Source organism: Salvelinus alpinus, chromosome 23 (assembly GCF_045679555.1).
Source record: "Salvelinus alpinus chromosome 23, SLU_Salpinus.1, whole genome shotgun sequence".
Classification (NCBI taxonomy): Eukaryota; Metazoa; Chordata; class Actinopteri; order Salmoniformes; family Salmonidae; genus Salvelinus; species Salvelinus alpinus.
The window spans coordinates 719188-863366 of NC_092108.1; the positions used below are offsets into that span (position 1 = coordinate 719188).

At 42.9% G+C, this 144179-nt stretch overlaps 3 protein-coding genes across 5 annotated transcripts; 2 read left to right on the top strand and 1 right to left on the bottom strand.

The window, feature by feature from the left end:
- Window positions 1–4879: 4879 nt before the first annotated feature.
- On the bottom strand, window positions 4880–56750 carry LOC139550037 (elongation factor 1-delta-like). Of its 3 annotated transcripts, XM_071360613.1 has the most exons (9): window positions 56392–56525; window positions 46695–46821; window positions 36770–36829; window positions 35898–35976; window positions 35687–35772; window positions 34071–34259; window positions 29671–29865; window positions 5024–5071; window positions 4880–4976 (listed from the first exon to the last, which is right to left on the bottom strand). In XM_071360613.1, exons 2-8 carry the CDS (start codon window positions 46812–46814, stop codon window positions 5033–5035), a joined length of 768 nt encoding a protein of 255 aa, XP_071216714.1. In that variant the 5' UTR covers window positions 46815–46821; window positions 56392–56525; the 3' UTR covers window positions 4880–4976; window positions 5024–5032. The 3 variants fall into 3 exon arrangements, with proteins under 3 accessions (XP_071216714.1, XP_071216713.1, XP_071216716.1); XM_071360612.1 differs by having other exon boundaries at window positions 4880–5071; XM_071360615.1 differs by lacking the exon at window positions 36770–36829 and having other exon boundaries at window positions 4880–5071; window positions 56392–56750.
- A 294-nt stretch (window positions 56751–57044) lies between these two features.
- LOC139551372 (sex-determining region Y protein-like) lies at window positions 57045–64746 on the top strand. Its single transcript, XM_071362857.1, has 4 exons — window positions 57045–57058; window positions 57176–57235; window positions 62607–63296; window positions 63506–64746. Exons 1-3 carry the CDS (start codon window positions 57045–57047, stop codon window positions 63271–63273), a joined length of 741 nt encoding a protein of 246 aa, XP_071218958.1. The 3' UTR covers window positions 63274–63296; window positions 63506–64746.
- A 19634-nt stretch (window positions 64747–84380) lies between these two features.
- Window positions 84381–95796, top strand: LOC139550030 (chemokine XC receptor 1-like). Its single transcript, XM_071360604.1, has 3 exons — window positions 84381–85146; window positions 89201–89451; window positions 93030–95796. The coding sequence occupies exons 1-3, from the start codon at window positions 85123–85125 to the stop codon at window positions 94036–94038; spliced, it is 1284 nt and encodes a 427-aa protein (XP_071216705.1). The 5' UTR covers window positions 84381–85122; the 3' UTR covers window positions 94039–95796.
- The last annotated feature ends 48383 nt before the right edge of the window (window positions 95797–144179 follow it).

Consider the following 144179-nt stretch of genomic DNA (forward strand, 5'->3'; position numbering starts at 1 on the left):
GCTCGTTGGATCTGTTCTACCACTAAACTGCTCGTTGGATCTGTTCTACCACTAAACTGCTCGTTGGATCTGTTCTACCACTAAACTGCTCGTTGGATCTGTTCTACCACTAAACTGCTCGTTGGATCTGTTCTACCACTAAACTGCTCGTTGGGTTGGATCTGTTCTACCACTAAACTGCACGTTGGATCTGTTCTACCACTAAACTGCACGTTGGATCTGTTCTACCACTAAACTGCTCGTTGGATCTGTTCTACCACTAAACTGCTCGTTGGATCTGTTCTACGACTAAACTGCACGTTGGATCTGTTCTACCACTAAACTGCTCGTTGGCTCTGTTCTACCACTAAACTGCTCGTTGGCTCTGTTCTACCACTAAACTGCACGTTGGATCTGTTCTACCACTAAACTGCACGTTGGGTTGGATCTGTTCTACCACTAAACTGCTCGTTGGGTTGGATCTGTTCTACCACTAAACTGCTCGTTGGATCTGTTCTACCACTAAACTGCACGTTGGATCTGTTCTACCACTAAACTGCTCGTTGGATCTGTTCTACCACTAAACTGCTCGTTGGGTTGGATCTGTTCTACCACTAAACTGCTCGTTGGGTTGGATCTGTTCTACCACTAAACTGCTCGTTGGATCTGTTCTACCACTAAACTGCACGTTGGATCTGTTCTACCACTAAACTGCACGTTGGATCTGTTCTACCACTAAACTGCTCGTTGGATCTGTTCTACCACTAAACTGCTCGTTGGATCTGTTCTACCACTAAACTGCTCGTTGGATCTGTTCTACCACTAAACTGCTCGTTGGGTTGGATCTGTTCTACCACTAAACTGCTCGTTGGGTTGGATCTGTTCTACCACTAAACTGCACGTTGGATCTGTTCTACCACTAAACTGCTCGTTGGATCTGTTCTACCACTAAACTGCTCGTTGGATCTGTTCTACCACTAAACTGCACGTTGGATCTGTTCTACCACTAAACTGCTCGTTGGCTCTGTTCTACCACTAAACTGCTCATTGGGTTGGATCTGTTCTACCACTAAACTGCTCGTTGGATCTGTTCTACCACTAAACTGCTCGTTGGGTTGGATCTGTTCTACCACTAAACTGCTCGTTGGATCTGTTCTACCACTAAACTGCACGTTGGATCTGTTCTACCACTAAACTGCTCGTTGGATCTGTTCTACCACTAAACTGCACGTTGGGTTGGATCTGTTCTACCACTAAACTGCTCGTTGGATCTGTTCTACCACTAAACTGCTCGTTGGGTTGGATCTGTTCTACCACTAAACTGCTCGTTGGGTTGGATCTGTTCTACCACTAAACTGCTCGTTGGGTTGGATCTGTTCTACCACTAAACTGCTCGTTGGGTTGGATCTGTTCTACCACTAAACTGCACGTTGGATCTGTTCTACCACTAAACTGCACGTTGGGTTGGATCTGTTCTACCACTAAACTGCTCGTTGGATCTGTTCTACCACTAAACTGCTCGTTGGATCTGTTCTACCACTAAACTGCTCGTTGGGTTGGATCTGTTCTACCACTAAACTGCTCGTTGGGTTGGATCTGTTCTACCACTAAACTGCACGTTGGATCTGTTCTACCACTAAACTGCACGTTGGGTTGGATCTGTTCTACCACTAAACTGCACGTTGGGTTGGATCTGTTCTACCACTAAACTGCTCGTTGGATCTGTTCTACCACTAAACTGCTCGTTGGGTTGGATCTGTTCTACCACTAAACTGCACGTTGGATCTGTTCTACCACTAAACTGCTCGTTGGGTTGGATCTGTTCTACCACTAAACTGCTCGTTGGGTTGGATCTGTTCTACCACTAAACTGCACGTTGGATCTGTTCTACCACTAAACTGCACGTTGGGTTGGATCTGTTCTACCACTAAACTGCACGTTGGGTTGGATCTGTTCTACCACTAAACTGCTCGTTGGATCTGTTCTACCACTAAACTGCTCGTTGGGTTGGATCTGTTCTACCACTAAACTGCTCGTTGGATCTGTTCTACCACTAAACTGCTCGTTGGGTTGGATCTGTTCTACCACTAAACTGCTCGTTGGGTTGGATCTGTTCTACCACTAAACTGCACGTTGGATCTGTTCTACCACTAAACTGCCCGTTGGGTTGGCTCTGTTCTACCACTAAACTGCTCGTTGGATCTGTTCTACCACTAAACTGCTCGTTGGATCTGTTCTACCACTAAACTGCTCGTTGGATCTGTTCTACCACTAAACTGCTCGTTGGATCTGTTCTACCACTAAACTGCTCGTTGGATCTGTTCTACCACTAAACTGCTCGTTGGATCTGTTCTACCACTAAACTGCTCGTTGGATCTGTTCTACCACTAAACTGCTCGTTGGATCTGTTCTACCACTAAACTGCTCGTTGGATCTGTTCTACCACTAAACTGCTCGTTGGATCTGTTCTACCACTAAACTGCTCGTTGGATCTGTTCTACCACTAAACTGCTCGTTGGATCTGTTCTACCACTAAACTGCTCGTTGGATCTGTTCTACCACTAAACTGCTCGTTGGATCTGTTCTACCACTAAACTGCTCGTTGGATCTGTTCTACCACTAAACTGCTCGTTGGACCTGTTCTACCACTAAACTGCTCGTTGGGTTGGATCTGTTCTACCACTAAACTGCTCGTTGGATCTGTTCTACCACTAAACTGCTCGTTGGATCTGTTCTACCACTAAACTGCTCGTTGGATCTGTTCTACCACTAAACTGCTCGTTGGGTTGGATCTGTTCTACCACTAAACTGCACGTTGGATCTGTTCTACCACTAAACTGCACGTTGGATCTGTTCTACCACTAAACTGCACGTTGGATCTGTTCTACCACTAAACTGCTCGTTGGATCTGTTCTACCACTAAACTGCTCGTTGGGTTGGATCTGTTCTACCACTAAACTGCTCGTTGGATCTGTTCTACCACTAAACTGCACGTTGGATCTGTTCTACCACTAAACTGCACGTTGGATCTGTTCTACCACTAAACTGCACGTTGGGTTGGATCTGTTCTACCACTAAACTGCTCGTTGGGTTGGATCTGTTCTACCACTAAACTGCACGTTGGATCTGTTCTACCACTAAACTGCACGTTGGATCTGTTCTACCACTAAACTGCACGTTGGGTTGGATCTGTTCTACCACTAAACTGCTCGTTGGGTTGGATCTGTTCTACCACTAAACTGCTCGTTGGATCTGTTCTACCACTAAACTGCACGTTGGATCTGTTCTACCACTAAACTGCTCGTTGGGTTGGATCTGTTCTACCACTAAACTGCTCGTTGGATCTGTTCTACCACTAAACTGCACGTTGGATCTGTTCTACCACTAAACTGCTCGTTGGGTTGGCTCTGTTCTACCACTAAACTGCTCGTTGGCTCTGTTCTACCACTAAACTGCTCGTTGGGTTGGATCTGTTCTACCACTAAACTGCACGTTGGATCTGTTCTACCACTAAACTGCACGTTGGATCTGTTCTACCACTAAACTGCTCGTTGGATCTGTTCTACCACTAAACTGCTCGTTGGATCTGTTCTACCACTAAACTGCTCGTTGGATCTGTTCTACCACTAAACTGCTCGTTGGATCTGTTCTACCACTAAACTGCTCGTTGGATCTGTTCTACCACTAAACTGCTCGTTGGATCTGTTCTACCACTAAACTGCTCGTTGGGTTGGATCTGTTCTTCCACTAAACTGCACGTTGGATCTGTTCTACCACTAAACTGCTCGTTGGATCTGTTCTACCACTAAACTGCTCGTTGGATCTGTTCTACCACTAAACTGCTCGTTGGCTCTGTTCTACCACTAAACTGCACGTTGGATCTGTTCTACCACTAAACTGCACGTTGGGTTGGATCTGTTCTACCACTAAACTGCTCGTTGGGTTGGATCTGTTCTACCACTAAACTGCTCGTTGGATCTGTTCTACCACTAAACTGCACGTTGGATCTGTTCTACCACTAAACTGCTCGTTGGATCTGTTCTACCACTAAACTGCTCGTTGGATCTGTTCTACCACTAAACTGCTCGTTGGGTTGGATCTGTTCTACCACTAAACTGCTCGTTGGATCTGTTCTACCACTAAACTGCACGTTGGGTTGGATCGCGTAGAGCAACAAACTGCTTGAAATAGCTTGTCTATTTACTACTGTGAAATGGGTCCAATTAAATGAGATGGGATGAATGGTAGCCTATCCTAACTTGTTGTAGGTCTATAGGCTTTTCTGCGAGTATCAGTCAGAAAAGGTGAGGAAGTTATTCTGCAATGATCTTGTAAATTAAATAAACGGTAGGAAATATGCCTTTTTCTAAGTATTTTAAAATGCAAAGACAAATCAAATTTTGCTCTTTCAAACCAGCAAACGATTTTATCTTGTTTCTCTATTTAGCAACCAGTTTAATTGTTCTGAATAAGTTTCATAATATATTCCACATGACTACTACTAGGCTACGTTTATGTTCTGGCAGTGAGTCGCTGTCTAAGGTTGGCGGGAAGATTCTCATGTCATGTTCCGTTTTTACATTTGCAATTTTCTGTTTAAACTGGCTTATGCAACGGTTCTAAATGAGGCTGCTGGTTCTGAACACAGCCAACCCCTACCCGTGTGTGTGAGGACACAGGGGGACCCCCAGCCGTACCCCGGACCTGTTCACCCGCTGGGCTCAGGTGCTGTGGGGAGGGGGTGCTACTGGGAGGCAGAGTGGAGAGGCCAGGGAGGGATGTATATAGGGGCATAGCAGAAGTAGGGGTGCTTTCCCCTCACTGGGCCTTTACTAGTCCTGTATTAACAGACCTATATAGACATCTTGTTTTCCCTCATTCATACAGAAACAGACAGGTGTTTGTGCTTAAAGCTGTTTTATTAGTAACTGTGCAAGCAGAGAGCAGCAGTAACTCTTTGGATGACTGGAGAGGAGGGAGGGAGGAAAGGAGAGGAAGGAGGGAGGAAAGGAAGTAAGGCGGGAGTAAAGGAGAGGAAGGAGGGAGGAGTGGCTTAGATCTTGTTGAAGGCAGCCACGTCGACACTCTGGACCTGAAATAGAAGATCAGGGACCACAGATCACATTAGGGTTACATAACAGACCACTATGATACATCAGTAATACTAACATAGTCCTCAGACCACTATGATACATCAGTAATACTAACATAGTCCTCAGACCACTATGATACATCAGTAATACTAACATAGTCCTCAGACCACTATGATACATCAGTAATACTAACATAGTCCTCAGACCACTATAATACATTAGTAATACTAACATAGTCCTCAGACCACTATAATACATTAGTAATACTAACATAGTCCTCAGACCACTATAATACATTAGTAATACTAACATAGTCCTCAGACCACTATAATACATTAGTAATACTAACATAGTCCTCAGACCACTATAATACATTAGTAATACTAACATAGTCCTCAGACCACTATGATACATTAGTAATACTAACATAGTCCTCAGACCACTATGATACATTAGTAATACTAACATAGTCCTCAGACCACTATAATACATTAGTAATACTAACATAGTCCTCAGACCACTATAATACATTAGTAATACTAACATAGTCCTCAGACCACTATAATACATTAGTAATACTAACATAGTCCTCAGACCACTATAATACATTAGTAATACTAACATAGTCCTCAGACCACTATGATACATTAGTAATACTAACATAACAGACCACTATAATACATTAGTAATACTAACATAGTCCTCAGACCAATATAATACATTAGTAATACTAACATAACAGACCACTATGATACATTAGTAATACTAACATAGTCCTCAGACCACTATGATACATTAGTAATACTAACATAACAGACCACTATGATACATTAGTAATACTAACATAGTCCTCAGACCACTATGATACATTAGTAATACTAACATAGTCCTCAGACCACTATGATACATTAGTAATACTAACATAACAGACCACTATGATACATTAGTAATACTAACATAGTCCTCAGACCACTATAATACATTAGTAATACTAACATAGTCCTCAGACCACTATAATACATTAGTAATACTAACATAGTCCTCAGACCACTATAATACATTAGTAATACTAACATAGTCCTCAGACCACTATGATACATTAGTAATACTAACATAACAGACCACTATAATACATTAGTAATACTAACATAGTCCTCAGACCACTATGATACACTAGTAATACTAACATAGTCCTCAGACCACTATGATACATTAGTAATACTAACATAGTCCTCAGACCACTATAATACATTAGTAATACTAACATAGACCTCAGACCACTATAATACATTAGTAATACTAACATAGTCCTCAGACCACTATGATACATTAGTAATACTAACATAGTCCTCAGACCACTATGATACATTAGTAATACTAACATAGTCCTCAGACCACTATAATACATTAGTAATACTAACATAGTCCTCAGACCACTATAATACATTAGTAATACTAACATAGTCCTCAGACCACTATAATACATTAGTAATACTAACATAGACCTCAGACCACTATAATACATTAGTAATACTAACATAGTCCTCAGACCACTATAATACATTAGTAATACTAACATAGACCTCAGACCACTATAATACATTAGTAATACTAACATAGTCCTCAGACCACTATGATACATTAGTAATACTAACATAGTCCTCAGACCACTATAATACATTAGTAATACTAACATAGTCCTCAGACCACTATAATACATTAGTAATACTAACATAGTCCTCAGACCACTATAATACATTAGTAATACTAACATAGTCCTCAGACCACTATGATACATTAGTAATACTAACATAGTCCTCAGACCACTATAATACATTAGTAATACTAACATAGTCCTCAGACCACTATAATACATTAGTAATACTAACATAGTCCTCAGACCACTATGATACATTAGTAATACTAACATAGTCCTCAGACCACTATAATACATTAGTAATACTAACATAGTCCTCAGACCACTATAATACATTAGTAATACTAACATAGTCCTCAGACCACTATGATACATTAGTAATACTAACATAACAGACCACTATGATACATTAGTAATACTAACATAGTCCTCAGACCACTATAATACATTAGTAATACTAACATAGTCCTCAGACCACTATAATACATTAGTAATACTAACATAGTCCTCAGACCACTATGATACATTAGTAATACTAACATAGTCCTCAGACCACTATAATACATTAGTAATACTAACATAGTCCTCAGACCACTATAATACATTAGTAATACTAACATAGTCCTCAGACCACTATAATACATTAGTAATACTAACATAGTCCTCAGACCACTATAATACATTAGTAATACTAACATAGTCCTCAGACCACTATGATACATTAGTAATACTAACATAGTCCTCAGACCACTATAATACATTAGTAATACTAACATAGTCCTCAGACCACTATAATACATTAGTAATACTAACATAGTCCTCAGACCACTATAATACATTAGTAATACTAACATAGTCCTCAGACCACTATAATACATTAGTAATACTAACATAGTCCTCAGACCACTATAATACATTAGTAATACTAATAGTCCTCAGACCACTATAATACATTAGTAATACTAACATAGTCCTCAGACCACTATAATACATTAGTAATACTAACATAGTCCTCAGACCACTATAATACATTAGTAATACTAACATAGTCCTCAGACCACTATAATACATTAGTAATACTAACATAGACCTCAGACCACTATGATACATTAGTAATACTAACATAGTCCTCAGACCACTATAATACATTAGTAATACTAACATAGTCCTCAGACCACTATAATACATTAGTAATACTAACATAGTCCTCAGACCACTATGATACATTAGTAATACTAACATAGTCCTCAGACCACTATGATACATTAGTAATACTAACATAGTCCTCAGACCACTATAATACATTAGTAATACTAACATAGTCCTCAGACCACTATAATACATTAGTAATACTAACATAGTCCTCAGACCACTATGATACATTAGTAATACTAACATAGTCCTCAGACCACTATAATACATTAGTAATACTAACATAGTCCTCAGACCACTATAATACATTAGTAATACTAACATAGTCCTCAGACCACTATAATACATTAGTAATACTAACATAGTCCTCAGACCACTATGATACATTAGTAATACTAACATAGTCCTCAGACCACTATAATACATTAGTAATACTAACATAACAGACCACTATGATACATTAGTAATACTAACATAGTCCTCAGACCACTATGATACATTAGTAATACTAACATAGTCCTCAGACCACTATAATACATTAGTAATACTAACATAGTCCTCAGACCACTATAATACATTAGTAATACTAACATAGTCCTCAGACCACTATGATACATTAGTAATACTAACATAGTCCTCAGACCACTATAATACATTAGTAATACTAACATAGTCCTCTGACCACTATGATACATTAGTAATACTAACATAGTCCTCAGACCACTATGATACATTAGTAATACTAACATAGTCCTCAGACCACTATAATACATTAGTAATACTAACATAGTCCTCAGACCACTATGATACATTAGTAATACTAACATAGTCCTCAGACCACTATGATACATTAGTAATACTAACATAGTCCTCAGACCACTATAATACATTAGTAATACTAACATAGTCCTCAGACCACTATAATACATTAGTAATACTAACATAGTCCTCAGACCACTATAATACATTAGTAATACTAACATAGTCCTCAGACCACTATGATACATTAGTAATACTAACATAGTCCTCAGACCACTATAATACATTAGTAATACTAACATAGTCCTCAGACCACTATAATACATTAGTAATACTAACATAGTCCTCAGACCACTATAATACATTAGTAATACTAACATAGTCCTCAGACCACTATAATACATTAGTAATACTAACATAGTCCTCAGACCACTATGATACATTAGTAATACTAACATAGTCCTCAGACCACTATAATACATTAGTAATACTAACATAGTCCTCAGACCACTATAATACATTAGTAATACTAACATAACAGACCACTATAATACATTAGTAATACTAACATAGTCCTCAGACCACTATGATACATTAGTAATACTAACATAGTCCTCAGACCACTATGATACGTTAGTAATACTAACATAGTCCTCAGACCACTATGATACATTAGTAATACTAACATAGTCCTCAGACCACTATAATACATTAGTAATACTAACATAGTCCTCAGACCACTATAATACATTAGTAATACTAACATAACAGACCACTATGATACATTAGTAATACTAACATAGTCCTCAGACCACTATAATACATTAGTAATACTAACATAGTCCTCAGACCACTATGATACATTAGTAATACTAACATAACAGACCACTATGATACATTAGTAATACTAACATAGTCCTCAGACCACTATGATACATTAGTAATACTAACATAGTCCTCAGACCACTATAATACATTAGTAATACTAACATAGTCCTCAGACCACTATGATACATTAGTAATACTAACATAGTCCTCAGACCACTATAATACATTAGTAATACTAACATAGTCCTCAGACCACTATGATACATTAGTAATACTAACATAGTCCTCAGACCACTATAATACATTAGTAATACTAACATAGTCCTCAGACCACTATGATACATTAGTAATACTAACATAGTCCTCAGACCACTATGATACATTAGTAATACTAACATAACAGACCACTATGATACATTAGTAATACTAACATAGTCCTCAGACCACTATGATACATTAGTAATACTAACATAGTCCTCAGACCACTATAATACATTAGTAATACTAACATAACAGACCACTATGATACATTAGTAATACTAACATAGTCCTCAGACCACTATGATACATTAGTAATACTAACATAGTCCTCAGACCACTATGATACATTAGTAATACTAACATAGTCCTCAGACCACTATAATACGTTAGTAATACTAACATAGTCCTCAGACCACTATAATACATTAGTAATACTAACATAGTCCTCAGACCACTATGATACATTAGTAATACTAACATAGTCCTCAGACCACTATAATACATTAGTAATACTAACATAGTCCTCAGACCACTATAATACATTAGTAATACTAACATAGTCCTCAGACCACTATAATACATTAGTAATACTAACATAGTCCTCAGACCACTATAATACATTAGTAATACTAACATAGTCCTCAGACCACTATGATACATTAGTAATACTAACATAGTCCTCAGACCACTATAATACATTAGTAATACTAACATAGTCCTCAGACCACTATAATACATTAGTAATACTAACATAGTCCTCAGACCACTATAATACATTAGTAATACTAACATAGTCCTCAGACCACTATAATACATTAGTAATACTAACATAGTCCTCAGACCACTATGATACATTAGTAATACTAACATAGTCCTCAGACCACTATGATACGTTAGTAATACTAACATAGTCCTCAGACCACTATGATACGTTAGTAATACTAACATAGTCCTCAGACCACTATGATACATTAGTAATACTAACATAGTCCTCAGACCACGATAATACATTAGTAATACTAACATAGTCCTCAGACCACTATGATACATTAGTAATACTAACATAGTCCTCAGACCACGATAATACATTAGTAATACTAACATAGTCCTCAGACCACTATAATACATTAGTAATACTAACATAGTCCTCAGACCACTATAATACATTAGTAATACTAACATAGTCCTCAGACCACTATGATACATTAGTAATACTAACATAGTCCTCAGACCACTATGATACATTAGTAATACTAACATAGTCCTCAGACCACTATAATACATTAGTAATACTAACATAACAGACCACTATAATACATTAGTAATACTAACATAGTCCTCAGACCACTATGATACATTAGTAATACTAACATAGTCCTCAGACCACTATAATACATTAGTAATACTAACATAACAGACCACTATGATACATTAGTAATACTAACATAGTCCTCAGACCACTATGATACATTAGTAATACTAACATAGTCCTCAGACCACTATAATACATTAGTAATACTAACATAGTCCTCAGACCACTATGATACATTAGTAATACTAACATAGTCCTCAGACCACTATAATACATTAGTAATACTAACATAGTCCTCAGACCACTATGATACGTTAGTAATACTAACATAGTCCTCAGACCACTATGATACGTTAGTAATACTAACATAGTCCTCAGACCACTATGATACATTAGTAATACTAACATAGTCCTCAGACCACTATAATACATTAGTAATACTAACATAGTCCTCAGACCACTATGATACATTAGTAATACTAACATAGTCCTCAGACCACTATAATACATTAGTAATACTAACATAGTCCTCAGACCACTATGATACATTAGTAATACTAACATAGTCCTCAGACCACTATAATACATTAGTAATACTAACATAGTCCTCAGACCACTATAATACATTAGTAATACTAACATAGTCCTCAGACCACTATAATACATTAGTAATACTAACATAGTCCTCAGACCACTATAATACATTAGTAATACTAACATAGTCCTCAGACCACTATGATACATTAGTAATACTAACATAGTCCTCAGACCACTATAATACATTAGTAATACTAACATAGTCCTCAGACCACTATGATACATTAGTAATACTAACATAGTCCTCAGACCACTATAATACATTAGTAATACTAACATAGTCCTCAGACCACTATGATAAATTAGTAATACTAACATAGTCCTCAGACCACTATAATACATTAGTAATACTAACATAGTCCTCAGACCACTATGATACATTAGTAATACTAACATAGTCCTCAGACCACTATAATACATTAGTAATACTAACATAGTCCTCAGACCACTATAATACATTAGTAATACTAACATAGTCCTCAGACCACTATAATACATTAGTAATACTAACATAGTCCTCAGACCACTATGATACATTAGTAATACTAACATAACAGACCACTATGATACATTAGTAATACTAACATAGTCCTCAGACCACTATAATACATTAGTAATACTAACATAGTCCTCAGACCACTATAATACATTAGTAATACTAACATAGTCCTCAGACCACTATGATACATTAGTAATACTAACATAGTCCTCAGACCACTATAATACATTAGTAATACTAACATAGTCCTCAGACCACTATAATACATTAGTAATACTAACATAGTCCTCAGACCACTATAATACATTAGTAATACTAACATAGTCCTCAGACCACTATAATACATTAGTAATACTAACATAGTCCTCAGACCACTATGATACATTAGTAATACTAACATAGTCCTCAGACCACTATAATACATTAGTAATACTAACATAGTCCTCAGACCACTATAATACATTAGTAATACTAACATAGTCCTCAGACCACTATAATACATTAGTAATACTAACATAGTCCTCAGACCACTATAATACATTAGTAATACTAACATAGTCCTCAGACCACTATAATACATTAGTAATACTAATAGTCCTCAGACCACTATAATACATTAGTAATACTAACATAGTCCTCAGACCACTATAATACATTAGTAATACTAACATAGTCCTCAGACCACTATAATACATTAGTAATACTAACATAGTCCTCAGACCACTATAATACATTAGTAATACTAACATAGACCTCAGACCACTATGATACATTAGTAATACTAACATAGTCCTCAGACCACTATAATACATTAGTAATACTAACATAGTCCTCAGACCACTATAATACATTAGTAATACTAACATAGTCCTCAGACCACTATGATACATTAGTAATACTAACATAGTCCTCAGACCACTATGATACATTAGTAATACTAACATAGTCCTCAGACCACTATAATACATTAGTAATACTAACATAGTCCTCAGACCACTATAATACATTAGTAATACTAACATAGTCCTCAGACCACTATGATACATTAGTAATACTAACATAGTCCTCAGACCACTATAATACATTAGTAATACTAACATAGTCCTCAGACCACTATAATACATTAGTAATACTAACATAGTCCTCAGACCACTATAATACATTAGTAATACTAACATAGTCCTCAGACCACTATGATACATTAGTAATACTAACATAGTCCTCAGACCACTATAATACATTAGTAATACTAACATAACAGACCACTATGATACATTAGTAATACTAACATAGTCCTCAGACCACTATGATACATTAGTAATACTAACATAGTCCTCAGACCACTATAATACATTAGTAATACTAACATAGTCCTCAGACCACTATAATACATTAGTAATACTAACATAGTCCTCAGACCACTATGATACATTAGTAATACTAACATAGTCCTCAGACCACTATGATACATTAGTAATACTAACATAGTCCTCAGACCACTATAATACATTAGTAATACTAACATAGTCCTCAGACCACTATAATACATTAGTAATACTAACATAGTCCTCAGACCACTATAATACATTAGTAATACTAACATAGTCCTCAGACCACTATAATACATTAGTAATACTAACATAGTCCTCAGACCACTATGATACATTAGTAATACTAACATAGTCCTCAGACCACTATAATACATTAGTAATACTAACATAGTCCTCAGACCACTATAATACATTAGTAATACTAACATAGTCCTCTGACCACTATGATACATTAGTAATACTAACATAGTCCTCAGACCACTATGATACATTAGTAATACTAACATAGTCCTCAGACCACTATAATACATTAGTAATACTAACATAGTCCTCAGACCACTATGATACATTAGTAATACTAACATAGTCCTCAGACCACTATGATACATTAGTAATACTAACATAGTCCTCAGACCACTATAATACATTAGTAATACTAACATAGTCCTCAGACCACTATAATACATTAGTAATACTAACATAGTCCTCAGACCACTATAATACATTAGTAATACTAACATAGTCCTCAGACCACTATAATACATTAGTAATACTAACATAGTCCTCAGACCACTATGATACATTAGTAATACTAACATAGTCCTCAGACCACTATAATACATTAGTAATACTAACATAGTCCTCAGACCACTATAATACATTAGTAATACTAACATAGTCCTCAGACCACTATAATACATTAGTAATACTAACATAGTCCTCAGACCACTATAATACATTAGTAATACTAACATAGTCCTCAGACCACTATGATACATTAGTAATACTAACATAGTCCTCAGACCACTATAATACATTAGTAATACTAACATAGTCCTCAGACCACTATAATACATTAGTAATACTAACATAACAGACCACTATGATACATTAGTAATACTAACATAGTCCTCAGACCACTATGATACGTTAGTAATACTAACATAGTCCTCAGACCACTATGATACGTTAGTAATACTAACATAGTCCTCAGACCACTATGATACATTAGTAATACTAACATAGTCCTCAGACCACTATAATACATTAGTAATACTAACATAGTCCTCAGACCACTATAATACATTAGTAATACTAACATAACAGACCACTATGATACATTAGTAATACTAACATAGTCCTCAGACCACTATAATACATTAGTAATACTAACATAGTCCTCAGACCACTATGATACATTAGTAATACTAACATAACAGACCACTATGATACATTAGTAATACTAACATAGTCCTCAGACCACTATGATACATTAGTAATACTAACATAGTCCTCAGACCACTATAATACATTAGTAATACTAACATAGTCCTCAGACCACTATGATACATTAGTAATACTAACATAGTCCTCAGACCACTATAATACATTAGTAATACTAACATAGTCCTCAGACCACTATGATACATTAGTAATACTAACATAGTCCTCAGACCACTATAATACATTAGTAATACTAACATAGTCCTCAGACCACTATGATACATTAGTAATACTAACATAGTCCTCAGACCACTATGATACATTAGTAATACTAACATAACAGACCACTATGATACATTAGTAATACTAACATAGTCCTCAGACCACTATAATACATTAGTAATACTAACATAGTCCTCAGACCACTATGATACATTAGTAATACTAACATAACAGACCACTATGATACATTAGTAATACTAACATAGTCCTCAGACCACTATGATACATTAGTAATACTAACATAGTCCTCAGACCACTATGATACATTAGTAATACTAACATAGTCCTCAGACCACTATAATACATTAGTAATACTAACATAGTCCTCAGACCACTATAATACATTAGTAATACTAACATAGTCCTCAGACCACTATAATACATTAGTAATACTAACATAGTCCTCAGACCACTATAATACATTAGTAATACTAACATAGTCCTCAGACCACTATGATACATTAGTAATACTAACATAGTCCTCAGACCACTATGATACATTAGTAATACTAACATAACAGACCACTATGATACATTAGTAATACTAACATAGTCCTCAGACCACTATGATACATTAGTAATACTAACATAGTCCTCAGACCACTATAATACATTAGTAATACTAACATAACAGACCACTATGATACATTAGTAATACTAACATAGTCCTCAGACCACTATGATACGTTAGTAATACTAACATAGTCCTCAGACCACTATGATACATTAGTAATACTAACATAGTCCTCAGACCACTATAATACATTAGTAATACTAACATAGTCCTCAGACCACTATAATACATTAGTAATACTAACATAGTCTTCAGACCACTATGATACATTAGTAATACTAACATAGTCCTCAGACCACTATAATACATTAGTAATACTAACATAGTCCTCAGACCACTATGATACGTTAGTAATACTAACATAGTCCTCAGACCACTATGATACGTTAGTAATACTAACATAGTCCTCAGACCACTATGATACATTAGTAATACTAACATAGTCCTCAGACCACTATAATACATTAGTAATACTAACATAGTCCTCAGACCACTATAATACATTAGTAATACTAACATAGTCTTCAGACCACTATGATACATTAGTAATACTAACATAGTCCTCAGACCACTATAATACATTAGTAATACTAACATAGTCCTCAGACCACTATGATACGTTAGTAATACTAACATAGTCCTCAGACCACTATAATACATTAGTAATACTAACATAGTCCTCAGACCACTATAATACATTAGTAATACTAACATAGTCCTCAGACCACTATGATACATTAGTAATACTAACATAGTCCTCAGACCACTATAATACGTTAGTAATACTAACATAGTCCTCAGACCACTATGATACGTTAGTAATACTAACATAGTCCTCAGACCACTATGATACATTAGTAATACTAACATAGTCCTCAGACCACTATAATACATTAGTAATACTAACATAGTCCTCAGACCACTATAATACATTAGTAATACTAACATAGTCTTCAGACCACTATGATACATTAGTAATACTAACATAGTCCTCAGACCACTATAATACATTAGTAATACTAACATAGTCCTCAGACCACTATAATACATTAGTAATACTAACATAGTCCTCAGACCACTATAATACATTAGTAATACTAACATAGTCCTCAGACCACTATGATACATTAGTAATACTAACATAGTCCTCAGACCACTATGATACATTAGTAATACTAACATAGTCCTCAGACCACTATAATACATTAGTAATACTAACATAGTCCTCAGACCACTATAATACATTAGTAATACTAACATAGTCCTCAGACCACTATAATACATTAGTAATACTAACATAGTCCTCAGACCACTATGATACATTAGTAATACTAACATAGTCCTCAGACCACTATGATACATTAGTAATACTAACATAGTCCTCAGACCACTATAATACATTAGTAATACTAACATAGTCCTCAGACCACTATAATACATTAGTAATACTAACATAGTCCTCAGACCACTATAATACATTAGTAATACTAACATAGTCCTCAGACCACTATAATACATTAGTAATACTAACATAGTCCTCAGACCACTATGATACATTAGTAATACTAACATAGTCCTCAGACCACTATAATACATTAGTAATACTAACATAGTCCTCAGACCACTATAATACATTAGTAATACTAACATAACAGACCACTATGATACATTAGTAATACTAACATAGTCCTCAGACCACTATGATACGTTAGTAATACTAACATAGTCCTCAGACCACTATGATACGTTAGTAATACTAACATAGTCCTCAGACCACTATGATACATTAGTAATACTAACATAGTCCTCAGACCACTATAATACATTAGTAATACTAACATAGTCCTCAGACCACTATAATACATTAGTAATACTAACATAACAGACCACTATGATACATTAGTAATACTAACATAGTCCTCAGACCACTATAATACATTAGTAATACTAACATAGTCCTCAGACCACTATGATACATTAGTAATACTAACATAACAGACCACTATGATACATTAGTAATACTAACATAGTCCTCAGACCACTATGATACATTAGTAATACTAACATAGTCCTCAGACCACTATAATACATTAGTAATACTAACATAGTCCTCAGACCACTATGATACATTAGTAATACTAACATAGTCCTCAGACCACTATAATACATTAGTAATACTAACATAGTCCTCAGACCACTATGATACATTAGTAATACTAACATAGTCCTCAGACCACTATAATACATTAGTAATACTAACATAGTCCTCAGACCACTATGATACATTAGTAATACTAACATAACAGACCACTATGATACATTAGTAATACTAACATAGTCCTCAGACCACTATGATACATTAGTAATACTAACATAGTCCTCAGACCACTATAATACATTAGTAATACTAACATAACAGACCACTATGATACATTAGTAATACTAACATAGTCCTCAGACCACTATGATACATTAGTAATACTAACATAGTCCTCAGACCACTATGATACATTAGTAATACTAACATAGTCCTCAGACCACTATGATACATTAGTAATACTAACATAGTCCTCAGACCACTATAATACGTTAGTAATACTAACATAGTCCTCAGACCACTATAATACATTAGTAATACTAACATAGTCCTCAGACCACTATAATACATTAGTAATACTAACATAGTCCTCAGACCACTATAATACATTAGTAATACTAACATAACAGACCACTATGATACATTAGTAATACTAACATAGTCCTCAGACCACTATAATACATTAGTAATACTAACATAGTCCTCAGACCACTATGATACATTAGTAATACTAACATAACAGACCACTATGATACATTAGTAATACTAACATAGTCCTCAGACCACTATGATACATTAGTAATACTAACATAGTCCTCAGACCACTATAATACATTAGTAATACTAACATAGTCCTCAGACCACTATGATACATTAGTAATACTAACATAGTCCTCAGACCACTATAATACATTAGTAATACTAACATAGTCCTCAGACCACTATGATACATTAGTAATACTAACATAGTCCTCAGACCACTATAATACATTAGTAATACTAACATAGTCCTCAGACCACTATGATACATTAGTAATACTAACATAGTCCTCAGACCACTATGATACATTAGTAATACTAACATAACAGACCACTATGATACATTAGTAATACTAACATAGTCCTCAGACCACTATGATACATTAGTAATACTAACATAGTCCTCAGACCACTATAATACATTAGTAATACTAACATAACAGACCACTATGATACATTAGTAATACTAACATAGTCCTCAGACCACTATGATACATTAGTAATACTAACATAGTCCTCAGACCACTATGATACATTAGTAATACTAACATAGTCCTCAGACCACTATAATACGTTAGTAATACTAACATAGTCCTCAGACCACTATAATACATTAGTAATACTAACATAGTCCTCAGACCACTATGATACATTAGTAATACTAACATAGTCCTCAGACCACTATAATACATTAGTAATACTAACATAGTCCTCAGACCACTATAATACATTAGTAATACTAACATAGTCCTCAGACCACTATAATACATTAGTAATACTAACATAGTCCTCAGACCACTATAATACATTAGTAATACTAACATAGTCCTCAGACCACTATGATACATTAGTAATACTAACATAGTCCTCAGACCACTATAATACATTAGTAATACTAACATAGTCCTCAGACCACTATAATACATTAGTAATACTAACATAGTCCTCAGACCACTATAATACATTAGTAATACTAACATAGTCCTCAGACCACTATAATACATTAGTAATACTAACATAGTCCTCAGACCACTATGATACATTAGTAATACTAACATAGTCCTCAGACCACTATGATACGTTAGTAATACTAACATAGTCCTCAGACCACTATGATACGTTAGTAATACTAACATAGTCCTCAGACCACTATGATACATTAGTAATACTAACATAGTCCTCAGACCACGATAATACATTAGTAATACTAACATAGTCCTCAGACCACTATGATACATTAGTAATACTAACATAGTCCTCAGACCACGATAATACATTAGTAATACTAACATAGTCCTCAGACCACTATAATACATTAGTAATACTAACATAGTCCTCAGACCACTATAATACATTAGTAATACTAACATAGTCCTCAGACCACTATGATACATTAGTAATACTAACATAGTCCTCAGACCACTATGATACATTAGTAATACTAACATAGTCCTCAGACCACTATAATACATTAGTAATACTAACATAACAGACCACTATAATACATTAGTAATACTAACATAGTCCTCAGACCACTATGATACATTAGTAATACTAACATAGTCCTCAGACCACTATAATACATTAGTAATACTAACATAACAGACCACTATGATACATTAGTAATACTAACATAGTCCTCAGACCACTATGATACATTAGTAATACTAACATAGTCCTCAGACCACTATAATACATTAGTAATACTAACATAGTCCTCAGACCACTATGATACATTAGTAATACTAACATAGTCCTCAGACCACTATAATACATTAGTAATACTAACATAGTCCTCAGACCACTATGATACGTTAGTAATACTAACATAGTCCTCAGACCACTATGATACGTTAGTAATACTAACATAGTCCTCAGACCACTATGATACATTAGTAATACTAACATAGTCCTCAGACCACTATAATACATTAGTAATACTAACATAGTCCTCAGACCACTATGATACATTAGTAATACTAACATAGTCCTCAGACCACTATAATACATTAGTAATACTAACATAGTCCTCAGACCACTATGATACATTAGTAATACTAACATAGTCCTCAGACCACTATAATACATTAGTAATACTAACATAGTCCTCAGACCACTATAATACATTAGTAATACTAACATAGTCCTCAGACCACTATAATACATTAGTAATACTAACATAGTCCTCAGACCACTATAATACATTAGTAATACTAACATAGTCCTCAGACCACTATGATACATTAGTAATACTAACATAGTCCTCAGACCACTATAATACATTAGTAATACTAACATAGTCCTCAGACCACTATGATACATTAGTAATACTAACATAGTCCTCAGACCACTATAATACATTAGTAATACTAACATAGTCCTCAGACCACTATGATAAATTAGTAATACTAACATAGTCCTCAGACCACTATAATACATTAGTAATACTAACATAGTCCTCAGACCACTATGATACATTAGTAATACTAACATAGTCCTCAGACCACTATAATACATTAGTAATACTAACATAGTCCTCAGACCACTATAATACATTAGTAATACTAACATAGTCCTCAGACCACTATAATACATTAGTAATACTAACATAGTCCTCAGACCACTATGATACATTAGTAATACTAACATAACAGACCACTATGATACATTAGTAATACTAACATAGTCCTCAGACCACTATAATACATTAGTAATACTAACATAGTCCTCAGACCACTATAATACATTAGTAATACTAACATAGTCCTCAGACCACTATGATACATTAGTAATACTAACATAGTCCTCAGACCACTATAATACATTAGTAATACTAACATAGTCCTCAGACCACTATAATACATTAGTAATACTAACATAGTCCTCAGACCACTATAATACATTAGTAATACTAACATAGTCCTCAGACCACTATAATACATTAGTAATACTAACATAGTCCTCAGACCACTATGATACATTAGTAATACTAACATAGTCCTCAGACCACTATAATACATTAGTAATACTAACATAGTCCTCAGACCACTATAATACATTAGTAATACTAACATAGTCCTCAGACCACTATAATACATTAGTAATACTAACATAGTCCTCAGACCACTATAATACATTAGTAATACTAACATAGTCCTCAGACCACTATAATACATTAGTAATACTAATAGTCCTCAGACCACTATAATACATTAGTAATACTAACATAGTCCTCAGACCACTATAATACATTAGTAATACTAACATAGTCCTCAGACCACTATAATACATTAGTAATACTAACATAGTCCTCAGACCACTATAATACATTAGTAATACTAACATAGACCTCAGACCACTATGATACATTAGTAATACTAACATAGTCCTCAGACCACTATAATACATTAGTAATACTAACATAGTCCTCAGACCACTATAATACATTAGTAATACTAACATAGTCCTCAGACCACTATGATACATTAGTAATACTAACATAGTCCTCAGACCACTATGATACATTAGTAATACTAACATAGTCCTCAGACCACTATAATACATTAGTAATACTAACATAGTCCTCAGACCACTATGATACATTAGTAATACTAACATAGTCCTCAGACCACTATGATACATTAGTAATACTAACATAGTCCTCAGACCACTATAATACATTAGTAATACTAACATAGTCCTCAGACCACTATAATACATTAGTAATACTAACATAGTCCTCAGACCACTATGATACATTAGTAATACTAACATAGTCCTCAGACCACTATGATACATTAGTAATACTAACATAGTCCTCAGACCACTATAATACATTAGTAATACTAACATAGTCCTCAGACCACTATAATACATTAGTAATACTAACATAGTCCTCAGACCACTATAATACATTAGTAATACTAACATAGTCCTCAGACCACTATAATACATTAGTAATACTAACATAGTCCTCAGACCACTATGATACATTAGTAATACTAACATAGTCCTCAGACCACTATAATACATTAGTAATACTAACATAGTCCTCAGACCACTATAATACATTAGTAATACTAACATAGTCCTCTGACCACTATGATACATTAGTAATACTAACATAGTCCTCAGACCACTATGATACATTAGTAATACTAACATAGTCCTCAGACCACTATAATACATTAGTAATACTAACATAGTCCTCAGACCACTATGATACATTAGTAATACTAACATAGTCCTCAGACCACTATGATACATTAGTAATACTAACATAGTCCTCAGACCACTATAATACATTAGTAATACTAACATAGTCCTCAGACCACTATAATACATTAGTAATACTAACATAGTCCTCAGACCACTATAATACATTAGTAATACTAACATAGTCCTCAGACCACTATGATACATTAGTAATACTAACATAGTCCTCAGACCACTATAATACATTAGTAATACTAACATAGTCCTCAGACCACTATAATACATTAGTAATACTAACATAACAGACCACTATGATACATTAGTAATACTAACATAGTCCTCAGACCACTATGATACGTTAGTAATACTAACATAGTCCTCAGACCACTATGATACGTTAGTAATACTAACATAGTCCTCAGACCACTATGATACATTAGTAATACTAACATAGTCCTCAGACCACTATAATACATTAGTAATACTAACATAGTCCTCAGACCACTATAATACATTAGTAATACTAACATAACAGACCACTATGATACATTAGTAATACTAACATAGTCCTCAGACCACTATAATACATTAGTAATACTAACATAGTCCTCAGACCACTATGATACATTAGTAATACTAACATAACAGACCACTATGATACATTAGTAATACTAACATAGTCCTCAGACCACTATGATACATTAGTAATACTAACATAGTCCTCAGACCACTATAATACATTAGTAATACTAACATAGTCCTCAGACCACTATGATACATTAGTAATACTAACATAGTCCTCAGACCACTATAATACATTAGTAATACTAACATAGTCCTCAGACCACTATGATACATTAGTAATACTAACATAGTCCTCAGACCACTATAATACATTAGTAATACTAACATAGTCCTCAGACCACTATGATACATTAGTAATACTAACATAGTCCTCAGACCACTATGATACATTAGTAATACTAACATAACAGACCACTATGATACATTAGTAATACTAACATAGTCCTCAGACCACTATGATACATTAGTAATACTAACATAGTCCTCAGACCACTATAATACATTAGTAATACTAACATAACAGACCACTATGATACATTAGTAATACTAACATAGTCCTCAGACCACTATGATACATTAGTAATACTAACATAGTCCTCAGACCACTATGATACATTAGTAATACTAACATAGTCCTCAGACCACTATAATACGTTAGTAATACTAACATAGTCCTCAGACCACTATAATACATTAGTAATACTAACATAGTCCTCAGACCACTATGATACATTAGTAATACTAACATAGTCCTCAGACCACTATAATACATTAGTAATACTAACATAGTCCTCAGACCACTATAATACATTAGTAATACTAACATAGTCCTCAGACCACTATAATACATTAGTAATACTAACATAGTCCTCAGACCACTATAATACATTAGTAATACTAACATAGTCCTCAGACCACTATGATACATTAGTAATACTAACATAGTCCTCAGACCACTATAATACATTAGTAATACTAACATAGTCCTCAGACCACTATAATACATTAGTAATACTAACATAGTCCTCAGACCACTATAATACATTAGTAATACTAACATAGTCCTCAGACCACTATAATACATTAGTAATACTAACATAGTCCTCAGACCACTATGATACATTAGTAATACTAACATAGTCCTCAGACCACTATGATACGTTAGTAATACTAACATAGTCCTCAGACCACTATGATACGTTAGTAATACTAACATAGTCCTCAGACCACTATGATACATTAGTAATACTAACATAGTCCTCAGACCACTATAATACATTAGTAATACTAACATAGTCCTCAGACCACTATAATACATTAGTAATACTAACATAGTCTTCAGACCACTATGATACATTAGTAATACTAACATAGTCCTCAGACCACTATAATACATTAGTAATACTAACATAGTCCTCAGACCACTATGATACGTTAGTAATACTAACATAGTCCTCAGACCACTATAATACATTAGTAATACTAACATAGTCCTCAGACCACTATAATACATTAGTAATACTAACATAGTCCTCAGACCACTATGATACATTAGTAATACTAACATAGTCCTCAGACCACTATAATACGTTAGTAATACTAACATAGTCCTCAGACCACTATGATACGTTAGTAATACTAACATAGTCCTCAGACCACTATGATACATTAGTAATACTAACATAGTCCTCAGACCACTATAATACATTAGTAATACTAACATAGTCCTCAGACCACTATAATACATTAGTAATACTAACATAGTCTTCAGACCACTATGATACATTAGTAATACTAACATAGTCCTCAGACCACTATAATACATTAGTAATACTAACATAGTCCTCAGACCACTATAATACATTAGTAATACTAACATAGTCCTCAGACCACTATAATACATTAGTAATACTAACATAGTCCTCAGACCACTATGATACATTAGTAATACTAACATAGTCCTCAGACCACTATGATACATTAGTAATACTAACATAGTCCTCAGACCACTATAATACATTAGTAATACTAACATAGTCCTCAGACCACTATAATACATTAGTAATACTAACATAGTCCTCAGACCACTATAATACATTAGTAATACTAACATAGTCCTCAGACCACTATGATACATTAGTAATACTAACATAGTCCTCAGACCACTATGATACATTAGTAATACTAACATAGTCCTCAGACCACTATAATACATTAGTAATACTAACATAGTCCTCAGACCACTATAATACATTAGTAATACTAACATAGTCCTCAGACCACTATAATACATTAGTAATACTAACATAGTCCTCAGACCACTATAATACATTAGTAATACTAACATAGTCCTCAGACCACTATGATACATTAGTAATACTAACATAGTCCTCAGACCACTATAATACATTAGTAATACTAACATAGTCCTCAGACCACTATAATACATTAGTAATACTAACATAACAGACCACTATGATACATTAGTAATACTAACATAGTCCTCAGACCACTATGATACGTTAGTAATACTAACATAGTCCTCAGACCACTATGATACGTTAGTAATACTAACATAGTCCTCAGACCACTATGATACATTAGTAATACTAACATAGTCCTCAGACCACTATAATACATTAGTAATACTAACATAGTCCTCAGACCACTATAATACATTAGTAATACTAACATAACAGACCACTATGATACATTAGTAATACTAACATAGTCCTCAGACCACTATAATACATTAGTAATACTAACATAGTCCTCAGACCACTATGATACATTAGTAATACTAACATAACAGACCACTATGATACATTAGTAATACTAACATAGTCCTCAGACCACTATGATACATTAGTAATACTAACATAGTCCTCAGACCACTATAATACATTAGTAATACTAACATAGTCCTCAGACCACTATGATACATTAGTAATACTAACATAGTCCTCAGACCACTATAATACATTAGTAATACTAACATAGTCCTCAGACCACTATGATACATTAGTAATACTAACATAGTCCTCAGACCACTATAATACATTAGTAATACTAACATAGTCCTCAGACCACTATGATACATTAGTAATACTAACATAGTCCTCAGACCACTATGATACATTAGTAATACTAACATAACAGACCACTATGATACATTAGTAATACTAACATAGTCCTCAGACCACTATGATACATTAGTAATACTAACATAGTCCTCAGACCACTATAATACATTAGTAATACTAACATAACAGACCACTATGATACATTAGTAATACTAACATAGTCCTCAGACCACTATGATACATTAGTAATACTAACATAGTCCTCAGACCACTATGATACATTAGTAATACTAACATAGTCCTCAGACCACTATAATACGTTAGTAATACTAACATAGTCCTCAGACCACTATAATACATTAGTAATACTAACATAGTCCTCAGACCACTATGATACATTAGTAATACTAACATAGTCCTCAGACCACTATAATACATTAGTAATACTAACATAGTCCTCAGACCACTATAATACATTAGTAATACTAACATAGTCCTCAGACCACTATAATACATTAGTAATACTAACATAGTCCTCAGACCACTATAATACATTAGTAATACTAACATAGTCCTCAGACCACTATGATACATTAGTAATACTAACATAGTCCTCAGACCACTATAATACATTAGTAATACTAACATAGTCCTCAGACCACTATAATACATTAGTAATACTAACATAGTCCTCAGACCACTATAATACATTAGTAATACTAACATAGTCCTCAGACCACTATAATACATTAGTAATACTAACATAGTCCTCAGACCACTATGATACATTAGTAATACTAACATAGTCCTCAGACCACTATGATACGTTAGTAATACTAACATAGTCCTCAGACCACTATGATACGTTAGTAATACTAACATAGTCCTCAGACCACTATGATACATTAGTAATACTAACATAGTCCTCAGACCACTATAATACATTAGTAATACTAACATAGTCCTCAGACCACTATAATACATTAGTAATACTAACATAGTCTTCAGACCACTATGATACATTAGTAATACTAACATAGTCCTCAGACCACTATAATACATTAGTAATACTAACATAGTCCTCAGACCACTATGATACGTTAGTAATACTAACATAGTCCTCAGACCACTATAATACATTAGTAATACTAACATAGTCCTCAGACCACTATAATACATTAGTAATACTAACATAGTCCTCAGACCACTATGATACATTAGTAATACTAACATAGTCCTCAGACCACTATAATACGTTAGTAATACTAACATAGTCCTCAGACCACTATGATACGTTAGTAATACTAACATAGTCCTCAGACCACTATGATACATTAGTAATACTAACATAGTCCTCAGACCACTATAATACATTAGTAATACTAACATAGTCCTCAGACCACTATAATACATTAGTAATACTAACATAGTCTTCAGACCACTATGATACATTAGTAATACTACCATAGTCCTCAGACCACTATGATACATTAGTAATACTAACATAGTCCTCAGACCACTATAATACATTAGTAATACTAACATAGTCCTCAGACCACTATAATACATTAGTAATACTAACATAGTCCTCAGACCACTATAATACATTAGTAATACTAACATAGTCCTCAGACCACTATGATACATTAGTAATACTAACATAGTCCTCAGACCACTATGATACATTAGTAATACTAACATAGTCCTCAGACCACTATAATACATTAGTAATACTAACATAGTCCTCAGACCACTATGATACATTAGTAATACTAACATAACAGACCACTATGATACATTAGTAATACTAACATAGTCCTCAGACCACTATAATACATTAGTAATACTAACATAGTCCTCAGACCACTATAATACATTAGTAATACTAACATAGTCCTCAGACCACTATGATACATTAGTAATACTAACATAGTCCTCAGACCACTATAATACATTAGTAATACTAACATAGTCCTCAGACCACTATAATACATTAGTAATACTAACATAGTCCTCAGACCACTATGATACATTAGTAATACTAACATAGTCCTCAGACCACTATGATACATTAGTAATACTAACATAGTCCTCAGACCACTATGATACGTTAGTAATACTAACATAGTCCTCAGACCACTATGATACATTAGTAATACTAACATAGTCCTCAGACCACTATAATACATTAGTAATACTAACATAGTCCTCAGACCACTATAATACATTAGTAATACTAACATAGTCCTCAGACCACTATAATACATTAGTAATACTAACATAGTCCTCAGACCACTATAATACATTAGTAATACTAACATAGTCCTCAGACCACTATAATACATTAGTAATACTAACATAGTCCTCAGACCACTATGATACATTAGTAATACTAACATAGTCCTCAGACCACTATAATACATTAGTAATACTAACATAGTCCTCAGACCACTATAATACATTAGTAATACTAACATAGTCCTCAGACCACTATAATACATTAGTAATACTGACCTCAGACCACTATGATACATTAGTAATACTAACATAGTCCTCAGACCACTATGATACATTAGTAATACTAACATAGTCCTCAGACCACTATGATACATTAGTAATACTAACATAGTCCTCAGACCACTATGATACATTAGTAATACTAACATAGTCCTCAGACCACTATGATACATTAGTAATACTAACATAGTCCTCAGACCACTATAATACATTAGTAATACTAACATAGTCCTCAGACCACTATGATACATTAGTAATACTAACATAGTCCTCAGACCACTATAATACATTAGTAATACTAACATAGTCCTCAGACCACTATAATACATTAGTAATACTAACATAGTCCTCAGACCACTATGATACATTAGTAATACTAACATAGTCCTCAGACCACTATAATACATTAGTAATACTAACATAGTCCTCAGACCACTATGATACATTAGTAATACTAACATAACAGACCACTATGATACATTAGTAATACTAACATAGTCCTCAGACCACTATAATACATTAGTAATACTAACATAGTCCTCAGACCACTATAATACATTAGTAATACTAACATAGTCCTCAGACCACTATAATACATTAGTAATACTAACATAACAGACCACTATGATACATTAGTAATACTCACATAGTCCTCAAACTTGGTGATCTCTTCCTCTAGCAGGTCTGTCCCCACCTTGTCGTCCTCGACAACACACCCGATCTGGAGCTTCTTTATGCCGTAACCCACGGGAACCAGCTTGGACTGACCCCACAGCAGACCGTCAGCTACAACAGACCTCACACACTCCTCCAGCTTAGACATGTCTGTCTCATCATCCCACTGAGGGAGGGAGAGGAGGGGAGGGGAGGAGAGAGGAGAGGAGGGAGAGAGGAGAGGAGGGAGAGAGGAGGGAGAGAGGAGGGGAGGGAGAGAGGAGGGGAGGGAGAGAGGAGGGAGAGAGAGGAGGGAGAGAGAGGAGGGAGAGAGAGGAGGGAGAGAGAGGAGGGAGAGAGAGGAGGGAGAGAGAGGAGGGAGAGAGAGGAGGGAGAGAGAGGAGGGAGAGAGAGGAGGGAGGGAGAGGAGGGAGGGAGAGGAGATAGAGAGGAGGGAGAGAGGAGGGGAGGGAGAGGAGGGGAGGGAGAGGAGGGGAGGGAGAGAGGAGAGAGAGAGGAGGGGAGGGAGAGGAGGGAGAGGAGAGAGAGGAGAGAGAGAGGAGGGAGAGAGGAGGGGAGGAGGGAGAGGAGAGAGAGGAGGGAGAGGAGGGAGAGAGAGGAGGGAGAGGAGAGAGGAGGGAGAGAGGGGAGGGAGAGGAGGGGAGGGAGAGGAGGGGAGGGAGAGGAGGGGAGGGAGAGAGAGGAGAGAGAGGAGGAAGAGAGGAGGGGAGGAGGGGAGGAGGGAGAGGAGGGAGAGGAGAGAGAGAGGAGGGGAGGGAGAGAGAGGAGGGAGAGGAGGGAGAGGAGAGAGAGGAGGGAGAGGAGGGAGAGGAGGAGAGGAGAGAGAGGAGAGGGGAGGGAGAGAGAGGGAGGAGGGGGAGGAGGGAGAGGAGGGAAAAGAGGGAGAGGAGGGGAGGGAGAGAGGGGAGGGAGAGAGGGGAGGGAGAGAGAGGAGGGAGAGAGAGGAGAGAGAGAGGAGAGGAGGAGAGAGAGAGAGGAGAGAGAGAGGAGGGAGAGAGGAGAGAGAGAGGAGGGGAGGGGAGGGAGAGGGGAGGGAGAGGAGGGAGAGGAGAGAGAGAGAGGAGAGAGAGAGGAGGGGAGGGAGAGGAGGGAGAGGAGAGAGAGAGGAGAGAGGAGGGAGAGGAGAGAGAGAGGAGGGGAGGAGGGAGAGGAGGGAGAGGAGGGAGGGGAGGGAGAGAGAGAGGAGAGAGAGAGGAGAGAGAGAGGAGGGAAGGGAGAGGAGGGAAGGGAGAGGAGGGGAGGGAGAGGAGGGGAGGGAGAGGAGGGGAGGGAGAGAGAGAGGAGGGGAGGGAGAGGAGGGGAGGGAGAGGAGGGAGAGGAGGGGAGGGAGAGAGGAGAGAGAGAGGAGGGGAGGGAGAGGAGAGAGAGAGGAGAGAGAGGAGAGAGAGAGGAGGGAGAGAGGAGGGGAGGAGGGAGAGGAGGGAGAGGAGGGAGAGAGAGAGGAGGGGAGGGAGAGGAGGGGAGGGAGAGAGAGGAGAGAGAGGAGGAAGAGAGGAGGGGAGGAGGGGGAGGAGGGAGAGGAGGGAAAAGAGGGAAAAGAGGGAGAGGAGGGAGAGGAGGGAGAGGAGAGAGAGGAGGGAGAGAGGAGGGGAGGAGGGAGAGAGGAGGGGAGGAGGGGAGAGGAGAGAGGAGGGAGAGGAGAGAGAGAGGAGAGAGAGAGGAGGGAGAGAGGGGAGGGAGAGGAGGGGAGGAAGAGAGGAGGGGAGGAGGGAGAGGAGAGAGAGAGGAGGGGAGGGAGAGAGAGGAGGGAGAGGAGGGAGAGGAGAGAGAGGAGGGAGAGGAGAGAGAGAGGAGAGGTGAGGGGAGGGAGAGAGGGAGGAGGGGGAGGAGGGAGAGGAGGGAGAGGAGGGAAAAGAGGGAGAGGAGGGAGAGGAGGGGAGGGAGAGGAGGGGAGGGAGAGAGAGGAGGGAGAGAGGGGAGGGGAGAGGAGAGGAGGGAGAGAGAGGAGGGAGAGAGAGGAGGGAGAGAGGAGGGAGAGGAGGGGAGGGAGAGGGGAGGGAGAGGAGGGGAGGGAGAGGGAGAGGAGGGAGAGGAGGGAGAGAGGAGAGGGAGAGGAGGGAGAGGAGAGAGAGAGGAGAGAGGAGGGAGAGGAGAGAGAGAGGAGAGAGGAGGGAGAGGAGAGAGAGAGGAGGGGAGGGAGAGAGAGAGGAGAGAGAGAGGAGGGGAGGGAGAGGAGGGGAGGGAGAGGAGGGGAGGGAGAGGAGAGGAGGGAGAGGAGGGGAGGGAGAGGAGGGGAGGGAGAGGAGGGGAGGGAGAGGAGGGGAGGGAGAGGAGGGAGAGGAGGGGAGGGAGAGGAGGGAGAGGGAGAGGAGAGGAGGGAGAGGAGGGAGAGAGAGGAGAGGGAGAGAGAGAGGAGGGGAGGGAGAGGAGAGAGAGAGGAGGGAGAGGAGAGAGAGAGGAGGGAGAGAGGAGGGGAGGAGGGAGAGGAGAGGGAGAGAGAGAGAGGAGGGGAGGGAGAGGAGGGGAGGGAGAGGAGGGGAGGGAGAGGAGGGGAGGGAGAGGAGGGAGAGGAGGGAGAGGAGGAGAGGAGAGAGAGGAGAGAGAGGAGGAAGAGAGGAGGGGAGGAGAGAGAGGAGGGAGAGGAGGGAGAAGAGGGAGAGGAGGGAGAGAGAGAGAGAGGAGAGAGAGAGAGAGAGAGAGAGGAGAGAGGAGGGAGAGAGGAGGGGAGGGAGAGGAGGGGAGGGAGAGGAGGGGAGGAGAGAGAGGAGGGAGAGAGGAGGGAGAGGAGAGAGAGAGGGAGAGAGAGGAGAGAGAGAGGGAGAGGGAGAGGAGGGAAAGAGGAGGGAGAGGAGGGGAGGGAGAGGAGAGGAGAGAGAGGAGGGGAGGGAGAGAGGAGGGGAGGGAGAGAGGAGGGGAGGGAGAGAGGAGGGGAGGGAGAGAGGAGGGGAGGGAGAGAGGAGGGGAGGGAGAGAGGGGAGGGAGAGAGAGGAGGGAGAGGAGGGAGAGGAGAGGTGAGAGAGGAGGGAGAGGAGAGAGAGAGGAGGAAGAGAGGAGGGAGAGGAGGGGAGGGAGAGGAGGGGAGGGAGAGAGAGGAGAGGAGGGAGAGGAGGGGAGGGAGAGGAGGGAAGGGAGAGGAGGGGAGGAAGAGAGAGGAGAGAGAGGAGGGAGAGGAGGGGAGGGAGAGAGAGGAGGGGAGGGAGAGGAGGGGAGGGAGAGGAGGGGAGGGAGAGGAGGGGAGGGAGAGAGAGGAGAGGGGAGGGAGAGGAGAGAGAGGAGGGAGAGGAGAGAGAGGAGAGGAGGGAGAGGAGAGAGGAGGGAGGAGGGAGAGGAGAGAGAGGAGGGAGAGGAGAGAGAGGAGAGAGGAGAGAGGAGAGAGGAGAGGAGAGGAGAGAGAGGAGAGGAGAGGAGGGAGAGGAGAGGAGAGGAGGGAGAGGAGAGAGAGGAGAGAGAGGAGAGAGAGGAGAGAGAGGAGGGAGAGGAGAGAGAGGAGAGAGAGGAGAGAGAGGAGAGAGAGGAGAGGAGGGAGAGGAGGGAGAGGAGGGAGAGAGAGGAGGGAGAGGAGAGGAGAGAGAGGAGGGAGAGGAGAGGAGAGAGAGGAGGGAGAGGAGAGGAGAGGAGGGAGAGGAGGGAGAGGAGGGAGAGGAGGGAGAGAGAGGAGAGAGAGGAGAGAGAGGAGAGGAGAGAGAGGAGGGAGAGGAGAGGAGAGGAGGGAGAGGAGAGGAGGGAGAGAGAGGAGAGAGAGGAGGGGAGGGAGAAAGCATTAGATACGCCTTCCGCCTTTCAACTCGTTTCAACTACTGACATACAGACTTGACATCCAGCAGGATAGAAGGACAGGGGACATGGAACAGAGGGACAACGTACAGGCTTGACATCCAGCAGGATAGAGAGGACAGGGGACATGGAACAGAGGGACAACGTACAGGCTTGACATCCAGCAGGATAGAGAGGACAGGGGACATGGAACAGAGGGACAACGTACAGGCTTGACATCCAGCAGGATAGAAGGACATAGGACAGGGGACATGGAACAGAGGGACAACGTACAGGCTTGACATCCAGCAGGATAGAAGGACAGAGGACAGGGGACATGGAACAGAGGGACAACGTACAGGCTTGACATCCAGCAGGATAGAGAGGACAGGGGACATGGAACAGAGGGACAACGTACAGGCTTGACATCCAGCAGGATAGAAGGACATAGGACAGGGGACATGGAACAGAGGGACAACGTACAGGCTTGACATCCAGCAGGATAGAAGGACAGAGGACAGGGGACATGGAACAGAGGGACAACGTACAGGCTTGACATCCAGCAGGATAGAAGGACAGAGGACAGGGGACATGGAACAGAGGGACAACGTACAGGCTTGACATCCAGCAGGATAGAAGGACAGAGGACAGGGGACATGGAACAGAGGGACAACGTACAGGCTTGACATCCAGCAGGATAGAGGACTTGGCGATGAGCGCTGGTTTCTTGGACTTCTTGGCAGCGTAGGCAGCGATTCTCTCCTCCTTCAGCCTCTCTACCTCTTCATCCTCCTCCTCATCACTCCCAAAGAGGTCCATATCATCATCATCCTCCTCCTCTACCTTCACAGACTGAACAGTCACCGCCTGAGAGGAGACAGGAGAAATAAGCATCTACAACATATCGTTCATAGTACACTGATCTAACATGCAACAATTTCAGAGATTTTACTGAGTTCCAGTTCATAAGGAAATTAGTTAGTTTAAATAAATGCATCAGGCCCTAATCTATGGATTTACATGACTGGATGCAGGTCATGGAAGAACTGGGACATGTTCAGCTTCTAGGAATTGTGTACAGATCCTTGTAACATGGAGCCGTGCATTATCATGCTGAAACATGAGGTGATGGAGGTGGATGAATGGCACAACGATGGGCCACAGGATCTCATCACGGTATCTCTGTGTATTCAAATTGCCATCGATAAAATGTAATTGTGTTTGTTGTTCTTAGTTTATGCCTGCCCATACCATAACCCCACCGCCACCATGGGGCACTCTGTTCACATCGTTGATCAGCCAACGGCTCACCCACACAACACCATACACACTGTCTGCCATCTGCCCGGTACAGTTGAAACCGGGATTCATCCAACCTACCAGTGGCCATCCAAGGTGAGCATTTTCCCCACTGAAGTCAGTTACGACGCCGAACTGCAGTCAGGTCAAGACCCTGGTGAGGATGACGAGCACACAGATGAGCTTCTCTGAGACGGTTTCTGACCGTTTTTGTCACCAAATTCTTCAGTTGTGCAAACCCACAGTTTCATCAGCTGTCCAGGTGGCTGGTCTCAGATGCTCCCGCAGGTGAAGAACCCGGATGTGGAGGTCCTGGACTGGCGTGGTTACACGTGGTCTGTGGTTGTGAGGCCGGTTGGACATACTGCCAAATTCTCTAAAAAGATGTTGAGGCGGCTTATGGTAGAGAAATTCTGGCAACTGCTCTGGTTGACATTCCTGCAGTCAGCAGGCAAATTGCACGCTCCCTCAACTTGACACATCTGTGGCTTTGTGTTGTCTGACAAAACTGTACATTTTTAGAATGGCCTTTTATTGTCCACAACACAAGGTGCACCTGTGTAATGATCATGCTGTTGATTCAGCTTTTTCATATGCCACAACCGTCAGGTGGATGGATTATCTTGGTGAAGGACAAATGCTCACTAACAGGGACGTAAACAAATTTGTGCGAAATAATCTTTTTGTGCGTTTGGAACATTTCTGGGATCTTTTATTTCAGCTCCTGAAACAGAAACCAACTCGTATGTTTGTTCAGTTATAAAGCCGAAATATCGTTCATAGATCACACCATTCTTGGTACAGAAAAATCCAAATGTACACCTTCAATCTTCAACCAAATGTTTGGTCCAGTCCGCACAGAGTTCCGCGTCCACAACAGCCAATGTAGATGCGGACGAGGGTGGACGTTCGACGTCAGAAATAAATTGAATCATTTCGCTTGAACGGACCAAGCAGACAGTGCGGAGGTGTAAATTAAACTTCTCTAAACCCACCTTGGCACAGGGAACAGCTGGGCTTCTCTCCAGAACCTGGACTCTGTTCTCCAGCTTGAACAAGGCTGTTCTCAGATCCTCCACCACTACACACACACACACACAACATTATCGTCATTGTTTCTGTGGTCTGTGAACTGGGTCAATAAAGACCTATTCCACATCAATATAGATCAGAATATGATCATTAACAAATGAAAGCCAGACGTACCTTTGTGCAGTTCCTGGTTCTCCAGCTCCAGACTCTTCATACGAGACACCAACTCTTGGTCCCCACTGGCTGAGGAAGACTACACACACACACACACACACACACACATACCCGGCGGTCAGAGGAAGACCGCATGCTCTGACAGAGCAGATAAATAACTCAACAGGTCAGCTCTCTGACAGACCAGATATTTAACTATAGCAGGGTTCCCCAATTGGTGGTCTGAATTTGACCCCCCAAGCATTCTGAGCAAACAACTATAAAAACACCAGGAAATCAGCTCCAAGTGATGTAAATTTAGGAAATCTGTTCCTGCGCATAGTAGAGATACATGTGATCATATACATATAGGAGAAAGGTTTGAAATGATCTGTTTGGGACTCCTGCAGTCAAATTGGTGTCTACAAATGATCTGTTTGGGACTCCTGCAGTCAAATTGGTGTCTACAAATGATCTGTTTGGGACTCCTGCAGTCAAATTGGTGTCTACAAATGATCTGTTTGGGACTCCTGCAGTCAAATTGGTGTCTACAAATGATCTGTTTGGGACTCCTGCAGTCAAATTGGTGTCTACAAATGATCTGTTTGGGACTCCTGCAGTCAAATTGGTGTCTACAAATGATCTGTTTGTAATTATATTCTGGCCCCCAACCAGCCGGTCAAGAAAGAAATTGGTCCGCGGCTGAATCTAGTTCATGATCCATGGGGTAGAGGACAGAGAGGGGGACAGAGAGGACAGAGAGGGTAGAGAGGACAGAATTAGAGAGTGGGGGGGGGGGGGTTGGTCAATCTGTGTGTGTGTGTGTGTCGTACACGCCAGTTCAGTCCATGCGCCTCTCAGCCCTGTACAAGGCCCTTATGATGGGGACTTACATTCCTGTGCTGGCGCTTCTGGGGACGAGATCGTCCTCTACCTTGGAGGGGTGACTTTACCTGGTTAACATGGAGGGGGGAAGGAGCGGGAGGACAGGACACAGAGGAGAGGACAGTGAAACAGCCATGAAGGACAGGAGGGGAGTACAAAGAGAGGAGAGGGGAGTACAAAGGGAGGAGAAAAAGGAGAAAGATTGTAGGTCCACCAAGATAGACGTCAGAAACAGACGCCAGGAACACTACAGAAACAGACGCCAGGAACACTACAGAAACAGACGCCAGGAACACTACAGAAACAGACGCCAGGAACACTACAGAAACAGACGCCAGGAACACTACAGAAACAGACGCCAGGAACACTACAGAAACAGACGCCAGGAACACTACAGAAACAGACGCCAGGAACACTACAGAAACAGACGTCAGGAACACTACAGAAACAGACGCCAGGAACACTACAGAAACAGACGCCAGGAACACTACAGAAACAGACGCCAGGAACACTACAGAAACAGACGCCAGGAACACTACAGAAACAGACGCCAGGAACACTACAGAAACAGACGCCAGGAACACTACAGAAACAGACGTCAGGAACACTACAGAAACAGACGCCAGGAACACTACAGAAACAGACGCCAGGAACACTACAGGAACAGACGCCAGGAACACTACAGGAACAGACGTCAGGAACACTACAGGAACAGACGCCAGGAACACTACAGGAACAGACGCCAGGAACACTACAGAAACAGACGCCAGGAACACTACAGAAACAGACGCCAGGAACACTACAGAAACAGACGCCAGGAACACTACAGAAACAGACGCCAGGAACACTACAGGAACAGACGTCAGGAACACTACAGAAACAGACGCCAGGAACACTACAGAAACAGACGCCAGGAACACTACAGGAACAGACGTCAGGAACACTACAGAAACAGACGCCAGGAACACTACAGAAACAGACGCCAGGAACACTACAGAAACAGACGCCAGGAACACTACAGAAACAGACGCCAGGAACACTACAGAAACAGACGTCAGGAACACTACAGGAACAGACGCCAGGAACACTACAGAAACAGACGCCAGGAACACTACAGAAACAGACGCCAGGAACACTACAGAAACAGACGCCAGGAACACTACTGAAACAGACGCCAGGAACACTACTGAAACAGACGCCAGGAACACTACAGAAACAGACGCCAGGAACACTACAGAAACAGACGCCAGGAACACTACAGAAACAGACGCCAGGAACACTACAGGAACAGACGCCAGGAACACTACAGAAACAGACGCCAGGAACACTACAGAAACAGACGCCAGGAACACTACAGAAACAGACGTCAGGAACACTACAGAAACAGACGTCAGGAACACTACAGAAACAGACGCCAGGAACACTACAGGAACAGACGTCAGGAACACTACAGAAACAGACGCCAGGAACACTACAGAAACAGACGCCAGGAACACTACAGAAACAGACGCCAGGAACACTACTGAAACAGACGCCAGGAACACTACAGAAACAGACGCCAGGAACACTACAGAAACAGACGCCAGGAACACTACAGAAACAGACGTCAGGAACACTACAGAAACAGACGCCAGGAACACTACAGAAACAGACGCCAGGAACACTACAGAAACAGACGCCAGGAACACTACAGAAACAGACGCCAGGAACACTACAGAAACAGACGCCAGGAACACTACAGGAACAGACGTCAGGAACACTACAGAAACAGACGCCAGGAACACTACAGAAACAGACGCCAGGAACACTACAGAAACAGACGTCAGGAACACTACAGAAACAGACGTCAGGAACACTACAGGAACAGACGCCAGGAACACTACAGAAACAGACGCCAGGAACAGACGCCAGGAACACTACAGAAACAGACGCCAGGAACACTACAGGAAACAGACGCCAGAAACAGACGTCAGGAACACTACAGAAACAGACGCCAGAAACAGACGCCAGGAACAGTACAGAAACAGACGCCAGGAACACTACAGGAAACAGACGCCAGAAACAGACGTCAGGAACACTACAGAAACAGACGCCAGAAACAGACGTCAGGAACACTACAGAAACAGACGCCAGAAACAGACGTCAGGAACACTACAGAAACAGACGTCAGGAACACTACAGAAACAGACGTCAGGAACACTACAGAAACAGACGCCAGAAACAGACGTCAGGAACACTACTGAAACAGACGTCAGGAACACTACAGAAACAGACGTCAGGAACACTACAGGAACAGACGTCAGGAACACTACAGAAACAGACGTCAGGAACACTACAGAAACAGACGCCAGGAACACTACAGAAACAGACGCCAGGAACACTACAGGAACAGACGCCAGGAACACTACAGGAACAGACGCCAGGAACACTACAGAAACAGACGCCAGAAACACTACAGAAACAGACGCCAGAAACAGACGTCAGGAACACTACAGAAACAGACGCCAGGAACAGACGTCAGGAACACTACAGAAACAGACGTCAGGAACAGACGTCAGGAACACTACAGAAACAGACGTCAGGAACACTACAGAAACAGACGTCAGGAACACTACAGAAACAGACGTCAGGAACAGACGTCAGGAACACTACGGGAAATAAGGGACATTGAAAACAGAGAAACATGTAAATAATAGATTGATAATAGATTGTTAACCAGAGCTACATTATTTCAACTCCTGTCTCAGAGCTACATCTCTGATACATTACAGACAGTAACATCTGTTCACAACACCGCGGCAACCAACACAGCCAACAGTCGCGAGTTACCAAGAGTTCCAGAATGTTACAACAGTCGTGAGTTACCAAGAGTTCCAGAATGTCACAACAGTCGTGAGTTACCAAGAGTTCCAGAATGTCACAACAGTCGTGAGTTACCAAGAGTTCCAGAATGTCACAACAGTCGTGAGTTACCAAGAGTTCCACAATGTTACAACAGTCGTGAGTTACCAAGAGTTCCAGAATGTCACAACAGTCGTGAGTTACCAAGAGTTCCACAATGTTACAACAGTCGTGAGTTACCAAGAGTTCCAGAATGTCACAACAGTCGTGAGTTACTAAGAGTTCCACAATGTCACAACAGTCGTGAGTTACTAAGAGATCCAGAATGTCACAACAGTCGTGAGTTACTAAGAGTTCCACAATGTCACAACAGTCGTGAGTTACTAAGAGTTCCACAATGTCACAACAGTCGTGAGTTACTAAGAGTTCCACAATGTCACAACAGTCGTGAGTTACCAAGAGTTCCAGAATGTCACAACAGTCGTGAGTTACCAAGAGTTCCAGAATGTCACAACAGTCGTGAGTTACCAAGAGTTCCAGAATGTCACAACAGTCGTGAGTTACCAAGAGTTCCACAATGTCACAACAGTCGTGAGTTACCAAGAGTTCCACAATGTCACAACAGTCGTGAGTTACCAAGAGTTCCAGAATGTCACAACAGTCGTGAGTTACCAAGAGTTCCAGAATGTCACAACAGTCGTGAGTTACCAAGAGTTCCAGAATGTTACAACAGTCGTGAGTTACTAAGAGTTCCAGAATGTTACAACAGTCGTGAGTTACCAAGAGTTCCACAATGTCACAACAGTCGTGAGTTACCAAGAGTTCCACAATGTTACAACAGTCGTGAGTTACTAAGAGTTCCACAATGTCACAACAGTCGTGAGTTACCAAGAGTTCCACAATGTTACAACAGTCGTGAGTTACTAAGAGTTCCAGAATGTTACAACAGTCGTGAGTTACCAAGAGTTCCACAATGTCACAACAGTCGTGAGTTACCAAGAGTTCCACAATGTCACAACAGTCGTGAGTTACCAAGAGTTCCACAATGTCACAACAGTCGTGAGTTACCAAGAGTTCCACAATGTTACAACAGTCGTGAGTTACCAAGAGTTCCAGAATGTCACAACAGTCGTGAGTTACTAAGAGTTCCACAATGTCACAACAGTCGTGAGTTACTAAGAGATCCAGAATGTTACAACAGTCGTGAGTTACTAAGAGTTCCACAATGTCACAACAGTCGTGAGTTACTAAGAGTTCCACAATGTCACAACAGTCGTGAGTTACTAAGAGTTCCAGAATGTCACAACAGTCGTGAGTTACCAAGAGTTCCAGAATGTCACAACAGTCGTGAGTTACCAAGAGTTCCAGAATGTTACAACAGTCGTGAGTTACCAAGAGTTCCAGAATGTCACAACAGTCGTGAGTTACCAAGAGTTCCAGAATGTCACAACAGTCGTGAGTTACTAAGAGTTCCACAATGTCACAACAGTCGTGAGTTACTAAGAGATCCAGAATGTTACAACAGTCGTGAGTTACCAAGAGTTCCAGAATGTTACAACAGTCGTGAGTTACTAAGAGTTCCACAATGTCACAACAGTCGTGAGTTACTAAGAGATCCAGAATGTTACAACAGTCGTGAGTTACTAAGAGTTCCACAATGTCACAACAGTCGTGAGTTACTAAGAGTTCCACAATGTTACAACAGTCGTGAGTTACTAAGAGTTCCACAATGTCACAACAGTCGTGAGTTACTAAGAGTTCCAGAATGTCACAACAGTCGTGAGTTACCAAGAGTTCCAGAATGTCACAACAGTCGTGAGTTACCAAGAGTTCCAGAATGTTACAACAGTCGTGAGTTACCAAGAGTTCCAGAATGTCACAACAGTCGTGAGTTACCAAGAGTTCCAGAATGTCACAACAGTCGTGAGTTACCAAGAGTTCCAGAATGTCACAACAGTCGTGAGTTACCAAGAGTTCCAGAATGTCACAACAGTCGTGAGTTACCAAGAGTTCCACAATGTCACAACAGTCGTGAGTTACCAAGAGTTCCACAATGTTACAACAGTCGTGAGTTACCAAGAGTTCCACAATGTCACAACAGTCGTGAGTTACCAAGAGTTCCACAATGTTACAACAGTCGTGAGTTACTAAGAGTTCCACAATGTCACAACAGTCGTGAGTTACCAAGAGTTCCACAATGTTACAACAGTCGTGAGTTACTAAGAGTTCCACAATGTTACAACAGTCGTGAGTTACTAAGAGTTCCAGAATGTTACAACAGTCGTGAGTTACCAAGAGTTCCACAATGTCACAACAGTCGTGAGTTACCAAGAGTTCCACAATGTCACAACAGTCGTGAGTTACCAAGAGTTCCACAATGTCACAACAGTCGTGAGTTACCAAGAGTTCCACAATGTTACAACAGTCGTGAGTTACCAAGAGTTCCAGAATGTCACAACAGTCGTGAGTTACTAAGAGTTCCACAATGTCACAACAGTCGTGAGTTACTAAGAGATCCAGAATGTTACAACAGTCGTGAGTTACTAAGAGTTCCACAATGTCACAACAGTCGTGAGTTACTAAGAGTTCCACAATGTCACAACAGTCGTGAGTTACTAAGAGTTCCAGAATGTCACAACAGTCGTGAGTTACCAAGAGTTCCACAATGTCACAACAGTCGTGAGTTACCAAGAGTTCCACAATGTTACAACAGTCGTGAGTTACCAAGAGTTCCAGAATGTCACAACAGTCGTGAGTTACTAAGAGTTCCACAATGTCACAACAGTCGTGAGTTACTAAGAGATCCAGAATGTTACAACAGTCGTGAGTTACTAAGAGTTCCACAATGTCACAACAGTCGTGAGTTACTAAGAGTTCCACAATGTCACAACAGTCGTGAGTTACTAAGAGTTCCAGAATGTCACAACAGTCGTGAGTTACCAAGAGTTCCAGAATGTCACAACAGTCGTGAGTTACCAAGAGTTCCAGAATGTTACAACAGTCGTGAGTTACCAAGAGTTCCAGAATGTCACAACAGTCGTGAGTTACCAAGAGTTCCAGAATGTCACAACAGTCGTGAGTTACTAAGAGTTCCACAATGTCACAACAGTCGTGAGTTACTAAGAGATCCAGAATGTTACAACAGTCGTGAGTTACCAAGAGTTCCAGAATGTTACAACAGTCGTGAGTTACTAAGAGTTCCACAATGTCACAACAGTCGTGAGTTACTAAGAGATCCAGAATGTTACAACAGTCGTGAGTTACTAAGAGTTCCACAATGTCACAACAGTCGTGAGTTACTAAGAGTTCCACAATGTTACAACAGTCGTGAGTTACTAAGAGTTCCACAATGTCACAACAGTCGTGAGTTACTAAGAGTTCCAGAATGTCACAACAGTCGTGAGTTACCAAGAGTTCCAGAATGTCACAACAGTCGTGAGTTACCAAGAGTTCCAGAATGTTACAACAGTCGTGAGTTACCAAGAGTTCCAGAATGTCACAACAGTCGTGAGTTACCAAGAGTTCCAGAATGTCACAACAGTCGTGAGTTACCAAGAGTTCCAGAATGTCACAACAGTCGTGAGTTACCAAGAGTTCCAGAATGTCACAACAGTCGTGAGTTACCAAGAGTTCCAGAATGTCACAACAGTCGTGAGTTACCAAGAGTTCCACAATGTCACAACAGTCGTGAGTTACCAAGAGTTCCACAATGTTACAACAGTCGTGAGTTACTAAGAGTTCCAGAATGTTACAACAGTCGTGAGTTACCAAGAGTTCCACAATGTCACAACAGTCGTGAGTTACCAAGAGTTCCACAATGTTACAACAGTCGTGAGTTACTAAGAGTTCCACAATGTCACAACAGTCGTGAGTTACCAAGAGTTCCACAATGTTACAACAGTCGTGAGTTACTAAGAGTTCCACAATGTTACAACAGTCGTGAGTTACTAAGAGTTCCAGAATGTTACAACAGTCGTGAGTTACCAAGAGTTCCACAATGTCACAACAGTCGTGAGTTACCAAGAGTTCCACAATGTCACAACAGTCGTGAGTTACCAAGAGTTCCACAATGTCACAACAGTCGTGAGTTACCAAGAGTTCCACAATGTTACAACAGTCGTGAGTTACCAAGAGTTCCACAATGTTACAACAGTCGTGAGTTACCAAGAGTTCCACAATGTTACAACAGTCGTGAGTTACTAAGAGTTCCACAATGTTACAACAGTCGTGAGTTACCAAGAGTTCCACAATGTTACAACAGTCGTGAGTTACTAAGAGTTCCACAATGTTACAACAGTCGTGAGTTACCAAGAGTTCCACAATGTTACAACAGTCGTGAGTTACTAAGAGTTCCACAATGTTACAACAGTCGTGAGTTACTAAGAGTTCCACAATGTCACAACAGTCGTGAGTTACTAAGAGTTCCACAATGTCACAACAGTCGTGAGTTACTAAGAGTTCCACAATGTCACAACAGTCGTGAGTTACTAAGAGTTCCACAATGTCACAACAGTCGTGAGTTACTAAGAGTTCCACAATGTCACAACAGTCGTGAGTTACTAAGAGTTCCACAATGTTACAACAGTCGTGAGTTACTAAGAGTTCCACAATGTCACAACAGTCGTGAGTTACTAAGAGTTCCACAATGTTACAACAGTCGTGAGTTACCAAGAGTTCCACAATGTTACAACAGTCGTGAGTTACCAAGAGTTCCACAATGTTACAACAGTCGTGAGTTACTAAGAGTTCCACAATGTTACAACAGTCGTGAGTTACTAAGAGTTCCACAATGTTACAACAGTCGTGAGTTACCAAGAGTTCCACAATGTTACAACAGTCGTGAGTTACTAAGAGTTCCACAATGTTACAACAGTCGTGAGTTACCAAGAGTTCCACAATGTCACAACAGTCGTGAGTTACCAAGAGTTCCACAATGTTACAACAGTCGTGAGTTACTAAGAGTTCCACAATGTTACAACAGTCGTGAGTTACTAAGAGTTCCACAATGTCACAACAGTCGTGAGTTACTAAGAGTTCCACAATGTTACAACAGTCGTGAGTTACTAAGAGTTCCACAATGTCACAACAGTCGTGAGTTACTAAGAGTTCCACAATGTCACAACAGTCGTGAGTTACTAAGAGTTCCACAATGTTACAACAGTCGTGAGTTACCAAGAGTTCCACAATGTTACAACAGTCGTGAGTTACTAAGAGTTCCACAATGTCACAACAGTCGTGAGTTACTAAGAGTTCCACAATGTCACAACAGTCGTGAGTTACTAAGAGTTCCACAATGTTACAACAGTCGTGAGTTACTAAGAGTTCCACAATGTTACAACAGTCGTGAGTTACTAAGAGTTCCACAATGTCACAACAGTCGTGAGTTACTAAGAGTTCCACAATGTCACAACAGTCGTGAGTTACTAAGAGTTCCACAATGTTACAACAGTCGTGAGTTACTAAGAGTTCCACAATGTCACAACAGTCGTGAGTTACTAAGAGTTCCACAATGTCACAACAGTCGTGAGTTACTAAGAGTTCCACAATGTTACAACAGTCGTGAGTTACTAAGAGTTCCACAATGTTACAACAGTCGTGAGTTACTAAGAGTTCCACAATGTCACAACAGTCGTGAGTTACTAAGAGTTCCACAATGTTACAACAGTCGTGAGTTACTAAGAGTTCCACAATGTCACAACAGTCGTGAGTTACTAAGAGTTCCACAATGTTACAACAGTCGTGAGTTACCAAGAGTTCCACAATGTTACAACAGTCGTGAGTTACTAAGAGTTCCACAATGTTACAACAGTCGTGAGTTACTAAGAGTTCCACAATGTTACAACAGTCGTGAGTTACCAAGAGTTCCACAATGTTACAACAGTCGTGAGTTACTAAGAGTTCCACAATGTTACAACAGTCGTGAGTTACTAAGAGTTCCACAATGTCACAACAGTCGTGAGTTACTAAGAGTTCCACAATGTTACAACAGTCGTGAGTTACTAAGAGTTCCACAATGTTACAACAGTCGTGAGTTACTAAGAGTTCCACAATGTCACAACAGTCGTGAGTTACTAAGAGTTCCACAATGTCACAACAGTCGTGAGTTACTAAGAGTTCCACAATGTTACAACAGTCGTGAGTTACTAAGAGTTCCACAATGTCACAACAGTCGTGAGTTACTAAGAGTTCCACAATGTTACAACAGTCGTGAGTTACTAAGAGTTCCACAATGTCACAACAGTCGTGAGTTACTAAGAGTTCCACAATGTTACAACAGTCGTGAGTTACTAAGAGTTCCACAATGTCACAACAGTCGTGAGTTACTAAGAGTTCCACAATGTTACAACAGTCGTGAGTTACTAAGAGTTCCACAATGTCACAACAGTCGTGAGTTACTAAGAGTTCCAGAATGTTACAACAGTCGTGAGTTACTAAGAGTTCCAGAATGTCACAACAGTCGTGAGTTACCAAGAGTTCCAGAATGTTACAACAGTCGTGAGTTACTAAGAGTACCATCCCAACTGAACATTCCCAGCAGCACCAGTTGAAACATGGAGGACAGGACAGAGGCTAGAACTGACTGACAGATGTTTTCAGCCCAGCTATTATAAGGTTAGTGTGGCTTAACACACACAAACACAGGACTGTCTGAAAGGGTCTCAACCCAACCTAGTGGCGTCTCAACTGATACTCCATCAGAACCTCATCACGCCACTATCACATTCTTTAGTAAAGCAGGTACCTGGTGGTGCGAGTGTGTGGAGGGCCCGTCAGTACCTGGTGGTGCGAGTGTGTGGAGGGCCCGTCAGTACCTGGTGGTGCGAGTGTGTGGAGGGCCCGTCAGTACCTGGTGGTGCGAGTGTGTGGAGGGCCCGTCAGTACCTGGTGGTGCGAGTGTGTGGAGGGCCCGTCAGTACCTGGTGGTGCGAGTGTGTGGAGGGCCCGTCAGTACCTGGTGGTGCGAGTGTGTGGAGGGCCCGTCAGTACCTGGTGGTGCGAGTGTGTGGAGGGCCCGTCAGTACCTGGTGGTGCGAGTGTGTGGAGGGCCCGTCAGTACCTGGTGGTGTGAGTGTGTGGAGGGCCCGTCAGTACCTGGTGGTTTGAGTGTGTGGAGGGCCCGTTGGCTCCCTCGTAGAAGCGTCGCTCAGCCTCGTCGTAGCGGGGCTTCTCAAACCAGATGTTATCTTCACCAAGACACTGTAGACCAGACATGATGATACTGATGGAGAGAGGAAGAGAAGAACAGAGATGAACAAAGGGGGGGTCAAAATCAAAAGTAACAGTCAGTATCTGGTGTGGCCACCAGCTGCATTAAATACTGCAGTGCATCTCCTCCTCAAGGACTGCAGCAGATTTGCCAGTTGTGAGATGTTACCCCACTCTCCCACCAAGGCACCTGCAAGTTCCCGGACATTTCTGGGGGGGGGGGGGGGGAATGGCCCTAGCCCTCACCCTCCGATCCAACAGGTCCCAGACATTTCTGGGGGGAATGGCCCTAGCCCTCACCCTCCGATCCAACAGGTCCCCGACGTGCTCAATGGGATTGAGATCCGGGCTCCTCGCTGGCCATGGCAGAACACTGGCATTCCTGTCTTGCAGGAAATCACACACAGAATGAGCAGTATGGCTAGTGGCATTGTCATGCTGGAGGGTCATGTCAGGATGAGCCTGCAGGAAGGGTACTACATGAGGGAGGAGGATGTCTTCCCTGTAACGCACAGAGTTGATTGCCTGCAATGACAACAAGCTCAGTCCGATGATGCTGTGACACACCGCCCCAGACCATGACGAACCCTCCACATCGATCACGCTCCAGAGTACAGGCCTCGGTTTAACACTCATTCCTTCAACGATAAACGCGAATCCGACCATCACCCCTGGTGAGACAAAACCGCGACTCATCAGTGAAGACCACTTTTTGGTCCAGCGACGGTGGGTTTGTGCCCATAGGCGATGTTGTTGCCGGTGATGTCTGGTGAGGACCTGCCTTACAACAGGCCTACAAGCCCTCAGTCCAGCCTCTCTCAGCCTATTGCGGAAAGTCTGAGCACTGATGGAGGGATTGTGCGTTCCTGGTGTAACTCGGGCAGTTGCTGTTGCCATCCTGTACCTGTCCAGCAGGTGTGATGTTCGGATGTACCAATCCTGTGCAGGTGTTGTTACACGTGGTCTGCCACTGCGAGGACGATCAGCTGTCCGTCCCGATTCCCTGTAGCGCCGTCTTAAGCATCCCACAGTACGGACATTGCAATTTATTGCCCTGGCCACATCTTCAGTTCTCATGCCTCTTTGCAGCATGCCTAATGTATGTTCACGCAGATGAGCAGGGACCCTGGGCATCTTTCTTTTGGTGTTTTTCCAGAGTCAGTAGAAAGGCCTTTTTAGTGCCCTAAGTTTTCATAACTGTGACCTTAATTGCCTAAGCTGTTATTGTCTTAACGACCGTTCCACAGGTGCATGTTCATTAATTATTTATGGTTCATTGAACAAGCATGGGAAACAGTGTTTAAACCCTTTACAATGAAGATCTGTGAAGTTACTTGGATTTTTACGAATTCTTTGAAAGACAGGGTCCTGAAAAAGGGACGTTTATATGTATTTATTATGGTTTCAGTCAAGGCAGCAGCTACTCTTCCTGGGGTTTATTATGGATCCCCATTAGTTCCTGCCAAGGCAGCAGCTACTCTTCCTGGGGTTTATTATGGATCCCCATTAGTTCCTGCCAAGGCAGCAGCTACTCTTCCTGGAGTCCAGCAAAACTAAGGCAGTTATACATTTTTTTAAAACATTACAATACATTCACAACATTTTAAGTGTGTGCCCTCAGGCCCCTACTCTACAACACAAAATACATACATTTTATTTTACTTTTTTTTGCATGAGTTACTTGATGTGGAATAGAGTTCCATGTAGTCATGGCTCTATGTAGTACTGTGCACCTCCCATAGCCTGTTCTGGACTTGGGGACTGTGAAGAGACCTCTGGTGACATGTCTTGTGGGGTCTGCATGGGTGTCCGAGCTGTGCGCCAGTAGTTAAGACAGACAGCTCGGTGCATTCAACATGTCAATACCGCTCATAAATACAAGTAGTGATAAAGTCCAAGGGCCAGCCGTGCTGCCCTGTTCTGAACCAATTGCAATTTTCCTAAGTCCCTCTTTGTGGCACCTGGCCACACTACTGAACAGTAGTCCAGGTGTGACAAAACTAGGGCCTGTAGGACCTGCCTTGTTGATAGTGTTGTTAAGGTAGAGCAGCGGTTTATTATGGGAAAGACTTCTCCCCATCTTAGCTACTGTTGTATCAATATGTTTTGACCAGGACAGTTTACAATCCAGGGTTACTCCAAGCAGTTTAGTCACCTCAACTTGCTCAATTTCCACATTACAAGAGGTTAGTTGAGGTTAAAGTGAATGATTTGTCTCAAATACAATGCCTTTAATTTTATAAATATTTAGGACCGATTTATTCCTTCCCACCCACTATGAAAGTAACTGCAGCTCTTTAAGTGTTGCAGTCATTGTGGTAGCTGACGTGTCGAGTCATCCGTATACACACACTGGCTTTACTCCCAATTCATTAGTAAAGATTGAAGGGGCCTAGACAGCTGCCCTGGGGAATTCCTGATTCCACCTGGATTGTGTTGGAGAGGGTTCCATTAAAGAACGCCCTCTTAGTTACCTGTCTAACAGAACACGTTATCCACAATATAGCAGGTGGTGTAAAGCCATAACACAGTTTTCCAGCAGTAGTCTATGATCGATATGTCACAGCGCGAGTGTGTGGCTTTCGTCTACACCTGTTGTTTTTGGCACATCTGACAAATACAATCTGATTTGATTATGAACACCTGCTCTTTCCATGACAGACTGACCAGATTAATCCATGATCCCTTATTGATGTCACTTGTTAAATCCACTTCAAAATCAGTGTAGATGAAGGGGAGGAGACATGTTAAAGAAGGATTTTTATGTCTTGAGACATGGATTGTGTGCCATTCAGAGGGTGAATGGGCAAGACAAAATATGTCAGTGCCTTTGAACGGGGTATGGTAGCAGATACCAGGCGCACCGGTTTGTGTCAAGAACTGCAACGCTGCTGGGTTTTTCTCTCTCAACAGTTCTGTCTGCATCAAGGATGGTCCACCCTCCAAAGGACATCCAGCCAACTTGACGCAACTATGGGAAGCATTAGAGTGGGCCAGCATCCCCGTGGAACGCTTTGGACACCTTGTAGAGTCCATGCCCTGACGAATTGAGGCTGTTCTGAGGGCAAAGGGGGGTGCAATGTTTTTGTACGAAAAAAAAGTTTGAAAATGTATACACTCACTACAGTAAGTCGCTCTGGATAAGAGCATCTGCTAAATGACTCAAATGCTAGATGTTGTACACTCAGTGTATATGATTACATTCTTATTCAGAACAAGAAAACAGGTATAATAAATAGGGATGCACAAAATATATATATATATATATAGGTGAACATATCGGAATCGGACGATATTTTCAAAAAATGCCAACATCGGTATCAGCCCAATGTCTAGTTTAACACTAATGTGCAAAACCCGATGTCAGAGGTGACGTGCATACCTATATAACGTAGGTACATGAAGTAATGATCCCACGTAAAATGTTGCGCTACACGTGCAACACAGCATTCCTAACCACAATGTCTGCTGTGTGGATCGAGCAGACAACAAGTCCAGCAGTCATTTGAAAGAGTAAGAAAATTTCAGCGAGACAACTCAAAGGCGAAATCCATTAAAGCATAATTTGTTCGACCACAACTTCTGGGTAGCTAGCTTTAGCTTGGTACTTAGCTAGCACCAATACAACCAGCCTGAAAGCAATGACCAGTAGAACCTGCAGTCATTTTCATTATTCTTAGCAATTATTTAGGAATCCTTGTGAGTTAGTATTGGCTAGGTAGCCACTAGTTGTTCGCCTATTAAAATTGAACTTCAGTTCATGAAAATAAATAGCTAGCCAGCTACTTAATCCTGTTGCCCAAAGCTAATGTTATAAGCAGCCAGCTAGCTTCATCTGGCTAGTGAGGCTTGACCGGGTTGTGGTGTGAAGCTAGCCACAATAACGACTAGGCACAATAGTGGAATTTGCGGTTTGCCTTCAATATAAAAGTATGTCATTAACAGTGATGCAAATGACTAAATAGTAGAATTATTCGATACTTTTATTTTGAAGGCTAACCGCAAAGTCCACAATTGAGGCTAATCCTTATTGTGGCTAGCTTGACAGATGGGTCCGACCACCATTAATCAAATAAGAACCGTCTTATAAATTAGGGTTATTTTAGATGACACCTAGCTATATAGTTAGCTAGCTAATGAAACAGATGTTTTTAGGGAAGAACATTGTTTGCATCCATGAGCTAGCTAGCTTTTTGACGGACATCAAACACAATTGCATTTTATCGATGGCAATTTGAATGCACAGAGATACCGTGATGAGATCCTGAGGCCCATTGCCGTGCCATTCATCCACCACAATCACCTCATGTTTCAGCATGATAATGCACAGCCCCATGTAGCAAGGATCTGGACACAATTCCTGGAAGCTGAACATGTCCCAGTTCTTTCATGGCCTGTATACTCCCCAGACATGTCACCCATTGAGCATGTTTGGGATGCTCTGGATCGATTTGTATGACAGCGTGTTCCAGTTCCCGCCAATATCCAGCAACTTCACAGCCATTGAAGAGGAGTGGGACAACATTCCACAGGCCACAATCAACAGCCTGATCAACTCTATGTGAAGGAGATGTGTCATGCTGCATGAGGCAAATGGTGGTCACACCAGATACGGACTGGTTTTCATGAGGCAAATGGTGGTCAGATACTGACTGGTTTTCTGATCCACGCCCCTACCTTATTTTTTAAGGTATCTGTAACTAACAGATGCAGATCTGTATTCCCAGTCATGTGAAATCCATAGATTAGGGCCTAATGAATTTATTTCAATTGACTGATTTGAACTGTAACTCAGTAAAATGTTTGAAATTGTTGTATTTCTATTTTTGTCCACGGTACCTCTATATAGTTATGTCCTGTGGATTGGAGAAGTTGAGTTGAATGGTGAGCCTGTCAGGTAGCCTTCATTCTCTCCTAGCATCTAGCTGACGCCATGCTATTTTCCTGATTCATGACCACTTTGTTCCTCTGGACGTTGATGTAGTCACTAATTTTGACCATCCTTCAAAACTCCAATATGTTTTGAACAGATTATGATAGAGACATGAGGTTTGGACTGTTGGTTTTCTAAGAGGAGTCTCTACACAATTAGCATTATTTTACGCATTGGACAAAATATGCGTTTTTGATTGGGACACCTTAAAAATAGGAATCCATAACATTACAGCTGCATTTACAGTTAAGAAAACGTGACATTTTGGCAATAACTGAGAGGCTCAGAGATGAGTATCTGTTCTTTCCTCTAGCATGTCACTGACCTACACACCCCATAATGTGGAAGTTGAATTACGTTTTTCAAAATTAATTACAATTAAAAGATGACATTTCTTATGTATTCAACCCCTTTGTTATGGCAAGCCTTAACAGTGGTTGAATACTTAAAACATTTCATGGTTTTATTTTTTTAGGAGTAAACAAGTCACATAATAGGATGTTGAAGTTATTAATTATACTGTGGATGGGGTCACAATACACCCAGACACTACAAAGATACAGGCGTCCTTCCTAACTCAGTTGCCGGAGAGAAAGGAAACCCGTTCAGGGATTTCACCATGAGGCCAATGGTGACTTTAAAACAGTTACAGAGTTTAATGGCTGTGAAAGGAGAAAACTGAGGATGGATCAACAACATTGTAGTTACTCCACAATACTAACCTAAATGAGAGTGAAAAGGAGGAAGCTTGTACCGAATAAAAAATATTCCAAAAACATGCATCTTGTTTGCAACAAGTCACTTAATCCCGCAAAAGACTTGGCAAAGCAATTCACTTTATGTCCTGAACACAAATGTTATGTCTGGGCAAATCCAATACATATTGGATGTGAAGCATAGTGGTGGCTGCATCATGGTATGATTGACAGGGTATTATTGATATATAAAAATAAACAGAATGGAGCACAGGGAAACTCCTAGAGGAAAACCTGTTTGTCTGCTTTACACCAGACACTGGGAGATAAAGGACAGGCAACATCCTAGAGGAAAACCTGTTTGTCTGCTTTACACCAGCCACTGGGAGATAAAGGACAGGCAACATCCTAGAGGAAAACCTGTTTGTCTGCTTTCCACCAGACACTGGGAGATTAGTTCACCTTTCAGCAGGACAATAACATACAACACCATGAAGACAGTGAATACTCCAGAATGGCCATGTTACAGTTTTCACTTAAATCTGCTTGAAAATCTATGACAAGACTTGAAAATTGATGTCTGCCATGATCCTCAACACCTTGACAGAGCTTGAAGAATTGTTTAAGAATAAAATGGGCAAATATTGTACAATCCAGGTGTGGAAAGCTCTTAGAGACACACCCCAAAAGACTCACAGCTGTAATCGCTGCCAAAGGCGTTCCAACAGGTATGGACTCGGTGGTGAATAACTTATCAAATCAAGGAATATTCGTGTTTTATTTTCATTAACCTTTAAAAAATGACAATTAAATTAATTTTAATTCCACTTTGTAACAATAAAATGAATAAAATCCAAGGGTGATAAATACATATAAAATACCCTAGAAACACACATATCCACATCCTAATAGACCAATATTAATGAGTTTGGAGAATTATGTTTTTATTTTTTAAGTCACTTCATGCCTAAAGAGTGACTGCCTTTAAAAAGCAACGAATCCCTTTGAAAACAGTCTGTTGCATTGAGTCAGAAACATTTATTCTAGGGTCAAAATTGACTACAAAGTGTAAATATGATAACTTGTCATAATGTCAGTCTGGTCTAAAACAGAGAATATCTGTGCGTCACAACAGGTAAATGGAGGTGGTGTTTGGATGATGTCCGTTTGCCAACTAACGTGGGGTGAACAGCTGCGTTGCTCTCTATCCAATAGACGGCGAGGCAGACCTGCCAATCAGCGCCGACTGTGTTCACACAAGACAACACGTCACATATATTTTACCTGAGAAATACTGCACCAAACGCGTTAGTTTGATGTCAAATTGCGTGACTAAGACCTCCTCGGCAAAAACGTCTAATTAATTACAGATTGCGTTTGTCATCTTTGATTCCTTCTGGGGATTTGGAGGAAGTGAAATATGCTTCGTGTGGGATGAAAATCATCACGCTGAAATCGGTCAGGAAATACACCTAAACTGAAGTCTTGTTTTTCTAATGAGCGACAGAAAAACACGTGCCAATCGGCGTGTTCAGTGGCACCAAGTCCACTTTGAAAATACACGGAATTACAGTACCTCTAGTTACGCTAAAATAAGGGGCGTTTGTCAATTGCATTAAGATCAGTGATTTATCTCAAATAATTATCTCAAACACCTTGACACCGGTGCCCCCTCACATTGACTCTGTAGCGGTACCACCTGGATATAGCCCCGCTATTGTGATTTACTGCTGCTATGTAATTATTTATTTTTCATCTCTTACTTAAAATATAAATATATATTTTTTTAAGGTATTGTCTTAAAACTGTATCGTTGGTTAAGGGCTTGTAGTTAAGCGTTTCACATTTCATTTCACCTGTTGTATTCGGCGCATGTGACAAATATAATTTGATTCGATTTTAGCATTATGCAAATCATTTGGGATTAACAAGTGATAGTTTGGGTTACGGAATCTCTAAGAGATCAGTTTTTCAATAGCAAACTATGGAACACTAATCTCTGAAACCTGCATATCATTAACGTAGCGCACCAATATTTAGAAAAATAAAACCTATACTTCAGTAATTTTGGCTTAATCTGATGGTGTGCCTTTTGTTCTTTATCCCAAATATGAGTACATAAAATAACATTAATACACAAGTAATAATGACAACAAACAAGAATCGGAAAAATTGTTTTGAGAAATTGCTAAATACATTTGAAATATATTTGCTTTCAGTGCTCTGTTTATGTAACAGTATAACTTTAGACTTTAGCCCCGACCCGGGCGCGAACCAGGGACCCTCTGCACACAACAACTGACACCCACGAAGCGTCGTTACCCATCGCTCCACAAGAGCCGCGGCCCTTGCAGAGCAAGGGGAAACACTACTTCTAGGTTTCAGAGCAAGTGACGTAACTGATTGTAACCGTACCCACTAACTAGCTAGCCATTTCACATCCGTTACATTTAACTCGGGCCTTTTCATTAGGTGAACAATGTAAAACAAATATTAGACATGGATTTATTACCTTTTTTGGACTCTGAAAACAGTTGGAAGTTGTGGACATGGTGGTAAAATGCAAAGTATCAGATCAATAAACATAATAATTATGAACTAGATCAATACAGATCCTAATCTCAGTGATCCAAGAGGCATTATGGTGCCAGTTTCATGAGAATCACCCATCTAGTGTTCATGGTTTCCTATAGCAGCATGGTACATGTCTAGTGTTCATGGTTTCCTATAGCAGCATGGTACATGTCTAGTGTTCATGGTTTCCTATAGCAGCATGGTACATGTCTAGTGTTCATGGTTTCCTATAGCAGCATGGTACATGTCTAGTGTTCATGGTTTCCTATAGCAGCATGGTACATGTCTAGTGTTCATGGTTTCCTATAGCAGCATGGTACATGTCTAGTGTTCATGGTTTCCTATAGCAGCATGGTACATGTCTAGTGTTCATGGTTTCCTATAGCAGCATGGTACATGTCAGCATACCACCCTGCATACCACTGCTGGCTTGCTTCTGAAGCTAAGCAGGGTTGGTCCTGGTCAGTCCCTGGATGGGAGACCAGGTGCTGCTGGAAGTGGTGTTGGAGGGCCAGTAGGAGGCACTCTTTCCTCTGGTCTAAACAAAGATCCCAATGCCCCAGGGCAGTGATTGGGGACACTGCTTTGTGTAGGGTGCCGTCTTTCGGATGGGACATTAAACGGGTGTCCTGACTCTCTGAGGTCATTAAAGATCCCATGGCACTTATCGTAAGAGTAGGGGTGTTAACCCCGGTGTCCTGGCTAAATTCCCAATCTGGCCCTCAACCATCACAGTCACCTAATAATCCCCAGTTTACAATTGGCTCATTCATCCCCCTCCTCTCCCCTGTAACTATTCCCCAGGTCGTTGCTGCAAATGAGAACGTGTTCTCAGTCAACTTACCTGGTAAAATAACGGTAACGATAACGGTCTAGTGTTCATGGTTTCCTATAGCAGCATGGTACATGTCTAGTGTTCATGGTGTCCTATGGCAGCATGGTACATGTCTAGTGTTCATGGTTTCCTATAGCAGCATGGTACATCTGGTGTTCAGTTTCTCATGACAGACATTACATAAAATAAGTTTGAAACAATTCAGGATAAAACAGCTTTGTTCAATTTCACATTGCACTTGATTGTCATGCAAACGTTTTGTTTTCCCCTTGAAAGGACATTACTAGTTACCAACGAGCAAGTCCGTGCAAGTAACTAGCGGAGTCAATTGCAGCTGTGCGTTGGCGTCTCGGAGTTGTGGTTTGATGTGTGGCAGGGGGAAACTCTGCTAGGTAACTTCAGATGAAGTTTGGCATGCCGAAAGTTGCTGATTATTCGGCCACGTGCAATTAAATATTCCCCGTTTAACGTGTTTTCTGACTAAAAGAACATTAACTTCAACTATAGATACCTGGAGGTGTAAAATAATCAGTTAGTTTGACTCACTGTGTTTTTTATCGAGGTTTTATAGTTGAGTCGGAGTTGCCGGCGTGCACCCTGCTGTAATCCGATGAGCCAAAAGAAGTGGTTAGGATGGACGAACAGTACTTGTTCAGAAAGGAAGGGGGGTGGGGGGGACTTTTTAGAAGTTTATATCATGCGTGGCGGGAACTATTAAACGATATAAAGAGATAGTGACCACTATATGAAACTGTAGAGACCTATTCGTTTACGTTTTAGTTAGCAGTGAAAAGCTAGTTTATGTTTTTACGACTTTTTAAAATGTACTTTCTCAGTTGGTACGCACCAACATTTAAAACTGCGTTTACCACAATGCACTGCGCTTAGGGTGTGTCTTAAAATTTGGTCCGGTAAGAAAAGAGGAGAGGAAAGTTTTTAGCAACAACATAACAAGTAACTAGTCTTTCAAGTAGCTAGCTGTTTGTAGAAAGTCTGATTTAGGTATAGCCATTGGTTTTCGGTCTACATGGGACTGTGAAATTCGTGTAGTTTATCAGCTACCATAACTAACCGTTGACAGATAGCTAGCTAGCCTAGTACCATAGATGGTAAAAACACAGAACTAGCTACAGCAGAGATGGTATCAATCAACCCAGTGGACTCTGATCCGGTACTCGGGATCAACGTTGTGGTGAAGGATGAAGAGGGAGAGGTAGTGGATTATTTAGCTGAACCAAGTAAGTTTTGATGGATCCATGTAGCTAAACTGTATGTTCTTGTGATATTATTTATTGTTATAGCCTATGTGTTTTTATTCTGTTTAAAATAGGGCTGTCCTGGTGTGTGAAAGAGGAACAAGAAGAGGTACCGTGTCACCTAGGAGAAGTCGGTAAGTCTGATTGGGTGATAAGAGAGAGAAATAGTTATGGCGTATTTTAGTAGGCACTAAAGCCGGTGGCGGCTAGGCGAACCGAACGAGTGTACTCGCATGGTCCCTAAATTGACGTTCGCTTGAAAAACAAAAAAATAAGGGGGGAAGCGGCAGTTTTACCCATGAACAGTAGAGGGCGGTGAGCTGGTAATAGCCATCTTCGGCCAAACAAGGAAGTGACAACAACCAAACAAGGAAGAAACGCGCTGGAGAATATAAACAAAGATTTTTATAACTAAACCAAGATAGACTACATACTGTCGTTTCCAAAGGGAACAAATTAGTCATTGTGGGCAGAGCCAAGCACGAGCCAAAGAGATCCTATTGGCGTGTTCTGGCATGCATCTGCATATTTCCGTTAGGGAACGCCTACTCTGATGTGCGCTATAACTCAATTCTCTTTTGCACTCCTCCTAAGCAACGCTATTTTTAAAAACATTTTCAAATGGTAAAGTCTACAAAACGTAGTCTACTCTGTTCATAACATATTCTAGTTTTGGGAACAGAACTGTATTGACATCAAATGTTTAATTGATGAGAAAATGTGCAGAATCTAGGTCAAAATCCATCTCGTTCGTCTTCACTGGCCGCAGATGCTTGACATCTATACAGCCGGTGAAATATCTGTCTCATTGTTCAATCTGTGATATAGTAGTGTACACAGAGAGACACTTGACCGGCGAGGTAATGGAAGTTGTGCGAATTGCCCGGGATCTACTAGATTTGATGTACATAGCAACACTTATAATAGGGATCTACTATCAATCAATCAAATGTATTTATAAAGCCCAGCCTAAAACCCCAAACAGCAAGCAATGCAGGTGTAGAAGCATGGTGGCTAGGAAAAACTCCCTAAAAAGGCCAGAACCTAGGAAGAAACCTAGAGAGGAACCAGGCTATGAGGGGTGGCCAGTCCTCTTCTGGCTGTGCCGGGTGGAGATTATAACAGAACATGGCCAAGATGTTCATAGATGACCAGCAGGGTCAAATAATAATAATCACAGTAGTTTTCGAGGGTGCAACAGGTCAGCACCTCAGGAGTAAATGCCAGTTGAGTATCTCTACCGCTCCTGCGGTCTCTGGAGAGTTGAAAACAGCAGGTCTGGGACAGGTAGCACGTCCGGTGAACAGGTCAGGGTTCCATAGCCGCAGGCAGAACAGTTGAAACTGGAGCAGCAGCACGGCCAGGTGGACTGGGGACAGCAAGGAGTCATCAGGCCAGGTAGTCCTGAGGCATGGTCCTAGGGCTCAGGTCCTCAGAAAGAGAGAATTAGAGAGAGCATACTTAAATTCACACAGGACACCGGATAAGACAGGAGAAATACTCCAGATATAACAGACTGACCCTAGCCCCCCGAGACACAAACTACTGCAGCATAAATATTGGAGGCTGAGACAGGAGGGGTCGGGAGACACTGTGGCCCTGTCCGACTTTACACCGGGACTGCCAACATGGCAGGATATAACCCCACCCACTTTGCCAAAGCACAGCCCCCGCACCACTAGAGGGATATCTTCAACCACCAACTTACCATCCTGAGACAAGGCCGAGTATAGCCCACAAAGATCTCCGCCACGGCACAACCCAAGGGGGATGCGCCAACCCGGACAGGAAGGTCACGTCAGTGACTCAACCCACTCATGTGACGCACCCCTCTTAGGAACGGCATGGAAGAGCACCAGTAAGCCAGTGACTCAGCCCCAATAATAGGGTTAGAGGCAGAGAATCCCAGTGGGGAGAGGGGTACCGGCCAGGCAGAGACCGCAATGGCGGTTCGTTGCTCCAGAGCCTTTCCGTTCACCTTCACACTCCTGGGCCAGACTACACTCAATCATAAGACCTACTGAAGAGATGAGTCTTCAATAAAGACTGAGTTTGCGTCTCTCACATGGGTAGGCAGACCATTCCATAAAAATTGAGCTCTATAGGAGAAAGCCCTGCCTCCAACTGTTTGCTTAGAAATTCTAGGGACAGTAAGGAGGCCTGCGTCTTGTGACCGTAGCGTACGTGTAGGTATGTACGGCAGGACCAAATCGGAAAGAGAGGTAGGAGCAAGCCCATGTAATGCTTTGTAGGTTAGCAGTAAAACCTTGAAATCAGCCCTTGCCTTCACAGGAAGCCAGTGTAGAGAGGCTAACACTGGAGTAATATGATCAAATTTTGGGGTTCTAGTCAAGATTCTAGCAGCCGTATTTAGCAGTAACTGAAGTTTATTTTGTGCTTTTTCCGGGTAGCCGGAAAGTAGAGCATTGCAGTAGTCTAACCTAGAAGTGACAAAAGCATGGATACATTTTTCTGAATCATTTTTGGCCAGAAAATGTCAGATTTTTGCTATGTTACGTAGATGGAAAAAAGCTGTCCTTGTAACAGTCTTGATATGTTCGTTAAAAAAGAGATCAGGGTCCAGAGTAACGCCGAGGTTCTTCACAGTTTTATTTGAGACGACTGTACAACCATCAAGATTAATTGTCAGATTCAACAGAAGATCTCTTTGATCTTGGGACCTAGAACGAGCATCTCTGTTTGATGTACCTAGCAACACGCATAATAGGGATCTACTAGATTTGAGGTACCTAGCAACACATCTAAAGACTAAGATGGCGCCAAAGAATATGGCTGACGTTTTACATTCTCCCAACCAATTGTGCTATTTTGTTAATTATTTTGTATTTTGTTTAACTTATTTTTTAAACTTATTTTATACATAATGTTGCTGCTTCCGTTTCTTATGACCGAAAATAACTTTTGGACATCAGAACAGCGATTACTCACCACGGACTAGAAGAAACATTTTCCTCTAACGAGTCAGACGAGAAGGATATCCTGCTTTCACTGGAACAGGCCCAGACCCCCGCCTTTTGCGAGCGAGTATTCTCCCACTGCCATCCGTTCTTCTTGCTAACGTGCAATCATTGGAAAATAAAAGTGATGACCTACAATTTAAGATTATCCTACCCACGGGACATTAAAAACTGTAACATCTTATGTTTCACCGAGACGTGGTTGATCAAAGATACGGACAATATAGATCTAGCGGGATTTTCCATGAACTGGCAGAACTTACCTCTGGTAAGACGAGGGGTGGGGGTGTGTGTCTATTTGTCAATAACAGCTGGTGCACGATGTCTAATATTAAAGAAGTCTCAAGGTATTGCTCTCCTGAGGTAGAATACTCATGATAAGCTATAGACCACATATCTACCAAGAGAGTGCTCATCTATATTATTTGTAGCCGTCTATTTACCACCACAGACCGATGCTGGCACTAAGACCGCTCTCAACCAACTCTATAAGGCCATAAGCAAAGAAGAAAATGCTCACCCAGAAGCGGCGCTCCTAGTGGCTGGGGATTCGTTGGATGTGGCAGGGCTTGAAAACTATTATGGTCTACAAAGGGAAACTAAGACACGAGCTGCCCAGTTACGCGAGCCTATCAGGCAAGCTAAATGCCTTTTATGCTCACTTCGAGGCAAGCAACACTGAAGCATGCACGAGAGCACCAGCTGTTCTGAATAACTGTGTGATAACGCTCTCAGTAACCGATGTGAACAAAACCTTTAAACAGGTCAACATTCACAAGGCCGCTGGGCCAGACAGATTAGTGCCCACGAAGCTCATTTCTAAGCTAAGGACTCTAGGACTAAACACCTCCCTCTGCATCTGGATCCTGGACCTCCTGACGGGCCGCCCCCAAGTGGTAAGAGTAGGCAACAACAGTTCTGCCACGCTGATCCTTAAAACTGGGGCCCCTCAGGGGTGTGTACTTAGTCCCCTTCTGTACTCCATGTTCACCCAATACTGCGTGGCCAAACATGACTCCAACACCATTAAGTTTGCTGAGGACACAACAGTGGTAGGCCTGATCACCGACAATGATGAGACGGCCTATAGGGAGGAGGTCAGAGAACTGGCAGTGTGGTGCCAGGACAACAACCTCTCCCTCAACGTGAGCAAGAAGAAGGAGGTGATCGTGGACTACAGGAAAAGGCGGGCCAAACAGGCCCCCATTAACATCAACGGGCTGTAGTGGAGCGGGTTGAGAGTTTCAAGTTCCTTGGTGTCCACATCACCAACAAACTATCATGGTCCAAACACACCAAGACAGTCGTGAAGAGGGCACGACAAAACCTTCTCACCCTCAGGAGACTGAAAAAATTTGGCATGGGTCCCCAGATCCTCAAAAGGTTCTACAGATGCACCATCGAGAGCACCCTGACCGGTTGCGTCACCGCCTGGTATGGCAACTGCTCGGCATCTGACCGCAAGGCGCTACAGAGGGTAGTGCGTACGGCCCAGTACATCACTGGGGCCAAGCTTCCTGCCATCCAGGACCTATATAATAGGCGGTGTCAGAGGAAAGCCCATAAAATTGTCAGAGACTCCAGTCACCCAAGTCATAGACTGTTTTTCTCTGCTGCTGCACGGCAAGCGGTACCGGAGCGCCAAGTCTAGGACAATTCATTAAATCGCCACCGGACAATTTACACTGACCCCCCCCCCCCCCCCCATCGCCCTCCCTTTTGTACACTGCTGCTACTCGCTGTTTATTATCTATGCATAGTCACTTCACCCCTACCTACATGTACAAATTACCTGAACTAACCTGTACCCCCGCACACTGAGTCGGTATCGGTACCCCCTGTATATAGCCTCGTTATTCTTATTGTGTTACTTTTTATTATTACTTTTTATTTTAGTCTACTTGGTAAATCTTTTCTTAACCTACAATGCAGATCAAGAAGAGTTAAGGGCTTGTCAGTAAGCATTTCACGGTAAAGTCTACACTTGATGTATTTGGCGCATCTGACAAAGTTTTGATTTGATATACTAGGGATCTACGAGATTTGATGTACCTAGCAGCACACATAATAGATACGTAGACAGAGAAGATGCCCGCTACAGGTTCGTAATGGTGGATGTAGGGGCGTAAGGCCGACAGAGCAATGGTGGATGTAGGGGCGTAAGGCCGACAGAGCGATGGTGGATGTAGCGGCGTAAGGCCGACAGAGCGATGGTGGATGTAGGGGCGTAAGGCCGACAGAGCGATGGTGGATGTAGGGGCGTAAGGCCGACAGAGCGATGGTGGATGTAGGGGCGTAAGGCCGACAGAGCGATGGTGGATGTAGGGGCGTAAGGCCGACAGAGCGATGGTGGATGTAGGGGCGTAAGGCCGACAGAGCGATGGTGGATGTAGGGGCGTAAGGCCGACAGAGCGATGGTGGATGTAGGGGCGTAAGGCCGACAGAGCGATGGTGGATGTAGGGGCGTAAGGCCGACAGAGCGATGGTGGAGGCATTCAATAATTATTTGGGGTCTAAACTGCTGCAGAAGACCCTTGATTTACCACCGCCAGCTGTCCTGCCAGTACCACCATCAGTACCAGTACCACCACCAGTACCAGTACCACCATCAGTACCACCACCAGTACCAGTACCACCACCAGTACCAGTACCACCACCAGTACCACCATCAGTACCACCACCAGTACCAGTACCACAACCAGTACCACCACCAGTACCAGTACCACCACCAGTACCAGTACCACCAGTACCAGTACCAGTACCACAACCAGTACCACCACCAGTACCACCACCACCACCAGTACCACAACCAGTACCACAACCAGTACCACCACCAGTACCAGTACCACAACCAGTACCACCACCAGTACCACAACCAGTACCACCACCAGTACCACCACCAGTACCACAACCAGTACCACAACCAGTACCACCACCAGTACCAGTACCACAACCAGTACCACCACCAGTACCACCACCAGTACCACCACCAGTACCACAACCAGTACCACAACCAGTACCACCACCAGTACCAGTACCACAACCAGTACCACCACCAGTACCACCACCAGTACCACCACCACCACCAGTACCACCACCAGTACCACCACCAGTACCACCACCAGTACCACCACCAGTACCACAACGACACTTCCTCGTGTTTCCCTGGGAGATGCAGCTTTCCCTCCACATGAGAACCTCACGCGCCCTCATCCAGGTATGTTGATTATAGAATGTTACAATCAATGTCACTTTTTCTAATTTCCCTTGTTACTGCATATATGCACCTCTATGAGAAATGCCATTTTATCAAGGCTTTTGGAATATGGTTTCTGGAAAATTGTATATATTTTTTTATTTTTTTAAATAATAATTAAAATGCATCTCAGACATGTATGTATCTGCCATATATCCTCTCATTCACAGGTGTCTCAATAAACCTGGGCGTACCTTGAACCATCACCACTCTCGTTCTCGTAGGCAGAGAATGCATTTGTGACCCTCCACAACGACCTGTCTTCCATAGATGAAGCTCATCAGTCAAACAGAATATGCACTAAATGACCAAAAGTATGTGGACACCTGCTCGTTGAACATCTCATTCCAAAATGATGGGCCCCTTTGCTGCTATAACAGCCTCCACTCTTCTGGGAAGGCTTTCCACTAGATGTTGGAACATTGCTGCTATAACAGCCTCCACTCTTCTGGGAAGGCTTTCCACTAGATGTTGGAACATTGCTGCTATAACAGTCTCCACTCTTCTGGGAAGGCTTTCCACTAGATGTTGGAACATTGCTGCTATAACAGCCTCCACTCTTCTGGGAAGGCTTTCCACTAGATGATGGAACATTGCTGCTATAACAGCCTCCACTCTTCTGGGAAGGCTTTCCACTAGATGATGGAACATTGCTGCTATAACAGCCTCCACTCTTCTGGGAAGGCTTTCCACTAGATGTTGGAACATTGCTGCTATAACAGCCTCCACTCTTCTGGGAAGGCTTTCCACTAGATGTTGGAACATTGCTGCTATAACAGCCTCCACTCTTCTGGGAAGGCTTCCCACCAGATGTAGGAACATTGCTGCTATAACAGACTCCACTCTTCTGGGAAGGCTTTCCACTAGATGTAGGAACATTGCTGCTATAACAGCCTCCACTCTTCTGGGAAGGCTTTCCACTAGATGTTGGGACATTGCTGCTATAACAGCCTCCACTCTTCTGGGAAGGCTTTCCACTAGATGTTGGAACATTGCTGCTATAACAGCCTCCACTCTTCTGGGAAGGCTTTCCACTAGATGTTGGAACATTGCTGCTATAACAGCCTCCACTCTTCTGGGAAGGCTTTCCACTAGATGATGGAACATTTCTGCAGGGATTTGTTTCCATTCAGCCAGAGCATTAGTGAGGTGGGACACTGATGTTGGGCGATTAGGCCTCAGTCAGCGTTCCAATTCATCACATTTGCTGACAACCCGCCAACCCCCCCGGACGTTGCCATGGCAAGAAGCCAGGGTTAGAAGAGGACAACTCAACCCAAGGCCAGCCAATCAGAACAGGCCTTTGTTTGGACTGCTCACACACACTCCTCAATGGACGCACTGTGAACGAAAGTACTTTGTACTAAAATGTAGAGTTTTAATCTTGTTAATAAATTGAAACCTGATTTTCTGGGACGTCTCAGTGTGCAGTAATTTAGATTAGATTGAACTTCACCATCAGTAGAACGCCTGTAAAGTCTGTGGCTCACAGCTCTTCTCTACGTTGTCAGAACTTGATGTCCAAACACTTTTCCGGCCCACTAATAAACCTTTTATTGTTGCTTCTGAAAGTACTGAAGTGTCTGCTGAGAACAGACATGTCAACAAGTGTTTATGGAAGAAAAATGTGTCAGTGTGTAGTTACAAATATTAGGTTGGGTGAGAGTTCATCCATGAAATCAGCTATAGGACCCGGTGGAGTGGAGGAGAGGAGGGGGGACATGAGGAGTGTCTGGGGAACAGTGTACATGGAGAGGAGGGGGACATTAGGAGTGTCTGGGGAACAGTGTACATGGAGAGGGGGGGGACATGAGGAGTGTCTGGGGAACAGTGTACATGGAGAGGAGAGGAGGGGGACATGAGGAGTGTCTGGGGAACAGTGTACATGGAGAGGAGAGGAGGGGGGACATGAGGAGTGTCTGGGGAACAGTGTACATGGAGAGGAGAGGAGGGGGGACATGAGGAGTGTCTGGGGAACAGTGTACATGGGACATGAGGAGTGTCTGGGGAACAGTGTACATGGAGAGGAGAGGGGGGGGGGACATGAGGAGTGTCTGGGGAACAGTGTACATGGAGAGGAGAGGAGGGGGACATGAGTAGTGTCTGGGGAACAGTGTACATGGAGAGGAGAGGAGGGGGACATGAGGAGTGTCTGGGGAACAGTGTACATGGAGAGGAGAGGGGGGGGGGGACATGAGGAGTGTCTGGGGAACAGTGTACATGGAGAGGAGAGGGGGGGGGGACATGAGGAGTGTCTGGGGAACAGTGTACATGGAGAGGAGAGGAGGGGGACATGAGTAGTGTCTGGGGAACAGTGTACATGGAGAGGAGAGGAGGGGGACATGAGGAGTGTCTGGGGAACAGTGTACATGGAGAGGAGAGGGGGGGGGGGACATGAGGAGTGTCTGGGGAACAGTGTACATGGAGAGGAGAGGAGGGGGACATGAGGAGTGTCTGGGGAACAGTGTACATGGAGAGGAGAGGGGGGGGGACATGAGGAGTGTCTGGGGAACAGTGTACATGGAGAGGAGAGGAGGGGGACATGAGGAGTGTCTGGGGAACAGTGTACATGGTGAGGAGGGGGACATGAGGAGTGTCTGGGGAACAGTGTACATAGAGATATTTTTTGTATAAAGTGTGTGATAGTGTTATACATGCTAATTAAAAGCTTTGTCAACACTATGTGGTGCCATTATGTCAAAAGGCAACAATGTTGTAGAAGATGTATTTTCATTACCAAGCCTTGTACAATCAGCCTTTGTATGTTACAATGCTGTTAAAGGTTAATCATGTGAACCTGAATTGTGGCAGAGGGACAATGTGACATAAGAAGTAGAGCCGGGATGATAAACCGAAAATATCGACACTGTCCAAAGAGACCATTTTATCGAGGACATTTTACTGATATCGATAACAACGATAGTAGCCTATACTAGAGGAAGGTTTGAAAAGCCAAAGTCTGCTACTAACAGGACAAATAACATTAAAAGTAGTAGGATTTTAAAATAAAAAGAAAGTAACTGATCCTTATTAATTTTATAAACATATTGTTCAATTTATCATTATTGTGATAATTCAGTCAATTTATTGTGATATGGGTTTTGGTCCAGATCGCCAAATAAGAGGATGAGGGTGTATATTATCTCAGATATTGTCAGAGAAGCCTATAGAAAGGTATACAATGAAATGTTTTTCATAGATTTGATTCCCTCCTGTAAGGTTCATGATGTGAAGGGGCAAAAGGAACCCTCCTAGATGCATTGTGGGAAAGCCCGGTTGTCCCATAGGGGGTCTATGGGACAAAGCCTTATAGTGCATGGGAGATGGCCTTGGTTCCCAGGTGCCTACTGTAGGTCACCAAAGCTGTCTGTTGACATCTGAAATAAGAGGGAGTAACCAGACAGACTGTATAATATTATGTTGAGGTATTGTGTTAAGGCTGGCCCTGAAACATTGGAAAAGCTCTGAGCCATTTGTTTTTTTATTTAACCTTTATTTAAACTAGGCAAGTCAGTTAAGAACAAATTCTTATTTTACAATGACGGCCTTCCTCGTGTTGATGGAATGGATTAATACATTGGTAAAAACAACATTGTATGAAATCATGTTGGCAAAGAGGCCGGAGAAAACCAATACAGACTCCAAGAAGAGATGGGAACAATTCCTGTGTTTTCTTAAGGGCACATAACAGAATATCATGAAATCGCAGATCATTTATCAGGAAAACAACCCTATGGATTTGTGTTTTGTATTAGTGTTTTCTTGTTTAATACAGGACCAGTCAAAAGTTGACACACCTACTCATTCAAGAGTTATTTTATTTATTTTTTACTATTTTCTACATTGTAGAATAATATTGAAGACATCAAAACTATGAAATAACACATATGGAATCATGTAGTAACCAAAAAAGTGTTAAACAAATCAAAATGTTATTTTTGAGATTCTTAAAAGTAGACACCCTTTGCTTTGACGACAGCTTTGCACACTACTCTTGGCATTCTCTCAACCAGCTTCATGAGGAATGCTTTTCCAACAGTCTTGAAGGAGTTCCTACATATGCTGAGCACTTGTTGGCTGCTTTTCCTTCACTCTGCAGTCCAACTCATCCCAAACCATCTCAATTGGGTTGAGGTTGGGTGATTGTGGAGGCCAGGTCATCTGATGCAGCACTCCATCACTCTCCTTCTTGGTCAAATAGCCCTTACACAGCCTGGAGATGTGTTGGGTCATTGTCCTGTTGAACAACAAATGATAGTCCCACTAAGCGCAAACCAGATGGGATGGCGTATCGCTGCAGAATGCTGTGGTAACCATGCTGGTTAAGAGTCCCTTGAATTCTAAATTAAACCAGACAGTGTCACCATTAAAGCATCATCACACCTCCTCCTCCATGCTTCACAGTGGAAACCACACATGCGAAGACCATCCATTCACCTACTCTGTGTCTCACAGGAGACACGGCGGTTGGAACCAATAATCTCACATTTGGACTCATCAGACCAAAGGACATATTTCCACCGGTCTAATGTCCATTGCTCGTGTTTCTTGGCCCAAGCAAGTCTCCTCTTCTTATCGGTGTCCTTTAGTAGTGGTTTCTTTGCAGCAATTCAACCATGAAGGTCTGATTCACACAGTCTCCTCTGAACAGCTGATGTTGAGATGTGTCTGTTACTTGAACTCTGTGAAGCATTTATTTGGGCTGCAATTTCTGAGGCTTGTAACTCTAATGAACTTATCCTCTGCAGCAGAGGTAACTCTGGGTCTTCCTATCCTGTGGCGTTCTTCATGAGAGCCAGTTTCATCATAGTGCTTGATGGTTTTTGCGACTGCACTTGAAGAAACTTTCAAAGCTGTCATCAAGGCAAAGGGTGGCTACTTTGAAGAATCTCAAATATAAAATATATTTTTATTTGTTTAACACTTTTTTTGGTTACTACATGATTCCATATATGTGTTATTTCATGGTTTTGATGTCTTTTGACTGGTACTGTATGTTGGTTGTTGTTTTGTGTTTAAAGATGAATTGATTATACAAAAAAAAACAATACATGAAATTCCGTAAAGTTTAAAACGAATAAAATATCCTACATTTGAATACAGCAATATGAAAACATTTTCTAAAGTAATGCTGTTCCCCTCCTGTCCTGCAGGTGGCTGTATAGACCAGGCTATAGACCCTTCAGAATCCCTCCAGGAGAATCAGCAGGGTCACACCACTGAAACCAACTACCCTTGCTTAGCCTGTGGGAAGTATTTCTACAACTCATCAACCCTGCGGAGACACATGCGTACTCACACAGGAGAGAGGCCGTATCACTGCTCTGAGTGTGGGCGGAGCTTCAGTCACTCTGGCAACCTGAGGAGTCATCAGGTGATCCACACAGGAGAGAGACCGTACCACTGTCTGGTCTGTGGCAAGAGCTTCAGTCAGCCAGGAGGCCTGGCCAAGCACCAGAGAACACACACAGGAGAGAAGCCATTCCATTGCACTTTCACAGAGTGCGGCAAGAGTTTCTCCAAGCTAGAACACCTACAGATACACCACAGGACTCACACAGGAGAGAAGCCGTACCCCTGCTCCGCCTCTGACTGCGGAAGGAGATTCTCCAACTCAGGCCAGCTGATCCAACACATGCGTACTCACACAGGAGAGAGGCCGTACCACTGTTCAGAGTGTCTGAAGACCTTCTCCCACCCAGGAGCTCTGAAGGACCACCAGAGGATTCACTCAGGAGAGAGACCCTACGTCTGCACGGTCTCGGCCTGCGGTAAGACGTTTATAAACTCTGGGGCTCTGAAAAAGCACAGCCAGACCCACACAGGGGAAAAACCTCACTGCTGCTCTGACTGTGGGAGAGGCTTCTCCCAGCTGGCTCACCTCCAGGCTCATCAGAGGACTCACACAGGGGAAAGACCCTATCATTGCTCTCTTTGTTGGAAGAGCTTTATTCAACAAGGGCATCTGGACAGGCATAGACGCATCCACCTAGCAGCGGACACACCTGCAGATCAGTTATCCCCTAGCGTCAACCCAGATCAGCACATTAGACCGATAGATGATTCACCTGAGGTCTTTGATGAAGAGACTGTGCCAGAACAACCTGTACATCCTGAATTAATGAGTGACCTTGAATGATTGGTTTGATTGCATAATTCCAGACTGTGTCCATTTTTACACTGTTTTTGCTTGTATCTCACTGCTGCATTAAACCATTGGTGTTATTATTCTGTCAAATATCCTGCAATACATGATGGATGGATTGGATGGATTGGATGGATGGAGGGATAGATGGAGGGATGGAGGGATGAATGGATGGAGGGATGGATGGAGGGATGAATGGATGGAGGGATGGATGGAGGGATGAATGGATGGATGGATGGAGGGATGGAGGGATAGATGGATGGATGGAGGGAGGGAGGGATGGAGGGATGGATAGATGGAGGGATGGATGGATGGAGGGATGAATGGAGGGATGAATGGATGGATGGAGGGATAGATGGATGGATGGATGGAGGGAGGGAGGGAGGGATGGAGGGATGGATAGATGAAGGGATGGATGGAGGGATGGAGGGATGGATGGAGGGATAGATGGATGGAGGGAGGGAGGGATGGATTGAATGGATGCTACAGCTAAACACAACATTTACACACTTTAGTGTTTTCCCTCAGTGAATGTTGAACTTTTCATCACAGTCTAGTTGATATGTGTTGAACATGTACATGCTCTCATAAAACATTAGTCAAATCAGTTGTTCTACTCTCAACCTTTGTTTAAAACATGGATTTAAAATGAGATAATATAATACATTGAGTTTAATAGTATTTCAAATACTATTATGAGTGAAATGCAAAACAAACTGCCTCAGCTGGTTAGAGGGACGGATGTGATGCAAGAGGCTTCTAATAATGATGTGACGCAAGAGGCTTCTAATAATGATGTGATGCAAGAGGCTCCTAATAATGATGTGATGCAAGAGGCTCCTAATAATGATGTGATGCAAGAGGCTCCTAATAATGATGTGATGCAAGAGGCTCCTAATAATGATGTGATGCAAGAGGCTCCTAATAATGATGTGATGCAAGAGGCTCCTAATAATGATGTGATGCAAGAGGCTTCTAATAATGATGTGATGCAAGAGGCTCCTAATAATGATGTGATGCAAGAGGCTCCTAATAATGATGTGATGCAAGAGGCTCCTAATAATGATGTGATGCAAGAGGCTCCTAATAATGATGTGACGCAAGAGGCTTCTAATAATGATGTGATGCAAGAGGCTACTAATAATGATGTGATGCAAGAGGCTACTAATAATGATGTGATGCAAGAGGCTACTAATAATGATGTACAGTGCATTTGGAAAGTATTCAGACCCCCTTGATGTTTTCCACATTTTGTTACGTTACAACCTTATTCTAAAATGGATTTAAAATTTTTTTACCCCCACATCAATCTACACACAATACCCCATAATGACAAAGCAAAAATCATTTTTGGACATTTTTACAAATGTATTCAAAATAAAAAATGGAAATATTACATCTACTTAAGTATTCAGACCCTTTACTCAGTACTTTTGAAGCCCCTTTGGCAGCGATTACAGCCTGGAGTTTTAGGTATGACGCTACAAACTTGGCACACCTGTATTGGGGGAGTTTCTCCCATTCCTCTCTGCAGATTGATGTGGGGCAATCAAACAGGCAAAACATCAGTATAGAGACAAAGTGGAGTCGCAATTCAACGGCTCAGACACGAGACGTATGTGGCAGGGTCTACAGACAATCACGGACTACAAAAGGAAAACCAGCCACATCGCTGACGTCTTGCTTCCCGGACAAGCTAAACACAATCTTTGTCTGCTTTAAGGATAACACAGTACCACCGACGAGGCCAGTACGAAAGACTGTGGGCTCTCCTTCTCTATGGCCGACGTAAGACATTTAAAAATGTTAACCCTTTCAAGGCTGCGGGCCCAGACGGCATCCTGAGCCGCATCCTCGGAGCATGTGCAGACCAGCTGGCTGGTGTGTTTCCGGACATATTCAATCTCTCTCTATCCCAGTCTGCTGTCCCCACATGCTTCAAGATGGCCACCATTGTTCTTGTACCCAAGAATGCAAAGGTAACTGAGCTAAATGACTACCGCCCCCATCCCATCTGGACAAGAGGAATACCTATGTGAGAATGCTGTTCATTGACTACAGCTCAGCATTCAACACCATAGTACCCTCCAAACTCGTCATTAAGCTCGAGACCCTGGGTCTCGACCCCACCCTGTGCAACTGGGTCCTGGACTTCCTGACGGGCCGCCCCCAGGTGGTGAAGGTAGGGAACAACATCTCCACCCCGCTGATCCTCAACCCACAAGGGTGCGTTTTCAGCCCTCTCCTGTATTCCCTGTTCACCCACGACTGTGTGGCCATGCACACCTCCAACTCAATCATCAAGTTTGCAAACGACACAAGAGTAGTAGACTCGATTACTAACAACGATGAGACATCCTACTGGGAGTGTGGTATCAGGAAAATAACCTCTCACTCAACGTCAACAAAACAAAGGAACTGATCGTGGACTTCCGGAAACAGCAGAGGGAGCACCCCCCTATCCACATCGAGGGGACAGCAGTGGAGAAAGTGGAAAGTTTTAAGTTCGTCGGCGTACATATCACTGACAAACTGAAGTTGTCCACCCACACAGACAGTGTGGTGAAGAAAGTGCAACACCTCAGGAGGCTGAAGAAATTTGGCTTGTCACCTAAAGCGGTACGGCAACTGCACCGCCCACAACCGCAGGGCTCTCCAGAGGGTAGTGAGGTCTGAACAACGCATCACCGGGGGCAAACTACCTGCCCTCCAGGACACCTACACCACCCGATGTCACAGGAAGGCCATAAAGATCATCAAGGACAACAACCACCCGAGCCACTGCCTGTTCACCCCGCTATCATCCAGAAGGCGAGGTCAGTACAGGTGCATCAAAGCTGGGACAGAGAGACTGAAAAACAGCTTCTATCTCAAGGCCATCAGACTGTTAAATAGCCACCACTAGCCACCTTCCACCTGGTTACTCAACCCTGCACCTTAGAGGCTGCTGCCCCATGTACATAGACATGAAATCACTGGTCACTTTAATAATGGAACACTGGTCACTTTAATAATGTTTACATACTGCTTAACTTATTCTATTCTACTGTATTTTAGTCAATGCCACTCTGTGATATGCTTCACCTGTGAGACCACATACAAACTTGTCTCAGAGAGCGTAATCAAGAAAACGTTCTGCAATGAGAATTGGCTTGAAATGCCTTGAGAGAGACCCAGTCAGTTCTGCTGAGGTCAACTCATCCATCCTCAGACCCAGTCAGTTCTGCTGAGGTCAACTCATCCATCCTCAGACCCAGTCAGTTCTGCTGAGGTCAACTCATCCATCCTCAGACCCAGTCAGTTCTGCTGAGGTCAACTCATCCATCCTCAGACCCAGTCAGTTCTGCTGAGGTCAACTCATCCATCCTCAGACCCAGTCAGTTCTGCTGAGGTCAACTCATCCATCCTCAGACCCAGTCAGTTCTGCTGAGGTCAACTCATCCATCCTCAGACCCAGTCAGTTCTGCTGAGGTCAACTCATCCATCCTCAGACCCAGTCAGTTCTGCTGAGGTCAACTCATCCATCCTCAGACCCAGTCAGTTCTGCTGAGGTCAACTCATCCATCCTCAGACCCAGTCAGTTCTGCTGAGGTCAACTCATCCATCCTCAGACCCAGTCAGTTCTGCTGAGGTCAACTCATCCATCCTCAGACCCAGTCAGTTCTGCTGAGGTCAACTCATCCATCCTCAGACCCAGTCAGTTCTGCTGAGGTCAACTCATCCATCCTCAGACCCAGTCAGTTCTGCTGAGGTCAACTCATCCATCCTCAGACCCAGTCAGTTCTGCTGAGGTCAACTCATCCATCCTCAGACCCAGTCAGTTCTGCTGAGGTCAACTCATCCATCCTCAGACCCAGTCAGTTCTGCTGAGGTCAACTCATCCATCCTCAGACCCAGTCAGTTCTGCTGAGGTCAACTCATCCATCCTCAGACCCAGTCAGTTCTGCTGAGGTCAACTCATCCATCCTCAGACCCAGTCAGTTCTGCCGAGGTCAACTCATCCATCCTCAGACCCAGTCAGTTCTGCTGAGGTCAACTCATCCATCCTCGGACCCAGTCAGTTCTGCTGAGGTCAACTCATCCATCCTCAGACCCAGTCAGTTCTGCTGAGGTCAACTCATCCATCCTCGGACCCAGTCAGTTCTGCTGAGGTCAACTCATCCATCCTCAGACCCAGTCAGTTCTGCTGAGGTCAACTCATCCATCCTCAGACCCAGTCAGTTCTGCTGAGGTCAACTCATCCATCCTCAGACCCAAAACACTGAGAAATACATCTGTTTTCTTTTCAACTTTGATTTCATTTGCAGCCAGCCAACGCTCAAAACAGGAATCGGAATCCTCTTTTGTCACCTCAAACTCTGGTACTCGACCAATGGTTGTCATTTTCACAGTTAAGTGTTCAGTTTCCACTTCCATTGTATTCCTTTAATTTTTTTATATTTTTTCAATATTTCTCCACTGAGATGCCTATTTTCAATGGGTTCAATGGCAGTTCTTACTTTAACCACCAGAGGGCAGTATCGCTATTGTGGACTCCAGTAGGCCCGCTGCTTGGCGAACGCTGTGCCTGCTAGCAGTCTTTTACTGATGGAAAAAAAAACTGCCGATTTACGTCCTGATATTGAGTTTCATTCTTCTCTTCAAGCAGTGTCCCTTTAAGAAGAATCACCTCATCGCCACTGTAATAGTTGTGTTGTGGAGAATATCATCAGGCAGGTGACGGGAGTACAGTTTAGTGTTGTTTAGTAAAAACATCTCGTGCCCCACAGCACCTGGCCCAATAAATGAAATCAAATTGTATTAGTCACATGCGCCGAATACAACAGGTGTAGGTAGACCTTACAGCGAAATGCTTACTTACAAAAGGTTAAGTAAAAATTAGATTAAAAAAACAAACTAAAAGTAACAAATAATTAAAGAGCAGCAGTAAAATAACAATAGCGAGGCTAAAAACGGGGTACCGGTACAGAGTCAATGTGGAGGCTATATACAGGGTGTTACGGTACAGAGTCAATGTGGAGACTATATACAGGGTATTACGGTACAGAGTCAATCTGGAGGCTATATACAGGGGGTACCAGTACAGAGTCAATGTGGAGGCTATATACAGGGTGTTACGGTATAGAGTCAATGTGGAGACTATATACAGGGTATTACGGTACAGAGTCAATGTGGAGACTATATACAGGGTATTACGGTACAGAGTAAATGTGGAGGCTATATACAGGGGGTACCGGTACAGAGTCAATGTGGAGGCTATATACAGGGGGTACCGGTACAGAGTCAATGTGGAGGCTATATACAGGGTGTTACGGTACAGAGTCAATGTGGAGACTATATACAGGGTATTACGGTACAGAGTCAATCTGGAGGCTATATACAGGGGGTACCAGTACAGAGTCAATGTGGAGGCTATATACAGGGTGTTACGGTACAGAGTCAATGTGGAGACTATATACAGGGTATTACGGTACAGAGTCAATGTGGAGACTATATACAGGGTATTACGGTACAGAGTAAATGTGGAGGCTATATACAGGGGGTACCGGTACAGAGTCAATGTGGAGGCTATATACAGGGGGTACCGGTACAGAGTCAATGTGGAGGCTATATACAGGGGGTACCGGTACAGAGTCAATGTGGAGGCTATATACAGGGGGTACCGGTACAGAGTCAATCTGGAGGCTATATACAGGGGGTACCAGTACAGAGTCAATGTGGAGGCTATATACAGGGTGTTACGGTACAGAGTCAATGTGGAGGCTATATACAGGAGGTACCAGTACAGAGTCAATGTGGAGGCTATATACAGGGTGTTACGGTACAGAGTCAATGTGGAGACTATATACAGGGTATTACGGTACAGAGTCAATCTGGAGGCTATATACAGGGGGTACCAGTACAGAGTCAATGTGGAGGCTATATACAGGGTGTTACGGTACAGAGTCAATGTGGAGACTATATACAGGGTATTACGGTACAGAGTCAATGTGGAGACTATATACAGGGTATTACGGTACAGAGTAAATGTGGAGGCTATATACAGGGGGTACCGGTACAAAGTCAATGTGGAGGCTATATACAGGGGGTACCGGTACAGAGTCAATGTGGAGGCTATATACAGGGTGTTACGGTACAGAGTCAATGTGGAGACTATATACAGGGTATTACGGTACAGAGTCAATCTGGAGGCTATATACAGGGGGTACCAGTACAGAGTCAATGTGGAGGCTATATACAGGGTGTTACGGTACAGAGTCAATGTGGAGACTATATACAGGGTATTACGGTACAGAGTCAATGTGGAGACTATATACAGGGTATTACGGTACAGAGTAAATGTGGAGGCTATATACAGGGGGTACCGGTACAGAGTCAATGTGGAGGCTATATACAGGGGGTACCGGTACAGAGTCAATGTGGAGGCTATATACAGGGGGTACCGGTACAGAGTCAATGTGGAGGCTATATACAGGGGGTACCGGTACAGAGTCAATCTGGAGGCTATATACAGGGGGTACCAGTACAGAGTCAATGTGGAGGCTATATACAGGGTGTTACGGTACAGAGTCAATGTGGAGGCTATATACAGGAGGTACCAGTACAGAGTCAATGTGGAGGCTATATACAGGGTGTTACGGTACAGAGTCAATGTGGAGACTATATACAGGGTATTACGGTACAGAGTCAATGTGGAGGCTATATACAGGGGGTACCAGTACAGAGTCAATGTGGAGGCTATATACAGGGGGTACCGGTACAGAGTCAATGTGGAGGCTATATACAGGGTGTTACGGTACAGAGTCAATGTGGAGGCTATATACAGGGGGTACCAGTACAGAGTCAATGTGGAGGCTATGTACAGGGGGTACCGGTACAGAGTCAATGTGGAGGCTATATACAGGGGGTACCGGTACAGAGTCAATGTGGAGGCTATATACAGGGGGTACCGGTACAGAGTCAATGTGGAGACTATATACAGGGGGTACCGGTACAGAGTCAATGTGGAGGTTATATACAGGGTGTACCGGTACAGAGTCAATGTGGAGGCTATATACAGGGGGTACCGGTACAGAGTCAATGTGGAGGCTATATACAGGGGGTACCGGTACAGAGTCAATGTGGAGGCTATATACAGGGGGTACCGGTACAGAGTCAATGTGGAGGCTATATACAGGGTGTTACGGTACAGAGTCAATGTGGAGGCTATATACAGGGGGTACCGGTACAGAGTCAATGTGGAGGCTATATACAGGGGGTACCGGTACAGAGTCAATGTGGAGGCTATATACAGGGGGTACCGGTACAGAGTCAATGTGGAGGTTATATACAGGGTGTACCGGTACAGAGTCAATGTGGAGGCTATATACAGGGGGTACCGGTACAGAGTCAATGTGGAGGCTATATACAGGGGGTACCGGTACAGAGTCAATGTGGAGGCTATATACAGGGGGGTACCGGTACAGAGTCAATATGGAGACTATATACAGTGGGGTACCGGTAAAGAGTCAATGTGTAGGCTATATACAGGGGGTACCGGTACAGAGTCAATGTGGAGACTATATACAGGGGGGTACCGGTACAGAGTCAGTGTGGAGGCTATATACAGGGGGTACTAGTACAGAGTCAATGTGGAGGCTATATACAGGGGGTACCGGTACAGAGTCAATGTGGAGGCTATATACAGGGTGTTACGGTACAGAGTCAATGTGGAGGCTATATACAGGGGGTACCGGTACAGAGTCAATGTGGAGGCTATATACAGGGGGTACCGGTACAGAGTCAATGTGGAGGCTATATACAGAGTGTTATGGTACAGAGTCAATGTGGAGGCTATATACAGGGTGTTATGGTACAGAGTCAATGTGGCCGCTATATACAGGGTGTTACGGTACAGAGTCAATGTGGAGGCTATATACAGGGGGTACTGGTACAGAGTCAATGTGGAGGCTATATACAGGGGGTACCGGTACAGAGTCAATGTGGAGGCTATATACAGGGTGTTACGGTACAGAGTCAATGTGGAGGCTATATACAGGGGGTACCGGTACAGAGTCAATGTGGAGGTTATATACAGGGGGTACTGGTACAGAGTCAATGTGGAGGCTATATACAGGGGGTACCGGTACAGAGTCAATGTGGAGGCTATATACAGGGGGTACCGGTACAGAGTCAATGTGGAGGCTATATACAGGGTGTTACGGTACAGAATCAATGTGGAGGCTATATACAGGGTGTTACGGTACAGAGTCAATGTGGAGACTATATACAGGGTGTTATGGTACAGAGTCAATGTGGAGGCTATATACAGGGTGTTACGGTACAGAGTCAATGTGGAGACTATATACAGGGTGTTACGGTTGTCGTGTCTTTGGCTTTGCCGGATTAATTGCTATGACATGCTATTCTATAAAATAATTTTCTCCGTAATTAATATTACCTGATTTAGTGAAAGAGCGGGAGACTGGAACAGAGGCGAAGCTGTGCTATCGTAAATACAGTATCTTATGCATTCTAAATTACCGCCCATTTGGAAAAAGAAAATGCAATAAATATTTACTCTGAGCTGCGCTTCAGTAGGTTGGTGTTAGATGGAAGACCGTGTTGCCAAACCGAGTCCTCTGTCCTTTGAAGAATGTCTCTGGTGGTCACTGGATACGTTGTAGTAAAGAACGTTTCTCCAGATCAGTGACTGAGATAAAATACTGGACTTTAGCCATATTTTCTCGGAAGATAAAAGCAGGACTGGACAACCTTCTTTACATGCAGCTGGAGGTTAAGGTCAGGGTCAAAGAAGACACCAAGGTTTCTGGCCTTAGGCTTTACATTGGTGGACAAATGACCAAGGTTATCCACAATCTGATTTCTAGCAAGGTGGGGGGCCAAATACAACCTCAGATTTTTTTTTAATCATTGAGCTGGAGAAAATGGTCAGACATCCAACATTTGATGTCAGCAAGCCACTTGTGAAGGGTAGCTACCCTAGGGTTTACAATTCGTTCAAGATGGCATAGCAGTCAGACGTCTTTTTGTCCTCGTCTTGTCGTGTCCCGTATATATATATATTTACACCTTTCTTCGCATATCTTTTATATATTTTATTTTCCAAAAACTTCAAAACACTTTCCTGCAACCCGCCTCACCAATTAAAAAAAAAAAGTATTATTTACCTCAAATCTGAAATCCACAATAGAAGCTAGCCAGAAGCTAACCAGAAGCTAGCCAGAAGCTAACCAGAAGCTAACCAGAAGCTAACCAGAAGCTACCCAGAAGCTAGCCAGTTTACTGGCTAACGTTAGTATTTCAGCTAACCACGGTTTGTGGTCATCAGCTATTCCTTTAGCTCGAAAATCTATCGCCACTTTTGTACAACGCGACTCAGACCAGAACATACCGGACCTATTTTTCTCCAGATTCTCCCCGGATTTCAACCGCAAGCTCTGGACATTTGCACCTTGATTTTGCAGCTAGCTAGCTGCTACCTGTGTGACTATTGGCTTACGTCGATCCCGGAGCAAACATCAATTATTCCGGAGCTAGCCAGCTGAAGAGTTCCATCAGCCACTCCTGGGCTCCAATCACCTATCCGGACCCGTTTTACTGCCGATGCGGAGCCCCACCGGGCCTTCACGACTGGACTACCGACGTTATCTGCCCGAGGGAGTTATCCAACTGGCCCCTCCGTCGCGACGTTACCTGAATGCCCATCTGCGGCCCGCTAATCGTTAGCTGTCTTATCGGCTGCTATCTGAATAAGTCTATCGGACAATTTTTTCTTGGGTCACTATAACTATATCTATTTTGCCAATTGGATTGATCCCCTCTACCACACGGAACCCCACTAATCTACCGACGGAAACGCACGAGGTGTGTAAAAATAGACCTCCATCCTATGCTATCTTGCTACCGATAGCCATCTACCCGGCCAGCTGTCTGGATCGCCGTGACCCCAACCAACCTCTACTCACTGGACCCTTATGATCACTCGACTAAGAATGCCTCTCCTTAATGTCAATATGCCTTGTCCATTGCTGTTCTGGTTAGTTTTTATTGGCTTATTTCACTGTAGATCCTCTAGCCCTGCTCATTATACCTTTTCCAACCTTTCAGTTCCACCACCCACACATGCGATGACAACACCTGGTTTCAATGATGTTTCTAGAGACAATATCTCTCTCATCATCACTCAATACCTAGGTTTACCTCCACTGTATTCACATCCTACCATACCTTTGTCTGTACATTATTCCTTGAAGCTATTTTATCGCCCCCAGAAACGTCCTTTTACTCTCTGTTCTAGACGTTCTAGACGACCAATTCTCATAGCTTTTAGCCGTACCCTTATCCTACTCCTCCTCTGTTCCTCTGGTGATGTAGAGGTGAATCCAGGCCCTGCAGTACCTAGCTCCACTCCTATTCCCCAGGCGCTCTCTTTTGATGACTTCTGTAACCGTAATAGCCTTGGTTTCATGCATGTTAACATTAGAAGCCTCCTCCCTAAGTTTGTTTTGTTCACTGCTTTAGCACACTCTGCCAACACGGATGTTTTAGCCGTGTCTTAATCCTGGTTTAGGAAGACCACCAAAAATTCTGAAATTTTCATCCCCAACTACAAAATATTCAGACAAGATAGAACGGCCAAAGGGGGCGGTGTTGCAATCTATTGCAGAGATAGCCTGCAGAGTTCTGTTTTACTATCCAGGTCTGTTCCCAAACAATTTGAACTTCTACTTTTAAAAATCCACCTCTCTAAAAACAAGTCTCTCACCGTTGCCGCCTGCTATAGACCACCCTCTGCCCCCAGCTGTGCTCTGGACACCATATGTGAACTGATTGCCCCCCATCTATCTTCAGAGCTCGTGCTGCTAGGCGACCTAAACTGGAACATGCTTAACACCCCAGCCATCCTACAATCGAAGCTTGATGCCCTCAATCTCACACAAATTATCAATTAACCTACCAGGTACCACCCCAAAGCCGTAAACACGGGCACCCTCATAGATATCATCCTAACCAACTTGCCCTCTAAATACACCTCTGCTGTTTTCAACCAGGATCTCAGCGATCACTGCCTCATTGCCTGCATCCGTAATGGGTCAGCGGTCAAACGACCTCCACTCATCACTGTCAAACGCGCCCTGAAATACTTCAGCGAGCAGGCCTTTCTAATCGACCTGGCCGGGGTATCCTGGAAGGATATTGATCTCATCCCGTCAGTAGAGGATGCCTGGTTATTTTTTAAGAATGCCTTCCTCACCATCTTAAATAAGCATGCCCCATTCAAAAAATTTAGAACCAGGAACAGATATAGCCCTTGGTTCTCTCCTGACCTGACTGCCTTTAACCAACACAAAAACATCCTATGGCGTTCTGCATTAGCATCGAACAGCCCCCGTGATATGCAACTTTTCAGGGAAGCTAGAAACCAATATACACAGGCAGTTAGAAAAGCCAAGGCTAGCTTTTTCAAGCAGAAATTTGCTTCCTGCAACACAAATTCAAAAAAGTTCTGGGACACTGTAAAGTCCATGGAGAATAAGAACACCTCCTTCCAGCTTCCCACTGCACTGAGGCTAGGAAACACTGTCACCACCGATAAATCCACTATAATTGAGAATTTCAATAAGCATTTCTCTACGGCTGGCTACCCCTACCCCGGTCAACAGCACTGCACCCCCCACAGCTACTCGCCCAAGCCTTCCCCATTTCTCCTTCTCCCAAATCCAGTCAGCTGATGTTCTGAAAGAGCTGCAAAATCTGGACCCCTACAAATCAGCCGGGCTAGATAATCTGGACCCTTTCTTTCTAAAATGATCTGCTGAAATTGTTGCCACCCCTATTACTAGTCTGTTCAACCTCTCTTTCGTGTCGTCTGAGATTCCCAAAGATTGGAAAGCAGCTGCGGTCATCCCCCTTTTCAAAGGGGGGGACACTCTTGACCCAAACTGCTACAGACCTATATCTATCCTACCCTGCCTTTATAAGGTTTTTGAAAGCCAAGTCAACAAACAGATTACCGACCATTTTGAATCCCACCATACCTTCTCCGCTATGCAATCTGGTTTCAGAGCTGGTCATGGGTGCACCTCAGCCACGCTCAAGGTCCTAAACGATATCTTAACCGCCATCGATAAGAAACAATACTGTGCAGCCGTATTCATTGACCTGGCCAAGGCTTTTGACTCTGTCAATCACCACATCCTCATTGGCAGACTCAACAGCCTTGGTTTCTCAAATGATTGCCTTGCCTGGTTCACCAACTACTTCTCTGATAGAGTTCAGTGTGTCAAATCAGAGGGTCTGTTGTCCGGGCCTCTGGCAGTCTCTATGGTGGTGCCACAGGGTTCAATTCTTGGACCGACTCTCTTCTCTGTATACATCAATGATGTCGTTCTTGCTGCTGGTGAGTCTCTGATCCACCTCTACGCAGACGACACCATTCTGTATACTTCTGGCCCTTCTTTGGACACTGTATTAACAACCCTCCAGGCGAGCTTCAATGCCATACAACTCTCCTTCCGTGGCCTCCAATTGCTCTTAAATACAAGTAAAACTAAATGCATGCTCTTCTACCGATCGCTGCCCGCACCTGCCCGCCCGTCCAGCATCACTACTCTGGACGGTTCTGACTTAGAATATGTGGACAATGACAAATACCTAGATGTCTGGTTAGACTGTAAACTCTCCTTCCAGACTCACATCAAACATCTCCAATCCAAAATTAAATCTAGAACCGGCTTCCTATTCCGCAACAAAGCATCCTTCACTCATGCTGCCAAACATACCCTTGTAAAACTGACTATCCTACCGATCATTGACTTCGGTGATGTCATTTACAAAATAGCCTCCAATACCCTACTCAATAAATTGGATGCAGTCTATCACAGTGCCATCCGTTTTGTCACCAAAACCCCATATACTACCCACCACTGCGACCTGTACGCTCTCGTTGGCTGGCCCTCGCTTCATACTCGTCGCCAAACCCACTGGCTCCAGGTCTTCTACAAGACCCTGCTAGGTAAAGTCCCCCCTTATCTCAGCTCGCTGGTCACCATAGCAGCACCCACCTGTAGCACTCGCTCCAGCAGGTATATCTCTCTGGTCACCCCCAAAACCAATTCTTCCATTGGCCGCCTCTCCTTCCAGTTCTCTGCTGCCAATGACTGGAACGAACTACAAAAATCTCTGAAACTGGAAACACTTATCTCCCTCACTAGCTTTAAGCACCAGCTGTCAGAGCAGCTCACAGATTACTGCACCTGTACATAGCCCATCTATAATTTAGCCCAAACAACTACCTCTTCCCCTTCTGTATTTATTTATTTATTTTGCTCCATTGCACCCCATTATTTCTATCTCTACTTTGCACATTCTTCCACTGCAAATCAACCATTCCAGTGTTTTACTTGCTATATTGTATTTACTTCGCCACCATGGCCTTTTTTTTGCCTTCACCTCCCTTATCTCACCTCATTTGCTCACATTGTATATAGACTTATTTTTCTACTGTATTATTGACTGTATGTTTGTTTTATTCCATGTGTAACTCTGTGTTGTTGTATGTGTCGAACTGCTTTGCTTTATCTTGGCCAGGTCGCAATTGTAAATGAGAACTTGTTCTCAACTTGCCTACCTGGTTAAATAAAGGTTAAATAAAAAATAAAATAAAATAGCTTGGTCACTTGGTCTGATTGGTAAATAGGGCTACGTGTCATCCGCATAGCAGTGAATCTGAATATTATAATTTCGGGTGATGTCACCAGGGGGATGCATATACAGGGGGGAAAAAAAGGATTGGGCTTCCAGAATTGATACCTGAGGGACACCGTAGTGAATAGGTCCCACGTAGATATGAGCTGAACCAGTCGAGGGCAACGCCAGAGATTCCCACCCACCTCTTCTTCATCAGCTCAACAAAGATGTTATGATCAATAGTATTAACCTGAGATCTTAAAGACCTACGATAGAGCATTTAATGGCATCCGCAGCCAACAGAAGGTCATTAATGTCAACAGGAAATAGAAAAAGAAGAGAGGAAGACATCCTGTGGAACTCTAAAAAGGCCTCCATATCTGTAGGGAAAGGGTTAAAAACAACAGATATTAGAGACCTTGATGTCTTTGTGGTCTAGTGACCTTTACTTTCCCAAATCCTCCTGGTACCCCTCTGTAGTTGTGAGGACCGTTCTAACTGAGAGGAACAGATACCTGCATGTGTTCTAGTTGATTTCAGCTCCAACCTCCACACACTATGTGTGCAGCCTAAACGCTATTCTCTTTACAGTTGATTTAACCTGTATTTAACTAGGCAAGTCAGTTAAGAACAAATTATTATTTACAGTGACGGCCTACCCCGGCCAAACCCTAACGACGCTGGGGGACTCCCAATCACGTCCGTTTGTGATACAGCCTGGAATCTAACCAGGGTCTGTAGTGACGCCTCTAGCACTGAGATGCAGTGCCTTAGACTGCTGTGATACAGCCTGGAATCAAACCAAGGTCTGTAGTGACGCCTCTAGCACTGAGATGCAGTGCCTTAGACCGCTGTGATACAGCCTGGAATCAAACCAAGGTCTGTAGTGACGCCTCTAGCACTGAGATGCAGTGCCTTAGACCGCTGTGATACAGCCTGGAATCAAACCAAGGTCTGTAGTGACTCCTCTAGCACTGAGATGCAGTGCCTTAGACCGCTGTGATACAGCCTGGAATCAAACCAAGGTCTGTAGTGACGCCTCTAGCACTGAGATGCAGTGCCTTAGACCGCTGTGATACAGCCTGGAATCGAACCAAGGTCTGTAGTGACGCCTCTAGCACTGAGATGCAGTGCCTTAGACCGCTGTGATACAGCCTGGAATCGAACCAAGGTCTGTAGTGACGCCTCTAGCACTGAGATGCAGTGCCTTAGACCGCTGTGATACAGCCTGGAATCGAACCAAGGTCTATAGTGACGCCTCTAGCACTGAGATGCAGTGCCTTAGACCGCTGCGCCACTCGGGAGCCCATGTGGGCCTGGTTAAAAGTAGTGCCTTTTAAAGGGAATAGAGTACCATTTGTGACGCGTCATATCTACGGTCTCGTCTGTTTCTCTGAGGAACAGAAACCTGTAGTTGGATTTCAGGTGCAACTTTCATACAGTTCCTATGAGGAACAGATTCCAACTTCCAAACTTGGTGCGTCTCAACAGTCTATATGGTGCACTACTTTTGACCAGAGCCCCCATAGTACACTATATTAAGTAGTGCACCATAAAGGGAATAGGGTGCCTTTTGGTCTATTCTTAGGGTCTAGTGTTCCAGTCAGTCAGAGTAGGTATCTGAGACAGGTAGACTGATCAGATCAGTCATCCTCATCTGTAGTCACTTAGCAACAACCAAGGTCTCTGTGCTCCAAGGTCTCTGTGTTCCAAGGTCTCTGTGTTCCAAGGTCTCTGTGTTCCAAGGTCTCTGTGTTCCAAGGTCTCTGTGCTCCAAGGTCTCTGTGTTCCAAGGTCTCTGTGTTCCAAGGTCTCTGTGCTCCAAGGTCTCTGTGCTCCAAGGTCTCTGTGTTCCAAGGTCTCTGTGCTCCAAGGTCTCTGTGTTCCGGTCAGCTCATCACTACCACCACCTAGTCCTGTCCTGCTGGGACTACATACCTCTACAGGGAGATGGATGCTGGAGTCAACATGGAGGTAGGAGGAGGGATATACATTTTAGATCTAATATATACTGAACAAAAATATACTGAACAAAAATATAAACGCGACATGTAAGTGTTGGTCCAATGTTTCATGAGCTGAAATTAAAGATCCCAGAAATGTTCCATACGTACAAAAAGTTTATATCTCTCAATTTTTTGGCACAAATGTGTTTACATCCCTGTTAGTGAGCATTTCTCCTTCACCAAGATAATCCATCCACCTGACAGGTGTGGCATATCAACAAGCTGATTAAACAGCATGATCATTACACCTTGTGCTGGGGACAATAAAAGACCACTAAAATGTGCAGTTTTGTCACAACACAAAGCCACAGATGTCTCAAGTTGAGGGAGCGTGCAATTAGCATGCTGACTGCAGGAATGTCAACCAGAGCTGTTTCCAGAGAACTGAAAGTTCATTTTATTACCATAAGCCGCCTCCAACGTTGTTTTAGAGAATTTGGCAGTGCGTCCAACCGGCCACTCAACCGCAGGCCACGTGTATGGCGTCGTGTGGCCGAGGTGTTTCCTGATGTCAACGTTGTGAACAGAGTGACCCATGGTGGCGGTGGGGTTATGGAATGGGCAGGCATAAACTACGGACAACAAACACAATTACATTTTATTGATGGCAATTTGAATGCACAGAGATACCGTGATGAGATCCTGTGGCCCATCGTTGTGCCATTCATCCACCACCATCACCTCATGTTTCACCATGATAATGCACGGCTCCATGTCACAAGGATCTGGACACAATTCCTGGAAGCTGAAAATGTCCCAGTTCTTCCATGACCTGCATACTCACCAGACATGTCCCCCATGGAGCATGTTTGGGATGCTCTGGATCGACGCGTACGACAGTATGTTCCAGTTCCCGCCAATATCCAGCAACTTAATCATCAATGAAAAGGAAAAGGCATAACATGCACATAGGTTAGGCTACTATGGTGAGCGAGCGCTGCGCCTTTCATTTTCAATATGTATTGATTACCCATTTATTTGTCTCTGCCTGCAAATCATCCTCCTAAAAGGTAGACTTTACCCTTTGGGCCTAGGCAAAACGTAGCATTATCGTTCTTGCTGCTTCCAGTTCAGTAGCCATACCCGTGAGATCAGGTGTGGTCTCAATTAAATAGAGTAGGTTATAGACTATGCATGGGTGGAGAAGCACGGGGCAGTTATCTTTCCAAGGAAGTGGACTTCCTAAATAGGCCCATGATGAGGCTATAGTTTACTACATTGCCTAGAAATAGGCCTAAATATTGATCACCCATATTTCTCAGTCTGAAAATCTTCCCTCTCCTTAAAGGTAGGCTATAAAAATAGCTCAAGAGAAAGTGCAAGTCTCTCTGCTCTCTTCAAACTACATTAGGCATATTGACTGATATAGCCCAGTAATACAATGTGAGAATCTCTGGTAATTTAAACAATTTCTTTAGTTATTTTTGTACATTTGATATTGCCTATAGGGCGCACAATTGCGGGGACCATGGCTGGCTGCTTCACATACGCCTAAAATAACATTGCCGGACTGCGGTTTGGTTGGACCAGTTCTTGAGGTAGTGGGTAGGACTGCGGTTGGGTTGGACCAGTCCTTGAGGTAGTGGGTAGGACTGTGGTTGGGTTGGACCAGTCCTTGAGGTAGTGGGTAGGAGGCGGACAGAAAGCCGGTGGGTGCAGTAGGTAGCGGGATGAAGAAATTGGTCTCCGCCCAGAACTCTACTGTGCACCATGACAGTTAAGCCTGTAACATTAGAGCTGTTTATTACTGTGTCAGTGTGAAAGTAGGGAATTAGCTAGAGAAACTGATCAATAACGTTACATTGACATAATGACTAATAAAACTCACATTGCACTGAAGAAACGTCAGAATATCAATCTTCAATAGTTTTGCTGATGGTTTCATGTTGGATTCAGGTCTAGTTTGATTCAGGTCTAGTTTGATTCAGGTCTAGTTTGATTCAGGTGTAGTTTGATTCAGGTCTAGTTTGATTCAGGTGTAGTTTGATTCAGGTCTAGTGTGATTCAGGTGTAGTTTGATTCAGGTCTAGTGTGATTCAGGTCTAGTGTGATTCAGGTGTAGTTTGATTCAGGTCTAGTGTGATGCAGGTGTAGTTTGATTCAGGTGTAGTTTGATTCAGGTCTAGTGTGATTCAGGTCTAGTGTGATTCAGGTCTAGTTTGATTCAGGTCTAGTTTGATTCAGGTGTAGTTTGATTCAGGTGTAGTGTGATTCAGCTGTAGTTTGATTCAGGTCTAGTGTGATTCAGGTGTAGTTTGATTCAGGTGTAGTTTGATTCAGGTGTAGTTTGATTCAGGTCTAGTTTGATTCAGGTCTAGTTTGATGCAGGTCTAGTTTGATTCAGCTGTAGTGTGATTCAGGTGTAGTTTGATTCAGGTCTAGTTTGATTCAGGTGTAGTTTGATTCAGGTGTAGTTTGATTCAGCTGTAGTTTGATTCAGCTGTAGTTTGATTCAGGTCTAGTTTGATTCAGGTCTAGTGTGATTCAGGTCTAGTGTGATTCAGGTCTAGTGTGATTCAGGTCTAGTTTGATTCAGGTGTAGTTTGATTCAGGTGTAGTTTGATTCAGGTGTAGTTTGATTCAGGTCTAGTTTGATTCAGCTGTAGTGTGATTCAGGTGTAGTTTGATTCAGGTGTAGTTTGATTCAGGTGTAGTTTGATTCAGGTCTAGTGTGATTCAGGTCTAGTGTGATTCAGGTGTAGTTTGATTCAGGTCTAGTGTGATTCAGGTCTAGTGTGATTCAGGTCGAGTTTGATTCAGGTGTAGTTTGATTCAGGTGTAGTTTGATTCAGGTGTAGTTTGATTCAGGTGTAGTTTGATTCAGGTGTAGTTTGATTCAGGTGTAGTTTGATTCAGGTGTAGTTTGATTCAGGTGTAGTTTGATTCAGGTGTAGTGTGATTCAGGTGTAGTTTGATTCAGGTGTAGTTTGATGCAGGTCTAGTGTGATTCAGCTGTAACAAACAAAGGCTAGAAATTATTTTCATACAAACAACAGCGACATGAGGTCGATATTACATTCTGACTGATAACTAGAGGCTAGAGCTGACCTGGCTGTGGTAGCTATTAGCTAGCATAGCTTATTCATTCACCTCAGTCGAGATGGGATGAAACATTAGCTTACGTTACTGTACATGTCTGCTACAATACTAGCTCAGCACTGCGAATAAACACTCGTTTTTATCTGTTAAGTTATACAGCAGTTACCTTGCCAGCTACATCAGTCAACTAAAGAGTAGACAGTTCCTGCTCTGCTTGCTTTTACAACTCGAATGACAGAGCGCAACACATACACATTGAACTATGCTCAACTCTCCCATGCTGGTCCAGCCAGCCTTCCAGAAGCTTTGCCTTCACACAGCCTGTAAGCACACTCTGTGGTGTCCGGGTGGCCCTAAACTCAACCTGCTGAACACTCAAAACAGCCTACCCTACCGCTCAGAGATGTCCGGGTGGCCCTAAACTCAACCTGCTGAACACTCAAAACAGCCTACCCTACCGCTCAGAGGTGTCCGGGTGGCCCTAAACTCAACCTGCTGAACACTCAAAACAGCCTACCCTACAGTGAAAGAGGTGTCCTCATGGTCCTAAAGCACACCGTTGCCAGCTTTTGTATCACATTACAATGATAAAACTGGGGGTGACAAAAATACAATTTGAGAATGTGGGACTTGAACCCCCCCATCCCCAGTGGGACTTGAACCCCCCATCCCCAGTGAAAGTTGTGCCCCTGATATGAACTGGAACTCAGTCAAATCTCTGAAATTGTTGCCTGTTGCATTTCTATTTTTGTTCAGTATATTTTAACATGATTACTGGTCACTATCATGGAGATATATCGTTTAGAAACCCAGATTGACTGACTCAGACACTCTGTAGGAGCTAGTAAAACAGGAACTGATACCATTATAGGTCAAATATAATGGTATATTTATTAGTATTTCATGTTATCATTGTTACTGGGTATAGTTGAACCTATTTCCCCTTATAGGAATCTCACTCATTAAGACTTCTTCAATCTCAGCGGTTTCCTACAGGGAACCTGTATAGCATCGTAGAGGAAGGATTCAGACCCAATTCCTCCAACTACGGCAATGGAACCAATGCCATCACTGAATTCTACGCCAGCGCCGACTATGACGAAGAGTACGAGAATGAACCCTGTTCCAAGACAGACGTGGTCAGGTTCGGAGCCCTCGTCACACCCATGGTCCTCTCCGTGGTCATTGTGCTAAGCCTTGTGGGTAACCTGCTGGTGCTGGTGATTCTGGCCAGGTAGGACAGTCTGATTATGAGAAACAGATAATGAATAATTTCCTCATTTTAACTTGGCTTGCTGCTCTTGTCATGCATCTTGTTCTGAGAGAGCGAGGTAACTAGTGACAAGATGGAGGAAGTATTGTGCTAATCTTAATGGTCTGTGTTATCTGAAGGAGTGGAGTCTTCCTCAGTGGTCTGTGTTATCTGAAGGAGTGGAGTCTTCCTCAGTGGTCTGTGTTATCTGAAGGAGTGAAGTCTTCCTCAGTGGTCTGTGTTATCTGAAGGAGTGAAGTCTTCCTCAGTGGTCTGTGTTATCTGAAGGAGTGAAGTCTTCCTCAGTGGTCTGTGTTATCTGAAGGAGTGGAGTCTTCCTCAGTGGTCTGTGTTATCTGAAGGAGTGGAGTCTTCCTCAGTGGTCTGTGTTATCTGAAGGAGTGGAGTCTTCCTCAGTGGTCTGTGTTATCTGAAGGAGTGAAGTCTTCCTCAGTGGTCTGTGTTATCTGAAGGAGTGGAGTCTTCCTCAGTGGTCTGTGTTATCTGAAGGAGTGAAGTCTTCCTCAGTGGTCTGTGTTATCTGAAGGAGTGGAGTCTTCCTCAGTGGTCTGTGTTATCTGAAGGAGTGAAGTCTTCCTCAGTGGTCTGTGTTATCTGAAGGAGTGGAGTCTTCCTCAGTGGTCTGTGTTATCTGAAGGAGTGAAGTCTTCCTCAGTGGTCTGTGTTATCTGAAGGAGTGAAGTCTTCCTCAGTGGTCTGTGTTATCTGAAAGAGTGAAGTCTTCCTCAGTGGTCTGTGTTATCTGAAGGAGTGGAGTCTTCCTCAGTGGTCTGTGTTATCTGAAGGAGTGGAGTCTTCCTCAGTGGTCTGTGTTATCTGAAGGAGTGAAGTCTTCCTCAGTGGTCTGTGTTATCTGAAGGAGTGTAGTCTTCCTCAGTGGTCTGTGTTATCTGAAGGAGTGTAGTCTTCCTCAGTGGTCTGTGTTATCTGAAGGAGTGAAGTCTTCCTCAGTGGTCTGTGTTATCTGAAGGAGTGAAGTCTTCCTCAGTGGTCTGTGTTATCTGAAGGAGTGGAGTCTTCCTCAGTGGTCTGTGTTATCTGAAGGAGTGGAGTCTTCCTCAGTGGTCTGTGTTATCTGAAGGAGTGGAGTCTTCCTCAGTGGTCTGTGTTATCTGAAGGAGTGGAGTCTTCCTCAGTGGTCTGTGTTATCTGAAGGAGTGAAGTCTTCCTCAGTGGTCTGTGTTATCTGAAGGAGTGAAGTCTTCCTCAGTGGTCTGTGTTATCTGAAGGAGTGGAGTCTTCCTCAGTGGTCTGTGTTATCTGAAGGAGTGAAGTCTTCCTCAGTGGTCTGTGTTATCTGAAGGAGTGGAGTCTTCCTCAGTGGTCTGTGTTATCTGAAGGAGTGGAGTCTTCCTCAGTGGTCTGTGTTATCTGAAGGAGTGAAGTCTTCCTCAGTGGTCTGTGTTATCTGAAGGAGTGGAGTCTTCCACAGTGGTCTGTGTTATCTGAAGGAGTGGAGTCTTCCTCAGTGGTCTGTGTTATCTGAAGGAGTGGAGTCTTCCTCAGTGGTCTGTGTTATCTGAAGGAGTGGAGTCTTCCTCAGTGGTCTGTGTTATCTGAAGGAGTGGAGTCTTCCTCAGTGGTCTGTGTTATCTGAAGGAGTGGAGTCTTCCTCAGTGGTCTGTGTTATCTGAAAGAGTGGAGTCTTCCTCAGTGGTCTGTGTTATCTGAAAGAGTGGAGTCTTCCTCAGTGGTCTGTGTTATCTGAAGGAGTGAAGTCTTCCTCAGTGGTCTGTGTTATCTGAAGGAGTGAAGTCTTCCTCAGTGGTCTGTGTTATCTGAAGGAGTGAAGTCTTCCTCAGTGGTCTGTGTTATCTGAAGGAGTGAAGTCTTCCTCAGTGGTCTGTGTTATCTGAAAGAGTGGAGTCTTCCTCAGTGGTCTGTGTTATCTGAAGGAGTGGAGTCTTCCTCAGTGGTCTGTGTTATCTGAAAGAGTGGAGTCTTCCTCAGTGGTCTGTGTTATCTGAAGGAGTGAAGTCTTCCTCAGTGGTCTGTGTTATCTGAAAGAGTGGAGTCTTCCTCAGTGGTCTGTGTTATCTGAAGGAGTGGAGTCTTCCTCAGTGGTCTGTGTTATCTGAAGGAGTGGAGTCTTCCTCAGTGGTCTGTGTTATCTCAAGGAGTGAAGTCTTCCTCAGTGGTCTGTGTTATCTGAAGGAGTGGAGTCTTCCTCAGTGGTCTGTGTTATCTGAAGGAGTGGAGTCTTCCTCAGTGGTCTGTGTTATCTGAAGGAGTGGAGTCTTCCTCAGTGGTCTGTGTTATCTGAAGGAGTGGAGTCTTCCTCAGTGGTCTGTGTTATCTGAAGGAGTGGAGTCTTCCTCAGTGGTCTGTGTTATCTGAAGGAGTGGAGTCTTCCTCAGTGGTCTGTGTTATCTGAAGGAGTGGAGTCTTCCTCAGTGGTCTGTGTTATCTGAAGGAGTGAAGTCTTCCTCAGTGGTCTGTGTTATCTGAAGGAGTGAAGTCTTCCTCAGTGGTCTGTGTTATCTGAAGGAGTGTAGTCTTCCTCAGTGGTCTGTGTTATCTGAAGGAGTGGAGTCTTCCTCAGTGGTCTGTGTTATCTGAAGGAGTGAAGTCTTCCTCAGTGGTCTGTGTTATCTGAAGGAGTGGAGTCTTCCTCAGTGGTCTGTGTTATCTGAAGGAGTGGAGTCGTCATCACTGCCTTATAGCCTAGTTCAGGGCGCACTAACCCTGTTCCTGAAGAACTACCATCCTGTAGGTTTTCACTCCAATCCTAATCCACCTGATTGTAATAATTAGCTGGTTGATAAACTGAATCAGATTAGTTACAACTGGGTTGGAGTTAAAACCTACAGGGTAGCTCTCCAGGAACAGGGTTGGAGTTAAAACCTACAGGGTAGCTCTCCAGGAACAGGGTTGGAGTTAAAACCTACAGGGTAGCTCTCTAGGAACTGGGTTGGAGTTAAAACCTACAGGGTAGCTCTCCAGGAACAGGGTTGGAGTTAAAACCTACAGGGTAACTCTCTAGGAACAGGGTTGGAGTTAAAACCTACAGGGTAGCTCTCCAGGAACAGGGTTGGAGTTAAAACCTACAGGGTAGCTCTCCAGGAACAGGGTTGGAGTTAAAACCTACAGGGTAGCTCTCCAGGAACAGTTTAAACCATAACTCTTACTGTAGTCTTCGTCAGGGTTTCAGGGTAGGACTATTACTGTAGTCTTCATCAGGGATACAGGGTAGGACTATTACTGTAGTCTTCATCAGGGTTTTAGGGTGTTTAAAACAGTGTTGTGTTTAAAACAGTGTTGTGTTTTAAACGGTGTTGTGTTTAAAACGGTGTTCTGTTTAAAACGGTGTTGTTTTTCTGTTTAAAACAGTGTTCTGTTTAAAACGGTGTTGTTTTTCTGTTTAAAACTGTGTTGTGTTTAAAACGGTGTTCTGTTTAAAACGGTGTTCTGTTTAAAACGGTGTTGTTTTTCTGTTTAAAACTGTGTTGTGTTTAAAACAGTGTTCTGTTTAAAACGGTGTTCTGTTTAAAACGGTGTTCTGTTTAAAACGGTGTTGTGTGTCTCTGCTTCTCTCCCAGGTACGAGCATCTTCGGTCACTGACAAATGCGTTCATGATGAACCTGGCGTTGTCTGACCTGGTGTTCACCTGCGGCCTCCCCTTCTGGGTCTCCTATCACCTGAATGGCTGGAGCTACGGTGACCTCACCTGTAAGGCGGTCAGCTTCCTGTTCTATGCTGGCTACTACAGCAGTGGCATCTTCCTCATCCTAATGACGCTGCATCGTTACCTGGCTGTGCTCCACCCCCTGTCTCACCTGCTGTCAGGCTCCTCCCACTCTCAGGGCACCTGGAGCGCTGTTGTATCATTGGTCGTCTGGACTGTCAGTCTGTTAGCTGCTATGCCAGCTCTCATCTTTACCAAGGTCATCATCAGTGGTTCTAACGACCGTAAACATCCTCTGGACCCTAACAACCCTTATGGGCCTAGTGACTCTAACGCCCCTAGTGGTGAACAGCGGTATTGTGATGTTGCAGATGTCAGCTGGAGGCTGTGGGGGGTCTACCAGCAGAACATCCTGTTCATAGTGACATTATTAGTGGTGTGTGTCTGTTACAGTCAGATTCTAGTCCGCCTCCTGAGGCCCAGGGTTAGGGTTAGACGCCAGAGGAGCGGAGGATACAGGAGGAGTCAGAGGACTGCCCGGCTGGTCTTCGGCCTGGTCCTGGTTTTCTTTGTGGGCTGGGCGCCGTACAACGTGGTCATCTTCCTCAGGACGCTGGTGTATAAGAGTCAAGATGGCGGCGATGCTGGCAGTGCTGAGTCATCCACAACACTATGGCAGGAGTGTGGCACCAGCAACACGTTGGACTACTCCTTCTATGTGACCAGGCTGCTGGCGTTCTCCTACTGCTGTCTCAACCCTCTGTTCTACGTGTTCGTTGGGGTCAAGTTCCGGAACCACCTGAAGAGACTGTTGAAGGGTTGTTGTCATGGTGTTACCGTTGTCAATAACAACAACAACTTCAGTGTTCTGAACAGAAGCAGCAGACTGACATCACAGTCCAGTGGGGAGTTCTCACTTTAAATAACAACACTGTAAACAACACAACATCTGTAAACAACATCTATTTTCCATTCATACTATCCATTTGCAGATAACTTTTGCTTTCCTCAAGACTATTTGAGGTGTTTATATCATATCCATTTAATACCACGTTTAATACCACGTTTAATACCACGTTTAATACCACGTTTAATACCACGTTTAATACCACGTTTAATACCATGTTTAATACTATGTTTAATACCATGTTTAATACCATGTTTAATACCACGTTTAGAAGCAAATTAAATTGTGATTGTTGTATTTTGATTGCTGTAAGTCAAATCAAATTGTATTTGTCATATACACGTATTTAGCAGATGTTATTGCAGGTGTAGCCAAATTCTTGTGTTTCTAGCTCAAATTGTGCAGTAATATCTAACAATTCACAACAATACACACAATCTAAAAGTAGAAGAATGGAATTAAGGAATATATAAATATTAGGACGAGCAAGGTCAGAGTGGCATCGACTAGAATACAGTGGAATAGAATATGAGTTGAGTAAAGGAAAAATATGTAAACATTATTAAAGTGGCCAGTGATATCAAGTCTATGTATACGGAGCAGCAGTGCTAGTGATGGGTATTTAACAGTCTGATGGCCTTAAGATTGAAAAACAGCTTCAGTCTCTCTGTCCCAGCTTTGATGCACCTGTACTGACCTCGCCTTCTGGATGAAATCGGGGTGAACAGGCATTGGCTTGGGTGGTTTTTGTCCTTGATGATCTTTTTGGTATTCCTGTGCCATCGTGTGCTGTAGGTGTCCTGGAGGGCAGGTAATTTGCCTCGGGTGATACTTTGGGCAGATTTATGCTCCACTGCTGTCCCGTTGATGTGGAAAGGGGGCTGCTCCCTCTGCTGTTTCCTGAAGTCTATGATCATCTCCTTTGTTTTGTTGACATTGAGGGAGAGGTTATTTTCCTGGCACCACACTCCCAGGGCCATCACCTCCTCCCTGTAGGCTGTCTCGTCATTGTTGCTAATCAAGCCTACTACTGTTGTGTCATCTGCAAACTTCATGATTGAGTTGGAGGCGTGCGTGGCCATGCAGTCATAGGGGAACAGGGAGTACAGGAGGGGGCTGAGCACGCACCCTTGTGGGTCCCCAGTGTTGAGGATCAGCGAAGTGGAGGTGTTGTTTCCTACCTTCACCACCTGGGGGCGGCCCGTCAGGAAGTCCAGGACCCAGTTACAAGGGCGGGGTTGAGACCCAGGGTCTCCTGGTTAATGATGAGCTTGGAGGGTACTATGATGTTGACTGCTGAGCTGTAGTCAATGAACAGCATTCTTCATAGGTATTCCTCTTGTCCAGATGGGATAGGGCAGTGTGCAGTGTGATGGCGATTGCATCGTCTGTGGATCTATTGGGGCGGTAAGCAATTTGGAGTGGGTCTAGGGTGTCAGGTAGGGTGGAGGTGATATGGTCCTTGACTAGTCTCTCAAAGCACTTCATGATGACAGAAGTGAGTGCTACGGGGCGATAGTTATTTAGTTCAGTTACCTTTGCCTTCTTGGGTACAGGAACAATGGTGGACATCTTGAAGGAAGTGGGAACAGCAGACTGGGATAGGGAGCGATTGAATATGTCCGTAAACACTCCAGCCATTGTGTTACCATACTGTAGGTTTATATAATCAGCATATATTTTTCATGGTCAGATTTGAATTGTGTAAATATTGAACTATTGTTTAATGTTTTTAACTCTTCTGAATAAAGTACTGATTTGTTTTAACATTGATGGAAAGTGTCTAAACTGTCCAATATATCACAATAATTAATACTTTGTTCCCTCCACCCTAGAACAGGTTAACTGCTCTCTAAATGAGGAACAACATGCAGTCTGTCCCCTCCACCCTAGAACAGGGTAACTGCTCTCTAAATGAGGAACAACATGCAGTCTGTCCCTTCCACCCTAGAACAGGTTAACAGCTCTCTAAATGAGGAACAACATGCAGTCTGTCCCCTCCACCCTAGAACAGGTTAACTGCTCTCTAAATGAGGAACAACATGCAGTCTGTCCCTTCCACCCTAGAACAGGTTAACAGCTCTCTAAATGAGGAACAACATGCAGTCTGTCCCCTCCACCCTAGAACAGGTTAACAGCTCTCTAAATGAGGAACAACATGCAGTCTGTCCCCTCCACCCTAGAACAGGTTAACAGCTCTCTAAATGAGGAACAACATGCAGTCTGTCCCCTCCACCCTAGAACAGGTTAACTGCTCTCTAAATGAGGAACAACATGCAGTCTGTCCCCTCCACCCTAGAACAGGTTAACCTGCATGTTGTTCCTCATTTAGAGAGCTGTTAACCTGTTCTAGGGTGGAGGGGACAGACTGCATGTTGTTCCTCATTTAGAGAGCTGTTAACCTGTTCTAGGGTGGAGGGGACAGACTGCATGTTGTTCCTCATTTAGAGAGCAGTTAACCTGTTCTAGGGTGGACATCTATTGATGTTCTGTATTATGTTTCATGTTCTGTGTTTTGTGAGGACCCCAGGAAGAGTAGCTGCTGCTTTTGCAACAGCTAATAGGGATCCTAATAAAATACCAAGTTAATGCTTTCTGCTGTACCTATCAGTCAAGACAACTTCCTTTTTAAAGTCTGTATCGTACCTTGGCTAAATTAGTTGATGTTTTGTTGTTATTCAGTTGTTGTTGTTATTGTGTTGTTGTTCGGTCCTGTTTTCGCCAGAAGCCAAACAGCTGTTGTTGTTTTCTCTTCTGATGTTTCCCTCCTCTCCTCTTCATACCCATCCTCCTCTCCTCTCCTCTCATCCCCTCCCCTCTCCTCTACTCTTCATACCCATCCTCCTCTCCTCTCCTCTCATCCCCTCCCCTCCCCTCCCCTCCCCTCCCCTCCCCTCCCGTCCCCTCCCCTCCCCTCCCCTCTCCTCTCCTCTCCTCTCATCCCCTCCCCTCTCCCCTCCTCCAGCTCTTCATACCCATCCTCCTCTCCTCTCATCCCCTCCCCTCTCTTCTTCTCTCCTCTCCTCTCATCCCATCCTCTCCTCCCCTCTCATCCCCTCTCCTCTCCTCTCCTCTCCTCTCCTCTCCTCTCCTCTCCTCTCCTCTCCTCTCCTCTCCTCTCCTCTCCTCTCCTCTCCTCTCCTCTCCTCTTCATACCCATCCTCCTCTCCTCTTCATACCCATCCTCCTCTCCTCTTCATACCCATCCTCCTCTCCTCTCATCCCCTCCCCTCTCTTCTTCTCTCCTCTCCTCTCATCCCCTCCCCTCCCCTCTCCTCTCCTCTCCTCTTCATACCCATCCTCCTCTCCTCTCCTCTCATACCATCCTCCTCTCCTCTCCTCTCCTCTCATCCCCTCCCCTCTCCTCTCCTCTCCTCTTCATACCCATCCTCCTCTCCTCTCATCCCCTCCCCTCCCCTCTCCTCTCCTCTTCATACCCATCCTCCTCTCCTCTCCTCTCATACCATCCTCCTCTCCTCTCCTCTCATCCCCTCCCCTCTCCTCTCCTCTCCTCTTCATACCCATCCTCCTCTCCTCTCCTCTTCATACCCATCCTCCTCTCCTCTCCTCTCCTCCCCTCTCTCTTCTCTTCATACCCATCCTCCTCTCCTCTCATCCCCTCACTTCTCCACTCCTCTCCTCTCCTCTCCTCTCCTCTCCTCTCCTCTCCTCTCCTCTCCTCTCCTCTCCTCTCCTCTCCTCTCCTCTCCTCTCCTCTCCTCTCCTCTCCTCTTCATACCCATCCTCCTCTCCTCTCATCCCCTCCCCTCTCCTCTCCTCTCCTCTTCATACCCATCCTCCTCTCCTCTCATCCCCTCCCCTCCCCTCTCCTCTCCTCTTCATACCCATCCTCCTCTCCTCTCCTCTCATACCATCCTCCTCTCCTCTCCTCTCATCCCCTCCCCTCTCCTCTCCTCTCCTCTTCATACCCATCCTCCTCTCCTCTCCTCTTCATACCCATCCTCCTCTCCTCTCATCCCCTCACTTCTCCACTCCTCTCCTCTCCTCTCCTCTCCTCTCCATACTCCATCCTCCTCTCCTCTCATCTCCTCACTTCTCCTCTCCTCTCCTCTCCTCTCCTCTCCTCTCCTCTCCTCTCCTCTTCATACCCATCCTCCTCTCCTCTCATCCCCTCCCCTCCCCTCTCCTCTCCTCTCATCCCCTCCCATCCCCTCCCCTCCCCTCTCCTCCCCTCCCCTCTCCTCTCCTCTTCATACCCATCCTCCTCTCCTCTTCATACCCATCCTCCTCTCCTCTCCTCTCATCCCCTCCCCTCTCCTCTCCTCTTCATACCCATCCTCCTCTCCTCTCATCCCCTCCCCTTCTCCACTCCTCTCCTCTCCTCTCCTCTCCTCTCATCCCCTCCCCTCTCCCCTCCTCCAGCTCTTCATACCCATCCTCCTCTCCTCCCATCCCCTCCCCTCTCTTCTTCTCTCCTCTCCTCTCATCCCATCCTCTCCTCCCCTCTCATCCCCTCCCTCCTCTCCTCTCCTCTCCTCTCCTCTCCTCTCCTCTCCTCTCCTCTCCTCTCCTCTCCTCTCCTCTCCTCTCCTCTCCTCTCCTCTTCATACCCATCCTCCTCTCCTCTTCATACCCATCCTCCTCTCCTCTTCATACCCATCCTCCTCTCCTCTCATCCCCTCCCCTCTCTTCTTCTCTCCTCTCCTCTCATCCCCTCCCCTCCCCTCTCCTCTCCTCTTCATACCCATCCTCCTCTCCTTTCCTCTCATACCATCCTCCTCTCCTCTCCTCTCCTCTCATCCCCTCCCCTCTCCTCTCCTCTCCTCTTCATACCCATCCTCCTCTCCTCTCATCCCCTCCCCTCCCCTCTCCTCTCCTCTTCATACCCATCCTCCTCTCCTCTCCTCTCATACCATCCTCCTCTCCTCTCCTCTCATCCCCTCCCCTCTCCTCTCCTCTCCTCTTCATACCCATCCTCCTCTCCTCTCCTCTTCATACCCATCCTCCTCTCCTCTCCTCTCATCCCCTCTCCTCTCCTCTCCTCTCCTCTCCTCTTCATACCCATCCTCCTCTCATCCCCTCACTTCTCCACTCCTCTCCTCTCCTCTCCTCTCCTCCCCTCTCCTCTCCTCTCCTCTCCTCTCCTCTCCTCTCCTCTCCTCTCCTCTCCTCTCCTCTCCTCTCCTCTTCATACCCATCCTCCTCTCCTCTCATCCCCTCCCCTCCCCTCTCCTCTCCTCTCCTCCCCTCCCATCCCCTCCCCTCCCCTCTCCTCCCCTCCCCTCTCCTCTCCTCTTCATACCCATCCTCCTCTCCTCTCATCCCATCCTCCTCTCCTCTCCTCTCATCCCCTCGCCTCCCCTCTCTCCTCTCATCCCCTCCCCTCTCTTCTTCTCTCCTCCCCTCTTCAAACTCCTCTCCTCTTATCCCCTCCCCTCTCCTCTCATCTCATCCCCTCCCCTCTCTTCTTCTCTCCTCCCCTCTTCAAACTCCTCTCCTCTCATCCCCTCCCCTCTCCTCTCCTCTCATCCCCTCCCCTCTCTTCTTCTCTCCTCCCCTCTTCAAACTCCTCTCTTCAAACTCCTCTCCTCTCATCCCCTCCCCTCCCCTCTCCTCTCCTCTCATCATCTCCCCTCTCTCCTTCTCTCCTCCCCTCTTCAAACTCCTCTCCTTTCATCCCATCTCCTCTCCTTTCATCTCCTCTCCTCTCCTCTCCTCTCCTCTCCTCTCCTCTCCTCTCCTCTCCTCTCCTCTCCTCTCCTCTCCTCTCCTCTCCTCTCATCCCCTCCCCTCTCTTCTTCTCTCCTCCCCTCTTCAAACTCCTCTCCTCTCATCCCATCCCCTCTCCTCTCCTCTCATCATCTCTCCTCCCCTCTTCTCTCCTCCCCTCTTCTCTCCTCCCCTCCTCTCCTCTCCTCTTCTCTCCTCTCCTCTTCTCGCCTCGCCTCTTCTCTCCTCTCCTTTTCCCGGGTAATTCCCTCCTCAGATCCAAGTTTTTACCTTGATCTATTTTCTTTATTCCCATTATCAGTAACGACAATCACCTGAACCATGTGGTAGTCACAGAGAGAATGGCTTAACATGGCTTAACATAGAATACTTTAACAGGGTTTAACATGGTTTAACAGGGTTTAATGGAGATAAGGATTAACAGTTGACTGTGATGGTGAATGTTATTCCACTAGATGTAGAGCAGGATTAACAGCTGACTGTGATTGTGGATGTTAGTCCACTAGATGGAGAGTAGATGGAGAGTAGATGGAGGGTAGGATTAACAGTTGACTGTGATGGTGGATGTTAATCTACTAGATGGAGAGTAGATGGAGGGTGGGATTAACAGCTGACTGTGATGGTGGATGTTAATCTACTAGATGGAGAGTAGATGGAGAGTGGGATTAACAGCTGACTGTGATGGTGGATGTTATTCCACTAGATGGAGAGTAGATGGAGGGTGGGATTAACAGCTGACTGTGATGGTGGATGTTAGTCCACTAGATGGAGAGTAGATGGAGAGTGGGATTAACAGCTGACTGTGATGGTGGATGTTATTCCACTAGATGGAGAGTAGATGGAGGGTGGGATTAACAGCTGACTGTGATGGTGGATGTTAATCTACTAGATGGAGAGTAGATGGAGAGTGGGATTAACATCTGACTGTGATGGTGGATGTTATTCCACTAGATGGAGAGTGGGATTAACAGTTGACTGTGATGGTGGATGTTAATCTACTAGATGGAGAGTAGATGGAGAGTGGGATTAACAGCTGACTGTGATGGTGAATGTTATTCCACTAGATGGAGAGTAGATGGAGAGTGGGATTAACAGCTGACTGTGATGGTGGATGTTAATCTACTAGATGGAGAGTAGATGGAGAGTGGGATTAACATCTGACTGTGATGGTGGATGTTAATCTACTAGATGGAGAGTAGATGGAGAGTGGGATTAACAGCTGACTGTGATGGTGGATGTTAATCTACTAGATGGAGAGTAGATGGAGAGTGGGATTAACAGCTGACTGTGATGGTGGATGTTAATCTACTAGATGGAGAGTAGATGGAGGGTGGGATTAACAGCTGACTGTGATGGTGGATGTTAATCCACTAGATGGAGAGTAGATGGAGGGTAGGATTAACAGCTGACTGTGATGGTGGATGTTAATCTACTAGACGGAGAGTAGATGGAGAGTGGGATTAACAGCTGACTGTGATGGTGAATGGATGGTATTTCTGTGATCCCTCAGGATAATCACATTAGAAATCCGAATTCACTGTATTGTAGCAGCGGAATATTTCAGCGACGGCTATTACTAATGTGTCTTCGACGTTACCCATCAGCCTGAAACTGTTGTGGTATTTATCCAACGGAAATCCATTCATCTGAAGGTCACTGATGGTTTCTGTAATACCAGGTTCGACCACTGGTGTGTATTGGAGTAATGCTGCCTCTAACCAGGCCACCAACACATTTCGTTGTTGCAGGGTTGCTTCCTGGTCTGCTTTAAAAAAGATAGTACACATTTTAGAAGCTAAATCTTTAGCAGACTGTTGTCTGTCCTGTAGTTCCCAGCTGTTAGAAACACAGATGCTTATTTTCTCTCGCTCTCTCAAAAGACTAAAGACATTTGAAACGTCATATTATGTCTACATACAAAAGGGAAAATAAATAAGCATAAATATGGGTTGTATTTACAATGGTGTTTGTTCTTCACTGGTTGACCTTTTCTTGTAGCAACAGGTCACAAATCTTGCTGCTGTGATGGCACACTGTGGAATTTCACCCAGTAGATATGGGAGTTTATCAAAATTGGATTTGTTTTCGAATTCTTTGTGGATCTGTGTTATCTGAGGGAAACATGTTTCTCTAATATGGTCATACATTTGACAGGAGGTTAGGAAGTGCAGCTCAGTTTCCACCTCATTTTGTGGGCAGTGTGCACATAGCCTGTCTTCTCTTGAGAGCCAGGTCTGCCTACGGCAGCCTTTCTCAATAGCAAGGCTATGCTCACTGAGTCTCTACATAGTCAGACCTTTCCTTAAATTTGGGTCAGTCACAGTGGTCAGGTTTTCTGCCACTGTGTACTCTGTTTATGGCCAAATAGCATTCTAGTTTGCTCTGTTTTTTTGTTAATTCTTTCCCATGTGTCAAGTAATTATTTCTCATGATTTGGTTGGGTATAATTGTGTTTCTGTCCTGAAGCTCTGTGGGGTCTGTTTGTGAACACAGCTCCAGGACCAGCTTGCGTAGGGGACTCTTCCCCAGGTGATGGCTTTGTTATGGAAGGTTTGAGAATCGGTTCATTTTAGGTGGTTGTAGAATTTAACGACTCTTTTTTTATTATTGCAGAACTCTGCATGCAGAGTTTCAATTTGGTGTTTGTCCCATTTTGTGAATCCTTGGTTGGTGAGCGGACCCCAGACCTCACAACCATAAAGACCAATGGGTTCTATAACTGATTCAAGTATTTTTTGCCAGATCCTAATTGGTATGTCAAAATTGATGTTCCTTTTGATGGCGTAGAAGGCCCTTCTTGCCTTCTCTCAGATCGTTCACAGCTTTGTGGAAGTTACCTTTGGCACTGATGTTTAAGTCGAGGTATGTATTGTTTTTTTGTGTGCTCTAGGGCAACGGTGTCTAGATGGAATTTGTATTTGAGGTCCTAGCAACTTGACCTTTTTTGGAACACCATTATTTTTGTCTTACTGAGATTTACTGTCAGGGCCCAGGTCTGACAGAATCCGTGCAGAAGATATAGGTGCTGTTGTAGGCCCTCCTTGGTTTGGGACAGACGCACCAGATCATCAGCAAACAGTAGACATTTGACTTCAGATTCTAGTAGGGTGAGGCCGGGTGCTGCAGACTGTTCTAGTGCCCTCGCAAATTTGTTGATATATACATTGAAGAGGGTGGGGCTTAAGCTGCATCCCTGTCTCACCCCGTGGCCCTGTCTCACCCCGTGGCTCTGTCTCACCCCGTGGCCCTGTCTCACCCCGTGGCCCTGTCTCACCCCACGGCCCTGTCTCACCCCGTGGCCCTGTCTCACCCCGTGGCCCTGTCTCACCCCGTGGCCCTGTCTCACCCCACGGCCCTGTCTCACCCCGTGGCCCTGTCTCACCCCGTGGCCCTGTCTCACCCCGTGGCCCTGTCTCACCCCGTGGCCCTGTCTCACCCCGTGGCCCTGTCTCACCCCACGGCCCTGTCTCACCCCGTGGCCCTGTCTCACCCCACGGCCCTGTCTCACCCCACGGCCCTGTCTCACCCCACAGCCCTTAGAAAGAATTGCGTGTGTTTTTTGCCAATTCTAACCGCACACTTGTTGTTTTTTGTTTTTCCCCCAACACCGCTTTCTATCAATTTAAATAGCAGACCCTCATGTTAAATTGAGTCAAAAGATTTTTTAAATCAACAAAGCATGAGAAGACTTTGCCTTTGTTTGTTTTTCAATTAGGGTGTGCAGGGTGAATACGTGGTCTGTCGTATGGTAACTTGGTAAAAAGCCAATCTGACATTTGCTCAGTACATTGTTTTCACTGAGGAAATGTACGAGTCTATTGTTAATGATAATGCAGAGGATTTTCCCAAGGTTGCAGTTAACGCATATCCCACAGTAGTTTTTGGGGTCAAATTTGTCTCCACTTTGTGGATTGGGTTGATCTGTCCATGGTTCCAAATATTGGGGAAGATGCCAGAGCTAAAGATGATGTTAAAGAGTTTAAGTATAGCCATTTGGAATTTGTGGTATGTACAGTTTGTTGGAAGTTTAAAAAGTCAACGAGTCATTAAAATTCGTTTTTCAACCACTCAACCACACACAAGTAATTTTTCCAACAATTGTTTACAGACAGATTATTTCACTAATTTCACTTGTATCACAATTCCAGTGGGTTTGGAAAAATACAGTTTGGAAAAATACAGAAAATTATGTCAGCTTTAGAAGCTTCTGATAGGATAATTGACACAATTTGAGTCAATTGGAGGTGTACCTGTGGATGTATTTCAAGGCCTACCTTCAAACTCAGTGCCTCTTTGCTTGACATCATGGGAGAATCCAAAGAAATCAGCCAAGACCTCAGAAAAAAATGGTAGATCTCCACAAGTCTGGTTCATCCTTGGGAGCAATTTCCAAATGCCTCAAAGTACCACGTTCATCTGTACAAACAATAGTACGCAAGTATAAACACCATGGGACCACGCAGCCGTCATACCGCTCAAGAAGGAGACACGTTCTGTCTCCTAGAGATGAACGTACTTTGGTGCGAAAAGTGCAAATCAATCCCAGAACAACAGCAAAGGACCTTGTGAAGATGCTGGAGGAAACAGGTACAAAATAATCTATATCCACAGTAAAATGAGTCCTATATCTACATAATCTGAAAGGCCGCTCAGCAAGGAAGAAGCCACTGCTCCAAAACCGCCATAAAAAAGCCAGACTACGGTTTACAACTGCACATGGGGACAAAGATCGTACTTCTTGGAGAAATGTCCTCTGGCCTGATGAAACAAAAATAAAACTGTTTGGCCATAATGACCATCGTTATGTTTGGAGGAAAAAGGGGGAGGCTTGCAAGCCGAAGAACACCATCCCAACCGTGAAGCACGGGGGTGGCAGCATCATGTTGTGGGGGTGCTTTGCTGCAGGAGGGCCTGGTGCACTTCACAAAATAGATGTCATCATGAGGGAGGGAAATTATGTGGATATTTTGAAGCAACATCTCAAGACATCAGTCAGGAAGTTAAAGCTTGGTTGCAAATGGGTCTTCCAAATGGACAATGACCCCAAGCATGCTTCCAAAGTTGTGGCAAAATGGCTTAAGGACAACAAAGTCAAGGTATTGGAGTTGCCATCACAAAGCCCTGACCTCAATCCTATAGATATTTGTGGGCAGAACTGAAAAAGCGTGTGCGAGCAAGGAGGCCTACAAACCTGACTCAGTTACACCAGCTCTGTCAGGAGGAATGGGCCAAAATTCAAAGCTTGTGGAAGCTTGTGGAAGGCTACCGGATATATTCAACCCAAGTTAAACAATATAAAGGCAATGCTACCAAATACTAATTGAGTGTATGTAAACTTCTGACCCACTGGGAATGTGATGAAAGAAATAAAAGCTGAAATAAATAATTCTCTATTATTATTCTGACATTTCACCTTCTTAAAATAAAGTGGTGATCCTAACTGACCCAAGACAGGGCATTTTTACTAGGATTAAATATCAGGAATTGTGAAAAATGGAGTTTAAATGTATTTGGCTAAGGTGTATGTAAACTTCCGACTTCAACTGTATATTTTATCATTTCATTTAGAATATCATCAACACCAAAGGCCTTTTTGGTTGGGAGGGTTTGTATTTGGTCCTGTAGCTCATTCAATGTAATTGGATATTCCAGTGGGTTCTGGTAGTCTTTAATGGTTGATTATAAGTTTTGTATTTGATCATGTTTATGTTTTTGCTGTTTTGTTATAGAGCCAAAAAGATTGGAGATGTGGTTTATCCATACATCTCCATTTTGGATAGATAACTCTTCATGTTGTTGTTTTGGATAGATAACTCTTCATGTTGTTTGTTATAGTTTTCCAATTTTCCCAGAAGTGGTTAGTCTATGGATTCTTCAATTACATTGAGCTGATTTCTGACGTGCTGTTCCTTCTTTTTCCATGGTGTATTTCTGTATTGTTTAAGTGATTCACCACAGTGAAGGTTTAGGTTTTCTCGGTCTGTATGTTTTTGGTTGGACAGGTTTCTCAATTCATTTTCTAGGTTTTTACGTTCTTCATCAAACCATTCGTCATTGTTGTTCATTTTCTTTGGTTGTCTGCTTGACACTTTTAGATTTGATAGGGAAGCTGAGAGGCCAAATATACTTTTTAGGTTTTCTACTGCCAAGTTTAGTCCTTCACTATTACAGTGGCATCTTTTGTCCAGGAAGTTGTCTAAAAGCGATCGAATTTGTTGTAGCCTAATTGTTTTTGTTAGGTTTCCACACTACTTCCATCTATAGCGTTTCTTGATATTATTCATTTCCTTTGACTTTGATACCTCATGATTGAGTATTGCTCTGTTCCGAGTGGCGCAGCAGTCTAAGGTCTCATCTCAGTGTAAGATGTGTCACTACAGTCTATGGTTCGAATCCAGGCAGCATCACATCCAGCCGTGATTGGGAGTCCCATAGGGTGGTGCACAGTTGGCCCAGTGTCGTCCGGGTTTGGCTGGGGTAGACCGTCATTGTAAATGATAATTTGTTCTTAACTGACTTGCCTAGTTAAAAAAAAGTAGACTGTGATTTTATTGTGATCTGATAGGGATGTCAGTGGGCTGACTGAATGCTCTGAGAGACTCTGGGTTGAGGTCAGTGATAAAGTAGTCTACAGTGCTACTGCTAAGAGATGAGCTATAGGTGTACCTACCGTAGGAGTCCCCTCGAAGCCTACCATTGATTGTGTACATACCCAGCGTGTGACAGAGCTGCAGGAGTTGTGACCCGTTATGTTGTTGTAGTTGTGCCTAGGGGGGTATATGGGGGAGGGAATGCTGTCACCTCCAGGTAGGTGTTTGTCCCCCTGTGTGCTGAGGGTGTCAGGTTCTTGTCCAGTTCTGGCATTTAGGTTGCCAGAGACTACTACCGGTCCCTGGGCCCGGAATGGTTGATTTCCCCCTCCAGGATGGAGAAGTTGTCTTCATTAAAGTATGGGGATTCTAGTGGGGGATATAGGTAGCACACAGGAGGATTTTTTTTTTTCTTCAACTCTGTTGAGTTCATTTAATTTAGAATTTCATTTTTCTGTTTTGATTAATTTAATAGAGTGAGTTAGGTCTGCTCTATACCAATCTAGAACATCCCCTGAGTCCCTTCCCTGTTTCACACCTGGTAGTTTGGTGGATGGGACTACCAGCTCTCTGTAATATTGAGGGCAACCAGTGGGTCCGTCTCCTCTATAACATGTTTCTTGAAGTATGACAACGACTGTATTTCTGCTTTATTTGGTGAAGTCCAGGTTCCTGCTCTTTCAGCCAAAGGCAGATGACCTCAGACCTTGGATATTCCAGGATGAGATAGTGAAGGTTTTGTGTTCCATAAAGTGTCCAATGTTGTTAGTCGTGTGGTTTGGCCTCAGACCAGTAAGTGTGATCAGAGCCTGCTAAGCATCTGGTACATGCCATTGGCTTGGGCTAGTGTAAGAGTGGGGGTTGGGCCTGTTACCTGCTCACGGCCTGGGCGTATGTGTGACTTTTATGTTGAGGCCCTCTTTGCGGGGGTGGGGTGTGAGGGGTGGGCAGGAGGGGCATAGGTCTGTTCTGAGGGGGCCTTTATGGGGTGTGGGCATGGTTGGTTTTGGGGGTATATTGATTGGTTAGGGTGGGGGTGTGGATGTGTCTGGTGGTGCTGTGGTCTGGATGTAGGTCCTCTCGGCTTGGGTCCTCTATGTGTAGGTCTGAGAGGGGGGGGGGGGCATCCCGCAGGTCAATTGTAGAGGGTTTACTAACGCGTTAGTTCTAGTAGCTATGTTGACTATGACACTAGCTAATATGGTGACAACGATGTAGGCTGTGTGTAGCGGTTAGTGGTTATGATATGAAGTTTTTTTTCAATTGGTCACAGACAGCTGATGTGTTATCCACATGAGAAGGGAAAAGGTGAGAGGAGAAGAGCGTGTAGACGCAAGAAGGAATTATACAACGATCAAAGTGATCATGCAGTTTGTATGTGGCTGCTATGAAAGTGAACTGAGTTTCCCAGTGATCAGGGGTGTATTCATTCAGCCATTCTGTTGAAAAACGTTCTTAAATGGAAGCAAATGGAATGAAACAGGAATAAACATACCTGAATTGTCCAATAGAAACTCGTTTGCAACTGTTGGACTAATGATTACACCCTAGATCAGCTAGATGTAGGCAAGAGTGTGCAAGGCGGTATTGAATGTGTCACTCACTGTCACCTTGATTACTCAAATTTCTCTCAACCTGTGTGCACCTACGTTATAAACTTTCATTCACAGGCTAGGTTGTAGCAACCTCATGATGGGTATAGGGAAAAATTAAGTATCATGTAGTGGGTCTAAACCTATCGCTGTTACATTGAGCTGGGTCTCTGTCCCTCTGTATTCTCATCTGTCCCTCTGTATTGTCATCTGTCCCTCTGTATTCTCATCTGTCCCTCTGTATTCTCATCTGTCCCTCTGTATTGTCATCTGTCCCTCTGTATTCTCATCTGTCCCTCTGTATTCTCATCTGTCCCTCTGTATTCTCATCTGTCCCTCTGTATTGTCATCTGTCCCTCTGTATTCTCATCTGTCTCTCGGTATTCTCATCTTTCCCTCTGTATTCTGATCTGTCTCTCGGTATTCTCATCTGTCTCTCGGTATTCTCATCTGTCCCTCGGTATTCTCATCTGTCCCTCTGTATTCTCATCTGTACCTCGGTATTCTCATCTGTCCCTCGGTATTCTCATCTGTCCCTCTGTATTCTCATCTGTCCCTCTGTATTCTCATCTGTCCCTCTGTATTGTCATCTGTCCCTCTGTATTCTCATCTGTCTCTCGGTATTCTCATCTTTCCCTCTGTATTCTCATCTGTCTCTCGGTATTCTCATCTGTCTCTCGGTATTCTCATCTGTCCCTCGGTATTCTCATCTGTCCCTCGGTATTCTCATCTGTGCCTCTGTATTCTCATCTGTCCCTCGGTATTCTCATCTGTCCCTCGGTATTCTCATCTGTGCCTCTGTATTCTCATCTGTCCCTCGGTATTCTCATCTGTCCCTCGGTATTCTCATCTGTCCCTCGGTATTCTCATCTGTCCCTCGGTATTCTCATCTGTCCCTCGGTATTCTCATCTGTCCCTCAGAACACTGTTCTGTAGTCTCAGTCCGTTCCCTTCTTTATTACAGGTGACAGAGCTTTCATCTCTCTCTCCCTCCATCCGTCTCTCCATCTCCTCCTCTCTACATCACCCCTCCTTCCAGGCAGAACTTCTCTAGAAGTGGACCTAAGTGATTGTAAATAGCCCATAGCGTGACTAATGACGGAAACATGTTAAAATCAGTACAGAAACGTCCTTGGGAAAGACAAATGAATATTCGTCAGAATAATTAACTTAATGAACTAATTTAACATGAATATTCATAAGCGGGGCTATTGAATTCTTCCCCTGCTGTCTGTCTGCTGAACATACCAGTTGTCTGTCTGTCTGTCTGTCTGTCTGTCTGTCTGTCTGTCTGTCTGTCTGTCTGTCTGTCTGTCTGCACAAATCAAATCAAATTTTATTGGTCACATACACATGGTTAGCAGATGTTAATGTGAGTGTAGCAAAATGCTTGTGCTTCTAGTTCCGACAGTGCAGTAATATCTAACATGTAATCTAACAAATTCACAACGACTACCTTATACACACAAATGTAAAGGTATGAATAAGAATATATATATATATATAAATATATGGATGAGCGATATCAAAGCGGCATTGGCAAGATGCAGTAGATGGTATAGAGTACAATATACACACATAAGATAAGATATGTAAAAAATGTTTTAAGTGGCATTATTTAAAGTGACTAGTGATACCTTTATTGAGTCCATTTATTTAAGTGGCTAGAGATTTGAGTCAGTATGTTGGCAGCAGTCACTCGATGTTAGTGATGGCTGTTTAACAGTCTGATGGCCTTGAGATAGAAGCTGTTTTTCAGTCTCTCGGTCCCAGCTTTGATGAACCTGTACTGACCTCGCCTTCTGGATGATAGCGGGGTGAACAGGCAGTGGCTCGGGTGGTGGTTGTCTTTGATGATCTTCATGGCCTTCCTGTGACATCGGGTGGTGTAGGTGTCCTGGAGGGCAGGTAGTTTGCCCCCGGTGATGCGTTGTGCAGACCTCACTACCCTCTGGAGAGCCTCGCGATTGTGGGCGGAGCAGTTGTCGTACCAGGCGGTGATACAGCCCGACAGGATGTATCACCCCCTGAGGAGGGTACATATCTCACCCCCTGGGGAGGGCACCGTGGTGTTAAATCCTCTTGTCCAGATGGGATAGGGCAGTGGGTAGTGGGCAGTGTGATTGCATCGTCTGTGTATATATTGGGGCGGTAAGCAAATTGGAGTGGGTCTAGGGTGGCCGGTAAGGTAGAGGTGATATGATCCTTGACTAGTCTCTCAAAGCACTTCATGATGACAGAAGTGAGTGCTACGGGGTGATGGTCATTTAGTTCAGTTACCTTTGCCTTCTTGGGTACAGGAACAATGGTGGCCATCTTGAAACATGTGGGGACAGCAGACTGGGATAGGGAGAGATTGAATATGTCTGTAAACACACCAGCCAGCTGGTCTGCGCATGCTCTGAGGACGCGGCTAGGGATGCCGTCTGTGCCGGGAGAGTGTGTTGGGGGGGGGGGGGGGGGTATATATACACACCTCTCTCTGTAGGATGTAGACTCAGATAGCTGTCAATAACACACCTCTCTCTGTAGGATGTAGACTCAGATAGCTGTCAATAACACACCTCTCTCTGTAGGATGTAGACTCAGATAGCTGTCAATAACACACCTCTCTCTGTAGGATGTAGACTCAGATAGCTGTCAATAACACACCTCTCTGTGTAGGATGTAGACTCAGATAGCTGTCAATAACACACCTCTCTCTGTAGGATGTAGACTCAGATAGCTGTCAATAACACACCTCTCTCTGTAGGATGTAGACTCAGATAGCTGTCAATAACACACCTCTCTGTGTAGGATGTAGACTCAGATAGCTGTCAATAACACACCTCTCTCTCTCTGTGGTGGGAATTTCTTGGCACTGATCCTGACTAGTAACTCTCCTGGGTCGACAGACTGTGCTGTTAAACCACACACACAAACGGGAGCACACCCACAGGCAGGCACACACGCAGAAACGCACAAACACCCCTCGAGGGCAATCTCTGAAGGCAGTAAGGTGTGACAGAACAGACTGGTGGGCTGGCATCGATGCCCGGGGATACCAGCGCTCTGTTAGACATGGCTGTACACACACACACACACACACACACACACACACACACACACACACACACACACACACACACACACACACACACACACACACACACACACACACACACACACACACACACACACACACACACACACACACACACACACACACACACACACACAGCTCAAGGAGTGCTCTTAACACACGCCATGCCATCCTCTCCTCTCCTCTGTCCTCCTCTCCTCTGTCCTCCTCTCCTCTGTCCTCTCCTCTTCTCCCCTTTCTTCTCCTCTTCTTTTCTCTTCTCATCTCTGTCCTCTTCTCTTCTCCTCTCCTCTTCTCTTCTCCTCTCCTCTCTTCTCCTCTCCTCTCCTCTTCTCCTCCTCTCCTCTCCTCTCCTCTCCTCTCCTCTCCTCTCCTCTCCTCTCCTCTCCTCTCCTCTCCTCTCCTCTCCTCTCCTCTCCTCTGTTACATAGAACTGGGTGAATGTAATATGAATGACATTCATCCAATATGCTGTAATAGAAATAAGGCCATGCTAAAACAGTTATGATTGTCCTCATGTAAAATGGCACCGACCGCCACAGGTGTGTGTTTGCTATTGTAACACAGCTCGGCCCTATATTAGCGTGTACATGCTACATATTACATATAGTTCATGCTGCATTTAGTACATGCTACATATAGTACATGCTACATATAGTATATGCTACATATTGTACATGCTACATATTACATATAGTACATTCCACATATAGTACATATTACATATAGTGCATGCTACAAGCTACATATAGTACATTCTACATATAGTACATTCTACATATAGTACATTCTACATATAGTACATTCTACATATAGTACATGCTACATGTTACATATGGTACATGCTATATATAGTACATGCTACATAGAGTACATGCTACATATTACATATAGTACATAATACATATAGCACATAGTACATGCTACATATTACACATAGTACATGCTACATATAGTACCTGCTACATAGAGTACATGCTACATATTACATATAGTACATGCTACATATAGTACCTGCTACATAGAGTACATGCTACATATTACATATAGTACATGCTACATATAGTACCTGCTACATATAGTACATGCTACATATTACATATAGTACATGCTACATATAGTACCTGCTACATAGAGTACAAGCTACATATTACATATAGTACATGCTACATACAGTACATGCCACATATTACATATAGTACATGCTACACATTACATATAGTACATGCCACATATTACATATAGTTCATGCTACATGCTACATATAGTACTATATAACGTACTATATTACATATAGTACATGCTACATATAATACATATTACATATAGTACATGCTACATATCACATATAGTACATGCTACATATCACATATAGTACATGCCACATATTACATATAGTACATGCTACATATTACATATAGTACATGCCACATATTACATATAGTACATGCTACATATTACATATAGTACATGCTACATATTACATATAGTACATTTTGCATATTGCATATAGTACATTTTGCATATTACATATAGTACATGCCACATATTACATATAGTACATTTTGCATATTGCATATAGTACATGCTACATATTACATATAGTACATGCTACATATTACATATAGTACATTTTGCATATTACATATAGTACATGCTACATATCACATATAGTACATGCCACATATTACATATAGTACATTTTGCATATTACATATAGTACATGCCACATATTACATATAGTACATGCTACATATCACATATAGTACATTTTGCATATTACATATAGTACATTTTGCATATTACATATAGTACATTTTGCATATTGTACATGCTACATATAGTACATACTACACATAGTACATGCTACATAGTACATACAGTACATGCTACATACCAGCATGTCAAATCAATTCATCAAACTTTCTGTGTGGCGTGTTACAGGGGAGGTAGAGAACAACGTGCAAATACATGTACTAACACAACGATGATAACAACAGACAAAATGTATTTACAGCTTCTGTTGCCAGTATGTTATGATTCACCCAAGGTCAATTATCACCATAGTTAGTGCTGGAGGAAGAACAGAATCTCAGAACAAACACCTGATATTAGCTTATTTTCTCTGTCTCTCCGCTTCTCTCTCCTACGCCTTTTCATGCAGACATATGTTCCTTCCCGCTTGCTGTTGCACTCTTAGATAGAAGTGTGAAACTCACATTGTTGCACTGCCATTCCTTGTTTCTGAATATTTTGAAAGGAGACTACAATCGAAAGATTGTATAGGAGTTCATTCTGACAGCTGAAACAATACTTGGTAAGGGACACACCCGGCAACTAACAGGCTATAGTACTAACTACTATAATAGTTGTATATAGGCTTTAGCCTCAAAATACAGACAACAAACAACTAGCTTTTCTTCTGCATCAAAAATATAAACGCAGCATTTAAACTGTTAGTGAGTATTTCTCCTTTGCCAAGATAATCCATCCACCTGGCAGGGCAGGCAGATCAAGAAGCTGATTAAATAGCATGATCACTACAAGGGGACAAGGCCACTACTCTAAAAGGTGGAGTTGTGTCACACAATGTCTCAAGTTGAGGGAGCGTGCAACTGGCACGATGACTGCAGGAATGTCCAGGTGTTGCCAGATGATATAATGTTAATTCCACTAGCATAAGATAATATAATGTTCATTCCACTAGCATAAGATAATATAATGTTAATTCCACTAGCATAAGCCACCTCCAACTCTGTTTTATTGAATTTGTCAGTATCTCTTCTTCTTATTGGTGTCCTTTAATAGTGGTTTCTTTGCAGCAATTCGACCATGAAGGCCTGATTCACCCAGTCTCCTCTGAACTGTTGATGTTGAGATGTGTCTGTTACTTGAACTCTGTGAAGTATTTATTTGGGCTGCAATTTCTGAAGCAGGTAACTCTAATGAACTTAACCTCTGCAGCAGAGGTAACTCTGGGTCTTTCAAAGTTCTTGACATTGACAGACCTTCATGTCTTAAAGTAATGATGGACAGCTGTTTCTCTTTGCTTATTTGAGTTGTTTTTGCCATAAGATGGACTTGGTCTTTTACCAAATAGGGATATTTTCTGTATACCACACCTACCATGTTAGAACACAACTAATTGGCTCAAACACAATAAGAAGGAAAGAAATTCCACAAATTAACTTTTAACAAGGCACACCTGTTAATTGAAATGCATTCCAGGTGACTACCTCATGAAGCTGGTTGAGAGAATGCAAGAGTGTGCAAAGCTGTCATCAAGGCAAAGGATGGCTACTTTGAAGAATCTCAAATATAAAATATATTTAGATTTGTGTAACACTTTTTTGGTTACTACATGATTCCATATGTGTTATTTCATAGTTTTGATGTCTTCACTATTATTCAACAATGTAGAAAATAGTAAAAATAAAGAAAAACCCTTGAAAGAGTAGGTGTGTCCAAACTTTTGACTGATAATGTATAGATATATATACACAAATACATTTTCCACTATTTCAAATTGTTTCTCTCTGCATAGTTGCGAAAGGCCCGTAAGTAAGCATTTCACTGTTAGTCTACACCTGTTGTTTACGAGTCATGTGACAAATAGAATTTTAGGTTTTTATACTACCAGAAAGATAAACATCATCTTTCTGATCAAAATAGTTATACATTGCTGAGGTGTAGTCACTTCTGAGGAGACAAGATCAAGTACATAAGAAATATGATTAAAATATTAACATTACATTACATTTAAGTCATTTAGCAGACGCTCTTATCCAGAGCGACTTACAAATTGGTGCATTCACCTTATGATATCCAGTGGAACAACCACTTTACAATAGTAATAATTAAAAACTATTCAACAAAAGTGGGGGAATAGGATTAAACTTTTTTTAATGCTTTCTAAATATACTAACAATCAATTTATAAATGACTTACTATAATATTTAACATTTGTTATAAGTGTAAAATAAACACAATCATATTAGTGACAGTACAAAATTGGCACCATTTCATATAACTGGCAACAGAGAATCTTCTGCCCAGAGACGCCGTTCAAATGTCTTGTTACAACTTCCCATATTTCGTCCCTCTGTGACCAACAGAAACCATTTCTACTAAATGATTTTGTATTTTTTCATGTTGACAGCTCTAAATCTGTCTGACAATATCAATGAGATGGGATCCCTATAGTCTCTTGCTTCATATGTCGAGCGGGGCTCTGAGTCTCACAGCCAAAGAAAATCGATCCTTTGTCTGGATAGGCCAGAAAATGTGACGTGTCGCTCCCTATGTAAATGAGGTGTCAGATTTCACATGCGCCATCTCAGCTAAGAGCAGAAGCGGGACAACCGGCTCTTTCAACGAGTGTACAGCAATTGATGTAGCACTCTTCACAGAGCGCTTTGTACACGAAAATGTCAGTTGGAACCAGTCCAGATACCCGGCTAACACACAGGCCTAACTAGGGGTCAGTCCCCTGGTCCCTGTCCCCTGGTCCCAGTCCCCTGGTCCCAGTCCCCTGTTCCCAGTCCCCTGGTCCCAGACCCCTGGTCCCAGTCCCCTGGTCCCTGTTCCCAGTCCCATGTTCCCAGTCCCCTGGTCCCAGTCCCAGTCCCCTGTTCCCAGTCCCTTGGTCCCAGTCCCCTGGTCCCAGTCCCAGTCCCCTGTTCCAAATCCCCTGGTCCCAGTCCCAGTCCCCTGGTCCCAGTCCCCTGGTCCCAGTCCCAGTCCCAGGTCCCAGTCCCCTGGTCCCCTGTCCCAGTCCCCTGGTCCCAGTCCCAGTCCCAGTCCCAGTCCCCTGGTCCCAGTCCCAGTCCCCTGGTCCCAGTCCCAGTCCCCTGTTCCAAATCCCCTGGTCCCAGTCCCAGTCCCCTGGTCCCAGTCCCAGTCCCCTGGTCCCAGTCCCAGTCCCCTGTTCCCAGTCCCCTGTTCCCAGTCCCCTGTTCCCAGTCCCCTGGTCCCCTGGTCCCAGTCCCAGTCCCCTGGTCCCAGTCCCAGTCCCCTGGTCCCAGTCCCCTGGTCCCAGTCCCAGTCCCCTGTTCCCAGTCCCCTGGTCCCCTGGTCCCAGTCCCAGTCCCCTGGTCCCAGTCCCAGTCCCCTGGTCCCAGTCCCAGTCCCCTGGTCCCAGTCCCAGTCCCCTGTTCCCAGTCCCCTGTTCCCAGTCCCCTGGTCCCTGTCCCAGTCCCCTGGTCCCAGTCCCAGTCCCCTGGTCCCAGTCCCAGTCCCCTGTTCCCAGTCCCCTGTTCCCAGTCCCCTGGTCCCAGTCCCCTGTTCCCAGTCCCCTGGTCCCCTGTCCCCTGTTCCCAGTCCCCTGTCCCCTGTTCCCAGTCCCCTGGTCCCAGTCCCCTGGTCCCAGTCCCCTGGTCCCAGTCCCAGTCCCCTGTTCCCAGTCCCCTGTTCCCAGTCCCCTGTTCCCAGTCCCCTGGTCCCAGTCTGGTCCCAGTCCCCTGGTCCCAGTCCCCTGTTCCCAGTCCCCTGGTCCCAGTCCCAGTCCCCTGGTCCCAGTCCCCTGTTCCCAGTCCCCTGGTCCCAGTCCCCTGGTCCCAGTCCCCTGGTCCCAGTCCCCTGTTCCCAGTCCCCTGGTCCCAGTCCCAGTCCCCCAGTCCCAGTCCCAGTCCCCTGGTCCCCTGTCCCCTGGTCCCAGTCCCAGTCCCCTGGTCCCAGTCCCCTGGTCCCAGTCCCCTGGTCCCAGTCCCAGTACCCTGTTCCCAGTCCCCTGGTCCCAGTCCCCTGTTCCCAGTCCCCTGGTCCCAGTCCCAGTCCCCTGTTCCCAGTCCCCTGGTCCCAGTCCCCTGGTCCCAGTCCCAGTCCCCTGTTCCCAGTCCCCTGTTCCCAGTCCCCTGTTCCCAGTCCCCTGGTCCCAGTCCCCTGGTCCCAGTCCCAGTCCTTTGGTCCCAGTCCCAGTCCTCTGTTCCCAGTCCCCTGTTCCCAGTCCCCTGGTCCCAGTCCCCTGGTCCCAGTCCCCTGGTCCCCTGGTCCCCTGGTCCCAGTCCCCTGGTCCCAGTCCCCTGGTCCCAGTCCCCTGTTCCCAGTCCCCTGGTCCCAGTCCCAGTCCTTTGGTCCCAGTCCCAGTCCTCTGTTCCCAGTCCCCTGTTCCCAGTCCCCTGGTCCCAGTCCCCTGGTCCCAGTCCCCTGGTCCCAGTCCCAGTCCCCTGGTCCCAGTCCCCTGGTCCCCTGTCCCCTGGTCCCAGTCCCCTGGTCCCAGTCCCCTGGTCCCAGTCCCCTGGTCCCAGTCCCAGTCCCCTGGTCCCAGTCCCAGTCCCCTGGTCCCCTGGTCCCCTGGTCCCAGTCCCAGTCCCCTGGTCCCAGTCCCCTGGTCCCAGTCCCCTGGTCCCAGTCCCAGTACCCTGTTCCCAGTCCCCTGGTCCCAGTCCCCTGGTCCCAGTCCCCTGGTCCCAGTCCCAGTCCCCTGGTCCCAGTCCCCTGGTCCCAGTCCCCTGGTCCCAGTCCCCAGTCCCCTGTTCCCAGTCCCCTGTTCCCAGTCCCCTGGTCCCAGTCCCCTGGTCCCAGTCCCCTGTTCCCAGTCCCCTGGTCCCAGTCCCCTGGTCCCAGTCCCCTGTTCCCAGTCCCCTGTTCCCAGTCCCCTGGTCCCAGTCCCCTGGTCCCAGTCCCCTGGTCCCAGTCCCAGTCCCCTGGTCCCAGTCCCCTGGTCCCAGTCCCCTGGTCCCAGTCCCCTGGTCCCCTGGTCCCCTGGTCCCAGTCCCCTGGTCCCAGTCCCCTGGTCCCAGTCCCAGTCCCCTGGTCCCAGTCCCCTGGTCCCAGTCCCCTGGTCCCAGTCCCCTGGTCCCCTGGTCCCAGTCCCCTGGTCCCCTGGTCCCAGTCCCAGTCCCCTGTTCCCAGTCCCCTGGTCCCCTGTTCCCAGTCCCCTGGTCCCAGTCCCAGTCCCCTGGTCCCAGTCCCCTGGTCCCAGTCCCAGTCCCCTGGTCCCAGTCCCCTGGTCCCAGTCCCAGTCCCCTGGTCCCAGTCCCCTGGTCCCAGTCCCAGTCCCCAGTCCCCTGGTCCCAGTCCCCTGGTCCCAGTCCCCTGTTCCCAGTCCCCTGGTCCCCTGGTCCCAGTCCCCTGGTCCCAGTCCCCTGTTCCCAGTCCCCTGGTACCAGTCCCCTGGTCCCAGTCCCAGTCCCCTGTTCCCAGTCCCCTGGTCCCCTGGTCCCAGTCCCCTGTTCCCAGTCCCCTGGTCCCAGTCCCCTGGTCCCAGTCCCAGTCCCCTGGTCCCAGTCCCCTGGTCCCAGTCCCAGTCCCCTGGTCCCAGTCCCCTGGTCCCAGTCCCCTGGTCCCAGTCCCCTGGTCCCAGTCCCCTGTTCCCAGTCCCCTGGTCCCAGTCCCCTGGTCCCAGTCCCCTGGTCCCAGTCCCAGTCCCCTGGTCCCAGTCCCCTGGTCCCAGTCCCCTGTTCCCAGTCCCCTGGTCCCAGTCCCAGTCCCCTGTTCCCAGTCCCCTGTTCCCAGTCCCCTGGTCCCAGTCCCCTGGTCCCAGTCCCCTGGTCCCAGTCCCCTGTTCTCAGTCCCCTGGTCCCAGTCCCCTGTTCCCAGTCCCCTGGTCCCAGTCCCCTGGTCCCAGTCCCCTGGTCCCAGTCCCCTGGTCCCAGTCCCCTGTTCCCAGTCCCCTGGTCCCAGTCCCAGTCCCCTGTTCCCAGTCCCCTGTTCCCAGTCCCCTGGTCCCAGTCCCCTGGTCCCAGTCCCCTGTTCCCAGTCCCCTGTTCCCAGTCCCCTGTTCCCAGTCCCCTGTTCCCAGTCCCCTGGTCCCAGTCCCCTGGTCCCAGTCCCCTGGTCCCAGTCCCCTGTTCCCAGTCCCCTGGTCCCAGTCCCAGTCCCCTGGTCCCAGTCCCCTGGTCCCAGTCCCAGTCCCCTTTTCCCAGTCCCCTGTTCCCAGTCCCCTGTTCCCAGTCCCCTGGTCCCAGTCCCCTGGTCCCAGTCCCCTGGTCCCTGTCCCCTGGTCCCCTGGTCCCAGTCCCCTGGTCCCAGTCCCCTGGTCCCAGTCCCCTGGTCCCAGTCCCCTGTTCCCAGTCCCCTGGTCCCAGTCCCCTGGTCCCAGTCCCCTGGTCCCAGTCCCCTGGTCCCTGTCCCCTGGTCCCCTGGTCCCAGTCCCCTGGTCCCAGTCCCCTGGTCCCTGTCCCCTGGTCCCCTGGTCCCAGTCCCAGTCCCAGTCCCCTGGTCCCAGTCCCAGTCCCCTGGTCCCTGTCCCCTGGTCCCCTGGTCCCAGTCCCCTGGTCCCTGTCCCCTGGTCCCAGTCCCCACAGCTCTGAGGGTGGATGAGATGAAAGGTCTGTCTCTGTACACACATACACACAGTCAGTCATACACACACAAACAATAGGATACAGGAACCGTAGATCAGGAGGGGGTCGCTTTTTAAAGACACAAGAAACAGATACAAGCAATATTTACATATGTTTCTCTGTTATCTCTGTTATCAACCACTGTCGTGTTAGAATCATGTACATAGAAAACATGAATATTAGCTGTGATGTTTCCATGGCCGCACCAGTATAAAGTCTGACACTGTTTTTATATACGTTTCCATGGCAGCACCAGTATAAAGTCTGACACTGTTTTTAAAACTGTTTTTATATACGTTTCCATGGCAGCACCAGTATAAAGTCTGACACTGTTTTTATATACGTTTCCATGGCAGCACCAGTATAAAGTCTGACACTGTTTTTATATACGTTTCCATGGCAGCACCAGTATAAAGTCTGACACTGTTTTTATATACGTTTCCATGGTAGCACCAGTATAAAGTCTGACGCTGTTTTTATATACGTTTCCATGGCAGCACCGTAAAGTCTGACACTGTTTTTATATACGTTTCCATGGTAGCACCAGTATAAAGTCTGACGCTGTTTTTATATACGTTTCCATGGTAGCACCGTAAAGTCTGACTGGTTTTATTTCTCTCTAGTTCTGAATGTTGTCTTTCTGTTTATCCCAAATGGCACCTCATTCCCTACGTACAGAGCACACTACTTTTGACCAGGGCCCTATGGGTAGTGCACTAGTAGTAAATAGTGTAGTGTAGTAAATAGTGTGTGATATGGGACTCACACCCTCCAGTCACTGGTGTTGGAGAACAGATGGTCTTTTCTTACAGATATCTTCCCTCCAGCAGCACGTCAGCTATCAACCGTCTCTCTCACCTGAAATCTACATCCATTGACACCATACACCCATTGACACCATACACCCATTGACACCATACACCCATTGACACCATACATCCATTGACACCATACACCCATTGACACCATACACCCATTGACACCATACACCCATTGACACCATACACCCATTGACACCATACATCCATTGACACCATACACCCATTGACACCATACATCCATTGACACCATACACCCATTGACACCATACACCCATTGACACCATACACCCATTGACACCATACACCCATTGACACCATACACCCATTGACACCATACACCAATTGACACCATACATCCATTGACACCATACATATTTTAAAAAATTTATACATTATTCATGAATAAATATTTTAATATTATTAACTTAATTTCAGGCGTTGTCTATCCATTGACTGACCCCCCCCCAGTTACCAGCCAACACCAGAGCCATTTATTCAGAGCGTGACTATGCAAGTTTGTTGAGAGGCGGTAGGCGTCGCACACATTCCCAATCCATGCTAGAGCCCACCTGTGAATATGAGATGTGGTTTATCTGTAGCTGAGAGGAGAGGCCCACCAGAGGACCACTAGAGGACCAGGAGAGGACCACCAGAGGACCACTAGAGGACCAGGAGAGGACCACCAGAGGACCACTAGAGGCCCACCAGAGGACCACTAGAGGACCAGGAGAGGACCACCAGAGGGACCATTAGAGGACCACCAGAGGACCACTAGAGGACCACCAGAGGACCACCAGAGGACCACTAGAGGCCCACCAGAGGACCACTAGAGGACCAGGAGAGGACCATTAGAGGACCACCAGAGGACCACTAGAGGACCAGGAGAGGACCACCAGAGGACCACTAGAGGCCCACCAGAGGACCACTAGAGGACCAGGAGAGGACCACCAGAGGGACAATTAGAGGACCACCAGAGGACCACTAGAGGACCAGGAGAGGACCACCAGAGGACCACTAGAGGCCCACCAGAGGACCACTAGAGGACCAGGAGAGGACCACCAGAGGACCACTAGAGGCCCACCAGAGGACCACTAGAGGACCAGGAGAGGACCACCAGAGGGACCATTAGAGGACCACCAGAGGACCACTAGAGGACCAGGAGAGGACCACCAGAGGACCACTAGAGGCCCACCAGAGGACCACTAGAGGACCAGGAGAGGACCACCAGAGGCCCACCAGAGGACCACTAGAGGACCAGGAGAGGACCACCAGAGGGACCACCAGAGGACCACCAGAGGACCACCAGAGGACTAGCTGCCAGGCTAACAAAGACCTGCACAGCCTAGCTACCAGGCTAACACAGTTCTATCCAGACTAGCTACCAGGCTAACACAGACCTACACAGACTAGCTACCAGGCTAACACAGGCCTACACAGCCTAGCTACCAGACTAACACTCAGGTCTACCCAGACTAGCTACCAGGCTAACACAGGTCTACCCAGACTAGCTACCAGGCTAACACAGGCCAACAAATCAAATCAAAGTTTATTTGTCACGTGCGCCGAATACAACAGGTGTAGACCTTATAGTGAAATGCTTACTTACAGGCTCTAACCAATGGTGCGGGAAAAAAAGGTGTGTGTGTGTGTGTAGGTAAGTAAAGAAATAGAACAACAGTAAAAGACACCTGTTAGTCAGGCTGATTGAGGTAGTATGTACATGTAGGTATCGTTAAAGTGACTATGCATATATGATGAACAGAGAGTAGCAGAAGCGTAAAAGAGGGGGTTGGCGGATGGTGGGACACAATGCAGATAGCCCGGTTAGCCAATGTGCGGGAGCAATGTGCGGGAGCACAGATAGCCCGGTTAGCCAATGTGCGGGAGCACAGTGGCTGGGGTCTTTGACAATTTTCACGGCCTTCCTCTGACACCGCCTGGTGTAGAGGTCCTGGATGGCAGGCAGCTTTGCCCCAGTGATGTACTGGGCCGTTCACACTACCCTCTGTAGTGCCTTGCGGTCGGAGGCCGAGCAGTTGCCGTACCAGGCAGCGATGCAACCAGTCAGGATGCTCTCGATGTTGCAGCTGTAGAACCTTTTGAGGATCTCAGGACCCATGCCAAATCTTTTTTGTTTCCTGAGGGGGAATAGGCTTTGTCGTGCCCTCTTCACGACTGTCTTGGTGTGTTTGCACCAATCTAGTTTGTTGTTGATGTGGACACCAAGGAATTTGAAGCTCTCAACCTGCTCCACTGCAGCCCCGTCGATGAGAATGGGGGTGTGCTCGGTGCTCCTTTTCCTGTAGTCCACAATCATCTCCTTTGTCTTGGTTACGTTGAGGGATAGGTTGTTATTCTGGCACCACCCGGCCAGGTCTCTGACCTCCTCCCTATAGGCTGTCGTCTGCAAACTTAATGATGGTGTTGGAGTTGTGCCTGGCCGTGCAGTCATGAGTGAACAGGGAGTACAGGATCCAGCTGCAGAGGGAGGTGTTTAGTCCCAGGTTCCTTAGCTTGGTGATGAGCTTTGAGGGTACTATGGTGTTGAACGCTGAGCTGTAGTCAATGAACAGCATTCTCACATAGGTGTTCCTTTTGTCCAGGTGGGAAAGGGCAGTGTGGAGTGCAATAGAGATTGCATCATCTGTGGATCTGTTTGGGCGGTATGCAAATTAGAGTGGGTCTAGGGTTTCTGGGATAATGGTGTTGATGTGAGCCATGACCAACTTTTCAAAGCACTTCATGGCTATGGACGTGAGTGCTACGGGTCTGTAGTCATTTAGGCAGGTTGCCTTCGTGTTCTTGGGCACAGGGACTATCATGGTCTGCTTGAAGCATGTTGGTATTACAGACTCAATCAGGGACATGTTGAAAATGTCAGTGAAGACACCTGCCAGTTAGTCAGCACATGCCGGGAACACACGTCCTGGTAATCCGTCTGGCCCCGCAGCCTTGTGTATGTTGACCTGTTTAAAGGTCTTACTCACATTGGCTACGGAGAGCGTGATCACACAGTCGTCCGGAACAGCTGATGCTCTCATGCATGCCTCAGTGTTACTTGCCTCGAAGCGAGCATAGAAGTGATTTAGCTCGTCTGTTAGGCTCGTGTCACTGGGCAGCTCGCGGCTGTGCTTCCCTTTGTAGTCTGTAATAGTTTGCAAGCCCTGCCACATAAGACGAGCGTCGGAGCCGGTGTAGTACGATTCAATCTTAGCCCTGTATTGACGCTTTGCCTGTTTGATGGTTCGTCGCAGGGCATAGCGGGATTTCTTGTAAGCTTCCGGGTTAGAGTCCCAGACCTTGAAAGCGGCAGCTCTACCCTTTAACTCAGTGCGAATGTTGCCTGTAATCCATGGCTATTGGTTGGGGTATGTACGTACAGTCACTCTGGAGACGACGTCCTCAATGCACGTATTGATAAAGCCAGTGACTGATGTGGTGTATTTCTCAATGTCATCGGAAGAATCCTAGAACATGTTCCAGTCTGTGATAGCAAAGCAGTCCTGTAGTTTAGCATCTGCTTCATCTGACCATTTTTTTTATAGACCGAGTCACTGGTGCTTCCTGCTTTAATTTTTGCTTGTAAGCAGGAATCAGGAGGATAGAGTTGTGGTCGGATTTACCAAATGGATGGCGAGGGAGAGCTCTGTACGCGTCTCTGTGTGTGGAGTACAGGTGATCTAGAATTTTTTCCCTCTGGTTGCACATTTAACATGTTGATAGAGATTTGGTAGAACTGATTTAAGTTTCCCTGCATTAAAGTCTCCGGCCACTAGGAGCGCCGCCTCTGGGTGGGTGGTTTGCTGTTTGCTTATTTCCTTATACAGCTGACTGAGTGTGGTCTTAGTGCCAGCATCTGTCTGTGGTGGTAAATAAACAGCCACGAAAAGTATAGCTGAGAACTCTCTAGGCAAATAGTGTGGCCTGCAATTTATCACAATATACTCTACTTCAGACAGCAAAATCTAGAGACTTCCTTAGATTTCGTGCACCAGCTGTTGTTTACAAATATGCACAGACCCCCCCCCCCCCCCCCCTCATCTTACTGTGCTGTTCTATCCTGCCGGTGCAGCATGTATCCCGCTAGCTGAATATCCATGTCGTCATTCAGCCACGATTCCGTGAAGCATAGGATATTACAGTTTTTGATGTCCCGTTGGTAGGATATTCGTGATCGTACCTCGTCTAGTTTATTGTCCAATGATTGTACGTTGGCGAGTAGTATTGACGGTAACGGCAGCTTTCTTAGTTGTCTTCTGTGGATCTGGACGAGGCATCCGGCTCTTCGTCCTTCGTCTTCGTTGCTTCCTTTTGCGAATAATTGGGATGTCTGCCCTGTGGGGTGTTTGGAGAATATCGTGTGAGTCCAGCTTGTTGTTGTTGTTGAAGAAATCTTTGTCTAATCCGAGGTGAGTGATCGCTGTCCTGAAATCCAGAAGCTCTTTTCTTCCGTAAGATACGGTTGCAGAAACATTATGTACAAAATAAGTTACAAATAACGCGAAAAAAACAGATAATAGCACAATTGGTTAGGAGACCGTAAAACGGCGGGCCATCTCCTCCGGCGCCATTTTGATTCACAGGCCTCAGGACCAGTGGAGGGTAAACACTAAGGGCCAGTGGTGTGGTGGAGGGTAAACACTCGAACACAACACTGGGGGACTTTTTCACAAGAATAAAGGGTCCAAACGTCAAATCAAACAAGCTGATAGCGGCAATTCAGCACCACTGTAGTGGACAGCGGCAGAATCAGAATTCCGGGGTTCAGAACCACATGATGGTGGACAGTGGCTGTATCAAGTGGAGCCACTAACCTACGAACTCTGTTTTCTAGCCGGGTTCAGCCATTTTAGAAAATAGACCTCTCCATTGTATCACTGATAAATGACGGTGTAATGGATGAGCTGCAGCTCCACCTCTACCCAGCAGGCTGTTATAGAGTGCTCTCTTGTTCACAGTCCACAGTAGGTCTCACACACAGCTCATTAAAGTTACCTCAGACTTTTTCTATCAATACAATAGATCACTACCATCTCTCGCTCTCTCTCTCTCTCTCTCCCTCTCTCTCAACCACTGTGACTTATTACCTTAAAAGACAAGATAACTAATTTGTATAGTAATTAATTAATATACTTTTGCATATTTGCATTTGCAATTAGTGCAGTGAAGTGATTAGTGTGAGATGGGGAGTTTGACTCATATGCTGCTGCCACTGCTGTGTGTGTGTGTGTGTGTGTGTGTGTGTGTGTGTGTGTGTGTGTGTGTGTGTGTGTGTGTGTGTGTGTGTGTGTGTGTGTGTGTGTGTGTGTGTGTGTGTGTGTGTGTGTGTGTGTGTGTGTTCTCAGTCAACTTACCTGGTAAAATAAGGTGTTCTCAGTCAACTTACCTGGTAAAATAAGGTGTTCTCAGTCAACTTACCTGGTAAAATAATGTGTTAGTCAACTTACCTGGTAAAATAAGGTGTTCTCAGTCAACTTACCTGGTAAAATAATGTGTTCTCAGTCAACTTACCTGGTAAAATAATGTGTTAGTCAACTTACCTGGTACAATAAGGTGTTCTCAGTCAGCTTACCTGGTAAAATAATGTGTTAGTCAACTTACCTGGTAAAATAAGGTGTTAGTCAACTTACCTGGTAAAATAAGGTGTTCTCAGTCAACTTACCTGGTAAAATAATGTGTTAGTCAACTTACCTGGTACAATAAGGTGTTCTCAGTCAACTTACCTGGTAAAATAATGTGTTCTCAGTCAACTTACCTGGTAAAATAAGGTGTTCTCAGTCAACTTACCTGGTACAATAAGGTGTTCTCAGTCAACTTACCTGGTACAATAAGGTGTTCTCAGTCAACTTACCTGGTAAAATAAGGTGTTAGTCAACTTACCTGGTAAAATAAGGTGTTCTCAGTCAACTTACCTGGTACAATAAGGTGTTCTCAGTCAACTTATCTGGTACAATAAGGTGTTCTCAGTCAACTTACCTGGTAAAATAATGTGTTAGTCAACTTACCTGGTACAATAAGGTGTTCTCAGTCAACTTACCTGGTAAAATAATGTGTTCTCAGTCAACTTACCTGGTAAAATAAGGTGTTCTCAGTCAACTTACCTGGTACAATAAGGTGTTCTCAGTCAACTTACCTGGTAAAATAAGGTGTTAGTCAACTTACCTGGTAAAATAAGGTGTTCTCAGTCAACTTACCTGGTACAATAAGGTGTTCTCAGTCAACTTACCTGGTAAAATAAGATGTTCTCAGTCAACTTACCTGGTAAAATAAGGTGTTCTCAGTCAATTTACCTGGTAAAATAATGTGTTCTCAGTCAACTTACCTGGTAAAATAAGGTGTTCTCAGTCAACTTACCTGGTAAAATAAGGTGTTAGTCAACTTACCTGGTACAATAAGGTGTTCTCAGTCAATTTACCTGGTAAAATAAGGTGTTCTCAGTCAACTTACCTGGTAAAATAAGGTGTTCTCAGTCAACTTACCTGGTAAAATAAGGTGTTAGTCAACTTACCTGGTAAAATAAGGTGTTCTCAGTCAATTTACCTGGTAAAATAAGGTGTTAGTCAACTTACCTGGTAAAATAAGGTGTTCTCAGTCAACTTACCTGGTAAAATAAGGTGTTAGTCAACTTACCTGGTAAAATAAGGTGTTAGTCAACTTACCTGGTAAAATAAGGTGTTCTCAGTCAGCTTACCTGGTAAAATAAGGTGTTCTCAGTCAATTTACTTGGTAAAATAAGGTGTTCTCAGTCAACTTACCTGGTAAAATAAGGTGTTCTCAGTCAGCTTACCTGGTAAAATAAGGTGTTAGTCAACTTACCTGGTAAAATAAGGTGTTCTCAGTCAACTTACCTGGTAAAATAAGGATAAATAAAAAAAATCTAGTGTCAAAATTGACTACAAAGTGTAAATGGGATAAAGTCAGTTTGGAACCTCAGTGTGTCACAATTAGTAAATTCAGGTTGGATTTAGATTATAGTTATGTCAGCAAATCATGTTCCCTTTTGCCAGGCTCCAAGTGCAAATCATGTCCCCTTTTGCCAAGCTCCAAGTGCAAATCATGTCCCCTTTTGCCAATCTCCAAGTGCAAATCATGTCCCCTTTTGCCAAGCTCCAAGTGCAAATCATGTCCCCTTTTGCCAATCTCCAAGTGCAAATCATGTCCCCTTTTGCCAAGCTCCAAGTGCAAATCATGTCCCCTTTTGCCAGGCTCCAAGCTCCAAGTGCAAATCATGTTCCCTTTTGCCAGGCTCCAAGCTCCAAGTGCAAATCGCCCCTTCCCCCACTTTTCTTCCCTTCATTGAATGGGGCTCTGCTGTTGTTTTATCGCCCCAGGCCGTTTAAAATGTAATCATTTTTAGAATATGGCTGTAACGTAATAAAATGTGGAAAAAGTGAAGAGGTCTGAAGACTTTCCTAATGCATTGTCCATCTGTATAGAATGAGCTTGACCCGAGTTACAGCACTTAGGACACAGACGGCTTCATCAACAACGGTAACGTGTGTTATGGGAAAAGTTGTATTAAAAAAGACCCGGTTTGATAAACTAGTAGGCTAATTCCCATGCCAAGCAGATACAACTAGCAGTCATTTTGGTTGTGAAGTGCATGATCAAAAAGCTTTGTCCTTTATAACAAAATGCAATTTTCCACTTGTCTGTCTATTATATCACTCCGTCACAGGCCCCAGCTCATAAGATGAGGAAGTACATTGTTTATGAGAATCGCCTGCTGCAGTTGTTTGAGAGATGTGAGAGAGACTCTGCCTATTTATACAGATGGAGAGGACTTGTGCCTTTGCCAGACGCCAGCCTCGGCAGTTTGATGGGGAGACCGTAATGGGGCAGGTCAAATCAAATCAAATTTTATTGGTCACAGACACGTGTTTAGCAGATGTTATTGCTGTTCTATAGCTCTGACAGTGCAGTAACGTCTAACAAGTAATATCTAACAAGTAATATCTAACAAGTAACGTCTAACAAGTAATATCTAACAAGTAATATCTAACAAGTAATATCTAACAAGTAATATCTAACAAGTAATATCTAACAAGCAATATCTAACAAGTAATATCTAACAAGTAATATCTAACAAGTAATATCTAACAAGTAATATCTAACAAGTAATATCTAACAAGTAATATCTAACAAGTAATATCTAACAAGCAATATCTAACAAGTAATATCTAACAAGTAATATCTAACAAGTAATATCTAACAAGCAATATCTAACAAGTAATATCTAACAAGTAATATCTAACAAGCAATATCTAACAAGTAATATCTAACAAGTAATATCTAACAAGTAATATCTAACAAGTAATATCTAACAAGCAATATCTAACAAGTAATATCTAACAAGTAATATCTAACAAGTAATATCTAACAAGCAATATCTAACAAGTAATATCTAACAAGTAATATCTAACAAGCAATATCTAACAAGTAATATCTAACAAGTAATATCTAACAAGTAATATCTAACAAGCAATATCTAACAAGCAATATCTAACAAGTAATATCTAACAAGTAATATCTAACAAGTAATATCTAACAAGTAATATCTAACAAGTAATATCTAACAAGTAATATCTAACAAGCAATATCTAACAAGTAATATCTAACAAGTAATATCTAACAAGTAATATCTAACAAGCAATATCTAACAAGTAATATCTAACAAGTAATATCTAACAAGCAATATCTAACAAGTAATATCTAACAAGTAATATCTAACAAGTAATATCTAACAAGTAATATCTAACAAGCAATATCTAACAAGTAATATCTAACAAGTAATATCTAACAAGTAATATCTAACAAGCAATATCTAACAAGTAATATCTAACAAGTAATATCTAACAAGCAATATCTAACAAGTAATATCTAACAAGTAATATCTAACAAGTAATATCTAACAAGTAATATCTAACAAGTAACATCTAACAAGTAACATCTAACAAGTAATATCTAACAAGTAATATCTAACAAGTAATATCTAACAAGTAATGTCTAACAAGTAATATCTAACAAGTAATATCTAACAAGTAATATCTAACAAGTAATATCTAACAAGTAATATCTAACAAGTAATATCTAACAAGTAATATCTAACAAGTAATATCTAACAAGTAATATCTAACAAGTAACATCTAACAAGTAACATCTAACAAGTAATATCTAACAAGTAATATCTAACAAGTAATGTCTAACAAGTAATATCTAACAAGTAATATCTAACAAGTAATATCTAACAAGTAATATCTAACAAGTAATATCTAACAAGTAACATCTAACAAGTAATATCTAACAAGTAATATCTAACAAGTAATATCTAACAAGCAATATCTAACAAGTAATATCTAACAAGTAACATCTAACAAGTAACATCTAACAAGTAATATCTAACAAGTAATATCTAACAAGTAATATCTAACAAGTAATATCTAACAAGTAACATCTAACAAGTAACATCTAACAAGTAATATCTAACAAGTAATGTCTAACAAGTAATATCTAACAAGTAATATCTAACAAGTAATATCTAACAAGTAATATCTAACAAATTACACCAGATATACTAAATACACACAAATGTAAGTAGGAATGATTAAGACTATATACAGTTGAAGTCGTAAGTTTACATACACCTTAGCCAAATACATTTAAACTAAGTTTTTCACAATTCCTGACATTTAATCCGAGTAAAAATTCCCTGTCTTAGGTCAGTTAGGATCACCACTTTATTTTTAGAATGTGAAATGTCAGAATAATAGTAGAGAGAAGGATTTATTTCAGCTTTTATTTCTTTCATCATATTCCCAGTGGGTCAGAAGTTTACATACACTCAATTAGTACTTGGTAGCATTGCCTTTAAATTGTTTAACTTGGGTCAAACGTTTCGGGTAGCCTTCCACAAGCTTCCCGCAATAAGTTGGGTGAATTTTGGCCCATTCCTCCTGACAGAGCTGATGTAACTGAGTCAGGTTTGTAGGCCTCCTTGCTCGCACATGCTTTTTCAGTTCTGCCCACAAATTTCTATGTGATTGAGGTCAGTGCTTTGTGATGGCCACTCCGATACCTTGACTTTGCTGTCCTTAAGCCATTTTGCCACATCTTTGAAAGTATGCTTGGGGTCATTGTCCATTTGGAAGACCCATTTGCGACCAAGCTTTAACTTCCTGACTGATGTCTTGGGATGTTGCTTCAATATATCCACAACATTTTCCTTTCCTCATGATGCCATCTATTTTGTGAAGTGCACCAGTCCCTTCTGCAGCAAAGCACCCCCATAACATGATGCTGCCACCCCCGTGCTTCACGGTTGGGATGGTGTTCTTTGGCTTGCAAAGCCACCCCCTTTTTCCTCCAAACATAACGATTGTCATTATAGCCAAACAGTTCTATTTTTGTTTCATCAGACCAGAGGATATTTCTCCAAAAAGTATGATCTTTGTCCCCATGTGCAGTTGCAAACAGTAGTTGGGATTTTTTATGGCGGTTTTGGAGCAGTGTCTTCTTCCTTGCTGATCGGCCTTTCAGGTTATGTCGATATAGGACTCGTTTTACTGTGGATATAAATACTTTTGTACCTGTTTCCTCCAGCATCTTCACAAGGTCCTTTGTTGTTGTTCTGGGATCGATTTGCATTTTTCGCACCAAAGTACGTTCATCTCTAGGAGACAGAATGCGTCTCCTTCCTGAGCGGTATGACGGCTGTGTGGTCCCATGGTGTTTATACATGCGCACTATTGTTTATACAGATGAACGTGGTACCTTCAGGAGTTTGGAAATTGCTCCCAAAGATGAACCAGACTTGAGGAGGTCTACAACTTTTTTTCTGAGGTCTTGGCTGATTTCTTTTGATTTTCCCAAGATGTCAAGCAAAGAGGCACTGAGTTTGAAGGTAGGCCTTGAATACATCCACAGGTACACCTCCTATTGACTTGAATGATGTCAATTAGCCTATCAGAAGCTTCTAAATTCATGACATAATTTTCTGGAATTTTCCAAGCTGTTTAAAGGCACATTCAACTTAGTGTATGTAAACTTCTGACCCACTGGAATTGTGATACAGTGAATTATAAGTTAAATCATCTGTCTGCAAACAATTTTGGGAAAAATGAATTGTGTCATGCACAAAGTAGATGTCCTAACTGACTTTCCAAAACTATAGTTTGTTAACAAGACATTTGTGGAGTGGTTGAAAAACGAGTTTTAATGACTCCAACCTAAGTGTATGTAAACTTCTGACTTCAACTGTATGTTGTTCAGATTATACTAATGGACGAGCGATGTCACAGCGCAACGGACTAAGATACCGTAGAATAGTTTAGAAAACAGTATATACATATGAGATGAGTAATGCCAAAAATGTAAACATTATTAAGTGAATGAGATACCGTAGAATAGTTTAGAAAACAGTAGTGTGTTAAAGGTTTGACGTAATTTCCGGTCACAACTTGTAGACTTGTTTACGTGTTGCTGTGCGCTTTGTTGCTAACCTTACTTTGCTACCTGTCAACTTTACGGTTTTTACTTTTTAAATAAAACATTTATAAATGCATGGGAGGCTCACATAGAGCAATGGCAACATGGAACTATATTCCACATCAAGTAACTGATGCAAGCAGTAAAAATACACCTTGTGGAACAGCAAGGACTGTGAAGAGTCACACAAACACACATAACATCAGCCCCATACACACTATACACACGATACACCATAACATACACGTTACACACACTATACACTACATACAAATAACATACACACTATACACATAACATTATACACGTTATACACACCCATAACATACACTATGCGTACACACTATAAGGGGGTGGCAGGGTAGCCTAGTGGTTAGAGCATTGGGCCAGTAACTGAAAGGTTGCAAGATCGAATCCCTGAGCTGACAAGGTAAAACTATGTTGTTCTGCCCCTGAACAAGGCAGTTAACCCACTGTTCCCTGGGAGGCTGTCATTGAAAGTAACAATTTGTTCTTAGAACTTCTTAAGGCTAGGGACAACTTCCGGTGAAACTGGAGGGCGCGCAATTCATATAAATAATCATAAATATTATGGATATTAAACATTTAGGTATATACAAGTGTCTTATAACGGTTAAAAGCTTAAAGTCTTGTTAATCTAACTGCACTGTCCGATTTACAGTAGCTATTACAGCGAAAGCATGCCATGCCATTGTTTGAGGACGGCGACCCACATCAACATATTTTTCCCCCGGCACAGGTTTCATACGTTCACAAATAACGATTAAATATTCACTTACTTTTTGAAAATCTTTCCTCTGATTTATCATCCAAAGTGTCCCAGATATGACATGCAGTGTCGTTTTGTTAAATAAAATGCTTATTTATATCCCAAAAAGTCTGTTTAGTTGGCGCCATTGATTTCACTAATCCACTCGTTTAACAGCCAAGATAGGAATCCGAAAATCGACCCCTAAACTTTGTTTCAACAAGTCAAACTACGTTTCTATTCAAGCCTTAGATATCCTAAAATGTAATTAAACTATAATATTTCATACTAAAAGAAGTATGTTCAATAGGAAAACGATAATAGCAGGTGCGTGTCCTCTTCATCGCACGCGCATACACGAATTTCCAAGTCTGGGTCCCTGTGGTAAAACTCATATTTCTTCCTTGTTTTGGAAGAAACAAGCCTGAAACCTAGAACGAAGACTACTGACACCCAGTGGAAGCCATAGGAATTGAATACTGGGAGCTAGATTTAATTATTTTCCTGTATGCTCCATTGGAAGAGCATGGGCTCTCAATTCTTTTTTTATTCTGGTTGGTTTTTCTTTGTATTTTCTCCTACCATATCTATTGTGTTATAGTCTCCTACATTATATTAACATTTCTACAAACTTCAAAGTGTCTTCTTTCCAATGGTACCAATTATATGCATATCCTGGCTTCAGGGCCTGAGCAACAGGCAGTTTCCTTTGGGCAAGTCAGTCAGGCGGAAATTGAGAAAAAAAGACCCTAGCCATAAGTTTTCTAGTTAAATAAAGGTTAAAAAAAATGTAAAACACACTATACACACGTACACCTGGATAGTGGGCTGTAGTAGAGTAGTGGCCTGAGGACTTAATGTATTGTGAAATCTGTAGTAAAATGTATGTTAATGTTTAAAAAGTGTATTATAATGTATATTACTGCCTTCATTTTTGATGGACCCCAGGAAGAGAAGCTGCTGCATAAACAGGAACTAATGGGGATCCATAATAAACCCCAGGAAGAGTAGCTGCTGCCTTGGCAGGAACTAATGGGGATCCATAATAAACCCCAGGAAGAGTAGCTGCTGCATAAACAGGAACTAATGGGGATCCATAATAAACCCCAGGAAGAGTAGCTGCTGCATAAACAGGAACTAATGGGGATCCATAATAAACCACAGGAAGAGTAGCTGCTGCCTTGACAGGAACTAATGGGGATCCATAATAAACCCCAGGAAGAGTAGCTGCTGCCTTGGCAGGAACTAATGGGGATCCATAATAAACCGCAGGAAGTGTAGCTGCTGCATAAACAGGAACTAATGGGGATCCATAATAAACCCCAGGAAGAGTAGCTGCTGCCTTGGCAGGAACTAATGGGGATCCATAATAAACCCCAGGAAGAGTAGCTGCTGCCTTGGCAGGAACTAATGGGGATCCATAATAAACCCCCAGGAAGAGTAGCTGCTGCCTTGGCAGGAACTAATGGGGATCCATAATAAACCACAGGAAGAGTAGCTGCTGCCTGGGACAGGAACTAATGGGGATCCATAATAAACCCCCAGGAAGAGTAGCTGCTGCCTTGGCAGGAACTAATGGGGATCCATAATAAACCCCAGGAAGAGTAGCTGCTGCCTTGGCAGGAACTAATGGGGATCCATAATAAACCCCAGGAAGAGTAGCTGCTGCCTTGGCAGGAACGAATGGGGATCCATAATAAACCCCAGGAAGAGTAGCTGCTGCCTTGACAGGAACGAATGAGGATCCATAATAAACCCCAGGAAGAGTAGCTGCTGCCTTGGCAGGAACTAATGGGGATCCATAATAAACCCCAGGAAGTGTAGCTGCTGCATAAACAGGAACTAATGGGGATCCATAATAAACCCCAGGAAGAGTAGCTGCTGCCTTGGCAGGAACTAATGGGGATCCATAATAAACCCCAGGAAGAGTAGCTGCTGCCTTGGCAGGAACTAATGGGGATCCATAATAAACCCCCAGGAAGAGTAGCTGCTGCCTTGGCAGGAACTAATGGGGATCCATAATAAACCACAGGAAGAGTAGCTGCTGCCTGGGACAGGAACTAATGGGGATCCATAATAAACCCCCAGGAAGAGTAGCTGCTGCCTTGGCAGGAACTAATGGGGATCCATAATAAACCCCAGGAAGAGTAGCTGCTGCCTTGGCAGGAACTAATGGGGATCCATAATAAACCCCAGGAAGAGTAGCTGCTGCTTTGGCAGGAACTAATGGGGATCCATAATAAACCCCCAGGAAGAGTAGCTGCTGCCTTGGCAGGAACTAATGGGGATCCATAATAAACCCCAGGAAGAGTAGCTGCTGCCTTGGCAGGAACGAATGGGGATCCATAATAAACCCCAGGAAGAGTAGCTGCTGCCTTGACAGGAACGAATGAGGATCCATAATAAACCCCAGGAAGAGTAGCTGCTGCATAAACAGGAACGAATGAGGATCCATAATAAATACAAATACATCTGCCTGATAGATTAAGATAAAATGTGACTTTTGGTTAGAATATGACTTTTGGTTCAAATGTGTTACTTTCAAATCAAACGTTTAAGTTGTTTTTTCTCAACTCTGTAAAACATAAACTCAGTCAGCTTCGTCACTCCTTCTGATAGAATGATCTGATAGAATGTTCTGATAGAATGATCTGATAGAATGATCTGATAGAATGATCTGATAGAATGACCTGATAGAATGATCTGATAGAATGATCTGATAGAATGACCTGATAGAATGTTCTGATAGAATGACCTGATAGAATGACCTGATAGAATGACCTGATAGAATGACCTGATAGAATGATCTGATAGAATGACCTGATAGAATGACCTGATAGAATGACCTGATAGAATGACCTGATAGAATGATCTGATAGAATGACCTGATAGAATGTTCTGATAGAATGACCTGATAGAATGACCTGATAGAATGACCTGATAGAATGACCTGATAGAATGATCTGATAGAATGACCTGATAGAATGTTCTGATAGAATGACCTGATAGAATGACCTGATAGAATGACCTGATAGAATGACCTGATAGAATGATCTGATAGAATGACCTGATAGAATGATCTGATAGAATGACCTGATAGAATGACCTGATAGAATGATCTGATAGAATGATCTGATAGAATGATCTGATAGAATGATCTGATAGAATGATCTGATAGAATGATCTGATAGAATGATCTGATAGAATGATCTGATAGAATGACCTGATATAGAATGACCTGATATAGAATGACCTGATAGAATGACCTGATATATAATGATCTGATAGAATGTTCTGATAGAATGATCTGATAGAATGATCTGATAGAATGATCTGATAGAATGATCTGATAGAATGATCTGATAGAATGACCTGATAGAATGTTCTGATAGAATGACCTGATAGAATGACCTGATAGAATGACCTGATAGAATGACCTGATAGAATGATCTGATAGAATGACCTGATAGAATGACCTGATAGAATGACCTGATAGAATGATCTGATAGAATGACCTGATAGAATGTTCTGATAGAATGACCTGATAGAATGACCTGATAGAATGACCTGATAGAATGACCTGATAGAATGATCTGATAGAATGACCTGATAGAATGTTCTGATAGAATGACCTGATAGAATGACCTGATAGAATGACCTGATAGAATGACCTGATAGAATGATCTGATAGAATGACCTGATAGAATGATCTGATAGAATGACCTGATAGAATGACCTGATAGAATGATCTGATAGAATGATCTGATAGAATGATCTGATAGAATGACCTGATAGAATGATCTGATAGAATGATCTGATAGAATGATCTGATAGAATGACCTGATAGAATGATCTGATAGAATGATCTGATAGAATGATCTGATAGAATGACCTGATAGAATGATCTGATAGAATGATCTGATAGAATGACCTGATAGAATGACCTGATAGAATGATCTGATAGAATGATCTGATAGAATGATCTGATAGAATGACCTGATAGAATGATCTGATAGAATGATCTGATAGAATGATCTGATAGAATGATCTGATAGAATGATCTGATAGAATGATCTGATAGAATGATCTGATAGAATGATCTGATAGAATGATCTGATAGAATGACCTGATATAGAATGACCTGATATAGAATGACCTGATAGAATGACCTGATATATAATGATCTGATAGAATGATCTGATAGAATGATCTGATAGAATGATCTGATAGAATGATCTGATAGAATGACCTGATAGAATGTTCTGATAGAATGACCTGATAGAATGACCTGATAGAATGACCTGATATATAATGATCTGATAGAATGATCTGATAGAATGATCTGATAGAATGACCTGATAGAATGACCTGATATATAATGATCTGATAGAATGATCTGATAGAATGACCTGATAGAATGACCTGATATATAATGATCTGATAGAATGATCTGATAGAATGATCTGATAGAATGATCTGATAGAATGATCTGATAGAATGATCTGATAGAATGATCTGATAGAATGACCTGATAGAATGACCTGATATATAATGATCTGATAGAATGATCTGATAGAATGATCTGATAGAATGATCTGATAGAATGATCTGATAGAATGATCTGATAGAATGATCTGATAGAATGACCTGATAGAATGTTCTGATAGAATGACCTGATAGAATGACCTGATAGAATGACCTGATAGAATGACCTGATAGAATGATCTGATAGAATGACCTGATAGAATGACCTGATAGAATGGTCTGATAGAATGATCTGATAGAATGACCTGATAGAATGACCTGATAGAATGATCTGATAGAATGATCTGATAGAATGATCTGATAGAATGGTCTGATAGAATGACCTGATAGAATGACCTGATAGAATGACCTGATAGAATGATCTGATAGAATGACCTGATAGAATGATCTGATAGAATGACCTGATAGAATGATCTGATAGAATGATCTGATAGAATGATCTGATAGAATGACCTGATAGAATGACCTGATAGAATGGTCTGATAGAATGATCTGATAGAATGATCTGATAGAATGATCTGATAGAATGACCTGATAGAATGATCTGATAGAATGATCTGATAGAATGATCTGATAGAATGTTCTGATAGAATGACCTGATAGAATGACCTGATAGAATGACCTGATAGAATGATCTGATAGAATGTTCTGATAGAATGATCTGATAGAATGACCTGATAGAATGATCTGATAGAATGATCTGATAGAATGACCTGATAGAATGATCTGATAGAATGACCTGATAGAATGACCTGATAGAATGATCTGATAGAATGACCTGATAGAATGACCTGATATATAATGATCTGATAGAATGATCTGATAGAATGATCTGATAGAATGATCTGATAGAATGATCTGATAGAATGATCTGATAGAATGATCTGATAGAATGATCTGATAGAATGACCTGATAGAATGTTCTGATAGAATGACCTGATGGAATGACCTGATAGAATGACCTGATAGAATGACCTGATAGAATGATCTGATAGAATGACCTGATAGAATGACCTGATAGAATGGTCTGATAGAATGATCTGATAGAATGACCTGATAGAATGACCTGATAGAATGATCTGATAGAATGATCTGATAGAATGATCTGATAGAATGGTCTGATAGAATGACCTGATAGAATGACCTGATAGAATGACCTGATAGAATGATCTGATAGAATGACCTGATAGAATGACCTGATAGAATGACCTGATAGAATGATCTGATAGAATGATCTGATAGAATGACCTGATAGAATGATCTGATAGAATGATCTGATAGAATGTTCTGATAGAATGACCTGATAGAATGACCTGATAGAATGACCTGATAGAATGATCTGATAGAATGTTCTGATAGAATGATCTGATAGAATGACCTGATAGAATGACCTGATAGAATGACCTGATAAAATGATCTGATAGAATGTTCTGATAGAATGACCTGATAGAATGACCTGATAGAATGGTCTGATAGAATGATCTGATAGAATGATCTGATAGAATGATCTGATAGAATGACCTGATAGAATGATCTGATAGAATGATCTGATAGAATGATCTGATAGAATGTTCTGATAGAATGACCTGATAGAATGACCTGATAGAATGACCTGATAGAATGATCTGATAGAATGTTCTGATAGAATGATCTGATAGAATGACCTGATAGAATGACCTGATAGAATGACCTGATAGAATGATCTGATAGAATGATCTGATAGAATGACCTGATAGAATGATCTGATAGAATGATCTGATAGAATGACCTGATAGAATGATCTGATAGAATGACCTGATAGAATGACCTGATAGAATGATCTGATAGAATGACCTGATAGAATGATCTGATAGAATGATCTGATAGAATGACCTGATAGAATGATCTGATAGAATGATCTGATAGAATGACCTGATAGAATGATCTGATAGAATGATCTGATAGAATGACCTGATAGAATGATCTGATAGAATGATCTGATAGAATGATCTGATAGAATGATCTGATAGAATGACCTGATAGAATGATCTGATAGAGCGACCTGATAGAATGATCTGATAGAATGACCTGATAGAATGATCTGATAGAATGATCTGATAGAATGACCTGATAGAATGATCTGATAGAATGATCTGATAGAATGACCTGATAGAATGATCTGATAGAATGATCTGATAGAATGACCTGATAGAATGATCTGATAGAATGACCTGATAGAATGATCTGATAGAATGATCTGATAGAATGACCTGATAGAATGATCTGATAGAATGACCTGATAGAATGATCTGATAGAATGACCTGATAGAATGATCTGATAGAATGACCTGATAGAATGATCTGATAGAATGATCTGATAGAATCTGATAGAATGACCTGATAGAATGACCTGATAGAATGACCTGATATATAATGATCTGATAGAATGATCTGATAGAATGATCTGATAGAATGATCTGATAGAATGATCTGATAGAATGACCTGATAGAATGACCTGATATATAATGATCTGATAGAATGATCTGATAGAATGACCTGATAGAATGACCTGATATATAATGATCTGATAGAATGATCTGATAGAATGATCTGATAGAATGATCTGATAGAATGATCTGATAGAATGATCTGATAGAATGACCTGATAGAATGACCTGATATATAATGATCTGATAGAATGATCTGATAGAATGATCTGATAGAATGATCTGATAGAATGATCTGATAGAATGATCTGATAGAATGATCTGATAGAATGACCTGATAGAATGTTCTGATAGAATGACCTGATAGAATGACCTGATAGAATGACCTGATAGAATGACCTGATAGAATGATCTGATAGAATGACCTGATAGAATGACCTGATAGAATGGTCTGATAGAATGATCTGATAGAATGACCTGATAGAATGACCTGATAGAATGATCTGATAGAATGATCTGATAGAATGATCTGATAGAATGATCTGATAGAATGGTCTGATAGAATGACCTGATAGAATGATCTGATAGAATGACCTGATAGAATGATCTGATAGAATGACCTGATAGAATGATCTGATAGAATGACCTGATAGAATGATCTGATAGAATGACCTGATAGAATGATCTGATAGAATGACCTGATAGAATGATCTGATAGAATGACCTGATAGAATGATCTGATAGAATGACCTGATAGAATGATCTGATAGAATGATCTGATAGAATGATCTGATAGAATGATCTGATAGAATGACCTGATAGAATGATCTGATAGAATGACCTGATAGAATGATCTGATAGAATGATCTGATAGAATGATCTGATAGAATGATCTGATAGAATGACCTGATAGAATGATCTGATAGAATGATCTGATAGAATGATCTGATAGAATGATCTGATAGAATGACCTGATAGAATGATCTGATAGAATGACCTGATAGAATGATCTGATAGAATGATCTGATAGAATGATCTGATAGAATGATCTGATAGAATGACCTGATAGAATGATCTGATAGAATGACCTGATAGAATGATCTGATAGAATGATCTGATAGAATGATCTGATAGAATGATCTGATAGAATGACCTGATAGAATGATCTGATAGAATGATCTGATAGAATGACCTGATAGAATGATCTGATAGAATAACCTGATAGAATGATCTGATAGAATGATCTGATAGAATGACCTGATAGAATGATCTGATAGAATGACCTGATAGAATGATCTGATAGAATGACCTGATAGAATGACCTGATAGAATGATCTGATAGAATGACCTGATAGAATGATCTGATAGAATGATCTGATAGAATGATCTGATAGAATGATCTGATAGAATGATCTGATAGAATGACCTGATAGAATGATCTGATAGAATGACCTGATAGAATGATCTGATAGAATGATCTGATAGAATGATCTGATAGAATGATCTGATAGAATGACCTGATAGAATGATCTGATAGAATGATCTGATAGAATGACCTGATAGAATGATCTGATAGAATAACCTGATAGAATGATCTGATAGAATGATCTGATAGAATGACCTGATAGAATGACCTGATAGAATGATCTGATAGAATGACCTGATAGAATGATCTGATAGAATGACCTGATAGAATGATCTGATAGAATGATCTGATAGAATGACCTGATAGAATGATCTGATAGAATGATCTGATAGAATGATCTGATAGAATGACCTGATAGAATGATCTGATAGAATGATCTGATAGAATGACCTGATAGAATGATCTGATAGAATGACCTGATAGAATGATCTGATAGAATGATCTGATAGAATGACCTGATAGAATGATCTGATAGAATGATCTGATAGAATGACCTGATAGAATGATCTGATAGAATGATCTGATAGAATGATCTGATAGAATGATCTGATAGAATGATCTGATAGAATGATCTGATAGAATGATCTGATAGAATGACCTGATAGAATGATCTGATAGAATGATCTGATAGAATGACCTGATAGAATGATCTGATAGAATGATCTGATAGAATGACCTGATAGAATGATCTGATAGAATGACCTGATAGAATGATCTGATATAATGATCTGATAGAATGACCTGATAGAATGATCTGATAGAATGACCTGATAGAATGATCTGATAGAATGATCTGATAGAATGACCTGATAGAATGATCTGATAGAATGACCTGATAGAATGACCTGATAGAATGACCTGATAGAATGACCTGATAGAATGACCTGATAGAATGACCTGATAGAATGACCTGATAGAATGACCTGATAGAATGATCTGATAGAATGATCTGATAGAATGACCTGATAGAATGATCTGATAGAATGATCTGATAGAATGATCTGATAGAATGATCTGATAGAATGACCTGATAGAATGACCTGATAGAATGATCTGATAGAATGACCTGATAGAATGACCTGATAGAATGATCTGATAGAATGATCTGATAGAATGATCTGATAGAATGACCTGATAGAATGACCTGATAGAATGATCTGATAGAATGACCTGATAGAATGACCTGATAGAATGATCTGATAGAATGATCTGATAGAATGATCTGATAGAATGACCTGATAGAATGACCTGATAGAATGACCTGATAGAATGATCTGATAGAATGATCTGATAGAATGATCTGATAGAATGATCTGATAGAATGACCTGATAGAATGACCTGATAGAATGACCTGATAGAATGACCTGATAGAATGATCTGATAGAATGACCTGATAGAATGATCTGATAGAATGACCTGATAGAATGACCTGATAGAATGACCTGATAGAATGACCTGATAGAATGACCTGATAGAATGTTCTGATAGAATGACCTGATAGAATGACCTGATAGAATGACCTGATAGAATGACCTGATATAGAATGACCTGATAGAATGACCTGATAGAATGACCTGATAGAATGACCTGATAGAATGACCTGATAGAATGACCTGATAGAATGTTCTGATAGAATGACCTGATAGAATGACCTGATAGAATGACCTGATAGAATGACCTGATATAGAATGACCTGATAGAATGACCTGATAGAATGTTCTGATAGAATGACCTGATAGAATGATCTGATAGAATGACCTGATAGAATGATCTGATATAGAATGACCTGATAGAATGATCTGATATAGAATGACCTGATAGAATGATCTGATAGAATGTTCTGATAGAATGACCTGATAGAATGATCTGATATAGAATGACCTGATAGAATGATCTGATATAGAATGACCTGATAGAATGATCTGATATAGAATGACCTGATAGAATGATCTGATATAGAATGACCTGATAGAATGTTCTGATAGAATGATCTGATAGAATGACCTGATAGAATGACCTGATAGAATGATCTGATAGAATGATCTGATAGAATGATCTGATAGAATGATCTGATAGAATGATCTGATAGAATGACCTGATAGAATGTTCTGATAGAATGACCTGATGGAATGACCTGATAGAATGACCTGATAGAATGACCTGATAGAATGATCTGATAGAATGACCTGATAGAATGACCTGATAGAATGGTCTGATAGAATGATCTGATAGAATGACCTGATAGAATGACCTGATAGAATGATCTGATAGAATGATCTGATAGAATGATCTGATAGAATGATCTGATAGAATGGTCTGATAGAATGACCTGATAGAATGACCTGATAGAATGACCTGATAGAATGATCTGATAGAATGACCTGATAGAATGACCTGATAGAATGACCTGATAGAATGATCTGATAGAATGATCTGATAGAATGACCTGATAGAATGATCTGATAGAATGATCTGATAGAATGTTCTGATAGAATGACCTGATAGAATGACCTGATAGAATGACCTGATAGAATGATCTGATAGAATGTTCTGATAGAATGATCTGATAGAATGACCTGATAGAATGACCTGATAGAATGACCTGATAAAATGATCTGATAGAATGTTCTGATAGAATGACCTGATAGAATGACCTGATAGAATGACCTGATAGAATGATCTGATAGAATGTTCTGATAGAATGATCTGATAGAATGACCTGATAGAATGACCTGATAGAATGACCTGATAGAATGATCTGATAGAATGATCTGATAGAATGACCTGATAGAATGATCTGATAGAATGATCTGATAGAATGACCTGATAGAATGATCTGATAGAATGACCTGATAGAATGACCTGATAGAATGATCTGATAGAATGACCTGATAGAATGATCTGATAGAATGATCTGATAGAATGACCTGATAGAATGATCTGATAGAATGATCTGATAGAATGACCTGATAGAATGATCTGATAGAATGACCTGATAGATTGATCTGATAGAATGATCTGATAGAATGACCTGATATAATGATCTGATAGAATGACCTGATAGAATGATCTGATAGAATGACCTGATAGAATGATCTGATAGAATGATCTGATAGAATGACCTGATAGAATGATCTGATAGAATGACCCGATAGAATGATCTGATAGAATGATCTGATAGAATGACCTGATAGAATGATCTGATAGAATGACCTGATAGAATGATCTGATAGAATGATCTGATAGAATGATCTGATAGAATGACCTGATAGAATGATCTGATAGAATGACCTGATAGAATGATCTGATAGAATGACCTGATAGAATGATCTGATAGAATGATCTGATAGAATGATCTGATAGAATGATCTGATAGAATGATCTGATAGAATGACCTGATAGAATGATCTGATAGAATGACCTGATAGAATGATCTGATAGAA

Excerpts from the sequence above, each read along its gene's own strand:
- LOC139550037 (XM_071360613.1), bottom strand. The coding sequence starts at position 46,814 with ATGTCTGGTCTACAGTGTCTTGGTGAAGATAACATCTGGTTTGAGAAG. Across the intron at positions 36,830-46,694 it reads CCACACACTCAAACCACCAG|GTAAAGTCACCCCTCCAAGG; the intron begins GTACTGACGGGC and ends CATGTTAACCAG. Across the intron at positions 34,260-35,686 it reads CAGCTGTTCCCTGTGCCAAG|GCGGTGACTGTTCAGTCTGT; the intron begins GTGGGTTTAGAG and ends GTCTCCTCTCAG.
- LOC139551372 (XM_071362857.1), top strand. Across the intron at positions 57,236-62,606 it reads GTGTCACCTAGGAGAAGTCG|AAGACCCTTGATTTACCACC; the intron begins GTAAGTCTGATT and ends AAACTGCTGCAG.
- LOC139550030 (XM_071360604.1), top strand. The coding sequence starts at position 85,123 with ATGGATGCTGGAGTCAACATGGAG. Across the intron at positions 85,147-89,200 it reads ATGCTGGAGTCAACATGGAG|CGGTTTCCTACAGGGAACCT; the intron begins GTAGGAGGAGGG and ends CTTCAATCTCAG. Across the intron at positions 89,452-93,029 it reads GTGCTGGTGATTCTGGCCAG|GTACGAGCATCTTCGGTCAC; the intron begins GTAGGACAGTCT and ends CTTCTCTCCCAG.